This window comes from Hyperolius riggenbachi, chromosome 2, assembly GCF_040937935.1.
Source record: "Hyperolius riggenbachi isolate aHypRig1 chromosome 2, aHypRig1.pri, whole genome shotgun sequence".
Taxonomy (NCBI): domain Eukaryota; kingdom Metazoa; phylum Chordata; class Amphibia; order Anura; family Hyperoliidae; genus Hyperolius; species Hyperolius riggenbachi.
Genome location: NC_090647.1, coordinates 560601060 through 560745238, shown reverse-complemented (window position 1 = coordinate 560745238; position 144179 = coordinate 560601060). Strand labels below are relative to the sequence as shown.

Here is a 144179-nt window from a genome sequence, read left to right as displayed (position 1 = left end):
AGGTAAAAATCATTTGGATGTGAAGTTGGTGTAAAAAAACACCTTCAGATTGCAGTGTAATTGCTATTTGATGGGAAAATCAGTCCTAAGGGCTCGTTCACATTGTGTTCCGTTCGCGTTTGGGGTTTTTTGACAAGTTTTTTTCCTCCTCCTCCTCCTCCTGGTGCTCGGGTGGGCGCTGTGGTTTTTGTAAAGCGCTTTAACCACCCTGGTGGTATTGATGAGCTCAGCTCGTCCAGGAAAAACTTGCTGAAAGCGGTATTGACGAGCTGAGCTCATCAATACCGCCAGGGAGATTTCTTGTTTCTCTGCCCCGCCGGCTGCACTTTTCCCTCATCAGAGGGATTCCCCAGGATGGCTGGATGCCTGACTGTACGCTGTGGGTACCCACAGCGTGCAGAACTAGCATCCAGCCACCCTGGGGAATCCCTGTGCAGCCATCGGAGCAGAGAATGTGCTCAGCAGCATGCGGGATTCCCCTTCTGTGCTGCGGGTGGCTGGTGCGGGGATCCCCTCTGTGGGGGGGGTCCCCTGCTGTGCTGCGGGTGGCTGGTGCGGGGATCCCCTCTGTGCGGGGGGAGGGTGTCCCCTTCTGTGCTGGCTGGTAGTGGCCGGTACCGGCGGGGATCCTCTCTGTGGGGAGGGGGGGGGGCATCCCCGTAATTTGCGTGCGGGTGACCCTGTAGTGTGTGTGTGGGGGGGGCGGGTATCCCCCCTATGGGGCGAGTCTTGGCCGGTCGGGGACACCCCCTTCTGTGCGGGGGGGGGGGGGGGAGGTGGGTGTCCCCTTCTATGAGAGCTGTGGGTGGCCTTTCCCTCCTCCCTCTCTGTCCCCCGTGCCCTCCTCACCCCCGATCCTGTGTCCCCCCCCATCCCGTGTCTCCCCCCTGTCAGTCAAAAGCCCTGCTTTACTCACCTGAGGGCTTTCTCCTGCGCTGGCCGAGATGCACACCCTCCATCTCCATCGCCGAAGTCCCGGTCTCTGTAATTACAGTACGCGGCTTGGTGACGTCACCAAGCCGCGTACAGTAATTACAGAGAACACGAGACTTCGCGATGGAGGAGGAAGTGCGCCGCTTCCGCCGCAGGAGCAAGCCCTCAGGTGAGTAGATCAGGGCTTCTGACGGGGGAGACACGGGATTGGGGGGGGGGGGGCACGGGGGATCGGAAGGGATGGGGGGAAGAGGAGGGAGAGGCCACCCACAGCCCTCATAGATGGGGACACCCACCTCCCCCCACAACAGAAGGGGGTGTCCCCGACAGACCATGACTAGCCCCCATAGAAGGGGATATCCCCCACACACACACAGAAGGGCCACCCAGCCACCTGCACGCACAGTATGGGGATCCCCCCCCCCACAGAGGGGATCCCCACCGGCCACTACCAGCCAGCACAGAAGGGGAGCCCCCCCACAGAAGGGACACCCGGCCAGAGTCAGGGGGCAATGGGGGGGGGGGGGTGGCAGAGGCACCCGCAAACCTGGCTCCCTATACATATGACTCCCTACACCTGGCTGCACATCTGTCTCCTATACACCTGGCTGCACATCTGTCTCCTATACACCTGGCTGCACATCTGTCTCCTATACACCTGGCTGCACATCTGTCTCCTATACACCTGGCTGCACATCTGTCTCCTATACACCTGGCTGCACATCTGTCTCCTATACACCTGGCTGCACATCTGTCTCCTATACACCTGGCTGCACATCTGTCTCCTATACACCTGGCAAACATCTGTCTCCTATACACCTGGCAAACATCTTGCTCCCTATATACCTGGCAAAACATCTGGCTAAACTATTCCTGGCTAATACATCTGGCTAACTACACCTGGCTGCACATCTGGCTAACTATACATCTGGCTAACTATACCTGGCTATACATCTGGCTAACTATACCTGGCTATACATCTGGCTAACTATACCTGGCTATACATCTGGGTCTTATACTCACCATTGGCATGCTGATCCCTCGTCGCGTACCTCTGATAGCTTCCCCGGTGCCTTCTTCCATGTCCCTTGGCGGATTTTGCTTCTCCCTTGGAGATCACATGTCCCCCGTCGATCGGCGTTGATGGAACCAGTGTCACACAGCATCATCAAAATCTCGCAGCAAACACTTTTTTTTTTAAATTTAATTCAATACAATAACCTGTATTGAATTCAATACAAAAAAAAAAGATTGCAAAAAAAAAAATTGGTTGAAAATTATGGGAAATTAATTGAACCACTTTTTGCACGGAAATCCTGGGGAAATAGAACGCCAGGGTGGCTACTAAGCACTTTTTCAGAGCGATCGCGTTTTTTCACTCCCTGATACAAGTCAGGAAGTGAACTCTTTGACCCGGAAAAGAATACAATGTATTTATTCTTAAAAATACGAACGCAATCGCTGCACAAAGCGATTTTGTGAGCGTTTTCCTATACCTACCATTGAGGCGGAATCACGTCAAAAATGGTCCACGCACCGCTTTGCGTTCTGCACAGCGCACGACTTGCACTCATATGAACCTTCTCAGACATTCAATGCACAAGCGTTTGGGGAAAAGAAGCTGAAACCGCCTCTAGTCTTATACTTATGTTGGATGACTGGTCAAAGAGAGAAGAGGAATATATGGAAGAAAAAACAAAAGCAGAACTTTAACCACTTCACCTCCAAGGGTTTTTCCCCTTTAACACCAGAGCAATTCTCACCTTTCAGTACTGCGTCCATTTATCTGCCAATAACTTTATCAATACTTATCACATTGAAATGATCTATATTGTTTTTTTTCACCACCAATTAGGCTTTCTTTGAATGGTACTTTTTGATAAGAATCATTTTATTCTAACTGCATTTTAATGGGAATAAGAAAATTGGGGGCGGGGACAACTCAGTTTTTGGCCATTATAGTTTTAAAATAAAAAGGTCTACTGTGGATAAAACATTATGCGTTCCCATTCCTTGATCTCCCCTATAACTAGTGCGCGGCGGCAAGGGACGAGTATCTATGTCCCTGCGAGGTGTAGAGGGATTTTGCAGGGATGTAGAGACTTGTTCTAGGGGAGGGGAAGTAGTTAAAGCATAGCAGAAGTGAGAGGAATACGGAGACTGACATTTATATTTTAAACAATGCAAACTGCCTGGCTGTCCTGCTGATCATCTGCCTCTAATACTATTAGCCACAGACCCGGAACAAGCACACAGATCAGATGTTTGACAGACGTGTGGCTGGATTAGCTGTATGCTTCTTTCAGGTGTGTGATTGAAGCTACGTACACACGCTGATCTGTACTGGGCTGTGGTAAAGGCTGCAATAAAGCCATGGCCAAGAATGACGAGTGAAACCAGCATGTATATAATGGGCGGACAACATCTTCCAAAGCACAGTAGGATCACATTGTTCTCCCCCACTACCAACCCACAGGAGTCCACTCCATTGCATGCTACTCGTCCTCCCTCTGTCACCCACCCCCACATAGCAACAGACGCTTCGCTAGCCTAGGGGCTGATGATTCATCTATACAACCAGGGCTGTGGAGTCGGAGTTGGGGCAATTTTGGGCCCCCGGAGTCGGAGTCGTGGTTTCAGAAACTGAGAAGTCGGAGTCGGGAGTCGCATGATTTTTGTACAAAATCCACAGCCCTGTTAAGTATTAGACTATGGAGTCGGAGTCGAGGAGTCAGAGTCTGAGCAATTTTGGGTACCCGGAGTCGTGGTTTCAGAAACTGAGGAGTCGGAGTTGGAAGATTTTTGTACCGACTCCACAGCCCTGTATACAACATCAGCAGTAGTTTCTCTCCCAACGGATTGTGTACCGATCCCTGCTGGCCGACAGATCATCCACTGTGTACTGGGCTTTAGACCAGGCATGGGCAAACTTGGCTCTCCAGCTGCTAAGGAACTATAAGTGCCACAATGCATTGCAGGAGTCTGACAGCCACAGTCATGATTCATAAAGGCAAATGCATTGTGGGACTTGTAGTTCCGTAACAGCTGTAGGGTTGAGTTTGCCCATGCCTGCTTTATGATGCTTGAAGGATCAGCAGGACAACCACGCAACTGGTATGGTTTAATCCTTTAGCAGCCAATTTATTTTGAGGCTTGAAAGTGCTCCACAGGCCAATTATTTTAGCACTTTTTTTTATTTCTTCTTTGTTACAATTTCTTGCTAATAATTAGTGCTGCTGTAATGTGTATTTAGGGCCACTTGTCACTAGGGGGCAGTGTGAAACAACAGAGGACTTCTGCTTTCAGTTTCTATATTTTCTGCTAGTAGAGAGATCAAAGCAAGCCAAGAATTTACAGCACAACCAGTTCTGCTGACTGAGGTCAAAAGCAGCACACTTATCTCAAACAGGATAACTCTACTGAAGCGGATAATGGGTTTAAAGGAATAACATATGTCTTGCCTCCATATCCCTCACACTTCAGGTGTCTTAAAGGAGTTATCAGGGATTTTTATAGAAAATAAACGCTACTTACCGGGGGCTTCCTCCAGCCCCAAGCTCCCAGGACCTCCCTCGCCGCAGCTCTGCAGTCAGTCGTTCGCCGGAGCTCCGACCCGGTCCCCGGCGATAACGTCAGAGCGACCTCCAGGTCGCTCTGTACTGCACCTGTGCGAGCGGCGCTGTCAATCACCGCCACATGGGCCGGAGCGGACTGCGCAGGCGCAGAACTACTACCACCTGCGCAGTCCGCTCCGGCCCACGTGGCGGCGATTGACAGCTCCGCTCGCGCAGGTGCAGTACAGAGCGACCTCCAGGTCACTCTGACGTCATCGCTGGGGACCGGGACGGAGCTCCGGCGAACGGCTGACTGCAGAGCTGCGGCGAGGGAGGTCCTGGGAGCTTAGGGCTGGAGGAAGCCCCCGGTAAGTAGCGTTTATTTTCTATAAAAATCCCTGATAACTCCTTTAATGAGAAATCTCTTCCGGTGCTGATTGTAAGAGGGTGTGTCCTGGGCCATGGCTGACAATCTGGGACAGAGAAGGATCTGCACTGTGGTCGTTTAGCTGTGTTATTCTTCAAAACGATATTTACAAACATTTTCTATCTTTTTTTTTGTTTTAATGGGGGTTGGGGCTGACTTTTTATACTGATTGAACATCATAAACCTCCTGTGTGGCAACATAACCCAGTGACAGCACAAAAAACAAACTCCATTTGCCAAGTTTATTTTTTGTGAAAACAAAATCTTTTATCTACATAAAATAAATAACAAAAATAAAAACACAAATACCAGTGAGCATTTTCAACAAGAAAACTGCGTTATATGCACGTTAGTGTTACTAACCTAGAAATTGTTGAATTGAGTAGAAAATAATTGAATGAACAGGTTATGCACATGTTCGCAGCTTTAAGATGACCGATACCATTGCAAGCAGGATAAATATGCTATTGTGAACCTATAGGATTCACCATCCCTATTGTCCGTATCAGAGTTGGAGAAGATTTGTAGAAGCCAGTGCCCAGGAGCACAGACAGAAAACAGTCCGATCCTCAGAACTTCTGTTCACTTTGTTTCCCCTCATCTAAAGCTCACAGCAGAGGCTGTGGTGACAGCAGAAGATAGGCAGGGGTGGAAATCTATTAAAAAGTCAGCGCAGATTGTAAGTAAATACACTCTTTCACAATCAATCGTCTTTCACCAAAGTGGTCATTAAGTTCTCATATCCTAGTGGTAGACCGTCACCCAAAGGATTAGAAGGAGCTTACCAACTGCTGACAACCCACGTTATAAGGTTGTATGTCTCGCATTCAGTGGTAAAAAAGGGGACCAGGAACCACCCAGGATCCAAGACTTCCAAAAATCTTATGTTAGTTCAGGTACATCATCCGGAAGATATACGGGGCCCAAGCAATGGGAACCCCGAAACAATATTGCGCTTGTATGCTGGTCCACAACCAGTAAGAAAATATAAAAGGTGCCGCCTGTCTCTTTCCCAGGCGACACCTTTTATACTTTACTGGTTGTGGACCAGCATACAAGCGCAATATTGTTTTGGGGTTCCCATTGCTTGGGCCCCGTATACCTTCCGGATGGTGTACCCGAACTAACATGGATTTTTGGAAGTCTTGGTTCCTGGTCCCCTTTTTTACCACTGAATGTGAGACATACAACCTTATAACGTGGGTTGTCAGCAGTTGGTAAGCTCCCTCTCATCCTTTGGGTGACGGTCTACCACTAGGATATGAGAACTTAATGACCACTTTGGTGAAAGATTGATTGTGAAACAGTGAATTTACATACGATCTGCGCTGACTTTTTAATAGCTTTTATATGCGTGGACATTTGTACTCTGTCCTTTCTTGGCAGCGATCTAACTATTGATTTCCTTGGCGCTGATTTTTTGTTTTGTAGGGGTGGAAATCTGTTCATTGGGCACAGAAAGGAGAAGACTTTTTGACCCATTTCCCACAAGAACAGAACATTTAACCAAAGTCCTTTTAAATCTGATGTTCGTCTGACTGTCCTGCTCATCCTCCAACACTAACAGCCATGGTCTAAGAGTATGCAGATCAGGTGGTCTGCCTCCATTGGCTGCATGCTTGTTCCAGATATGTCAGATACCACTGACGTCCCAACAAGGCAACTGGCATTTTTTTAAATGGAAGACAAATGGCAGGCTCCATATTGCTCATTTCAGGTAACTTAAAAAAAATTCAATTTTGGCTACAATTAGTGCAGCTTCTTCAGGTAAAAGTGCACCACTATTTTATAAGAAGAGGAATAGCACATCCATCCTTTCCCTGAAAAAAATAGAAATGTTTACATTCGGTTATCCATTTATGAGTAAATATGTGTGCTTTACCTAAAGGTTAGCATAGAACAGCGTTTCATTTTTTTTTTATTATTATTTTCAGCCTAAAGGCTGCATTTTAAAGTGTACCAGAGCAGGATTAAACAAAACGTTTTATACATACCTGGGGCTTCCTCCAGCCCCATCCACACGGATCGCTCCCACGCCACTGTCCTCAAGTCTTCTCGCAGCTCCGATACCGGGTCCCCGCACTTCCGTCAGTTGGAGCCAGTCTGACATAAGTGAAGTGCGCTGTTTGCCTATCTCTCCAGCAGCCGCTGGATAGATACGTGGAGGGCGCACTCTTCCTGCGTAGACAGACAGAAGTGCGGGGACCTCAGTATCAGAGCTGCGGGAAGACTGAGGATGGTGGCGTGGGAGCGATGAGTGCGCATGGGGCTGGAGGAAGCCCCAGGTATGTATGAAACGTTTTGTTTAATCCAGCTCTTTAGTCCCTAAACATTACCTATAGCAAGATTTAAAAAAAAAAAAAAAAAAAAAAAATCTTCCTACTCCCTTCTGCTCCTGCATTGGGGCCCTTTTTAAAATATCTGACATTAAGGTTGGTAATACTCGTGGCCGAGCTCCCTCCAGTGTAGGCGCCTGACCACACTGTGCAGGCGCAAAGTACGTCCCCAGCACCTGCACAACAGAATGGAGCCAGTTGTACACTTTTTTTCCCCATACATGAGCTACAGAGCATGTGCGAACCTTACTGGTACCTGTACACTACAATCACGCTAGTCCAGTGATGGCTAACCTTGGCACTCCAGCTGTGACAAAACTACAAATCCCATCATGCCTCTGCCTCCCCAAATTATACTTAGAGCGGTCAGAGTATTGCAATGCCTCATGGGACTTGTAGTTGAAGGAGGAAGCGTTGTGGTGACGTGACAACTTAGAACGTGACATGAGACGCAGTTAAAGCTCATTAAAGCTGATGGCAGCATGGGTAAGTTAATTCTCCCTCAGTTGCGTGTGGTCCGGTATTAGTCATGGAGAGAATCCGAAGACATAACAACAATAGTTGTTTAAGTGATACCATTAATGACTAACTGTACAAGATTCCTTTGCAAGCTTTCAAAACTTTAAGTTTCTTCTTCAGGCATGTCTCAGAGCTGAGTATGGTTCTGATCCAGCTCTAAAACATACCTGAAGAAGAAACTTCAAGCTTTGAAAGCTTGCAAAGGAATCTTGTACAGTTAAAGGTACCACCTAAACAACTTTTGTGGTTATGTCTTTGGAAACCCTCCCTCACCCTCTCAGGTACTCTAGCGTTTCAAATCCTAGTGATTTAGAGTTGGTAGCTACTCAAAATCAATTTGAAGCTCATCCCTACTTATCAGAAGCCCTTTGTTTTAGTCAGATAAAACACTTCTTTTTAACCCCAAGAGGTAGCGCTCAGTTACACAAAAGTCTGAGAGACACCTGTTCGCCTCCTCTTAATTTTCAATAGTTCTATACCCAAGAGGTGACGCTCACGGTGCAGATACAATTAATCACATATATTTGAAAATAAGCACCACATTAATAAAATCCAGTGTTCTCCCCAGGCTCTTTTAGCCGGGTGCTCCACCCGGCTAGATTTTGTAACCACCCGGCTGTCATCGGCTCACCTCCTCACCTATTCCTATGCTGTAAGCACAGTTGCCCTGCATTTTCAACTCGCCCCACCCGGCTACTTTTTCATGCCACCCGGCTACTATTTCATGCCACCCGGCTGGAAAAAAATTCTGGGGAGAACACTGAAATCCTTCAAGTCCCTTAAAAGTCCACAATTAATTCCAAGCCTCTTCAATCTTAATGGCTACCAGCAGATACGTTGTCTCATAGCACAGGCAATAACCACCACCAGCACCCTTTATGTGCCACTCACCGCATCCACTGACCACACAGGCCAGTATGAGCCTTGGGACAGTTCCCGGGTCGTCCCCCACCTCTCCGATCAAATCAACAGTAGGCTTTTATCCCAGAGGAATTCTTCTATATTAGCCACCTCAAAGAAAACTCCACATAGTGTATTACCGCTTAAAAAATATTTATTAAAAAAATCCAATTGCACTCACATGCTCCAGCAAAACTACACTATGTGGAGTTTTCTTTGAGGTGGCTAATATAGAAGAAATACTCTGGGATTAAAGCCTACTGTTGATTTGATCGGAGAGGTGGGGGACGACCCGGGAACTGTCCCAAGGCTCATACTGGCCTGTGTGGTCAGTGGATGCGGTGAGTGGCACATAAAGGGTGCTGGTGGTGGTCATTGCCTGTGCTATGAGACAACATATCTGCTGGTAGCCATTAAGATCGAAGAGGCTTGGAATTAATTGTGGACTTTTAAGGGACTTGAAGGATTTTATTAATGTGGTTCTTATTTTCAAATATATGTGATTAATTGTCTCTGCACTGTGAGCTTGTGTATATAAAACACTTCTGACCTTAAAGAGAATCTGTAACGTTAAAACGTCCCCTGGGGGGTACTCACCTCGGATGGGGGAAGCCTCAGGATCCTAATGAGGCTTCCCACGCCGTCTGCCGTCCCTCGGGGGTCTCGCTGTAGCCCTCCGTACAGCGGTGACGTAATATTTACCTTTGCAGGCTCCTGCGCAGGCGCTCTGGCTGCTTTCGCTCCGAAGGAGGCGGAAATACCCGATCTCAGTCGGGTCCGCTCTACTGCGCAGGCGCAAGTCTCCGGCGCCTGCGCAGTAGAGCGGACCCGACTGAGATCGGGTATTTCCGCCTCCTTCGGAGCGAAAGCAGCCACAGCGCCCCCGCTGGAGCCTGCAAAGGTAAATATTGAATTGAACAGTCGGCACAGTCGCCGGCTGTTCGGAGGGCTGCAGCGAGACCTCCGTGGGACAGAGGACGGCGTGGGAAGCCTCATTAGGATCCTGAGGCTTCCCCCACCCGAGGTGAGTACCCCCCAGGGGATCTTTTTGTCGTTACAGAGTCTCTTTAACAGTATGTCTGTGAGTGACTCAAAATAGCAACTTTTTCTATAGGCGGCCAGCAATGATTATCTCAATCCTGGAATAACGGATACAGATTCCAGGAGCTAGCTACAACAGTTAAGCAGGCCATACAATGGTCAATTTTTTGCATGGATATCTGGCTGATTTGATCAAATCTGCTAGAAATCAATGCAACTGATCCATATACGGGCATTGTTTGGGTTGTCACACCAGATGGAAGATAACGTTTGATCAACAGCGGGTTGGGAGCAGCAGCAGTTTACTCTCCGCCGCATGCTCTGTTTCCTGTCTCTTGCTTTCCAATGCCTGTGTCATGTGATAAACACTAGAGGTCACGTAAGGTACATGCCACGGAGACTCTAGTGTTTATCACAGGCCCCAGGAGAGAAGAGACAGGAAGCCAAGCTCAGTGGTGGAGAGAAGATGTTTGGCGAACAGTTGAGAGCGGACATGACCGGGAGGGATGACAGGGACCCGGCAGGCAGTACATAAATAGGTTTTCAACAGTTTTGTTGCTGAAATCTATTGAAAATCTGTGTATAGTGTGTGGAGGGGTTCAACCAAATAGACTCTTCTCTGATCTGATAATGATCTGAGAGGGATCTATCTGTTACACCACATCAACCAGTGTATGGCCACGTTTAGGCTGGATTTACACTGAATCAGTTGCTGTCAGCTGTAATGCTTGGTACACACATGCAATTTCCTGGCAGGTAGGTCCAATCAGGTTTCCGATCAATTTTCCCATCACTTCAGTACAAAATCAATTGGAAAAAAAAAAGGCCAGAGACCTGAGAGGAGCTGTCAGAAATTATCGATTCAACCCACCTATCGGACAAGGAAATTGCATGGTGTGTATCAGGGCTGTGGAGTCGGGGCAATTTTTGGTACCTGAAGACGGTGGTTTAAACTGAAGAGTCTGATGATTTTTGTACCGACTCCGTAGCCCTGATGTGTACCAGGCATAGCACAGCAGACAACTGATTAAATAATTTTCCATGTTCCCCTATAGGTCAGTTTATACCTATGTGTTATAAAATATATGTAAACTAAGCCATAAGGAAACATGGAAAATTCCTTCTCATCAGTTGTCATTTGTGCTCTAGCTACTGTAACAGCAACTGATCCAGTGTAAACCCAGCCTAAGGCTGTTTACAGTGTGGTGTTGTGGTGCGATGTGTCCAGGGCAGTGGAATCAGTACAAAACTCACCTGACTCCTCAGTTTATGAAACCACCGACTTCCACTCCAGGTACCCAAAACTGCTCCAACTCCACAGCCCTGGATGCAACGGAGCCACTTTAACGCGCAGAATTGCTATGCAATTGCAAGTCTGTGTGACTTTCAGAGTGCATCTGGTGCAATACAACAACATTTCGCCTCTGTTGCTCTGTGCTCCTGTTTTATACAGGAAATGTAACACAGCTCTCAATGTGAACTTAAGGTGGGTGCACACGTCAGATAAAAGTCTTTGGAAAATGAAAGATCACAGACCAATTTTACCCCCTTCCATGTAGTATGAGAGCCATACTCTATACAGTCTATTCTATGGAGCTAAACTCCCCATCAGACAGAAATCTTACCCCCTTCCATGTAGTATGAGAGCCACACCTACACAGTCTATTCTATGGAGCTGCACTCCCCATCAGACAGAAATCTTACCCCCTTCCATGTAGTATGAGAGCCATACCTACACAGTCTATTCTATGGGGCTGATCTCCCCATCAGACAGAGATCTTACCCCCTTCCATGTAGTATGAGAGCCACACCTACACAGCCTATTCTATGGAGCTGCACTCCCCATCAGACAGAAATCTTACCCCCTTCCATGTAGTATGAGAGCCACACCTACACAGTCTATTCTATGGAGCTGCACTCCCCATCAGACAGAGATCCTACCCCCTTCCATGTAGTATGAGAGCCACACCTACACAGTCTATTCTATGGGGCTGCACTCCCCATCAGACAGAGATCTTACCCCCTTCCATGTAGTATGAGAGCCACACCTACACAGTCTATTCTATGGAGCTGCACTCCCCATCAGACAGAAATCTTACCCCCTTCCATGTAGTATGAGAGCCACACCTACACAGTCTATTCTATGGAGCTGCACTCCCCATCAGATAGAAATCTTACCCCCTTCCATGTAGTATGAGAGCCACACCTACACAGTCTATTCTATGGAGCTGAACTCCCCATCAGACAGAGATCTTATCCCCTTCCATGTAGTATGAGAGCCACACCTACACAGTCTATTCTATGGAGCTGCACTCCCCATCAGACAGAAATCTTACCCCCTTCCATGTAGTACGAGAGCCACACCTACACAGTCTATTCTATGGAGCTGCACTCCCCATCAGACAGAAATCTTACCCCCTTCCATGTAGTATGAGAGCCACACCTACACAGTCTATTCTATGGGGCTGAACTCCCCATCAGACAGAAATCTTACCCCCTTCCATGTAGTATGAGAGCCACACCTACACAGTCTATTCTATGGAGCTGCACTCCCCATCAGACAGAAATCTTACCCCCTTCCATGTAGTATGAGAGCCACACCTACACAGTCTATTCTATGGAGCTGCACTCCCCATCAGACAGAAATCTTACCCCCTTCCATGTAGTATGAGAGCCACACCTACACAGTCTATTCTATGGAGCTGCACTCCCCATCAGACAGAGATCTTATCCCCTTCCATGTAGTATGAGAGCCACACCTACACAGTCTATTCTATGGAGCTGCACTCCCCATCAGACAGAGATCTTACCCCCTTCCATGTAGTATGAGAGCCATACCTACACAGTCTATTCTATGGAGCTGCACTCCCCATCAGACAGAAATCTTACCCCCTTCCATGTAGTATGAGAGCCACACCTACACAGTCTATTCTATGGAGCTGCACTCCCCATCAGACAGAAATCTTACCACCTTCCATGTAGTATGAGAGCCACACCTACACAGTCTATTCTATGGAGCTGCACTCCCCATCAGATAGAGATCTTACCCCCTTCCATGTAGTATGAGAGCCATACCTACACAGTCTATTCTATGGAGCTGCACTCCCCATCAGACAGAAATCTTACCCCCTTCCATGTAGTATGAGAGCCACACCTACACAGTCTATTCTATGGAGCTGCACTCCCCATCAGACAGAAATCTTACCCCCTTCCATGTAGTATGAGAGCCATACCTACACAGTCTATTCTATGGAGCTGCACTCCCCATCAGACAGAGATCTTATCCCCTTCCATGTAGTATGAGAGCCACACCTACACAGTCTATTCTATGGAGCTGCACTCCCCATCAGACAGAAATCTTACCCCCTTCCATGTAGTATGAGAGCCACACCTACACAGTCTATTCTATGGAGCTGCACTCCCCATCAGACAGAAATCTTACCCCCTTCCATGTAGTATGAGAGCCACACCTACACAGTCTATTCTATGGAGCTGCACTCCCCATCAGACAGAGATCTTATCCCCTTCCATGTAGTATGAGAGCCACACCTACACAGTCTATTCTATGGAGCTGCACTCCCCATCAGACAGAAATCTTACCCCCTTCCATGTAGTATGAGAGCCACACCTACACAGTCTATTCTATGGAGCTGCACTCCCCATCAGACAGAAATCTTACCCCCTTCCATGTAGTATGAGAGCCATACTCTACACAGTCTATTCTATGGAGCTAAACTCCCCATCAGACAGAAATCTTACCCCCTTCCATGTAGTATGAGAGCCATACCTACACAGTCTATTCTATGGAGCTGCACTCCCCATCAGACAGAAATCTTACCCCCTTCCATGTAGTATGAGAGCCACACCTACACAGTCTATTCTATGGAGTTGAACTCCCCATCAGATAAAAATCTTTGAAAGATGCTGCACACAAAGATGCTGTACACATGCAACAGATCAGTATCTGCAAAAGATCTGTTCCTGCAAACCGCATTCATAGTCTATGATATCTGCAGATCTAATACACACATTGTTTAACGGACAATTATCTGTAGATCAGATCCACCAGGTTGGATCTTCAGATCGGCAGATAATTGTCTGATCTGCAGATGAATGTCCATTAAACAAGGTGTGTATGGGATCTGCAGATGTCGTATACTATGAATGCATTTTGCAGGAACTGATCTGTTGCATGTGTACAGCATTTGTGTGTGCAGCATCTTGCAAAGATTTCTATCTGATAGGGAGTTCAGCTCCATGGAATAAACTGTGTAGGTATGGCTCTCATACTACATGGAAGGGGGTAAAATTGGTCTGTGATCTTTCATTTTCCAAAGACTTTTATCTGACGTGTGTACCCACCTTTAGCCTTCTAGAAACCTCTAAAATGAAGTCGTCTAACCCTGGCACACACCTTCAATTGTCATTGCCAATTTCATCACCACCATGTAGTATAAGCCAACTGGTCAGATGTACGGTAGCTTAAAACTCATACTACATGGAGGTGGTAAAATTGGTCAGTAATTGGCCAATTAAAATTGGATGAGTGTACTTGGATTTAGGAGTAGACAGTTGGCAACAGTGATACAAGGACACAGATGCATGTCATTGTGCAGAGAGCATGTCTCTGTGTCCTATTACCTTTAGTAAAAATCACCTTGGGTGCTCTTTAAGACTCAATATTTATACTGAATGTTACAACAAATCAATTAAAACACTGTACCGTATTTGCCTACTTTAGGGCTGGTTCACAAAGGCTTCTGCCGGCGGCTGTGGAAGTCGTTTACCCCAGGATTGTCTGCTTCCCACACCGAGGTGAATAGGATCGTTCTTCTTAATACATTTACTCTGATTTGTGCAAATGTTGCGATAAACCGAAATCCCACAGGGGCTAAAAAAAAAAAAAAAGCGGAATGGAACCTCAGTGTTTCTATAGGGGTTCAAAACACAACGATGCAATGAAGGGAACTGATGTCAAACGCTTTTGTACTTGGTTGCAGAAAAGGGTTCAGCAACGTGTAAATGCGCCGCCTGCAGAAGCCAGTCTAAACCAGCCATTTGAGCTGTTAAAAGGACAACTAAAGAATATGGAGGCTGCCATATTTATCTCCTTTTAAAAACTATACCAGTTGCCTGGCAGCCCTGCTGGTCTATCATGCTAGGTACATGATGCAATTTTCGGACAGATTTACTGCCACATCGATTATTTCCAAAATGTCCTGATTTCCGATTGATGTTCTGTTCACTTCTATGGAAAAATCGATCGGATATCAGATTGGACATGTTGGAAATAATCGATCTGACAAATCTGTCAGAAAATTGCATCGTGGGTACTTAGCATTAGGCTGCAGTTTCAGGATAACACCAGAAACAAGCATGCGGCAAATCTGATCAGATCTGAGAATATTGTCAGAAACGCCTGATCTGCTGCATGCTGGTTCAGGGGCTATGGCTAAAAGTATTAGAGGCAGAGGATCAGCAAGATAGCCAGGCAACTGGCACTGCTTAAAGAGAACCCGAGGTGGGTTTAAAGAATGTTATCTGCATACAGAGGCTGGATCTGCCTATACAGCCCAGCCTCTGTGGCTATCCCAAACCCCCCTAAGGTCCCCCTGCACTCTGCAATCCCTCATAAATCACAGCCATGCTGTGAGGCTGTGTTTACATCTGTAGTGTCAGTCTCAGCTGCTCCCCCGCCTCCTGCATAGCTCCGGTCCCTGCCCCCGTCCCTTCCCTCCAATCAGCAGGGAAGGAAGGGATGCAGGCGGGGACTGGAGTTCTACAGGAGGCGGGGAGAGCAGCAGACTGACACTATAGAGATAAACACAGCCAGCTCTGACAAGCTGTTTGTCAACAGCACGGCTGTGATTCATGAGGGATTGCAGAGTGCAGGGGGACCTTAGGGGGGGTTGGGATAGCAACAGAGGCTGGGCTGTATAGGCAGATCCAGCCTCTGTATGCAGATAATATTCTTCAAACCCACCTCGGGTTCTCTTTAACAGGAAACAAATATGGCAACCTCCATAGCCTTCTCACTTCATTTGCCCTTTAAGTAATCCTGTACAAAATTGCTTACTGCTAGGTACACACCATACAATTTTGTTAGATTTATCTGCCAGATCGATTTTTTCAACATGTCCAATCTGAATTCCGATCGATTTTTCAAAATAGTTTAATAGATTTTCATTGACCTGAACGAAAATCAATTGAAAAAAACGATAAAAAAAATAAAAATAGGAGAAATTGATCAAAATTCAGATCGGACATGTTGGGGAAAAAAAAAAAAAAAAAAAAAGGATCTGTCAGGTAAATCTAACAGAAAATTGTATAGTGTGTACCTAGCATTAGGGTCCAGACCATATTTGATAGATTACATGTTCTCTAGGCTTATAAATCATCCCCAACAATGCTATCAGTTACCTCTGATGCTGAAGAAACTAGTTGTTGCCTGTGCAGTTTCATCCATACGCTGAAGCTATCCTACATCTGTTGGTTTACATTTGTGCTGTAGTTTGGTTAATAGGCTCTGAAGGCTGCCCAGTCTGTCCGCTAACCATTCTGGCACAGAGCTTTCCTTTAATAAGGACTGCAGAGAAAGGAGTGACTTTTCTGCTGACTGGACATGCGTTTTGTAGTCCTCCTCTCTGCACATGCTGTCTGGTCGTGCTTTCTTTTTAGGAGGTTCCGAACAATGGTTGACTTTGCATTCCTCAGAACTTTTGGTAAAGAAATCTTCCAAAACCGTTCCTTCTTTTTCCAGTCTTTCCTTTCGTCTGCTATCTGTTTCAGTTGCAAGAACGGCTTTGTTTAAGAAGCCAATGACTTTATCCTTGACCTCTTCTGATTTCAGACACTGCGGTACAACGTCTTCATAGCTAGTTTCCTCAGCAAACTGAGTGAATGTCTCCAGCGCATACTGATTAACCACCCATGTTGGATCGGACAGCAGCATGGAGAACAGACCTGCCACCCTTGGTAAAGTAGTCATCTGGGCTGCTTGCGGAATGAGAATTCTACCGAGAAGGCATAAAAAATTCAAAACTGACAATTTAATATTTGCCGGTGAATCCAACTGACAAGCTGAGGAAATTAAGGACATGACCTCTGTAAGCATGGCAGGATCCACTGTCCTAAGAGTATATGAAAAGAGTTTCACAAACAGACAAAACGACTCTTGCAGCAAAGGCTGAGTGGCCAATAGCTGTTTTTGGCGGAAAAGGGGAAGTAACTGAGCAAAAATGGTATTCAGTTCAGACAGATGTTCTCCATCCATAATCTTTCCAGGAGAATGACATGCCGCCAACAGCGCAGATAGTGATGTATTCAACTGATGCAAATCCCCAAGTATCTGCTTGCCATTCAGCCAACGTTTACACTGTAAAAGTGCAGTTTTAAAAAGACTGTTCTTCACCTGTGAAACCAAAGCGCTAGGCAGAGATGAAAGGGAAACATGTTGCCAGAAAGATAAGTTTTCTGGTAGCTCTGGAGGAAACATTTTAATAAACGATTCCTGGTGATCCACGTCCATCAGGAAGAGGAGACGTCGCAGAAGGATGACCAGGTTTGAAAGCTGGGAAGAGCTGCCAGGACAAGATTTCACCAAACTAGCTATAACTCTCACGTGTTCAGCGCACAATTCCGTTGTACCATACCGGGCCAAAAAGCACCATACGTCTGTGGCCAAGAGAGACTCCATCACTCGACTGCTGATAACTGCGTTCAACAGAGAGCGTTCCAACTCAGAGAAACAAGCATGAGGCAGGGACATGATATATGCACAGAGGTGAATGCAAGTATATTGATAAAATGTCATGTTTACCGCCTCTTGGCCTTTCACAACGGTCTCCCGTAGAGTAAGCGGAAGGGAGGTCTCCGGAGAACACACAGCAAAGCTCTGGAACACAGCTTTGAAGACGGAGCTTCTCAGTTTTTCCTCTGAAGAACTGCAGCTGGAACACCAGAGAACTTGCACATCTTCAGGTAAAGTAGAAAGTTTATCCACAACGTTTATAAGGAGCAGACAGTGAGGGAACTGTTGTTCTCGAGGGATCTCTTGGTATTCATTCAGCACAGAGTCCACAAATGGCTTGAAGACTATCAACTGGACCAGCACAGGATCAAGGGCTGCCAGAAATACTTGTGACATCTCCTGCTTGTGAACATCTGTGATGGACACAGCATAGAGGCTTGGTGGCAACTGGCTGTAAATCTGAAGATATAAGTGATGCAGAAGAACACACATTCCAGACAAGAAGGCCATGAATTCCTTGATGTAATGCAAAAGCGAAGTTGCAAAAAACCGACACAGCTTCAAAGTCTTTTGAAATTGCCGCTGGTCAGCGTTCTCCTTTATTTCCGCACCCGACATCTGTTTGGCTATTTCTAGGCACGACTGGAAGGACAGCAGAATGTCATCGCACAAGGCGCGAACAATATCGTGATGCCGCAACTGGTTTTCCACCGACACTTTGTGCTTGACGGCCTGTTTGATGATGAATTTCCAGGTGTTCGCATGCAGCGCATGGTCCATTTTGGACACCACTGCGCAAATGTCTAAGAAGGCGTGCAGCAAGGACGCCATGCCCATGTCTTCACTTTGCTCATAAGCACCGCTGACAACGGTTCTGTCCAATAGCTCCATCAGCTGTTTCTGGAGACCTACAGCGTCCTTGAAAATGGCTTGAAGGAGGTCGGAAACCAGGTGAAGCCTGTGGCTGTAAACAGAGTCGCTTTCCTTGCAGTGGGTGAACGCCGCCAGCAAACATCTGTCTCCTATACACCTGGCAAACATCTGTCTCCTATACACCTGGCAAACATCTGTCTCCTATACACCTGGCAAACATCTTGCTCCCTATATACCTGGCAAAACATCTGGCTAAACTATTCCTGGCTAATACATCTGGCTAACTACACCTGGCTGCACATCTGGCTAACTATACATCTGGCTAACTATACCTGGCTATACATCTGGCTAACTATACCTGGCTATACATCTGGCTAACTATACCTGGCTATACATCTGGGTCTTATACTCACCATTGGCATGCTGATCCCTCGTCGCGTACCTCTGATAGCTTCCCCGGTGCCTTCTTCCATGTCCCTTGGCGGATTTTGCTTCTCCCTTGGAGATCACATGTCCCCCGTCGATCGGCGTTGATGGAACCAGTGTCACACAGCATCATCAAAATCTCGCAGCAAACACTTTTTTTTTTAAATTTAATTCAATACAATAACCTGTATTGAATTCAATACAAAAAAAAAAGATTGCAAAAAAAAAAATTGGTTGAAAATTATGGGAAATTAATTGAACCACTTTTTGCACGGAAATCCTGGGGAAATAGAACGCCAGGGTGGCTACTAAGCACTTTTTCAGAGCGATCGCGTTTTTTCACTCCCTGATACAAGTCAGGAAGTGAACTCTTTGACCCGGAAAAGAATACAATGTATTTATTCTTAAAAATACGAACGCAATCGCTGCACAAAGCGATTTTGTGAGCGTTTTCCTATACCTACCATTGAGGCGGAATCACGTCAAAAATGGTCCACGCACCGCTTTGCGTTCTGCACAGCGCACGACTTGCACTCATATGAACCTTCTCAGACATTCAATGCACAAGCGTTTGGGGAAAAGAAGCTGAAACCGCCTCTAGTCTTATACTTATGTTGGATGACTGGTCAAAGAGAGAAGAGGAATATATGGAAGAAAAAACAAAAGCAGAACTTTAACCACTTCACCTCCAAGGGTTTTTCCCCTTTAACACCAGAGCAATTCTCACCTTTCAGTACTGCGTCCATTTATCTGCCAATAACTTTATCAATACTTATCACATTGAAATGATCTATATTGTTTTTTTTCACCACCAATTAGGCTTTCTTTGAATGGTACTTTTTGATAAGAATCATTTTATTCTAACTGCATTTTAACGGGAATAAGAAAATTGGGGGCGGGGACAACTCAGTTTTTGGCCATTATAGTTTTAAAATAAAAAGGTCTACTGTGGATAAAACATTATGCGTTCCCATTCCTTGATCTCCCCTATAACTAGTGCGCGGCGGCAAGGGACGAGTATCTATGTCCCTGCGAGGTGTAGAGGGATTTTGCAGGGATGTAGAGACTTGTTCTAGGGGAGGGGAAGTAGTTAAAGCATAGCAGAAGTGAGAGGAATACGGAGACTGACATTTATATTTTAAACAATGCAAACTGCCTGGCTGTCCTGCTGATCATCTGCCTCTAATACTATTAGCCACAGACCCGGAACAAGCACACAGATCAGATGTTTGACAGACGTGTGGCTGGATTAGCTGTATGCTTCTTTCAGGTGTGTGATTGAAGCTACGTACACACGCTGATCTGTACTGGGCTGTGGTAAAGGCTGCAATAAAGCCATGGCCAAGAATGACGAGTGAAACCAGCATGTATATAATGGGCGGACAACATCTTCCAAAGCACAGTAGGATCACATTGTTCTCCCCCACTACCAACCCACAGGAGTCCACTCCATTGCATGCTACTCGTCCTCCCTCTGTCACCCACCCCCACATAGCAACAGACGCTTCGCTAGCCTAGGGGCTGATGATTCATCTATACAACCAGGGCTGTGGAGTCGGAGTTGGGGCAATTTTGGGCCCCCGGAGTCGGAGTCGTGGTTTCAGAAACTGAGAAGTCGGAGTCGGGAGTCGCATGATTTTTGTACAAAATCCACAGCCCTGTTAAGTATTAGACTATGGAGTCGGAGTCGAGGAGTCAGAGTCTGAGCAATTTTGGGTACCCGGAGTCGTGGTTTCAGAAACTGAGGAGTCGGAGTTGGAAGATTTTTGTACCGACTCCACAGCCCTGTATACAACATCAGCAGTAGTTTCTCTCCCAACGGATTGTGTACCGATCCCTGCTGGCCGACAGATCATCCACTGTGTACTGGGCTTTAGACCAGGCATGGGCAAACTTGGCTCTCCAGCTGCTAAGGAACTATAAGTGCCACAATGCATTGCAGGAGTCTGACAGCCACAGTCATGATTCATAAAGGCAAATGCATTGTGGGACTTGTAGTTCCGTAACAGCTGTAGGGTTGAGTTTGCCCATGCCTGCTTTATGATGCTTGAAGGATCAGCAGGACAACCACGCAACTGGTATGGTTTAATCCTTTAGCAGCCAATTTATTTTGAGGCTTGAAAGTGCTCCACAGGCCAATTATTTTAGCACTTTTTTTTATTTCTTCTTTGTTACAATTTCTTGCTAATAATTAGTGCTGCTGTAATGTGTATTTAGGGCCACTTGTCACTAGGGGGCAGTGTGAAACAACAGAGGACTTCTGCTTTCAGTTTCTATATTTTCTGCTAGTAGAGAGATCAAAGCAAGCCAAGAATTTACAGCACAACCAGTTCTGCTGACTGAGGTCAAAAGCAGCACACTTATCTCAAACAGGATAACTCTACTGAAGCGGATAATGGGTTTAAAGGAATAACATATGTCTTGCCTCCATATCCCTCACACTTCAGGTGTCTTAAAGGAGTTATCAGGGATTTTTATAGAAAATAAACGCTACTTACCGGGGGCTTCCTCCAGCCCCAAGCTCCCAGGACCTCCCTCGCCGCAGCTCTGCAGTCAGTCGTTCGCCGGAGCTCCGACCCGGTCCCCGGCGATAACGTCAGAGCGACCTCCAGGTCGCTCTGTACTGCACCTGTGCGAGCGGCGCTGTCAATCACCGCCACATGGGCCGGAGCGGACTGCGCAGGCGCAGAACTACTACCACCTGCGCAGTCCGCTCCGGCCCACGTGGCGGCGATTGACAGCTCCGCTCGCGCAGGTGCAGTACAGAGCGACCTCCAGGTCACTCTGACGTCATCGCTGGGGACCGGGACGGAGCTCCGGCGAACGGCTGACTGCAGAGCTGCGGCGAGGGAGGTCCTGGGAGCTTAGGGCTGGAGGAAGCCCCCGGTAAGTAGCGTTTATTTTCTATAAAAATCCCTGATAACTCCTTTAATGAGAAATCTCTTCCGGTGCTGATTGTAAGAGGGTGTGTCCTGGGCCATGGCTGACAATCTGGGACAGAGAAGGATCTGCACTGTGGTCGTTTAGCTGTGTTATTCTTCAAAACGATATTTACAAACATTTTCTATCTTTTTTTTTGTTTTAATGGGGGTTGGGGCTGACTTTTTATACTGATTGAACATCATAAACCTCCTGTGTGGCAACATAACCCAGTGACAGCACAAAAAACAAACTCCATTTGCCAAGTTTATTTTTTGTGAAAACAAAATCTTTTATCTACATAAAATAAATAACAAAAATAAAAACACAAATACCAGTGAGCATTTTCAACAAGAAAACTGCGTTATATGCACGTTAGTGTTACTAACCTAGAAATTGTTGAATTGAGTAGAAAATAATTGAATGAACAGGTTATGCACATGTTCGCAGCTTTAAGATGACCGATACCATTGCAAGCAGGATAAATATGCTATTGTGAACCTATAGGATTCACCATCCCTATTGTCCGTATCAGAGTTGGAGAAGATTTGTAGAAGCCAGTGCCCAGGAGCACAGACAGAAAACAGTCCGATCCTCAGAACTTCTGTTCACTTTGTTTCCCCTCATCTAAAGCTCACAGCAGAGGCTGTGGTGACAGCAGAAGATAGGCAGGGGTGGAAATCTATTAAAAAGTCAGCGCAGATTGTAAGTAAATACACTCTTTCACAATCAATCGTCTTTCACCAAAGTGGTCATTAAGTTCTCATATCCTAGTGGTAGACCGTCACCCAAAGGATTAGAAGGAGCTTACCAACTGCTGACAACCCACGTTATAAGGTTGTATGTCTCGCATTCAGTGGTAAAAAAGGGGACCAGGAACCACCCAGGATCCAAGACTTCCAAAAATCTTATGTTAGTTCAGGTACATCATCCGGAAGATATACGGGGCCCAAGCAATGGGAACCCCGAAACAATATTGCGCTTGTATGCTGGTCCACAACCAGTAAGAAAATATAAAAGGTGCCGCCTGTCTCTTTCCCAGGCGACACCTTTTATACTTTACTGGTTGTGGACCAGCATACAAGCGCAATATTGTTTTGGGGTTCCCATTGCTTGGGCCCCGTATACCTTCCGGATGGTGTACCCGAACTAACATGGATTTTTGGAAGTCTTGGTTCCTGGTCCCCTTTTTTACCACTGAATGTGAGACATACAACCTTATAACGTGGGTTGTCAGCAGTTGGTAAGCTCCCTCTCATCCTTTGGGTGACGGTCTACCACTAGGATATGAGAACTTAATGACCACTTTGGTGAAAGATTGATTGTGAAACAGTGAATTTACATACGATCTGCGCTGACTTTTTAATAGCTTTTATATGCGTGGACATTTGTACTCTGTCCTTTCTTGGCAGCGATCTAACTATTGATTTCCTTGGCGCTGATTTTTTGTTTTGTAGGGGTGGAAATCTGTTCAATGGGCTCAGAAAGGAGAAGACTTTTTGACCCATTTCCCACAAGAACAGAACATTTAACCAAAGTCCTTTTAAATCTGATGTTCGTCTGACTGTCCTGCTCATCCTCCAACACTAACAGCCATGGTCTAAGAGTATGCAGATCAGGTGGTCTGCCTCCATTGGCTGCATGCTTGTTCCAGATATGTCAGATACCACTGACGTCCCAACAAGGCAACTGGCATTATTTTAAATGGAAGACAAATGGCAGGCTCCATATTGCTCATTTCAGGTAACTTAAAAAAAATTCAATTTTGGCTACAATTAGTGCAGCTTCTTCAGGTAAAAGTGCACCACTATTTTATAAGAAGAGGAATAGCACATCCATCCTTTCCCTGAAAAAAATAGAAATGTTTACATTCGGTTATCCATTTATGAGTAAATATGTGTGCTTTACCTAAAGGTTAGCATAGAACAGCGTTTCATTTTTTTTTTATTATTATTTTCAGCCTAAAGGCTGCATTTTAAAGTGTACCAGAGCAGGATTAAACAAAACGTTTTATACATACCTGGGGCTTCCTCCAGCCCCATCCACACGGATCGCTCCCACGCCACTGTCCTCAAGTCTTCTCGCAGCTCCGATACCGGGTCCCCGCACTTCCGTCAGTTGGAGCCAGTCTGACATAAGTGAAGTGCGCTGTTTGCCTATCTCTCCAGCAGCCGCTGGATAGATACGTGGAGGGCGCACTCTTCCTGCGTAGACAGACAGAAGTGCGGGGACCTCAGTATCAGAGCTGCGGGAAGACTGAGGATGGTGGCGTGGGAGCGATGAGTGCGCATGGGGCTGGAGGAAGCCCCAGGTATGTATGAAACGTTTTGTTTAATCCAGCTCTTTAGTCCCTAAACATTACCTATAGCAAGATTTAAAAAAAAAAAAAAAAAAAAAAAATCTTCCTACTCCCTTCTGCTCCTGCATTGGGGCCCTTTTTAAAATATCTGACATTAAGGTTGGTAATACTCGTGGCCGAGCTCCCTCCAGTGTAGGCGCCTGACCACACTGTGCAGGCGCAAAGTACGTCCCCAGCACCTGCACAACAGAATGGAGCCAGTTGTACACTTTTTTTCCCCATACATGAGCTACAGAGCATGTGCGAACCTTACTGGTACCTGTACACTACAATCACGCTAGTCCAGTGATGGCTAACCTTGGCACTCCAGCTGTGACAAAACTACAAATCCCATCATGCCTCTGCCTCCCCAAATTATACTTAGAGCGGTCAGAGTATTGCAATGCCTCATGGGACTTGTAGTTGAAGGAGGAAGCGTTGTGGTGACGTGACAACTTAGAACGTGACATGAGACGCAGTTAAAGCTCATTAAAGCTGATGGCAGCATGGGTAAGTTAATTCTCCCTCAGTTGCGTGTGGTCCGGTATTAGTCATGGAGAGAATCCGAAGACATAACAACAATAGTTGTTTAAGTGATACCATTAATGACTAACTGTACAAGATTCCTTTGCAAGCTTTCAAAACTTTAAGTTTCTTCTTCAGGCATGTCTCAGAGCTGAGTATGGTTCTGATCCAGCTCTAAAACATACCTGAAGAAGAAACTTCAAGCTTTGAAAGCTTGCAAAGGAATCTTGTACAGTTAAAGGTACCACCTAAACAACTTTTGTGGTTATGTCTTTGGAAACCCTCCCTCACCCTCTCAGGTACTCTAGCGTTTCAAATCCTAGTGATTTAGAGTTGGTAGCTACTCAAAATCAATTTGAAGCTCATCCCTACTTATCAGAAGCCCTTTGTTTTAGTCAGATAAAACACTTTTTAACCCCAAGAGGTAGCGCTCAGTTACACAAAAGTCTGAGAGACACCTGTTCGCCTCCTCTTAATTTTCAATAGTTCTATACCCAAGAGGTGACGCTCACGGTGCAGATACAATTAATCACATATATTTGAAAATAAGCACCACATTAATAAAATCCAGTGTTCTCCCCAGGCTCTTTTAGCCGGGTGCTCCACCCGGCTAGATTTTGTAACCACCCGGCTGTCATCGGCTCACCTCCTCACCTATTCCTATGCTGTAAGCACAGTTGCCCTGCATTTTCAACTCGCCCCACCCGGCTACTTTTTCATGCCACCCGGCTACTATTTCATGCCACCCGGCTGGAAAAAAATTCTGGGGAGAACACTGAAATCCTTCAAGTCCCTTAAAAGTCCACAATTAATTCCAAGCCTCTTCAATCTTAATGGCTACCAGCAGATACGTTGTCTCATAGCACAGGCAATGACCACCACCAGCACCCTTTATGTGCCACTCACCGCATCCACTGACCACACAGGCCAGTATGAGCCTTGGGACAGTTCCCGGGTCGTCCCCCACCTCTCCGATCAAATCAACAGTAGGCTTTTATCCCAGAGGAATTCTTCTATATTAGCCACCTCAAAGAAAACTCCACATAGTGTATTACCGCTTAAAAAATATTTATTAAAAAAATCCAATTGCACTCACATGCTCCAGCAAAACTACACTATGTGGAGTTTTCTTTGAGGTGGCTAATATAGAAGAAATACTCTGGGATTAAAGCCTACTGTTGATTTGATCGGAGAGGTGGGGGACGACCCGGGAACTGTCCCAAGGCTCATACTGGCCTGTGTGGTCAGTGGATGCGGTGAGTGGCACATAAAGGGTGCTGGTGGTGGTCATTGCCTGTGCTATGAGACAACATATCTGCTGGTAGCCATTAAGATCGAAGAGGCTTGGAATTAATTGTGGACTTTTAAGGGACTTGAAGGATTTTATTAATGTGGTTCTTATTTTCAAATATATGTGATTAATTGTCTCTGCACTGTGAGCTTGTGTATATAAAACACTTCTGACCTTAAAGAGAATCTGTAACGTTAAAACGTCCCCTGGGGGGTACTCACCTCGGATGGGGGAAGCCTCAGGATCCTAATGAGGCTTCCCACGCCGTCTGCCGTCCCTCGGGGGTCTCGCTGTAGCCCTCCGTACAGCGGTGACGTAATATTTACCTTTGCAGGCTCCTGCGCAGGCGCTCTGGCTGCTTTCGCTCCGAAGGAGGCGGAAATACCCGATCTCAGTCGGGTCCGCTCTACTGCGCAGGCGCAAGTCTCCGGCGCCTGCGCAGTAGAGCGGACCCGACTGAGATCGGGTATTTCCGCCTCCTTCGGAGCGAAAGCAGCCACAGCGCCCCCGCTGGAGCCTGCAAAGGTAAATATTGAATTGAACAGTCGGCACAGTCGCCGGCTGTTCGGAGGGCTGCAGCGAGACCTCCGTGGGACAGAGGACGGCGTGGGAAGCCTCATTAGGATCCTGAGGCTTCCCCCACCCGAGGTGAGTACCCCCCAGGGGATCTTTTTGTCGTTACAGAGTCTCTTTAACAGTATGTCTGTGAGGGACTCAAAATAGCAACTTTTTCTATAGGCGGCCAGCAATGATTATCTCAATCCTGGAATAACGGATACAGATTCCAGGAGCTAGCTACAACAGTTAAGCAGGCCATACAATGGTCAATTTTTTGCATGGATATCTGGCTGATTTGATCAAATCTGCTAGAAATCAATGCAACTGATCCATATACGGGCATTGTTTGGGTTGTCACACCAGATGGAAGATAACGTTTGATCAACAGCGGGTTGGGAGCAGCAGCAGAGTTTACTCTCCGCCACATGCTCTCTCTCCACCGCCAGGCTCTGTTTCCTGTCTCTTGCTTTCCAATGCCTGTGTCATGTGATAAACACTAGAGGTCACGTAAGGTACATGCCACGGAGACTCTAGCGCTTATCACAGGCCCCAGGAAAGAAGAGACAGGAAGTCAAGCTCAGTGGTGGAGAGAAGATGTTTGGCGAACAGTTGAGAGCGGACATGACCGGGAGGGATGACAGGGACCCGGCAGGCAGTACATAAATAGGTTTTCAACAGTTTTGCTGAAATCTATTGAAAATCTGTGTATAGTGTGTGGAGGGGTTCAATCAAATAGACTCTTCTCTGATCCGATAATGATCTGAGAGGGATCTCTGTGTTACACCACATCAACCAGTGTATGGCCATGTTTAGGCTGGATTTACACTGAATCAGTTGCTGTCAGCTGTAATGCTTGGTACACAACATGCAATTTCCTGGCAGGTAGGTCCAATCAGGTTTCCGATCAATTTTCCCATCACTTCAGTACAAAATCAATTGGAAAAAAAGGCCAGAGACCTGAGAGGACCTGTCAGAAATTATCGATTCAACCCACCTATCGGACAAGGAAATTGCATGGTGTGTATCAGGGCCGTGGAGTCGGGGCAATTTTTGGTACCTGAAGTCGGTGGTTTAAACTGAGGAGTCTGATGATTTGTGTACTGACTCCGTAGCCCTGATGTGTACAGCACAGCAGACAACTGATTAAATAATTTTCCATGTTCCCCTATAGGTCAGTTTATACCTACGGTATGTGTTATAAAATATATGTAAACTAACCCATAAGGAAACATGGAAAATTCCTTCTCAGTTGTCATTTGTGCTCTAGCTACTGTAACAGCAACTGATCCAGTGTAAACCCAGCCTAAGGCTGTTTACAGTGTGGTGTTGTGGAGCGATGTGGCTGTGGAATCAGTACAAAACTCACATGACTCCTCAGTTTATGAAACCACCGACTCCCACTCCAGGTACCCAAAACTGCTCCAACTCCACAGCCCTGGATGTAACGGATACTTTAACGCGCAGAATTGCAATGCAATTGCAAGTCTGTGTGACTTTCAGAGTGCATCTGGTGCAATACAACAACGTTTCGCCTCTGTTGCTCTGTGCTCCTGTTTTATACAGGGAACGTAACACAGCTCTCAATGTGAACTTAGCCTTCAAGAAGCTTCTAAAATTAAGTCAGCTATCACTAAACCATGGTACACACATTCAATTGTGATTGCCAATTTCATCATCACCATGTAGTATAAGCCAACTGGTCAGTTGTAGCTAAAAACTCATACCACATGGAGGTGGTAAAATTTGTCAGTAATTGGCCAATTAAAATTGGATGAGTGTACTTGGATTTAGGAGTAGACAGTTGGCAACAGCGATACAAGGACACAGAGGCATGTCATTGTGCAGAGAGCATGTCTCTGTGTCCGATTATCTTTAGTAAAAAAAATTGCCCTGGGTTCTCTTTAAAGTGGAACTGTAGATTCAAATTAAACACATTGTTTCACTTACCTGGGGCTTCTGCAAGCACCCAGCAGCTGTCCTGCCCCGCGCCGAGCCTCCATTCCCCCGCTCCGTTCTGTACCCCGACTTGTAAGTCGATGCCAGCGCAGCCCTGCCAAGTGTATCTTTTCTTTGCGTTCCCCTCTGCAATAGCGGGGAACGCGAAGAAAGGATATGCGTGGCCAGAGCCGCGCAGACGCAGTGGCCAGACGGCAAAACCGAAAGTAGCTGGCGGCGGGAGAACGGAGGCTCGTCAAGGAGCGGGACAGGACGGCTACTGGGGGCTTGGGGAAGCCCCAGGTAAGTGAAACAATGTGTTTAATTTGAATCTACAGTTCCGCTTTAAGACTCAATATTTATACTGATTGTTACAACAAATCAATTAAAACACTACACCGTATTTGCCTACTTTTGGGCTGGTTCACAAAGGCTTCTGCCGGCGGCTGTGGAAGTCGTTTACCCCAGGATTGTCTGCTTCCCACACCGAGGTGAATAGGATCGTTCATCTTAATACATTGGTGTGCGCAAATGTTGCGATAGACCGAAATCCCACAGGGGCTAAAAAAAAAGCGACAATGGAACCTCAGTGTTTCTATAGGGGTTCAAAACACAACGATGCAATGAAGGGGACTGATGTCAAACGCTTTTCTACTTGGTTGCAGAAAAGGGTTCAGCAACGTGTAAATGCGCCGCCTGCAGAGGCCAGTCTAAACCAGCCATTTGAGCTGTAAAAGGACAACTAAAGAATATGGAGGCTGCCATATTTATCTCCTTTTAAACAATACCAGTTGCCTGGCAGCCCTGCTGATCTATCATGCTAGGTACATGATGCAATTTTCTGACAGATTTACTGCCACACAGATTATTTGCAAAATGTCCTATCTTATTTCCGATTGATGTTCTGTTCACTGCTAAGGAAAAATCGATCGGATCAGATCGGACATATTGGAAATAATCGATCTGACAAATCTGTCAGAAAATTGCATCGTGGTTGCTTAGCATGAAGGGGCCCATACACCTAACGATTTTCCCGCCGATATACAGCAGATTCGATCACTGATCGAATCTGCTGTGAAATCGTTGCCCAAACGCTGACAGAACGATCGCGTTCCCGTCGATCCGTCCATGCGGAAGATTTCGCTTGATAGCCGGCGGGTTGGGAGTGCGTCGATAGCGGCGTTCGCATATCCAACGACCGACGTTAGCGGCAATACATTACCTGTTCCGCCGGCGCATGTCCTCGCTCTCACCGCTGGGCTCCGGCAGGCTTCACTTCTTCCTGTCCGAACAGGAAGTTTAAACAGTAGAGCGCCCCCGGACAGGAAGTACAGTGGAGCTGGAGCCGAGCGCAGAGAAGAAGTCAGCGGGGGAGGGGGGGTTATACAGAGAGGGATCTATGTGTTGGTCGATCTGATGACAAATCGACCAATGTATGGCCACCTGTAGGCTGCAGTTGTGTCAGGATAACACCAGAAACAAGCATGCAGCTAATCTGATCTGAGAATATTGTCAAAAACACCTGATCTGCTGCATGCTTGATCATGGTCTGTGGCTAAAAGTATTAGAGGCAGAGGATCAGCAGGATAGCCAGGCAACTGGTAGTGCTTAACAGGAAATAAATATGGCAGCCTCCATAGCCTTCTCATTTGTAATCCTATACAAAATTGCCTAATGCTAGGTACACACCATACTAATTTTCTGTTAGATTTACCTGCCAGATTGATTTTTCCAACATGTCCAATCTGAATTCCGATCGATTTTTCAAAATAGTTTTTAATAGATTTTCATTGAACTGAACAAAAATCGATATAAAAAAACGATTTAAAAAGAAAAATCTGAGAAATTGATTGAAATTCAGATCGGACATGTTGGTAAAAAAAAAAAAATATCGATCTGTCAGGTAAATCTAACAGAAAATTGTATAGTGTGTACCTAGCATTAGGGTCCAGACCATATTTGATAGATTACATATTCTCTAGGCTTATAAATCATCCCCAATATAACAATGCTATCAGTTACCTCTGATGCTGAAGAAACTAGTTGTTGCCTATGCAGTTTCATCCATACGCTGAAGCTATCCTACATCTGTTGGTTTACAATTGTGCTGTAGTTTAGTTAATAGGCTCTGAAGGCTGCCCAGTCTGTCCGCTAACCATTCTGGCACAGAGCTTTCCTTTAATAAGGACTGCAGAGAAAGGAGTGACTTTTCTGCTGACTGGACATGCGTTTTGTAGTCCTCCTCTCTGCACATGCTGTCTGGTCGTGCTTTCTTTTTAGGAGGTTCCGAACAATGATTGACTTTGCATTCCTCAGAACTTTTGGTAAAGAAATCTTCCAAAACCGTTCCCTCTTTTTCCAGTCTTTCCTTTCGTCTGCTATCTGTTTCAGTTGCAAGAACGGCTTTGTTTAAGAAGCCAATGACTTTATCCTTGATCTCTTCTGATTTCAGACACTGCGGTACAACTTCTTCATAGCTAGTTTCCTCAGCAAACTGAGTGAATGTCTCTAGCGCATACTGATTAACCACCCATGTTGTATCGGACAGCAGCATGGAGAACAGACCTGCCACCTTTGGTAAAGTAGTCATCTGGGCTGCTTGCGGGATGAGAATTCTACCGAGAAGGCATAAAAAATCCAAAACTGTCAATTTAATATTTGCCGGTGAATCCAACTGACAAGCTGAGGAAATTAAGGACATGACCTCTGTAAGCATGGCAGGATCCACTGTCCTAAGAGTATATGAAAAGAGATTCAGAAAAAGACAAAACGTTTCTTGCAGGAAAGGCTGAGTGGCCAATAGCTGTTTTTGACGAAAAAGGGGAAGTAACTGAGCAAAAATGGTATTCAGTTCAGACAGATGTTCTCCATCCATAATCTTCCCAGGAGAATGACATGCCACCAACAGCGCGGATAGTGATGTATTCAACTGATGCAAATCCCCAAGTATCTGCTTGCCATTCAGCCAGCGTTTACAATGTAAAAGTGCAGTTTTAAAAAGACTGTTCTTCACCTGTGAAACCAAAGCGCTAGGCAGAGATGAAAGGGAAACATGTTGCCAGAGAGATAAGTTTTCTGGTATCTCTGGAGGAAACATTTTAATGAACGATTCCTGGTGATCCACGTCCATCAGGAAGAGGAGACGTCGCAGAAGGATGACCAAGTTTGAAAGCTGGAAAGAGCTGCCAGGACAAGATTTCACCAAACTAGCTATAACTCTCACGTGTTCAGCGCACAATTCCGTTGTTCCATACCGGGCCAAAAAGCACCATACGTCTGTGGCCAAGAGAGACTCCATCACTCGACTGCTGATAACTGCGTTCAACAGAGAGCGTTCCAACTCAGAGAAACAAGCAAGAGGCAGTGACATGATATATGCACAGAGGTGAATGCAAGTATATTGATAAAATGTCATGTTTACCGCCTCTTGGCCTTTCACAACGGTCTCCCGTAGAGTAAGCGGAAGGGAGGTCTCCGGAGAACACACAGCAAAGCTCTGGAACACAGCTTTGAAGACGGAGCTTCTCGGTTTTTCCTCTGAAGAACTGCAGCTGGAACACCAGAGAACTTGCACATCTTCAGGTAAAGTAGAAAGTTTATCCACAACGTTTATAAGGAGCAGACAATGAGGGAACTGTTGTTCTCGAGGGATCTCTTGGTATTCATTCAGCACAGAGTCCACAAATGGCTTGAAGACTATCAACTGGACCAGCACAGGATCAAGGGCTGCCAGAAATACTTGGGACATCTCCTGCTTGTGAACATCTGTGATGGACACAGCATAGAGGCTTGGTGGCAACAGGCTGTAAATCTGAAGATATAAGTGATGCAGAAGAACACACATTCCAGACAAGAAGGCCATGAACTCCTTGATGTAATGCAAAAGAGAAGTTGCAAAAAACCGACACAGCTTCAAAGTCTTTTGAAATTGTCGCTGGTCAGCGTTCTCCTTTCCTTCCGCACCCGACATCTGTTTGGCTATTTCTAGGCATGACTGGAAGGACAGCAGAATGTCATCGCACAAGGCGCGAACAATATCGTGATGTCGCAACTGGTTTTCCACCGACACTTTGTGCTTGACGGCCTGTTTGATGATGAATTTCCAGGTGTTCGCATGCAGAGCATGGTCCATTTTGGACACCACAGCGCAAATGTCTAAGAAGGCGTGCAGCAAGGACGCCATGCCCATCATGTCATCGCTTTGCCCAGAAGCACCGCTGACAACGGTTCTGTCCAATAGCTCCATCAGCTGTTTCTGGAGACCTACAGCGTCCTTGAAAATGGCTTGAAGGAGGTCGGAAACCAGGTGAAGCCTGTGGCCGTAAACCGAGTCGCTTTCCTTGCAGTGGGTGAACGCCGCCAGTAGAATCCGCAGGACCGCGGAGGGGAGCGACCGTACGGTTTCCAAGGCTACGGGTTCCTCCGTATGACAGACGGATCGCATGCAGGCCATCAGAGCCTCCAGCCAGTCCACCATGTTCTGTAGGGTGCTCCTCAGGGAGGTTCTCAGCTCCAGGTTCTGGCTGGACAGTTCTGTGGCCAGGGAGGTCGCTTCACCCACCAGAGCCCCGAATCCCTGCACAGCTGTGGGCAAGGCCTGTGAGAGGAGCTTCTCCTCCGCCTCTGACAGGCTCAGGTGGGGCAGGAGGGCCTCGGCCAGCTGGTGGAACAGCCTCGCCGCCTCCCGGCCGCTGCCTGAGCTCTGCAGCCTGGAGAGGAGTCCGGGCAGCTCCCTCCGGGCCGTGTCCCCGCTCCAGCCGCCCATCTCCTCCGGGGAGCCCGCCTGCTGCGACATCTCTCTCCTGTCTCCTCCTCACAGCGGCCACCACCGCTGCATCGCTCCGAAAGTGGCGCCAACAGTCACATGAGCGTCCCGCGGCCGCGCGCGTTCACGTCTCGGCCACCAGCAGCGCGCGCACACATCTTCTCTCAGCCAATAGCGCGCGTCGAGAGCAGAAGTCCCGCCCATCCTCTATCACGTGACTTTTCTCAGATTAAAAAGTATTCCTGTCACAGAAGAGGAGCGCTTCGCTTGGCGAGTACAATGGGCTCTATTCTCAATGAGTTTCCGCATGCGGTAAAGTACATGCGGGAAGTTTGCACCCAAAATACCGGCAAGTTGGGATTCTCAAAATGTTCCGCATGTTTTTTCCGCATGCGGAAAAAGTGTGATAAAAGTGCGGGATTCATGCGGTAAAATTTCCGCAAAAGTCGGTATTTTCCGCAATAAAAGATCAATTCTCAAAGATGTTCAGGCGCATCATTTCTTCGTTAATTACCGAATTTTTATCACCTACAAGAAGTAGGTGATATATTCCGCATCCCATTGACTTTAATGAAGTGTGGAGGCTTAAGGGCTGTGCTTGGTGGACTTTAACTTTTTTTTTTTAAACACTTTTTCATGCGACCTTTTTACCGCATGATTCCCGCATGAATAATGGCTGTTTCCGCATCTTTTTTCCCGCATGCGGCAAACATGCGGAAAATGTTAGTGAATGCTAAAAAAATGCGGAGTTTACCGCTGGCGGGAATTTACCGGTAAAATTTTGCGGTACTTTTGGCTCTTTGAGAATAGAGCCCATAGGGGGAGAGAGTAGTGATGGGAATTCCGGCTCTTCTCGGAGAATCGGCTCCCATGAAAGAGCCGGCTCTTACGGCTCTGAATCGGCTCTTCATTAAATATCATGAGACACCACTCAGAATCGGAGTAAAAGCCCCGCCCTCGTCTCCATGACAACTCCAGACTGCTTCTCTGACTGGGGCAATATCTCCTGTTACTGCTCTGCTCCGCCCCATACACTCCTACAAGCTGCAAGAGGAGGACTACATCTCCCAGCATGCCTCAGCGCCCTTTATTACACAGCAAATCAGAGCTGTGTGAGGAGGCTGAGGCATCAGCTCTTTCAAAACTGAGAACCGGCTCTTGTCGTTCGCAGCAAAGAGCCGGCTCTAACACGAACGACCCATCACTAGACTGGGGCAATCCCTCCTGCTACTGCTCTGCTCCGCCCCATACACTCCTACAAGCTGCAAGAGGAGGACTACATCTCCCAGCATGCCTCAGCACCCTTTATCACACAGCAGAGCTGTGTGGGGCGGCTGAGGCATCGGCTCTTTTAAAACTGAGAACCGGCTCTTGTCGTTCGCAGCAAAGAGCCGGCTCGTTCGCAAACGACCCATCACTAGTGACAGGAGGACGGGGCCAAGGAGCCGGGCAGACAAGTGCACTCTGCGCAGCGAATGGGGTGCGCGCCTGATGAGAGACACTGAGACAGACCTAGAGGCCATTTTTAAACGGGCTTAGGTCTACTAGTTTCATGAAAAAAAAGGCACTTTCACTTACCTGGGGCTTTTACCGCCCCCTGCAACCGCCCTGTCTCGATCCGTTACTCAAGGATCCTCTGGTCCTTTGCCGGAGCTCAGTTTCGATTTCTGTAACAGCCTGTCCCCGGCCATTGCATCTGCGTGGCTTTAGTAGCGCGCATCTTCGTTCGCGCTCCTGTCACCGGGAACGTCCAGTGCAAGTGCAGTAGAGATTTTCTTATACTGCACAGGACGCTCCCAGGGACAGGAGCGCGAGGTCAGGGCTGCACAGTGGCTGGTGATAGGCTCAGTCGCCAAACGTGAAACTGAGCCACGGTGGGGGATGCGAAGGATCGTTGAGTACCGGCGCAGGGTGACTGTAGGGGGCTGGTAGAAGCCCCAGGTAAGATGCATCTTTTATATGAATGAAGTATCCCTTTAATAAACGATTCTGGTGATCCATGTACATCAGGAAGGGGAGACATTTAGAAAGGATGACCAAAAGCTAGGAAGAGTTGCCAGGACAACGTTTCACCGACCAATTTGGCTTCCTTTAAAGGGGAGGTCCGAGGAAAAAAAAAATCTACTTACCCAGGGCCTCCTCCAGCCCCTGGCAGCCGTCCTGTGCCCTCGCCACAGCTCGGTTCCCAGCCTGTGCCACCTCCATTGCAGATGCCAACCCTGCCAGGACGGCATCTACTGCGCCTGCGCAGAACATAGCGTGATCGTGAGCGGCGCTCGTGGAGGAGCAGTAGAGGTTGGCATCTAACGGAGGGGACACCAGCTGGTAGAGGAGCTGCAGCGAAGGACATAACGGCTGCCAGGGGCTGGAGAAAGCCCAGAGTAAGTATATATATATATTTTTTTATTTTTTTTTAACTCCTCGCATCTGTCTTTTAAGGTTTAGTTTCCATGTGCACGTTGCATGCCAACACACAGCCCTTGCATTGCTATGTGATTTTCCTCAATGTGTTTAATTAAGTTCGTAGTCATTATAATGAATGGAAATGTAGCACAAATGTGTAGAAATGCATGCCTGCCTTCAGCAACGCGCCACAAGGACGTCAGAAATGCATATACTGCACTGTCTTATGTCCCTATTGTGTTGCAATTCACCACAGAAAGGTGGAAACTAGGCCTAAGCCTTTTTTTTTTTTTTTTTTAGTCATCATAACATCTGGTTAAAGCAGATCTCCAGCCTAAAGAAAAAATCTAGCAGGGTTCCTGTAAGAGAAAGTTATAGTTACCTGCGCTGCCTTGTCCTGCGAAGCTATCTTGAAGACCCCACATCACTCGACTTAAAGGATACCACAACTGACATGTGGCATAATGAGATAGACATGGGTATGTACATACCCATGTCTATCTCATTATCAGTGAGGGTCACACTGTAGTCACTTCCTGTCTGAGTCAGGACTGAGTCAGACAGGAAGTGACTACAGTGTGACCCTCACTGATAAGAATTTCCCCCTTTTTTATCTCTTTCTTGCTCTCAGAAGCCATTTTCTTCTAGGAAAGTGTTTTATAGTTGGAATTTCTTATCAGTGAAGGTCACACTGTAGTCACTTCCTGTCTGAGTCAGGACTGAGTCAGCCACTTACATACCTGATATTTACCTCTTTCAGGCAGAGAAAGAAAAAAAGGAACACAGCATAGTTATTTGTGTGCTAGGCACTGTACATACCCAGGTCTATCTCATCATGCCACATGTCAGTTGTGGTATCCTTTAAGGTGCGTGGCCCCGCCTCCCAGGAGAAAAATGCCAAGATATTTACTGCAGTCAACATCTTGGCTTTGTTTTCACTTAAAGAGAGTCTGAAGCGAGAATAGATCTCGCTTCAGACCTCATATATAGCAGGGGCACGTGTGCTATCCCGCGGCTTAACGAGGGTCCCTGTCCCCCCAAATCCCCTCCGTAATGCGGGGGAGCGCTTCCGCATTGGGGCAGGGCTAACCGCCGCAGCCCTGCCCCACGCGCGTCTGTCAGCGCGTATCTCCGCCTCTCCCCCGCCCCTCTCAGTCTTCCTTCACTGAGAGGGGCGGGGGAGAGGCGGTGATGCGCGTCTGATAGACGCACTGTGAGGCAGGGCTGCAGCCGTTAGCCCTGCCTCCAGCAGCAGTAAAATCTACGACCAAGTTGGTCGTAGATTTTGCGGGGGGTGGGTTGGGGGGTCTGGGACCCCCGTTTAGCCATGGGATAGCTGCGTTTTAGCAGGGGCACACGTGCCCCTGCTAATTATGAAACAAGAAGCGAGATTTAGGCCTGGTGCACACCAAAAACCGCTAGCAGATCCGCAAAACGCTAGCGGATTTTGGAACGCTTTTTCTTCTTTTTCTGCAGCGTTTCAGCTAGCGTTTTGCGGTTTTGTGTAGCGGTTTTGGTGTAGTAGATTTCATGTATTGTTACAGTAAAGCTGTTACTGAACAGCTACTGTAACAAAAACCGCCTGGCAAACCGCTCTGAAGTGCCGTTTTTCAGAGCGGTTTGCGGTTTTCCTATACTTAACATTGAGGCAGAAACGCCTCCGCAATCCAAAATCTGCAGCAGCCCGGGAGTATGCGTTTCTGCAAAACGCCTCCCGCTCTGGTGTGCACCAGCCCATTGAAATACATTACCCAAGCGGATCCGCACCCGCAAGCGGATCGCAAACCGCAGCGGAAACGCTCCGGTGTGCACTAGGCCTTAGTCTCGCTTTAGTGTCTCTTTAAAGGGTCACTATGACGAAAAAATTGTAAAATTTAAAATCTGTGCAATAAGAAGTACGGCTTTTCCAGAGTAAAATGAGCCATAAATTACTTTTCTCCTATGCTGCTGTCACTTACAGTAGGTAGTAGAAATCTGACAGAAGCGACGGGTTTTGGACTAGTCCATCTCTTCATGGGAGATTTTCAGGGATTTATTTATTTTCAAAAGCACTTAGTGAATGGCAGTTGCTCTGTCCAACTGCCAAAAAAACTGTGTAGGGAGCAGGGAAGCTGGCCAGCATCATTGTTTAAATCCTTTTTAGGAAATATCTTTATAAAGAATAAAAGCCTTGCTGAGAATCCCCTATGAAGAGATGGACTAGTCCAAAACCTGTTACTTCTGTCAGATTTCTACTACCTACTGTAAGTGACAGCAACATAGGAGAAAAGTAATTTATGGCTCATTTTACTCTGGAAAAAATGTACCTCTTATTTGCCTATGTTTACATATATTTAAAATTTTACAATTTTTCGCCATAGTGCCCCTTTAAGGTAACCTTTTAAAGGGACTCCGAGCAGTGCAGAAACTATGGAAAGATGCATATCATTTTAAAGCTCTCTTTCTCCTCTTTCCAATGATATATAAACCGCCGCCCTATGCCTTTTAGTTTTCGCTATTTTCGCGATCGAAATTGCCGCGGCCGCAATTCTATCGAAATAGAGAAAACTAAAAGGCGTAGGGTGACGATTTAAGTGTCGTCAGAAAGAGGAGAAAGAGAGCTTTAAAATGATATCCATCTTTCCATAGTTACATTGTATTACACAGGGCGACTTTTTCTGCTGAATGGAGCTGCTGACTTTGAGAAAAAGTCGCCCTGTGTAATACAGTGTAACTATGGAAAGATGGATATCATTTTAAAGCTCTCTTTCTCCTCTTTCTGACGACACTTAAATTGTCACCCTTTTAGTTTTCTCTATTTTCGCGATCGAAATCGTGGCCACGGCAATTTTGATCGCGAAAATAGCGAAAACTAAAAGGCATAGGGCAGTGGTTTATATATCATTGGAAAGAGGAGAAAGAGAGCTTTAAAATGATATGCATCTTTCCATAGTTTCTGCACTGCTCGGAGTCCCTTTAAAGCAGGGCGATGCATAAATATAATTAAAATAATTATTTGGCATTCTCATAATAAATGTAATGAACCGATAACACATTTTCCTGCATCAGAAGCCTGGTTAATATTTATATATTTTTCTATATTCGTCCTGGGTGGTTGTTCATCTTTAGCGAGACCACAGTGTGACCTCACTGCTACGGCTGCCCTTTTTTTATGCTCCTCCAAGCAAAGCAGTGGGAAGTATTCTGTACATTCCAGGGAAAAATTACATAAAAGGAACTGCAAGTTGAAACAATTCAATCTTATAAATCTATTTTGTACTCTAGTTTCCAATATGTAATGTACAGAAAAGCCACTAGATGGCGATAATGTCATTATACAATATACAGTAGTTGGTGTGCAAACCTAACACTTAAAGTGAATGTTTACTGGTAAAAAAAAGAAAAAGTCAGATACTCACCTAAGGAGAGGGAAGGCTCGGTCCTAATGAGCCTCCCCTCTCCTCTCCCGGTGCCCGGTCCCGCGCAGGATCCCCCGTGGCAGTATTCGACCAGTTCGGTCAAATACTGCCACTTCCGCATGCCGAAGGGAGCTTTCGGAAGCCTTCGGGAGCACTCGGGCTCCCGATGACGCGGCCGCTCCATACTACGCATGCGCGAGCGCCCTCTATGACGCACTCGCGCGTACGTAGTATGGAGCGGCCCGTCTTCGGAAGCCCGAATACTCCCGAAGACCTCCGAAGTCCCTGCGGCGGCGGACGCGAACGGGGGAGCCAGCGCAGCACCGAGGGCACCGGGAGAGGAGAGGGAAGGCTCATTAGGACCGAGCCTTCCCTCTCCTTAGGTGAGTATCTGACTTTTTCTTTTTTTTACCGGTAGCCATTGGCTTTAACCACTAGATGCCACTGTTGCACAATTATTCTTCATGAACACAAGTGAATATTACCAGCATAAATACTGTCTTTATTTTAGGCCCCTTTCACAGTGTGGCAATTGGTCGCTTTCCCTTGCCACAGTGGCTATTAATCTCTCTAATGAGGCCACAGTACCTGCGGTGCGACGCAGCACCAAGGAAGTGCTTAGAGTGATGCAGAGACTGCAGTGTGTTTCAGAGCGGTACCACTCTGCGCATGATTGATTGCCTGGCCGTCAATGGCACCGTAACAATCTAGCTTATAACACCAAAATCATGTGACATACTTTGTCTGGAAAGTGTACGTGTGACTGAGGGGACAGACACAACTGACGTCACTAGCGTCCACATTCGGGGGCGGAGACACACATATTTCCCTGTTGGCGCTATTTGCCACTGGGACCAATGTGCACGCAATGATGCGGTACGCGGCAGTAGGCTCTTCTGCCCACCATACCATGTGTGCAACCAGTCTCAAATCAAACTTGTGATGTTGTAAAATGAAAAAGAGAGGCATTTTTCCGGTTTCCTTTAAGAAGGCAGCATTATACTCAGCGTTGCTTTTTAGCAATAACAAAAGTTTGCTTTCTTAAAACAAAGAATTTGCGATAATTCAGGTTGGAGTGAGCTTGAGATGTCTCCCAGTGCAACACTGCTGAATATATGCAAATTAACCATTGTTACCTTTAGAAGCTAAACACACTTCCAGAACCGCTGGAATGCAATGATGTGTCAGCTTGTTAAAGGGACTCCGAGCAGTGCAGAAACTATGGAAAGATGCACATAATTTTAAAGCTCTCTTTCTCCTCTTTCCAATGATCGCGAAAATAGAGAAAACTAAAAGGCGTAGGGCAACGATGTAGGTGTTGTCAGAAAGAGGAGAAAGAGAGCTTTAAAATGAGATCCATCTTTCCATAGTTATATTGTATTACACAGGGCGACACTTTCCCCAGTGTCAGCAGCTCCATTCAGCAGAATGGAGCTGCTGACTTTAGGAAAAAGTCGCCCTGTGTAATACAATGTAACTATGGAAAGATGGATATCATTTTAAAGCTCTCTTTCTCCTCTTTCTGACGACACCTACATCGTTGCCCTACGCCTTTTAGTTTTCTCTATTTTCGCGATCGAAATCGCGGCCGCGGCAATTTCAATCGCGAAAATAGCGAAAACTAAAAGGCGTAGGGTGGCGGTTTATATATCATTGGAAAGAGGAGAAAGAGAGCTTTAAAATGATGTGCATCTTTCCATAGTTTCTGCACTGCTCGGAGTCCCTTTAATTTGTACAGAGCCAGAATAATCCAACATGCATACAGACTGTTTCGGATTGTTTGATCCTCATCAGTGCATGGCATGGATTAATTTGGCTCTATGGAGTAAGGCTTGTAACACCGAGAGGTACAGACTAACCAGCAAGCTCATGGTGACCCAGAACTCATTGGAGTGTGTAAGGGACTACAATGGTCCTAAAAGTACCCTTACTAAAATGCTAAGAATAACAAAAGTTTGCTTTCTTAGGGCTGGTGCACACCAAAACCCGCTAGCAGATACGCAAAACGCTAGCAGATTTTTAAACGCTTTTTTTTATTTTTATGAGGCGTTTTGCGGATTGCTGCTGCGGTTTTCAGTATAGTAGATTTCATATATTGTTACAGTAAAGCTGTTACTGAACAGCTTCTGTAACAAAAACGCCTGCAAAACCGCTCTGAAGTGCCGTTTTTCAGAGCGGTTTGCGTTTTTCCTATACTTAACATTGAGGCAGAAACGCATCCGCAATCCAAAAAATGCCTCACCCAGGCATTTTTCGTTTCTGCAAAACGCCTGCCGCTCTGGTGTGCACCACCCCATTGAGATACATTGACCAAGCAGATCCGCAGCCGCAAGCGGATCTGAAAACGCCCAAAAAGCCGCTCGGTGTGCACCAGCCCTTAAAGAGAGTCTGAAGCGAGAATAAATCTCGCTTCAGACCTCATATATAGCAGGGGCATGTGTGCCCCTGCTAAAACGCCGCTATCCAGCGGCTTAACGGGGGTCCCTGACCCCCCAAATCCGCTCCGTACAGCGGGGGAGCACTTCCTGGTTGGGGCAGGGCTAACCGCCGCAGCCCTGCCCCACACGCGTCTGTCAGCGCGTATCTCCGCCTCTCCCCCGCCCCTCTCAGTCTTCCTTCACTGAAAGGGGCGGGGGAGAGGCGGCGATGCGCCGCTGACAGACGCGACTGGAGGCAGGGCTGCAGCCGTTAGCCCTGCCTCCAGGAAGCCATAAATCACGACCAAATCTGCGACCAAGTGTTGCAGTGGTCGCTTTGGGGGTGAAGGGACCCCCATTAAGCTGCGCTATAGCGGCGGTTTAGCAGGGGCACACATGCCCCTGCTAACTATGAGCTCTGAAGCGAGATTTATTCTCGCTTCAGAGTCTCTTTAAAACAGAAAGAATTTGTGATAATTCAGGTTGGAGTGAGCTTGAGATGTCTCCCAGGGCATCACTGCTGAATATATGTTTTTTTAGCAGGAGGGCTTTTCGTGTCTCTTTTAGCCTCTTATCCTCTCAGAGCGGTTCTGTGTCCCCCTGAGCTCTCTGGCTATTCTGCTTGAATTCCAACATTGGATTAGAATTTCTACTAAACTGGAACTAAGCCAGTCAAGGCCAACTGTTGCCGGTTAATCAGTCGCTTGCCATTCAGTTGAACGTTGACTACGGAGCTTAAAGGGAAGGTTCAAGCAAAATAAAAAAATGAGTTTCACTTACCTGGGGCTTCTACCAGCCCCCTGCAGCCATCCTGTGCCCTCGTAGTCACTCACTGCTGCTCCAATCCCCCGCTGGCAGCTTGCAGACCTCGGAGGTCGGCGGGACGCATTGCGTACATTTTTACACATTCCCGCTAGTAAATTTTTACGCATTGAACCAGTAATGCGTAAAAATGTATGTGTTAATGTTCCTGCACTAGCGGGAATGCGTAAAAATGTACGCAATGCGTCCCGCCGACCTCAGAGTGTTTTTCTGTGCAGGACAACTCTGCACAGCAGAGCCATCAGAAGTCACACACTGCAAGGCTAGTGTGCGATTCGCATACAATGTAATTAATGGGAAATTCGCATGCATTTTCGCTATGTGAATTGTTCATGAGAATTTGCGTACGTTTTCGCATAAATCAATGTAAAAGCACACAGGCACTGACATGATTAAATTTGCATACTTACTAACATATGTGGAAACGTACACGAACGCACGTTAAAATTTGCGTACAAATTTGCATCCGCATGCGAATTAGTTTTCACATTTTCCACAACGAATTCCCACTGCACAAGTGGAAACAGGCCCTAAGAGCTTTTGCACACTACATGCGATTCCGATTTGATGCAATTTTACATGCGTACTGCGTTTTTTTTTTTTTTTAATTTTGATAGCATCCAAAAATCGGAATCGCAAATTGGATTTGCAGTGTGCCGTAAAGGGAGGGTTCAAGGTGTAATATATAAAAAACAAAAAAAAAAAACTAATCCACTTACCTGGGGCTTCCTCCAGCCCGTGGCAGGCAGGACGTGCCCTCGACACCGCTCCGGAGGCTCCCGGTCTTCTCCGGTGGCTCACCCGACCTGGCCAGGCCGGCTTCCAGGTCGGGCTTCTTGTGCGCTTCAACGTGCGTCTCACATTGTCGTGCTGACATCATCGGACGTTCTCCAGGCTGTACTGCGCAGGCGCAGTAGTTCTGCGCCTGCGCAGTACAGCCTGGAGGAAGCGGGATGACATCAGTGTGAGACGCACGTTGGAGCGCACAAGAAGCCCGACCTGGAAGCCGTCCTGGCCAGGTGCGCCACCGGAGAAGACCGGGAGCCTCCGGAGCGGTGTCGAGGGCACGTCCTGCCTGCCACGGGCTGGAGGAAGCCCCAGGTAAGTGGATTAGTATTTTTTTTTTATTACACCGTGAACCCTCCCTTTAAAGCTGGGACAAAAAAGAAAACATGATTGAATTAAGCCCAGGTGCGTTTGAAACTCACCCATGCGCAGTCCAGAATTGCACATCACCGCTGTGGGGAACTTGTGGGAGGATATTCGACACTGGGATCCATTCAAAGCTCTGTACACACATCCAATTTTAATCTGCAGAAGACTGACCAAGTTAAAGCCTCTTCTTCACGGACAGTTGAACTGTGTGCTCGGCGAGTGAGCAGTTACCAGGCAGCAGCAAGCAGTTACCAGGCAGCAGCGAGCAGTTACCAGGCAGCAGCAAGCAGTTACCAGGCAGCAGCAAGCAGTTACCAGGCAGCAGCAAGCAGTTACCAGGCAGCAGCAAGCAGTTACCAGGCAGCAGCAAGCAGTTACCAGGCAGCAGCAAGCAGTTACCAGGCAGCAGCAAGCAGTTACCAGGCAGCAGCAAGCAGTTACCAGGCAGCAGCAAGCAGTTACCAGGCAGCAGCAAGCAGTTACCAGGCAGCAGCAAGCAGTTACCAGGCAGCAGCAAGCAGTTACCAGGCAGCAGCAAGCAGTTACCAGGCAGCAGCAAGCAGTTACCAGGCAGCAGCAAGCAGTTACCAGGCAGCAGCAAGCAGTTACCAGGCAGCAGCAAGCAGTTACCAGGCAGCAGCAAGCAGTTACCAGGCAGCAGCAAGCAGTTACCAGGCAGCAGCAAGCAGTTACCAGGCAGCAGCAAGCAGTTACCAGGCAGCAGCAAGCAGTTACCAGGCAGCAGCAAGCAGTTACCAGGCAGCAGCAAGCAGTTACCAGGCAGCAGCAAGCAGTTACCAGGCAGCAGCAAGCAGTTACCAGGCAGCAGCAAGCAGTTGCGAGAGTGTGAGAGGCATTTCACAGCTTATCAACAGTCCGTGGAAAGAGGCCTAAGTGGTAATTTAAGTGACTCACTTTAAAGTCAGTGAAAAATTGTATGGAAGGTTGGAATTTAAGCTCATCTCTAGTAATGAGGCTCTGATTAGCCTGGTGCTAATCTAAAGGTAACACTTTAAAGTGGAGCTGAACTCTTGCACAGGACAGAAGGAAAACATATGGAAATGCACCCTGTGTGTATTTAGAGAGTTTAGCCTGTCTGATTCCCCCTCATCTGTGACTAATCACCAGTGTAATCAGCTGTGTGTCCTTTAAAGGACGCATCACCCGTTTATGCTACCTTCAGACCTACTTACCCGGGGCTTCCTCCAGCCCCTTGCAGCCGATATGTCCCTCGCCGCATCTCCGCTCTCAGCCGCCGGACTGCTCCTGCGCAGAACATTCCAGCCCACGTCTGAGTGATTGACAGCGGTGCTCACGCAGGCGCAGTAGAGGACGTCCTCGAAGTTGGCCTCTGCACCAGCAGGGACCCCGGGCCGGCAGCTGAGAGCGGAGATGTGGCGAGGGACATATCGGCTGCAAGAGGCTGGGGGAATCCCCAAGTAGATCTGAAGGCAACATAAAACGGATGATGCCTTTTTTAAGCAATTTATTTGTAACCCACACAAACATAATTATCTATAAAGAAGAGTTTATTTCAATATAAATATATTGAATAGTTTTGTTAATTATTTTGATCATCATAAAAAGACAACATTTTACAGCATAAAAAATGTAATACATAATATTTTACCATAAAAAGCATTTTAAAAATCATAATTCAAAAAATTATTTACATATTTAACCATGAACAGTATTTCAATTTGATTTCTGCTTTAAATATATTATTACATTTTATTTACATAGAAATCAACGTACAGTATTGCAAAACACAATAAAGGACTGTATAAATGTTTTAGGCACTGGTTTGGAAAAGAGAAACATTGCGAAAAAAAATATATCGTCTTAAAGGGGTTCTGTGTAGGTCAAAAAGTAAAACAAGCTGACACTTACCTGGGGCTCTATTAGCCCCCTGCAGCGGTGATGTCCCACGCCGTCCTCCTCCGATCTGCCGTTTCCCGCCGCCGACACCGGGCATTATTCGTCTGACGACAGACGAATAATGCGTGCTCCTGTTCGCGTCATCGGGAGCTTACTGCGCAGGCGCAGTACAAAGTTTTCTTGTACTGCACCTGCGCAGTAAGCTCTGATGATGCGTGCGGAAGCGAGAGCTCGGCCGCGCAGCCGCAGTGTAATCACTCGCGTGATTACACAGGAACCGGCGGCGGGGAACGGCGCATCAGGAGAGGACGGCGCAGGACATTACTGCTGCAGGGGGCTAATAGAAGCCCCAGGTAAGTGTCAGCTTGTTTTACTTTTTGACCTACACAGAACTCCTTTAAGACACAGAACATTTATATTGTGCTTTTCTCCTGGCAGTCAGAGCTGTAGCCACTAGGGCGCGCTCTATAGGCAGTAGCAGTGTTAGGGAGTCTTGCCCAAGGTCTCCTACTGAATGAGTGCTGGCTTACTGAAAAGGAAGAGCTGAGATTCGAACTCTGGTCTCCTGTGTCAGAGGTCTGCGCATGCGCAGAAAGCACTGACTGACGCGACTGAACCAGTTACCGGGGGTGATCGCGGCAGACCGCAGGACGACGAGGGGCTCAGGCGTGCTTGTGGGGCTGGAGGAAGCCCTGGGTAAGTATCAAATCTTTACATATAGCAGTCTCTGGTACACTTTAATGTAACCATGGTTTATTGCTGTATAAGGAAGTGTAAAAGTGGATTTATGCATCCTGCATGGCCAGGATTTTGTTTCTGGTTGCTTGAGATTTCTGGTTAACGGAGTTCTGGCTAATGGGTGTTTTACTCCAATAAACTTTTGATATAGTAAACTACATGACCTGGTCCCTTGAAGTTTCCTATAAGGGGATTTTTACTGCATTTAGCTTATGCCGAACAGTTCAGTGTCCCGTCTGCCACCTACAAGTGCAATTTAAATGCAGCCGAATGGCAACGGTTGTAACACCACACATGTCAAGCACTGACATTCGGTGGCGTTACCCGGCAGCAGAGGATCGCAACATGTTGCGTCTGACCAGTGCTGCGCTCAGATGCGACTCCATGGGGGAGGGGCCCCAGTCCAGCGCCGGCATTGAGCGCTACCAATCACCCAGCTGGTGCAGGAGACCAGCTGACAAACAGTAAATAATTCACTGCCCGTCAGAATCAACTTTATTCTCCAAGTATGGCACCTGGAATAGCTTGTAGTACATGTGGCATCAATCATAGGATATAGTGCAGATATCAGACAATGAAAGCCAACTTTGAAAAAAATAAATAAATAAATAAATCGGAATGAAGGTATAGGTTCAGTAATGCAAGGATCTCAGATGTGTCTGGAAGACGCTGGGTCATGGTGGTGGAAAAGGGGCTGGAGTTTGAGAGCAGGACTGCTTGGGGAAAGAAGGGGTTCCTGTGCAAGGAGTTTTTGGCGGGGTAACAGCAGAGATTGAAGAAACAATTGCATGGGTGGGAGTGGTCAAGCATTCTTGTTGGCCGTGGACCTCAGTCTAGAGGTGTGGAGGTGATCTAGTGGTGGCAGGGGTGATCTGATAATCCTCTTTGAAGTTTGAGTCTGCCTCTACCGGGTGTGCCTGTGCACCAGATGATTATGAAGGAGCAGAGGATAGATTCAATGGTGGCAGTGTAGAAACTGGTCAGCATCTCCCGCAGCATTCTAAACTTTCAGATGCTTTCTGCTGAGCCTTCTTTTGGGTTTTGGAGGAGTTCTCTGCCCATCTCAGGTTGTGAAGGTAGTGCCTAGGAACCAAACGGTACCCTGGAGACCTCAGTGGCTTCGATTAAAGTGTACCTGAGTCAAAACAAGTCTCAGGTTTTATACTTACCTGGTGCAGAACGCTTCCAGCCATGGGAGTGCTACAGGGCCACGGATGCGCGACTCAGCCAATGTACCAAACCATCCGGCAGGGCACCAGAGCAGCCTGGGGAGACGGCAAGGGACCGAGCGGCCTCAAGGGAGCTGGAGGAAGCTCCATGTAAGTAAAAAAAGTAAAAAAAACAGACTAAACAAGTATTAAGACTGGGTTGAGTTTGGGTGGGCGCTTCCTGAAGTCCACAGTCAATTCAACCGTTTTTTTTTTCCACATTTGGGTCAAGCATGTTGTCTTTCCACCAATTACAGATATGCTTGATCTCACTGCGATATGCATGCTCATCATTACCCCCATGAGGTCAAGCATGCTGGTGTCATCTGAAAACTTGATGACCTTGACAGAGTCCGCAGATGAGGTACAACGGTTTGTCTACAGGAACGCAAACAGCTGCCTGTCTGAGGACTTAGAAAAAGCATAACTCTGCTCAGTGAAAGCTACTGCAGGTATATAATCCAGTGTATGACAAAGGCACTAAGATGGTGTAAATGTTGGAACATGGTCACTACAAGGGAAAAATTACAGTAAATTCAGATTACGGTTCCTTGCATCCATGGTAACAATGATCCGAGTACTGTCTGGAGGACTAGTACTAAGGTATTGTCCTGCAACAGCAACAATGCTGCACAATTAATTAGCTGCACAGAGCAGGAACCCTCGTTACTCATTCTCAGTACCTGCACTGAGCTAATTATTTCCCATCTACCAGTTCCTGTGAGAAACACTGGAGTGATTGTGCTATATAAGAACATACAAACAAAGTAACAAAAATAATCCATGAAGAGACAAAACAGTCATTCCATTCCCTTTTGTTTGCAAAGCAGTGGCCAGGAATCAGCCTGCAGATTGTCCTCACGTATTGCCAGACTCCAGCTCAGGAGACCCTCAGTATGTTCTGTGATGGGTGGTCCACTGAAGATCCTACAGCATAAAATCCCATCACATAAAACGTCAGCACAAGATGCCCGAAACACAGGCTAGTCCAGCTCAGGGGTCCGCAGAGTGGAGGGAGTGCAGCCATTTATGGATATCCCAAAGGCACATTCATATTTCTTTCAAGATTTGGAGCAGCAAAACGAATTTTATTTACACTTCGAGAGATAGACGAGCATCTAGAAAAGTCAATATGAGAATGATTAATCAAACAAGAAACACACCTTGGGCTTGATTCACTAAGACAAATAGCATGCCTTATCCGAGTTAACCTGCCTTATCAGAGTGGCATAGCGAGTGCTACAAACCTGCTAATTGGCAATGACAAGAGCTCCACTCGCCCTGCACTGAGCCGCTTCTGGTTTGTAGCGTCGCTATGCTACTCTGATAAGGCATGTTAACTCTGATAAGGCATGCTATTTGTCTTTGTGAATCATCCCTTTGTTTTACACAGATATAGTTTTAACTGTTAATTATTACATAGATTATATAGTGCTGAAGACAGTCCATGTTACACAGCCTATTTGTCTTCAGCCATCTGTTATTAAAGGACCACTATTGTGAAAAAAGTTTAAGATTCAAAATACACACACACACACACACACACACACACACACACACACACACACACACACACACACACACACACACACACACACACACACACTTCTCCCAGAATAAATCCCACTATAGGTAGTCCTCGTCTTACGAACGCTCAACATACGAACAACCCGCCGATCCAGTCACGTGACGTTGGGGACTCCCTTTGCACCTCCACCCAACCCCGTCCTGCGCGCCGTGAGTCTGAAAAGAATGCAGATGTAATATTCTCTCCTCCGAGCTATAGTCCATCACCGGGCGACATTCCTCTCGGCTTACAGCTCACTCTAGTGTTCAGCATCACCTACTGCATGACGCGTGTAATGACACATCATGCAGGAGGAAATGCCGGGCGCTAGAGGGAGCAGTAAGCAGGGAGGAATGTCGCCCAGCGATGGACTCCGGCATGGAGGTGAGGAGGGGGCATGCAGGAGGCACAGGGGGACACGAAGCAGGCATGAGGGGCATGCAGAAGGCACAGGGGGACACGGAGGACAACGCCCCTTTCAAAGGGAAGGGACAAAAAACACAAAGTCCTTTAGCGGGTGATCCATCACACCCTAATTCAATACTTTTTGAACACGGAGGACACACAGAGAGACATGAAGCAGGCACAGGGGGACACAAAACAGGCACAGGAGTAACGGAAGGAGGCACGGGGGGCATGAAAGAGGCATGGGGGGGGGGGCATAATGAATAGGGGACACAGCAAGGCAAAGGGGGACACAAGGTGATACAAATAGGGATAGAAATAGGCAAATAAAGGGACACAGTGGAAGCAAAGAACACTGGATGCCATTTTTAACGAATCAGACGGCCCTTGTATTTTTCCCGATATTCTAACTAGATGTTCACTGATTACTAGAATTTGCGTTCATCTTCCTGACCTGATGGGTGATCTGGACTCTCCTGTTTTGTGAAATGAATGGCAGGTCAAAGCTGGCAGGTGAGAATAAATGGTGTCACTATCCGTATAAACACAGTGCATAAGATGGGAAATTACTCACCAGATACGGACAGTGTAAACCAGTGCAGCCAATATCAGTGCTACTACTACTCCAGCGATGTACAGTACCATTCTACCACGTGGATCAGAATCTACATGCAAGTAATAAAGATGCAAAATGTATATGTAAATAATAATAATAATCTCCCATAGGACTCAAAGCACTTAGACTCTCACACATTCAGTAGTTGGTAGTAGGATGAAGTATTAACACAACAAAAGTTATATTTCTGCAAATGCCAAACTGAACAGGTGGGGTTTCAGTCTGGATTTAAACACGTCCAGGAATGGAGCTGTCCTGACTTGCTGAGGTAAGGAGTTCCAAAATGTAGGAGCAGCATGACAGAAGGCTCTGGCACCAAAAGTTTCCAAGTGGACTCTGGGTATGACTAGATTATTTAGTGATTTAAATGTCAGTAGGCCAATCTTGAATAGGATCCTCCATTTTATAGGTACATAATACTGCACTTGTGTCCATTCTAAAATACTACAGTTGTATTTATTATAAAATACAGTTAAAATCCCCATTATCCAGAACTCCGTTAACCAGAACTTTAATTGCTCTATGGCACTCTCTACAGTGGAAGAATAAACACATCTTTATTGACCAGAGCTGCTCTTCTAATAAACAGCCATTTCCTATTGAAAGGGGCCTGGAATCTCTGAAAGTAACATTAACTTTTCTCAAAAAAACAAACAAAAAAACAAACCACCTAAACTTAAGGGGACCTCCGGAGCAAGCCTTAGTGCATGTACTTTCATGGCCCAGCTGGCACAGGCAAATCTGTCACACTAACACAGTAGCTCATGATTTTTATTGGTTGAGTAACAAACTGAATAAGATTAGCATACAATTTAAAAAGAAACCGTAACCAAGAATTGAACTTCATCCCAATCAGTAGCTGATACCTCCTTTCCCATGAGAAGTTTTTTCCTTTTCTCAAACTGATCATCAGGAGGCTCTGTATGGCTGATATTGTGGAGAAACCCCTCCCACAGTGTGATGTCAGGACCATGGTCCTGACAGATTCTGGTCTGTGAACCTCACTGCATTGTGGGAAATAACAGCTGTTTACAACTGCCAAAAAAAGCAAGCAGCATCTCCTTCCAGTGACATCACCTGCCAGCAGTAAATATGTCGCCATGTAATAAATGTCAGGATGTAAATCAGGGAGAGGAAAGATTTTACAATGGGCAAATGCTGACTAAATTATTTATATATAATTATTGTAAAAATGAAGCGCTTATTACATTATTTTCATTACAGTTCCTCTTTAAGTGATTTAAAACGTATTGCCATCTCACTGACCATCTATACCAGAATATGTCTACATTCTTGCAATGATATAGCCCCTACCTGCATTAAGATGAGCTATTTCACTGTCAGACACTTTTAATTCCTTCCTAATACCTAATCTTGTCCTTCAGAGGGAAAACATTTTTCTTACAGAATCATAGTGTAGTGTGTATCCTGATCTCCTCACTGACACCTCCCCCTCTATACAGGTCACATGATCACCCCAGTACCCACCCCCCTTACCTGTGATCTCCAGCCGGCAATCCTGGACCTCCTCGCTGACCGGGTTGGTGACCCTGACCCGGAATGTCCTCTCGGCATCGTCTCTCTGCACACTCGGGATAATCAGCGTCCTGTTGTCATCTATCAGCCGGTATCTCTCAGGGAGACGCCCCCCGTCCAGCTCCCAGGTCACATGGCTCTCTTCTCCAGAGAACTGGACAGTCACAGCAATGTCCTCCCCCAGCCGGCTGCAGTTACTGCTTATGTTGTAGATGAGAACCGGATCTGCAATGATCAGGAGAAGGACACGCCCCCATCAGTCATGTGACACCAGCACAGAGACATGGCATAGATTGCTAGCTCTTGTACCCACACTGATCATGTGATCTGCAGCCCCTCCCCCACATACACGCCCCATCAGTCATGTGTCACCAGCACAGAGACATGGCATAGATTGCTAGCTCTTGTACCCACACTGATCATGTGATCTGCAGCCCCTCCCCCACATACACGCCCCATCAGTCATGTGTCACCAGCACAGAGACATGGCATAGATTGCTAGCTCTTGTACCCACACTGATCATGTGATCTGCAGCCCCTCCCCCACATACACTCCCCATCAGTCATGTGACACCACCACAGAGACATGGCATAGATTGCTAGCTCTTGTGCCCACACTGACCATGTGATCTGCAGCCCCTCCCCCACACACACTCCCCATCAGTCATGTGACACCAGCACAGAGACATGGCATAGATTGCTAGCTCTTGTACCCACACTGATCATGTGATCTGCAGCCCCTCCCCCACATACACGCCCCATCAGTCATGTGTCACCAGCACAGAGACATGGCATAGATTGCTAGCTCTTGTACCCACACTGATCATGTGATCTGCAGCCCCTCCCCCACATACACTCCCCATCAGTCATGTGACACCAGCACAGAGACATGGCATAGATTGCTAGCTCTTGTACCCACACTGATCATGTGATCTGCAGCCCCTCCCCATCAGTCATGTGACACCAGCACAGAGACATGGGATAGATTGCTAGCTCTTGTACCCACACTGGCCATGTGATCTGCAGCCCCTCCCCTACATACACTCCCCATCTGTCATGTGACACCAGCACAGAGACATGGGATAGATTGCTAGCTCTTGTACCCACACTGATCATGTGTTCTACAGCCCCTCCCCCACATACACTCCCCATCAGTCATGTGTCACCAGCACAGAGACATGGGAGAGATTGCTAGCTCTTGTACCCACACTGATCATGTGATCTGCAGCCCCTCCCCCACATACACTCCCCATCAGTCATGTGTCACCAGCACAGAGACATGGGAGAGATTGCTAGCTCTTGTACCCACACTGGCCATGTGATCTGCAGCCCCTCCCCCACATACACTCCCCATCTGTCATGTGACACCAGCACAGAGACATGGAATAGATTGCTAGCTCTTGTACCCACACTGACAATGTGATCTGCAGCCCCTCCCCCACACACACTCCCCATCAGTCATGTGACACCAGCACAGAGACATGGAATAGATTGCTAGCTCTTGTACCCACACTGACAATGTGATCTGCAGCCCCTCCCCCACATACAGTCAGCAGTGTTACTGGCCTCTATGACATGCGGTATAACGTCAGCTCTCCCCATAGAGTACAATGGAGATCAGAGGCAAGTGTGATGCAGGATATGGACTCTTACCCAGCACACGGATGCATGTAGATGACAGGACTTTATCTCCAGCACCCCGATCCCGGACCTCATACACACAGGAGTCTCCCCTCCCAGCCTGGGGGAGGGTCCAGCAGCCGCTGTCTGTGTCCAGGTGGAGTCTGGAGTGATAGCGTTCTGTGTAATTGGTGTGACAGATGAGCTGCAGCAGTCTCTCCCTCTCCTCCCTTCCTTCACATCTCCTGGAGAGCAGCAGGGTGGGGAAGTTTTTAGCGCAGGCCATACCACAGTCGGTGATGTCTGATCCATTCTTCACATATTCCGGCGCAGAAGATGCGGCCAAGATGCTCGCCAGATTCAAGATGCCTAAAAATTATTCAAAAAGTTTGAGAATTTTAATACAGGACAGCTCATTTTGTACACAGCACAATATTGCACAATGGCCAATCTCCCTCTCCCCCTTGCTTCTAAACTCCTTGATAGTCTGGTCCACAGACGTATCACCCAAAAACAAACAGACAAAAAAAAAAAAACTCTTAAATTTTGCAGCCCCGCAACACCCCTCCTGGATATTTACATCAAGATCAACAACACAACCATCTACCTTACCTTTCAGGCTCGCTGCCTGGATGTCGCCCTGGACTCTGCCCTTTCCTTCACCCCCACATCCAAAACGTCACCAGAGCCTGCAATTTCTCCCATCTATAAATCCCTGCACTGGATCCCTATCTGATCAGGATAAGTTTCAGTATTCTGTGCCTGGCCTACAAATCTGTGCACAAAACCTGCCCAACCTACATCTCAGTGCTTCTTCAGATATTTACCTGCCCGCCCCCTCCGGCCCTCCAATGACCATTTCCTGAGTGCCCCATGCATGTCTCACCCCCTTGCACGCCTGCAGGACTTTTCTAGAGCTGACCCACCCTATGGGACCAAAAGGTGCTAGTACCAATCCTAGCCAGGCAACAGTCCGTGTATGCGTGTATGAGGCTTAAAGAGGAACTCCAGTGAAAATCTAATAAAAAAGTGCTTCATTTTTACAATTATGTATAAATGATTTAGTCAATGTTTGCCCATTGTAATATCTTTTAAATTCCTGATTTACATTCTGACATTTATCACATAGTGACATTTTTACTGCTGGCAGGTGATGTAGCTGCTGCTTGCTTTTTTGGCAGTTGGAAACAGCTGTAAACAGCTATTTCCCACAATGCAGCAAGGCTCACAGACAGGAAACTGCCAGGTCCATGGTCTTGACAGTTTCTGTGGGAGGGGTTTCACCACAATATCAGCCATACAGCGCCCCCTGATGATCCGTTTGAGAAAAGGAATAGATTTCTCATGGGAAAGGGGGTATCAACTACTGATTGGGATGAAGTTCAATTCTTGGTCAAGGTTTCTCTATAAGCGGCTGGCCAATGTGACTATCTGAATGAGGCTAGTGACATCTATCTGCATTACAGCCTCAAGAAGACAAAAAAAAAAGTTATTTTGATATACAAAAGAATGCCTGAATGAAGAAGCTTATCATTTAGACAGGACACAGGACATTTATATCATGCTTTTCTCCTAGCTAACAAAGCGGCACAGCTACAGCCACTTGGGCTTGGTACTTAGGTAGTGTTGGAGAGTCTTGCCCAAGGTCTCCTACTGAATAGGTACCCTCTTACGGAGCAGGAAGAGCCAAGATTCAAACCCTGGTCTCCTGTGTCAGAGCTCTTAACCATTACACTATCCAGCCACTGCTAACAGATCAGAAGGTGGGATAAAAGCCCATATTTCTTACTACTCCAGGCTAAGCACTGATTTCAGCAGCACAAATACTGCTTTTAGTAATATTTTAAAGCATATTTCAAGCAAATGAAAAGCAGCATTCAAAATGATTTAGGCCCGGTTTACATCTGAAACCGCAAAGCGCTAGCATTTTGGGCGAGTGATTTTAATTTTTTAGAGCGAAAAAAAAAAAAAAATAATAATTGCTGGACACTTATCACAGCCAGTGCTTAACTAAGCACTGTACCCCCATCACTCCAAAATCATGGCAAAAATGCTACAGGTGACGCGTTTGCGATTGGCGCCAATTGAAAAAGGCCCGCAATCTACGCTAATCGTGGCAGTGAGAACCGCAGAGTGGGAAGACAGCAGCAAGATCGTCAGGAGCGGCGAGAACTCGTGGCGTCGGTGGATTGAAATCTACGCCCTGGCAGCCATAAAAACAGGGCGTAGATTTCAATCACTAAGGTCCTTAAGTAGTTAAAAGATCTGGCCATTCCTAGCCTACTCTACCTCCACAGCGACCAATCTATTTACAGACTAGCAAAAAGGTGCCAAGTGCAGCTCCCTGTCCCACAGGCAAGACCGCCGCACACTCACCACAATCACCAATCAAGTTTAAAAGGGCGGAAAAATATAAAAAAAACAGGCAGAGATGAAACACGGCTGGATCTAATATGCAACTATAAGCAGAGCTGCTTGAGTATTCTGCTCCGGTCCTATCCCATAGAGCCATATCCATACCTGCCATGCACTGATGAGGACCAAAAGTCAGAAACAGGCTGCCTGAATGTTTTGTTGATGTGGCCCTGTAAATGGTATTAGCTATAGGCTTGCTATACACCAGCGGCTGCCAATCGTGGGCGTTTCGCAATTAGCGGCAAGCGCGTTAACTGCACCATTTTGGTGGCGATTCAGGAGCGATCGGGATTAGCATATGTAAAAGCACAAACGCGTATTTGTCCAGTGATTTGAAAAATCACCCACGCAACACGGCAGCACTACCGTTTTGCAATTTTAAGTATTAATGGGCCCTGATAGAACATTTGTGCTTTCTGGTTACAGAGGATACTCAACAAACTACCTCTGCCTCGCTTGCTGCCTGTAATACACAGCGACCACCGCCAGGGGAGCAGCAAAACAGCCAGAAAAGGTCTCTGTGGCGTAACCTACCACTAGGGGCAGCAAAACAAACACCAGTGACGTCAGAGCAGAGCTCATGAATGAAGTTTTCTATACTTGGCTGGTTAGCATTAGGTACTGAGGGATGGGGGATGAGAGGCGGCAGAGTGGGGGGATCCGAGCATGATCGGGCCGCCTGCACACTACGCGGCTCTGCGGCTTGGAGGACGTATCAGCAGCATCAACTGATATATACTGCGCATGCGCGACAACACTACACCGACATTTGTGTCTAAGCAGCCTGTGACGTCACGGCCAGGAATCCGTGCACGAAACTGCTGTAGTAACAAGCCTGTGACGTCACGGCCGGGATGGGGGGCGCCAGGCTGCTGCATGACCCGGCCGGTCAGGCACCCCCTATGGTGGATACGGCCTGCAGCATGACCCGGTGTAGTGAAAATTTTTGCTACCTATCATATTTTGCAACTTGCCATAGAGGACAGTGTATGACTGTGTAGGCGTGGCTCCTCTCTGTTAACACGCCTGTAATTTTTTGCAACCACAGATCCCATTGAGCTAGAAGGAGGATTGTTCCCTCCAGGGGGGGTTATTAGTTGAGCAAGAGGGGGGATTGTTTCCTCGGGGGGTGGGGGGTTATTAGTTGAGGAAGAGGGGGGATTGTTCCCTCCAGGGGGGGTTATTAGTTGAGCAACAGGGGGGATTGATCCCTGGGGGGGGTTATTAGTTGAGCAAGAGGGGGGATTGTTCCCTCCAGGGGGGGTTATTAGTTGAGCAAGAGGGGAGGGTTCTGTGTGAGAATAGGGTTTGGTTGGGTTGCATTTTCTGATACAGATAGGTTAAAGTCAATGGCTAGGTTGCACTTTCTGATAGCTATACGTATAAATAAGTGCAACCGGTTGCAAAATCTGATAAAGTTGCAAAAAATTTCACCACACCGGCCAGGACATGAATGAGGCTCCCCCGCTACAGCCAGAGGGGGGCGCCGTGTATACATTACCTGCCGCCAGCACAGCTGCATATAGCCGCATCCTTCCTCTGCGTCCACCGAAGTTCAGCTGCGGCTTCCAGTCAGCAGTCACCCGGCACCACTGTACACCTTTCCTGTTTAACATGACAGAACCCCGCCCCAATACAACTCAGTGCTGCAGCCACAAGTGACACGCCCCAGCCACGCCCCTTCTGCAGCCTGCACGTGGAGATACAAACACGCCCACATACATAGGGCTCCAATCACAAAACCTCTCATCCATGACGTATCACCTTATTGCTAGAGATAACCTTTCAGCACATTTATGAGCAAAATAATCACTCAAAGCAAGTTGTTCCTGATTAGCTTCATTTCAAGATTACTTTTCTAACCTTAATTATATTATAGGTTTGCTCTTTGGGAGCTTAAAAATGTAACATAGATAACAGGTGAACGGGGGACGCAGAGCTTTGTGAATTATGCCTGAGGACCCAGCAGAGCTGCAATATACAGAAGTAGCTCTAGGCGCATGCGGCTCCTCTCAGCTCCCCGCACCTCTGCAGATGTCACATTACCACAGATGTTCACGTAAAAGCTGAATGATCACAAATTCCTTCTGTTGTAAGAAGGCAAACCACACTTAGCATCGTTTTTAGTAGTGATGCTTTCACAAGTGATTACCGTGATTTAAATGAGGTTTAATTGGCGCAGGTGCACACAGAGGCGTATGTAGAAGGATGCAGGCATGGCAAGTACTATGGGCGCCAATAACATCATGGGCGCCATGCCTGCACCCGTGTTGTGCTACTGAAGCCGCCTGGTGTGTGTCCCGATACCGGATACACACAGGCAAAGTTAAGCTGCTCGTTCTGTCCAGGGGAGAGAAGAGAGAGGAGGCGCCACTAGGGGGAGCTCCAGGCGAGAGTGAGTGCACTGAGCTCTGAAGACTCGTGCATTGCAGAATCCAGATGGGAACATGCTGAGGATTGAGGGGCCGGGTAGAGAGCCGGAGACTGGGGAGGCAGGTGACTGGTATGGGTCTGGGGTGGATCACTTCTCTCTTTCCCTGCCTGCACTCTTCCCCTCTTCCAGGATCACAGATCTGCCCTCACCTCGGCATCATCGTAGTGGAGAAGATGAGAAGAAGCACGCAGATCTGCAGGAGGGGGAGTGCAGTGAGGCATGGAAATGTATCAGTAGATTAGCCCTGCACAAGGGAGGAGAGAGCATTGTTTACTCTGTATGCAGCCCAGACTCTGCAGGCAGCGTCTGTTCAGCTGCAAAGTGATGCATGTGTAGTGCACTGGCTGGCTGCCCTGCAATCTGATCCCCCTGTCTGTTATTGCTGCGTCAGCTGCACTCTGACTCTCACAAGGGGACAAGAATGTGATGAGCAGTCACTGTGGGTTCAGCAGGCTCAGCCGGAGCAGTGCTTTTCAGCGCTGCTATATTTGGGCGCAGCCGGCGCCTCCATAGACTTCAATAGGAATCATTCCTATTGAAGCGCTCAGTGAGTAACATCGGCTCCGTCAGAAGACAGAGCCTAAGTTGCTTAAAAACATAATAATTCGGCCTCCAGCAATCGCTGGAAGCCGAATTATTTCATTCCCCGAACTATCCATGTCGGCCTGGAGGGGGAATAGTAATTAAATCGGCCCGGACTTGTGCAGAAGCAGGATCAGCTATATACCGCTGTATCCTGCGCCCAAGTCTACCGGCGCCGATTTCAAATGTACGCGGCTCAGCTGTCCTCAGAGGAGCTCACACTCTAATCCTGTCATAGTCTAATGTCCTACCATATTATTATTATTATGTATTTATATAGCACCGACATATCCTGCAGCACTGTACGGAGTACATAGTCATGTCACTGACTGTCCCCTGAGGAGCTCACACTCTAATCCTACCATAGTCATAGTCTAATGTCCTACCATATTATTATTATTATGTGTTTATATAGCACCGACATATCCTGCAGCACTGTACGGAGTACATAGTCATGTCGCTGACTGTCCTCAGAGGAGCTCACAATCTAATCCTACTGTGTACAGTGCTGCAAAAGATGTCAGTGCTATATAAATACATAATAATAATATGGTAGGACAGTAGACTATGAGTAGAGTACAAAGTCATGTCACTGACTGTCCACAGAGGAGCTCACAATTTAATCCTACCAAAGTCATAGTCTAATGTCCTACCATATTATTATGTATTTATATAGTCCTGGCATCTTCTGCAGCACTGTACAGAGTACATCGTCATGTCACTGACGGTCCTTAGAGGAGCTCACACTCTAATCCTACCATAGTCATAGTCTAATGTCCTACCATATTATTATTATTACTATTATTATTATGTATTTATATACCCCTGACATCTCCTGCAGCACTATATAGAGTACATAGTCATGTCACTGGCTGTCCTCAGAGGAGCTCCCAATCTAACCCTACCATAGTCATAGTCTAATGTCCTACCATATTATTATTATGTATATGTATAGCACTGATATCTCCTGCAGCACTGTACAGAGTACATAGTCATGTCACTGACTGTTCTCAGAAGGGCTCACAATCTAACCCTACCATAGTCATAGTGTAATGCACTTTACAGAGTACATAGCCATGCCACTGACTGTCCCCAGAGGAGCTCACAATCTAATCCTCCCATAGTCATAGTCTAATGTCCTACCATATTATTATGTATTTATATATCTTCTGCACACATTACGGAGTACATAGTCATGTCACTGACTGTCCTTTGAGGAGCTCACAATCTAATCCTAGTGTAATATCCTACTATATTATTGTTATATATTTATGTAGCGCTGCCGCTGACATGTTCTGCAGCACTTTACAGAGTACATACTCATGTCACATTAGTGTTAGGTGTTTAAAGGCGGGAAGGTTATTGTTAGAGTGCAGAGAACTTTGGCAATATGAAGCTTCCCAAAACATATGTAAATGAGAAAGGATGCCGTTTTTATAAAGGGACACTGTGACGGGGGGGGGGGGGGGGGGGGGCGCAATTTTAGTGTTTGCCATAGGCGCTATACTACCCAGATACGCCACTGCGTGCACGGCAGGAATACAAGGGGTTATTTACCCATAATTCAAGCCGTCCGCCCCCAAATCCCAAAGAGCTTGCACGCGTCCTAGTGGTCACGTTGAAAGTGTCACAATGGCGCACTTCCCCCTTCAAGCCGTGCAAGCTGTTTGGAACGCAGGACGGACAGCGAAATTATGGGTAATTAACCCCTTGTATCCCCACTGAGCACCTGCGCCAATTAAGCCTCATTTTAATCACGGCTAATCACTCGTCAAAGCATCACTACTTTTTAGTAGGAGGCCTTTTCAGTCCCCTATACTCTCCTTGCGGTTTGAGTCACCCCGAGCTGCTTGGTTACTGTGTTGTGAAGCAGAAATGGTGCAGACACCAGCCTTGGGGTCCCAATAGAGCAAATTATTCCCTATCCTGGGATCCTGCCCCTCCTCCTCCCCCACTAATCTGTGCAGAATGGGTGGAGCTAGTGTGCCTGAGAAGACCCACTACTCAGCCTGCCCTGCAGACCAGTAGGCGCACCCCGGTGTCATTGCACACTAGTGCAGTTGAGGTGGCCCATTGGTTGCAGAGTAATTGATATCTGAGCGGCGTCCGACAAGGTAAGTATAGTTCTGGGACTTAGGAGGATCTCGGCTGCACATGGGGAGATTGGAGGATGCAAGCGAGTTCTGGCTACCCAATACCTGGGGGCATCTATCTGGCTACCTATACTGGGAGAGGGGAAAATCTGCATCTGGTTACCAGATACCGGGGGAACCTCTGACCGCCTATAGAGGGGGTCCAGTGGCTACCTATATTGAGACGCATCTGGATGCCTAATACTGGGGGTCTACATATACAAGCGGCCCCCTACGAAACACATTGCCTAGTGCCTAATAAATATATGAATGTGTTATCATTGAGGTAAGCTTCCTCACTTTTTTTCTATTTTAGCTGTTTTTAACACAGTTTTAGCAATATTTAGGCACCTCTTTCTCTCTTGTGTTCACAAGTAGACCAGAGATCTTAAAAACTAAAGATTTGATCCTTACCCGGGGCTTCCTCCGCCCCATAAACACATCTGAGTCCCGCGCCGTCCTCCTGTGGTCTGCCGTTCAGCTGCGGTGAGCCCCGGTAACTGGTTCAGCTGCGTCAGTCCTGGTCTTCTGTGCATGTGCGCAGTATCAAATCTTTCATTTTTAGGATCACCTTATCCAGCTAAAATTATAGATACCACAGATCCTCCTGTAAGGGAAAGTTATAATTACCCACGGCGTCTTCTCCTTCGAAGTCCTGTATCAGCAAATGTTTTTGCGTTTCACCCAGGGTAGGCATGGATTTGTGTAAACATGAAGGGGGGGGGGGGAGGGTGCATGATTTGTAGTTACGTCCTTGCTTACACTGTACATACTGGAGGCAGCAGAGATCAGCACACACTGCAGCTAGTTTACCATCAGTACAGGCACAAAGTAATAGCTTATACTGTACATACTGGAGGTAGCAGAGATCAGCACACACTGCAGCTAGGTTACTATCAGTACAGGCACAGAGTAACAGCTTATACTGTACATACTGGAGGTAGCAGAGATCAGCACACACTGCAGCTAGTTTACTATCAGTATAGACACAGAGTAACAGCGTATACAGCACATACTGGAGGTAGCAGAGATCAGCACACACTGCAGCTAGTTTACTATCAGTACAGGCACCGAGTAAAAGCTTGTACAATAGAACCTCGATATAGTAAACCTCTGGATATAGTAAACTCAGTCCTCAGGTCCCAGCAAATGCTTTTGTATAAATATACAATGTTTGCCATATTCTTATATAGTAAACTTCTGATATAGTAAACTACTTTTCCTGGTGCCTTGGAGTTTACTATGAAGGGATTATATTGTACTGTACATACTAGAGGTAACAGAAATCAGCACAAGCTGTAGCTAGTTTACTATCAGTACAGGCATAGAGTAACAGCTTATACTGTACATACTGGAGGTGGCAGAGATCTGTGCACACTGCAGCTAGTTTACTGTCAGTACAGGCACAGTGTAACAGCTTATACTGTACATACTGGCAGTAGCAGAGATCAGCACATGCTGCAGCTAGTTTACTCTCAGTACAGGGAAAGCGTAGCAGCTTATACTGTACATACTAGAGGTAGCAGAGATCAGCACACACTGCAGCTAGTTTACTGTCAGTACAGGCACAGAGTAACAGTGTATACTGCATATACTGGAGGTAGCAGAGATCAGCACACACTGCAGCTAGTTTACTATCAGTACAGTCACAGAGTAACAGCTTGTACAATAGAACCTCGATATAGTAAACCTATGAATATAGTAAACTCAATCCTCAGGTCCCAGCAAATGCTTCTGTATAAATATACAATGTTTGCCAAATACCTATATAGTAAACTTCTGATATAGTAAACTACTTTTCCTGGTGCCTTGGAGTTTACTATGAAGGGATTATATTGTACTGTACATACTAGAGGTAGCAGAAATCAGCACAAGCTGTAGCTAGTTTACTATAAGGACAGGCACAGAGTAACAGCTTACACTGTACATACTGGAGGTAACAGAGATCAGCACACGCTGCAGCTAGTTTACTGTCAGTACAGGCACAGAGTAACAGCTTATACTGCACATACTGGAGGTAGCAGAGATCAGCACACAATGCAGCTAGTTTACGGTCAGTACAGGCACAGAGTAACAGCTTATACTGTACATACTGGAGGTAGCAGAGATCAGCACACGCTGCAGCTAGTTTACTAATCAGTCCAGGCACAGAATGGTACATATTGGAGGTAGGTAGCAGAGATCAGCACACGCTACAGCTAGATTTCTATCAGAACAAGAACAGAGTAACAGCTTGTATTATACATACTGTAGGTAGCAGAGATCAGCACACACTACAGCTAGACTACTATCACTACAGACACAGAGTGGTGGTTTATACTGTACATACTGGGGGCAGCAGAGATCAGCACACACTGCAGCTAGTTTACTATCAGTACTGGCACAGACTAACAGCTTATACTGGAGGCAGTGGAGATCAGCACACACTGAATCTACTTTACTATACTGTTAATACATGCAGTGTTTACTGTATGTAATGGAGTTAACTTTCCAAAGCTGTAAAGAACTTATTTTAAGACACTACAAGCATAGGCATTTTACATAAGACCGAATGCTACCAAATAGTATATATTTTACTTTGTGGATTGTGTGGTGGGTTATAATTAAATAATCTTAGATAATTGTATTGCTGTGTGATAAGTCGGTTTCTCATCTCTCTAGCAGAACGCAGAGCTGGCTGCGGAGCTGCATGTTCCATATCCTGACACCCGGCAGCTGTAGGAAGGGGATGAATACTCTGTTATCATCAACTAGTTATGCTGAGTGCTGCTCTGTGTAAGTTGTGTAAAAAACAATGACTAGTTATTATCTGTTAGATAAAAATGATGCATCTCCCACCTGTAAGCAGCAGCAGTAGCGGAGTCCGGGCAGTCATGACGTCACCTCTGTGTCTTCTCTAGTTATTATGAGAGTCTGACCATGAGCTCCCTGAGGCTGGAACATAATATATGCTCTGCTCTGACACGCCCACACAGGAGCTTTCACAGTATGGTAATAAGCTCCTGTGTGGGCGTGTCAGAGCAACAGGCTGAGATGTCCCTCCAATCACAGCTCAGTATATCACAGCTCAGTATATCAGTTTCCTGTAGCCAATGGCGGAGCTGTGTGATGATTCCTGCCTGTGCTGATTGTGTTGCTCGAGAACTGCCTTTCACATTGAATAATAAACACGCATACTGCAGTGCACAGTGGAATTACCCTCAGCCAGCACAGACGCATAGGGATTACCCACAGCCAGGACAGGAGCACGGGTGTTACCCTCAGGCAGCACAGACACATGGGTGTTACCCTCAGGCAGCACAGACACATGGGTGTTACCCTCAGGCAGCACAGACACATGGGTGTTACCCTCAGGCAGCACAGACACATGGGCGTTACCCTCAGGCAGCACAGACACAGGGGCGTTACCCTCAGGCAGCACAGACACAGGGGTGTTACCCTCAGGCAGCACAGACACATGGGTGTTACCCTCAGGCAGCACAGACACATGGGTGTTACCCTCAGGCAGCACAGACACATGGGCGTTACCCTCAGGCAGCACAGACACAGGGGCGTTACCCTCAGGCAGCACAGACACATGGGTGTTACCCTCAGGCAGCACAGACACATGGGCGTTACCCTCAGGCAGCACAGACACAGGGGCGTTACCCTCAGGCAGCACAGACACATGGGTGTTACCCTCAGGCAGCACAGACACATGGGTGTTACCCTCAGGCAGCACAGACACATGGGTGTTACCCTCAGGCAGCACAGACACATGGGTGTTACTCTCAGGCAGCACAGACACAGGGGCGTTACCCTCAGGCAGCACAGACACATGGGTGTTACCCTCAGGCAGCACAGACACATGGGCGTTACCCTCAGGCAGCACAGACACACGGGTGTTACCCTCAGGCAGCACAGACACAGGGGTGTTACCCTCAGGCAGCACAGACACATGGGTGTTACCCTCAGGCAGCACAGACACATGGGCGTTACCCTCAGGCAGCACAGGAGCACGGGTGTTACCCTCAGGCAGCACAGACACAGGGGTGTTACCCTCAGGCAGCACAGACACATGGGTGTTACCCTCAGGCAGCACAGACACATGGGCGTTACCCTCAGGCAGCACAGACACAGGGGTGTTACCCTCAGGCAGCACAGACACATGGGTGTTACCCTCAGGCAGCACAGGAGCACGGGTGTTACCCTCAGGCAGCACAGACACAGGGGTGTTACCCTCAGGCAGCACAGACACATGGGCGTTACCCTCAGGCAGCACAGACACATGGGCGTTACCCTCAGGCAGCACAGACACAGGGGTGTTACCCTCAGGCAGCACAGACACAGGGGCGTTACCCTCAGGCAGCACAGACACATGGGCGTTACCCTCAGGCAGCACAGACACAGGGGCGTTACCCTCAGGCAGCACAGACACATGGGCGTTACCCTCAGGCAGCACAGACACATGGGTGTTACCCTCAGGCAGCACAGACACAGGGGTGTTACCCTCAGCAGCACAGACACATGGGTGTTACCCTCAGCAGCACAGACACATGGGTGTTACCCTCAGCAGCACAGACACATGGGTGTGACCCTCAGGCAGCACAGACACATGGGCGTTACCCTCAGGCAGCACAGGAGCACGGGTGTTACCCTCAGGCAGCACAGACACAGGGGTGTTACCCTCAGGCAGCACAGACACATGGGTGTTACCCTCAGGCAGCACAGACACATGGGCGTTACCCTCAGGCAGCACAGACACAGGGGTGTTACCCTCAGGCAGCACAGACACATGGGTGTTACCCTCAGGCAGCACAGGAGCACGGGTGTTACCCTCAGGCAGCACAGACACAGGGGTGTTACCCTCAGGCAGCACAGACACATGGGTGTTACCCTCAGCAGCACAGACACATGGGTGTTACCCTCAGGCAGCACAGACACATGGGCGTTACCCTCAGGCAGCACAGGAGCACGGGTGTTACCCTCAGGCAGCACAGACACAGGGGTGTTACCCTCAGGCAGCACAGACACATGGGTGTTACCCTCAGGCAGCACAGACACATGGGCGTTACCCTCAGGCAGCACAGACACAGGGGTGTTACCCTCAGGCAGCACAGACACATGGGTGTTACCCTCAGGCAGCACAGGAGCACGGGTGTTACCCTCAGGCAGCACAGACACAGGGGTGTTACCCTCAGGCAGCACAGACACATGGGCGTTACCCTCAGGCAGCACAGACACATGGGCGTTACCCTCAGGCAGCACAGACACAGGGGTGTTACCCTCAGGCAGCACAGACACAGGGGCGTTACCCTCAGGCAGCACAGACACATGGGCGTTACCCTCAGGCAGCACAGACACAGGGGCGTTACCCTCAGGCAGCACAGACACATGGGCGTTACCCTCAGGCAGCACAGACACATGGGTGTTACCCTCAGGCAGCACAGACACAGGGGTGTTACCCTCAGCAGCACAGACACATGGGTGTTACCCTCAGCAGCACAGACACATGGGTGTTACCCTCAGCAGCACAGACACATGGGTGTGACCCTCAGGCAGCACAGACACATGGGTGTTACCCTCAGGCAGCACAGACACATGGGTGTTACCCTCAGGCAGCACAGACACATGGGTGTTACCCTCAGGCAGCACAGACACAGGGGTGTTACCCTCAGCAGCACAGACACATGGGTGTTACCCTCAGCAGCACAGACACATGGGTGTTACCCTCAGGCAGCACAGGGGCACGGGTGTTACCCTCAGCCAGGACAGGAGCACGGGTGTTACCCTCAGGCAGCACAGACACATGGGTGTTACCCTCAGCAGCACAGACACATGGGTGTTACCCTCAGCAGCACAGACACAGGGGTGTTACCCTCAGGCAGCACAGACACAGGGGTGTTACCCTCAGCAGCACAGACACAGGGGCGTTACCCTCAGGCAGCACAGACACAGGGGCGTTACCCTCAGGCAGCACAGACACAGGGGTGTTACCCTCAGGCAGCACAGGAGCACGGGTGTTACCCTCAGGCAGCACAGACACATGGGTGTTACCCTCAGGCAGCACAGGAGCACGGGTGTTACCCTCAGGCAGCACAGACACATGGGTGTTACCCTCAGCAGCACAGACACAGGGGTGTTACCCTCAGGCAGCACAGACACATGGGCGTTACCCTCAGGCAGCACAGACACATGGGCGTTACCCTCAGGCAGCACAGACACATGGGTGTTACCCTCAGGCAGCACAGACACATGGGCGTTACCCTCAGCAGCACAGACACAGGGGTGTTACCCTCAGCAGCACAGACACATGGGTGTTACCCTCAGCAGCACAGACACATGGGTGTTACCCTCAGGCAGCACAGGGGCACGGGTGTTACCCTCAGCCAGGACAGGAGCACGGGTGTTACCCTCAGGCAGCACAGACACATGGGTGTTACCCTCAGGCAGCACAGGGGCACGGGTGTTACCCTCAGGCAGCACAGACACAGGGGTGTTACCCTCAGGCAGCACAGACACAGGGGTGTTACCCTCAGGCAGCACAGACACAGGGGTGTTACCCTCAGGCAGCACAGACACATGGGTGTTACCCTCAGGCAGCACAGACACATGGGTGTTACCCTCAGGCAGCACAGACACATGGGTGTGACCCTCAGGCAGCACAGACACATGGGTGTTACCCTCAGGCAGCACAGACACATGGGTGTGACCCTCAGGCAGCACAGACACAGGGGTGTTACCCTCAGGCAGCACAGACACATGGGTGTTACCCTCAGGCAGCACAGGAGCACGGGTGTTACCCTCAGGCAGCACAGACACAGGGGTGTTACCCTCAGGCAGCACAGACACATGGGTGTGACCCTCAGGCAGCACAGACACATGGGTGTTACCCTCAGGCAGCACAGACACATGGGTGTTACCCTCTCAGCCAGTACAGCTGCAGCAATCTTCTGAACTGTAGCAAGCCAAGTGGTGATCGCTATGCAGCATTGTGGGACAGACATCACACGCTGTATTCAGAATGGCTCAGAATGATTGCCTCTTCCGAGGATCATCTAACATAGGGGTCAGGAACCTTTTTGTCTGAGATAGCCATAAACGCCACATATTTTAAAATGTAATTCCCTCAGAGCCATACAGTATGTTTCAAATTAAATACAAGTACAATTGGAGTGGCTGTTAGTTTTGGAGGGAGAGTGAGTACGTGCGCTGCCACACTAATTTGCGCTTCTTGAGCCGTGTAGCTTAGTGAATCAACCCCTACTGATTTGTCTGTGAGCCAGATGCAGCCATCAAAAGAGCCACATCTGGCTCCCGAACCATAGGTTCCCTACCCCTGGTCTAATGTGTGCAGTTGAGACTTTCCTTGCAGCACCGGAGTCCTGGGGTCACACATGGCTCTACCTGCATGCAGATTACAATCAACAGGACCCCGGACAGCGACACAAATTTGGGGTCAGAACCATAAATGCACTATTATTCTTTGCACCTCTGGGACACAGTGTTTCACACTGACTATATTATTAGTTTGTGCTGTATCCGGATGCAGCATTTGATAAAGCTCTTGTTAGGGGTTAGTTCCCTCTGTACATGAAATAAGGGCACCTGGAAAAAAAGGGCGCGGAGATCGCCACTACTAAAGTATTGCTTTGGTTAGCGATATTGTACTGGTGAATTTATATAGTAAAATATCAGTAATATTTACCCCCCGGTGGTGCCTAGCCCTGAATCCCTCTCCTAAAGTTACTCCCCCTTCTGCAAAGCCGTGATATGCAGCTATGAAGGTGCCCAATTAGCAGCAAGACGGACCGTTTGTTGCGGAGAGGCTTTGCGTGGAAAAATGGCTTAACCAGGGGCGTAGCAATAGGGGGTGCAGAGGTAGCGACCGCATCGGGGCCCTTGGGCCAGAGGGGCCCCGAAGGGCCCTCCCTCAACTGCAGTATTAGCTCTCTATTGGTTCTGTGCTCATAATAATCACTTATATAGATGATTTGAATAGTGGTAATCATTAACAAACTGCTTCCCATCCCCTTCTTGCACCTCTGACACTGTGGTTGTCCTTGGCAGGTTTTGGTGCCCCGTATCAATTGTTATGTATAGAGCGCTTGGGGGGCCCCATTGTAAAACTTGCATCGGGGCCCACAGCTCCATAGCTACGCCACTGGGCTTAACTACATGGCTAACTACAGTGCAGCCGCTCGCCTGCCATGCAATGCTGCAATGTAGTTATGCACAAAGCCTCTCTGCAACAAATGGCTCCTCTTGCCTCTAATCGGGCGCATTCGGTGGCTCAATTTTAACTCCATATCTGCATATAGCGGCTTTGCGGAACCTCCAATTTGCGATAAAGAAGGGAAAAGTGGGCGCCCTGAAGCGCCCACTACCATGCTGCTGAAAGCGGCTTTTATCATAGGAGCCTATGGCATTGTTGTTTTTTTCCATAAGGGATGCTGCGTCTCTTTTTTCCTTCTTCGGAGGGAGTTGATAAAAGGAGCAGAAGTTTTCACCATGAAAAGGCACAGAATCCATTAAGAGCAGTAAAAGGACAGTTATGGGAGAAAATGGTGATTTATCAGCAATAAGAGTTGCATTAAGCTAGCCATACACGGGTCAATTGCAGCCTAATATAAAAAGCCAATCAGACATTGATCAGATTTTGATTGGCTTTGATTGACTGTTTGATTGCTGCACCACACAAAGCAGCTGAAATCTATCCAGCACTGATCACACCGTTGGTCTTCTGCTGCTCCATGCAGGGCAACACTATCCGGCTTTCACTCTCTCACCGCTTCCCCCCGCCCACCCACATAAACATTCCCAACCTATCTGATCACACTTCCTATCAAACATCGAAAAAAAAAAAATCGCTCAATCGTGATTCAGTGGGGTATGTTAAAGCGGACCTGAACTCAAAACTTCCTCTCTGCTCTAAAATATACGCAACAGCATAATAACCTTTCTTTGTTACAGCTGATAAAAATCCTGAAATAAATTTGCATTGTGTCTACTTCCTGCTTTCATGGAAGCAGACATAGGGTTAACATCCTGTGCTTTCAAATTAGCTTATCTGCCGTGGCAGTCAGCTGACACAGGGGAGATATCAAATTACATCTTGTGATTTGACACAGATAATGGGGAATTAGACAGGCTAAATTCTCTAAATACACACAGGGTGCATTACTCTCTGTTTTCCTTCTGTCCTATGCAAGAGTTCAGGTCCACTTTAACCCTTTCTGTACTGCTGGTATTGCAAAATGAGGCTAACCGATGAATCGCTGCACAGACTCGATGTTCCCCTATCGCCCCAGGCTCCTCTCTCTGCCGTTACTATGACGGTGGAGCTGTGTGCACTGGTCAGGAGCTGATTTTATTGGCTCCTGACCTTGTCATCAGTGTAAGCCAATGGGATTGGCTTGCAGTGATCACAGGGTCGGGAGCCAATTAAATCGTCTCCTGACCGGCGCACAGAGCTCCACCGTCATACTGACTGTAGGGTGATTGGGCTGCGGTAGGAGTGGCGGGACCGAAAAAAACGCTGTTGATGTCTGCGTCCAGTCAGAGCCCTCTCCAGCATTTGAACCCCAGTCACCCAATGACCAACTGTAACCGGTTTGAGGCATCTGCTATTAACAGTGTAAAAATGGCAGCAATTTAAATATTTCCCTTGCGAATCAATAGGTGAATTTTGATTGGCTATTATAGGCTCCACCCACTCCCCTGAATATTAATCTCAGTCACCCAGTGACCATTTGGGCAAAGTTTGAGAACCCTGCCATAAACAGTGTAAGAATGGCTGCAGTTTATATTTTTTGAGCTATAAGTTTGTGAGCTTTGGGGTCCTTGGCATCAATAATTTGTATTTTCCCAGTGAGATGAAAAAAATCTGATTGGCAGTTTGTGGCTCCGCCCCTTTTCTGAATTTGAACTCCAGTGACCCAATGACCAACTGCACCAGACTTGAGGCTTGTGCCATTAACCACCCTGGCGTTCTGATTAAATCGCCAGGGTGGCTGCGGGAGGTTTTTTTTTAAATAAAAAAAAAACTATTTCATGCAGCCAACTGAAAGTTGGCTGCATGAAAGCCCACTAGAGGGCGCTCCGGAGGCGTTCTTCCGATCGCAATGAGCGGCCTTCCTTGTTTTGCTTACATCGTCGCCATAGCGACGAGCGGAGTGACGTCATCGACGTCAGCCGACGTCCTGACGTCAGCCGCCTCCGATCCAGCCCTTAGCGCTGGCCGGAACTTTTTGTTCCGGCTACGCTGGGCTCAGGCGGCTGGGGGGACCCTCTTTCGCCGCTGCTCGCAGCGGATCGCCGCAGAGCGGCGGCGATCAGGCAGCACACGCGGCTGGCAAAGTGCCGGCTGCGTGTGCTGCTTTTTATTTCATTAAAATTGGCCCAGCAGGGCCTGAGCGGCAGCCTCTGGCGGTGTTGGACGAGCTGAGCTCGTCCAGACCGCTCAGCTGGTTAACAGTGCAACAATCGGAGCAATTTTAATATTCCCCTTCAAAAAATCAACAGGTGAATTTTGATTGGGGCTTTTTTAGGCTCCACCCACTTTCCTGAATATTAATCCCAGTCACCTAGTAACCAACTGTGCAAAGTTTGAGAACCCTGCCATTAACAGTGAAGAAGGGCTGCAGTTTATATTTTCCCAGGGAAATCTGTTTTTGACTCCACTCACTTTTTGTAACCTTGACACACAGTCGCTCAATGACCAAGTTTGTGAGCTTTTGGGTTCCTGGCATCAAAATTGTGTGAATGGAAGCAGTTTATCCAGCAAAGAAATCTGATTGGCTGTTTGTGGTTCTGCCCCTTTAGTGAATTTGAACCCCAGTCACTTAATGACCGACTGTAGTAGGTTTGAGGCCTCTACCATTAACAGTATAAGAATGGCAGCAGTTTCAATATTCCCCTTGAAATAGGTGAATTTTGATTGGCTTTTGTAAGCCCCACCCACTTTTCTGAATATTAATTACAGTCACCCAGTGATCAACTGTGTCAAGTTTTGAGAACCCTGCCATTAACAACATAAGAATGGCTGCAGTTTATATTTTCCCATATAAAAAGTTAGTTGTTTTTGGCTCCGCCCACTATTTCTAACCTTGCCATACAGTCACTCAATGACGAAGTTTATGAGTCTTTGGCATCAATAAGTTGCATTTTCCCATTGAAATTAAACAAATCTGATTAGCTGTTTGTGGCCCATTCCCTTTTCAGAATGTAAACCCCAGTCTCCCAGTGACTGACTGTACCAGATTTGAAGCCTCTGCCATTAAGAGTGTAAGAATGGCAACAATGTAAATATTCCCCTTAAAAATCAAAAGGTGAATTTTGATTGGCTGTTGTAGGCTCCAACCACTTTCCTGAATATTAATCCCAGTCATCCAGTGACCAACTATGTCAAGTTTGAGAACCCTGCCAAAAACAGAATGGCTGAAATCAATCTAACAAATCTGATTAAGGGCTGGTGCACACCGAGCGGGTTTTTTGGCGTTTTCGGATACGCTTGGTCAATGTATCTCAGTGGGGTGGTTCACACCAGAGCGGGAGGCGTTTTGCTGAAACGCATACTCCCGGGGTGAGGCATTTTTTGGATTGCGGAGGCGTTTCTGCCTCCAATGTAAAGTATAGGAAAATCGCAAACCGCTCTGAAAAACGGCAGTTCAGAGCAGTTTTGCAGGCGTTTTTGTTACAGAAGCTGTTCAGTAACAGCTTTACTGTAACAATATATGAAATCTACTACACCAAAAACGCTTCTCAAAACCGCAAAATGCTAGGTGAAACGCTACAGAAAAATAAAAAAAAAAGTTTAAAAATCTGCTAGCAATTTGCGGATCTGCTAGCGGGTTTTGGTGTGCACCGGGCCTAACTGTTTGTGGCTCCATCCCCTTTAGTGAATTTGGACCCCAGTCATCCAGTGACTGACTTTATCAGGTTTAAGGCCCCTGCCATTAACAGTGTAAGAATGGTAGCAGTGTAAATATTCCCCTTAAAAATCAATAGGTGAATTTTGATTGGCTGTTGTAAGCTCCACCCACATCTCTGAATATTAATCCCAGTCAGCCAGTGGCCAATTGTGTCAAGTATGGGAACCCTGCCATTAACAGTGTAAGAATGGTTGCAGTTTATATTTTCTCATGTAAAAAAAAAATGTGGTTTTTGGCTCCACCCACTATTTCTAACCTTGACATACAGTCACTCAATGAGCAAGTTTATGAGCTTTGGGGTCCTTGGCTTCAATAAGTTGCATTTTCCCATTGAAATTAAATCTGATTGGCTGTTTGTAGCTCCGCCCCTTTCTGAATTTGAACCCCAGTCACCCAGTGACCAACTGTACCAGGTTTGAAGCATCTGCTATTAACAGTGTAACAATGGCAGCAATTTAAATATTCCGCTTGAAAATCAACTGGTCAATTTTGACTGGCTGTTGTAGGCTCCACCCATTTTCCTGAATATTCATCCCAGTCACCCAGTGACCAACTGTGCCAAGTTTGAGAACCCTGCCATTAACAGAGTAAGCATGGCTGCAGTTTATATTTTCCCAGTAAAATTTGTTTTTGGCTCCGCCCACTTTTTGTAACCTAGACACACAGTCACTCAATGACCAAGTTTGTGAGCTTTCAGTTTCCTGACATCAAAAATGTCTAAATGGAAGCAGTTTATCCACCAAGGAAATCGGATTGGCTGTTTATGGCTCTGGCCCTTTTGTGAACTGGGACCCCAGTCACCCAATGACCGACTGTAGCAAGTTTGAACCCTCTGCCATTAACAGTGTAAGAATGGCAGCAGTTTATTGTTCCCCTTGAAAATCAATAGGTGGATTTTGATTGACTGTTGTAGGCTCCACCCACTTTCCTGAATCTTAATCGCATTCACCCAGTGACCAAGTGTGCCAAGTTTGAGAACCCTGCGATTAACAGTGTAAGAATGGCTGCAGTTTACAGTTTCCCGTTTAAAATGAATGGCTGAAATTCGATTGGCTGTTTTATGCTCCGCCCACTTTTCCTGGATTTGTAACCTTAGTCACTGTGCCAAGTGTGGGGACTCTGGCTTGATTACTGTGAGAATGGCAGCCTTTTACATTATTTCTACTGACTTTAATGGGTGAAATCTGATTTGTTGTTTGTAGCTCCGCCCAGATGTGCAGGGGGGACGCGAGACCCCCAGAACATATCATCCCAGGTAGTAAGGGATCTGTGTACCAAGTTTCGTTCAAATCGGTCAAGGCGTTTGAGTGATCGCGGCACATACATACATATACACACATACATACATACATACATACTAGGCCTGAACGATTTTGGGAAAAGATTGAATTGCACGATTTCTGTTAAAAATTGCGATTTTGATTCAATTCACGATTTTCTTCAATGTGCCTCATCCAGATCTCCTCTGTGCAAAGGAGGCTGGGGGTGGAGCTGTGATTAATCCTAAGCCTAAAGGCTTCATAACTGGCCAAACTGTTGACTGACAGGGACAGTATAAAAAAACTGAGAAAACCTGGTGCTATGATCATTGAGTAGTTATAGTTTAAACCTCATATAAACACAATTTTTACTGTCATACGCCAGAGGTAATGCGTAATAAGGTATTGAACAGTAGTACCACACCTAATATGTCTGCCGTCCGCCCAGCTGATGGTGTGCTAGACCAGGAATGTCAAACTCAAATAGACAGGGGGCCAAAATTGAAAAAATGCGACCAAGTCAAGGGCCAACGAGGACCGGAGGGGGGATGGGGGGTTATTTCACCTGTCCCATTTTTCTCCATGCGGCACATATTATTGGGGGGGGGGGGGAGGAATATGAGTCAAGTCAAAGCAGTAGTGGGGACAGTTAATGTTAGGTGTGGGGTAGGTAGGGTGAAGTTAAGCCATGGGGTGGGGGTGGGGGTGGGGGTGGGATTTGCGCTGATACACTTACGCACACACTTATTTCTCCATCTCGCAGCACTCACTGACACACAGATCCTGCAGCACACACTAATGTGCACAATCACACTTCGAGCACTTCACCTGCAGCACACACTTATTTGCACACATACACACCAATATGCACATACACACACTTCTCCTGCAGCACACACTAAGGCCCCATACACACATCAGACCATAGTCTTTTGAAAATGAAAGATCACAGACCAATCTTACCACCCTTCATGTAGTATGAGAGCCATACTCTACACAGTCTATTCTATGGAGCTGCACTCCCCATCAGACAGACATCTTACCCCCTTCCATGTAGTATGAGAGCCATACCTACACAGTCTATTCTATGGAGCTGCACTCCCCATCAGACAGAAATCTTACCCCCTTCCATGTAGTATGAGAGCCACACCTACACAGTCTATTCTATTGAGCTGAACTCCCCATCAGATAGAAATCTTTGCAAGATGCTGCACACACAGATGCTGTACAGACACAAAAGATCAGTATCTGCAAAAGATCTGTTCCTGCCAAAGATCCATTCCTGCAAATTGCAATGATAGTCTATGAGATCTGCAGATCATCATACACACATGATTTAACTGACATTCATCTGCACATTAGATCCACCAGGATGGATTTTCAGATCTGCAGATGATTGCTTGATCTGCAGATGAATGTCAGTTAAATCATGTGTGTATGATGATCTGCAGATCTCATAGACTATCATTGCAATTTGCAGGAATGGATTTTTGGCAGGAACAGATCTTTTGCAGATACTGATCTTTTGTGTCTGTGCAGCATCTTGCAAAGATTTTTTTCTGATGGGGAGTTCAGCTCCATAGAAAAGACTGTGTGGAGTATGGCTCTCATACTACATGAAGGGTGGTAAGATTGGTCTGTGATCTTTCATTTTCCAAAGACTATAGTCTGATGTGTGTATGTGGCCTTACATACACACCAATATGCACAAACACACACTTCTCCTGCAGCACACACTTACATACACACCAATATGCACAAACACACACTTCTCCTGCAGCACACACTTACATGCACACATACACACCAATATGCACATACACACACTTCTCCTGCAGCACACACTTACATGCACACATACACACCAATATGCACATACACACACTTCTCCTGCAGCACACACTTACATGCACACATACACACCAATATGCACATACACACACTTCTCCTGCAGCACACACTTACATACACACCAATATGCACAAACACACACTTCTCCTGCAGCACACACTTACATGCACACATACACACCAATATGCACATACACACACTTCTCCTGCAGCACACACTTACATACACACCAATATGCACAAACACACACTTCTCCTGCAGCACACACTTACATACACACCAATATGCACAAACACACACTTCTCCTGCAGCACACACTTACATGCACACATACACACCAATATGCACATACACACACTTCTCGAGCACTCATCCTGCAGCACACACAGGGCCAGATTTAGGCCGAGGCCTCCTAGGCCATGGCCTAGGGCACCACAGGAGTAAGGGCACCAAAGCAGCAGGCTAAACTGGTGCAGCATTTGCAAGCCTGCCAATGCTACCATGCAGGGAGATCAGGCGAGTGACTGACCGCGGTATTCTGCTACCAGCGGCCAGTGCAGCAGCCATCTTCCTCTCTGTGCACATTTGCATTGTGGCCTGTGGCTATGGACTTGGGCAGCATTGGAGATGGAAAGGAAGAGGAATCTTCTGCACTGGAGATGAGCAGAGAAATGAGTGACACTGATGGCTGCTGCGGTGTGAAGGCGAGCTGGCTACCTATACTGACAGGGGGGTGGGAAAAGAAGGGATTATGGGAGTCATCTGGCTACCTATACTGGGGGAGGTCATCAGGCTACCTATACTGAAGGGGGGCGGCTGGTGACAGTGGCCTTGGGCGGTAAAGAGTACAAATCCGGCCCTGAGCACACACTTACATGCACAACACTCAATGACACACACACAGAGTCACGCACTTCAGTCTTGCCTGCTGAATCTCCCCCATGCTGTGCAGATCCACACGCTCTCTCTGCACTTCGAGTGACGACTTCTGGAATGGGGAGGAGGGAATTCCTTCTCTGCTCCCTCTGCTAGCCACCTAACTACTGAAGGACGGGGAGGGAAAATCAGACCAGACAGACACTAGCCTGGTTTAACACAGCTATGAGTCACACCACAGATCACAACAGCCTGTCCTGTACAGCAGAGGCTGCTTGTGAGTGTAACTGGGACAGAAAGTGACAGACCAGGTAATGTAACTATTTCCTCCTGTGCTGCTGCAGACACATAGAGGAGATAACACAGCTATGAGTCACACCACAGATCACAGAGGCTGCTTGTGAGTGTAACTGGGACAGAAAGTGACAGACCAGGCAGGTAATGTAACTCTTTCCTCCTGTGCTGCTGCAGACACAGAGAGAGAGAACTCGGCTGTCTTTTATGTAACCAGTATTATTATTTATTACTAGTATTCCCTTTCTCTTCAGTAGCATTCATCATGGGAGGAAGGGGAGGGGAGAGTCACACTTTCATGATCACCAGTGACTGTCAATAGGACAGAAATAGTCAGAATAATATCACAATTGCACCTTCTAATACTTTTCCATTCCACTTCCTGTTTTCTGTGGTATTACTATTCCTCACTGGGGAGAAGCACTAGCAGCATCCATTATCACAACCTACAGTTATAATATGTTGCATAGCTCCCAACTGTCTCTTTTGGAGGGACAGTGCCTCTTTGGGAGCCCTGTCCCTCTTTCCTTTGTCCCTCTTACAGGACTAATATAGCTTTACACCCACTCTGTAACCTCAAAAACCTCCCCTGGGGGGTACTCACCTCGGGTGGGGGAAGCCTCGGGATCCTAATGAGGCTTCCCACGCCGTCCTCTGTCCCACGGGGGTCTCGCTGCAGCCCTCCGAACAGCCGGCGACAGACCCGACTATAAATTCAATATTTACCTTTGCTGTCTCCAGCGGGGGCGCTGTGGCTGCTTTCCGCTCCGAACTACACGGAAATACCCGATCTCAGTCGGGTCCGCTCTACTGCGCAGGCGCCGGAAACTTGCGCCTGCGCAGTAGAGCAGACCCGACGGCGATCGGGTATTTCCGTGTAGTTCGGAGCGGACAGCCGTCAGAGCGCCTGCGCAGGAGCCAGGAAGGTAAATAATGACGTTACATATGTTACAGATCCTCTTTAAATTAATGTATTTCTTATTTCCGCATGTTACCATGAAGGATAATGAACCAGAATAGAAAGGACCAGGGTGGTTTAAATGATAACTTATAAAATCTTTATGGTATGTGCAACTAGGGGTGTGCCAAGGGCGTGGTTGTGGGTGTGGCAAGGGTGTGACTTAAGTATCCCTCTTTCCTATCTCAAAAAGTTGGGAGGTATGTTTAATTGCTTGTCTCTGATACACTCTAAAGGAAACCTGTAATTACTTTAAAAGAAGAACAGAAAAAAAGTTTCACTTACCTGGGGCTTCTGTCAGCCCCCTGCAGACCTCCTGTGCCCACGTTGTTACCATACGATCCTCCGGTCCCCCGCTGCGGCTCAGTTTAGACTGAGACTGTCACTGGCCACTAAGGGACCCTGGCCATGCGGGTCCTTGTTCGCGCTCCTGTCCCTGGAGTGTTCTATGCAGGTACAGTACTGTACAAGGTTTTCACAGGACGCTCCCATGACAGGAGCACAAATGAGGATGCACACGGCCAGGGCCGTGCAGGTACTGTCGACTTGCAAGTCGGCAAAAGTTAAACTGTGGCGGGGGACTGGAGGCTCGTTCCAGGACAGCCCAGGCACAGGGCGGCTGCAGGGTCCAGGAGCTGGCAGAAGCCCCAGGTAAGTGAAACTTTTTTTAAAGCCATTACAGGTTTCCTTTAAGAGAAAATATATGCACAAAACTTTGAAAGTGCTCCCAAATTCACTGAAGAACAATAAATAAAACTCTCCATAGGTAATAAACTTCTTAGAAGATCAGTTCATTTCCTAAAATAAACTGCTCATTTTTCCAATACTCATAAACAAATACCAGCGGATTACAATTCAGTGTCGGTGACACAATGGGCTTGATTCAGTAAGCAGTGCTAACCTAGTCAGCACGCCTAAAGACTTTGGGCGTGATAAGTAGGGTACTAACTAGATTAGCACCGTTTTGATAATAAGATCGCGCGCAATTTTCAACGCAGAGTGGGGAGCGTGAAAACGTTGCACTGCGATGCAACGATAACGGCGCATCCGATGCCCCTATAAGGTTGCATGGGGTGCGACCTTAACGTCACACTATGCGACATTAAGGTTGCACCCCAGGGAACCCTATAGGGGCATCGGATGCACCGTTATCGCCGCATCGCGGTGCGACATTTCGCGCGCACCACGCGTGCAACTTGATTTTATCACGCCTAAACTGAGGGGCTTTTCACAAGTGTGCTAACAGTTAGCACTGCTTACTGAATCAAGCCCAATATCTCCCTCCAACTACATCTACCTACAGCCAATTCTCATCCTTACTAGCACCCACTCTGCCACTACAGGTAAAGTTTCTCTCATCCCCACAGCCAGATCCCTCTACACACAGACATGTCCACATCTCCCCCTCCCAGGCTACACATAAACTTACTGATGGCCGGGGGGGGGGGGGGGGGGGGGGGGACATCCACGGGGGCAGCAGAGAGCAGCACACAGCAGCTAGTGTCACTACCAGTACAGCCAGAACAGAGCAGAGCCTCCTATTACACTGTACATGCTGGAGGTGGCAGCAGAGAGCAGCACACAGCAGCTAGTGTCACTACCAGTACGGCCAGAACAGAGCAGAGCCTCCTATTACACTGTACATGCTGGAGGTGGCAGCAGAGAGCAGCACACAGCAGCTAGTGTCACTACCAGTACGGCCAGAACAGAGCAGAGCCTCCTATTACACTGTACATGCTGGAGGTGGCAGCAGAGAGCAGCACACAGCAGCTAGTGTCACTACCAGTACGGCCAGCACAGAGCAGAGCCTCCTATTACACTGTACATGCTGGAGGTGGCAGCAGAGAGCAGCACATAGCAGCTAGTGTCACTACCAGTACAGCCAGCACAGAGCACAGCCTCCTATTACACTGTACATGCTGGAGGTGGCAACTATAATCAGAGAAAAAGCATGTGTGCATCAACCAAGTGAACCTGACAAATCTGGCTTTTGCAAATTTGGCCTATTGGCTAATCACGAGACATTGCTCATGCAAATAAGCATTTGCTTTCGCATGCCTAAATATGCAGGGTCAAAACCAAAAACCGCAAAACAATCGCCCTGCGGGAATTAGTTCATGCTATACAGCACTATCCAGGGGCGCCACGAGGAGGCTTCCCATTGCCCCCATACAACCAGGGGGCCGCGGGGGTCCCAGGCACTCTCACCGCCTGGAACCCACACAGCGGCACCCCGGAGGTGGAGGCCAGGGGGTGCAGGCGATCTCCCCAGCGTGGCCAGCGCCGGGAAGAGCCGCCCGCACACACCTCCCAGGATTAAAAACAGGCACTTACCTCAACGTCCATTGCGTTCTGCTATATGCGCATAACCTGGGCGCGACACATAAGGGGCGGACAGGCGCAAATAGCCTGCTCCAGGGCTCTCACCTCCTAAAACAAGCCACTCACTACCTGCCCTCAGAAGAAAGAAATGCAATGCTGATTACAACAGAGAGAGAACATGTGTGCATCAACCAAGTGAACCTGACAAATCTGGCTTTGCAAATTTGGCCTATTGGCTAATCACGAGACATTGCTCATGCAAATAAGCATTTGCTTTCGCATGCCTAAATATGCAGGGTCAAAACCAAAAACCGCAAAACAATCGCCCTGCGGGAATTAGTTCATGCTATACAGCTCTTCCCGGCGCTGGCCACGCTGGGGATATCGCCTGCACCCCCTGGCCTCCACCTCCGGGGTGCCGCTGTGTGGGTTCCAGGCGGTGAGAGTGCCTGGGACCCCCGCGGCCCCCCGGTTGTATGGGGGCAATGGGAAGCCTCCTCGTGGCGCCCCTGGATAGTGCTGTATAGCATGAACTAATTCCCGCAGGGCGATTGTTTTGCGGTTTTTGGTTTTGACCCTGCATATTTAGGCATGCGAAAGCAAATGCTTATTTGCATGAGCAATGTCTCGTGATTAGCCAATAGGCCAAATTTGCAAAGCCAGATTTGTCAGGTTCACTTGGTTGATGCACACATGCTTTTTCTCTGATTACAGTTAGCATGCTGGAGGTGGCAGCAAAGAGCAGCACACAGCAGCTAGTGTCACTACCAGTACAGCCAGCACAGAGCACAGCCTCCTATTACACTGTACATGCTGGAGGTGGCAGCAGAGAGCAGCACACAGCAGCTAGTGTCACTACCAGTACAGCCAGCACAGAGCACAGCCTCCTATTACACTGTACATGCTGGAGGTGGCAGCAGAGAGCAGCACACAGCAGCTAGTGTCACTACCAGTACAGCCAGCACAGAGCAGAGCCTCCTATTACACTTTCCCCAAGCCTCCATGGCAGCACTACGGGTATTGGTCCCACCCCCTATACCCCATTGGACCATATAACTATAAGAGTTTGATCAGCCCCTCGACCAGTGTCTTTTTTCCTGTCCCTCACCTCTTGGACTGGCAGGTTGATTACCTGTGTAACTATTTTTTTCTTTTTACTCCCTTACCGGCCGCATTTTGTGGCTAGCGCGCAGGTTGCCTCCCCTGTTGCAAGGCTGCTTATACGCTCTAATAGAGTAAAATTGCAGCGACCCCGTTCTGCTGTGTCTTGGGGGTCCCTATCATCCTCTTCTGAGACAGACCATTTAACACTAATAGTGTGGTAATGGAGAAGCTGGATGTCCTTATGGCTTACCGGGCTAATAGCACGGATCGGGGCAGGTATCCTTCCTTTCTGCAGCTGCGGGGCGGGCATGGTGCCTTGTCAGCTTCTCTTCTTCTGCCCGGGTGGACTAGCGAGGAATGGCGGCGGTATGCTTTGTGGCGTGCGTTCCACGCTCATCTTCACACGCCGGCGACACTTCCGCATTGGGCGGAAGTTCGGCTTCGGCGGCGCTGATTGGTGGAGAGCTGGAGGCAGTGACATGACGCGTAGGGCGTACCAGCCTACGTGAGGAATGGAACGCATGTTTCCAGGCGTATGCGACGGAAGAGGAGGGCGCAGGATGATGATGCCCTGGCCTCTATTTAAGGCAGCAGCGCAGATAACATGGCGCGGATAGCATTGCCATTCTGTCGTTCTGCGGAACAGGAGAGAGGAGTGTTCCAGCCTGGCAGGTAATGGGACACTGTTGAGATTATGCATCTTGCAATACTGATGTTGTGTGCGGCGGTGCGACTATTCTGTTCTATTCTTTCTATCTTCCAGCTTGCTGCTGCTTTTCGGTAGCTTCATTATGGATACCTATTTGCCTTACACAGACCAGCAATATTATTACAGGTAAGGGAGGTTTAAGGTAAGTTCTGGCAGGAATGGAATTCGGGAGTGCTAACTGTCGCCTTTTTTCACTCACAGCGATACAAGGTCTCGCAACAAGAGAAGATCATCACGGTCCCCGAAGAGACACACTTCAGGACATACGTAGGATAGATCAAGAAGACGAAAATCAAAACGCAGTAAATCTCGCAGGAAGTCCAAGTCAAGGTCAAGATCTCCGGAGCATAGGCAGCAGGGAAAGCGCTGTTGGGCATGTGCACAGCCTGTAGTCCCGGGGAAGTTGGTCTGTGCTACTTGCTTCCAAGAATTGGGGAAAGATTCGACTGCGGAACCAATGGATGTCTCTGACCTAATACAGAAAGCAGTTCAGGAGTCAATGCAGAATTATATGTCGTCACTGCCACTTCAGTCATCTTCAGCTCAGACTAACCAGGATTTGCCTTCTACATCAGCAGCTGGCGCATCGCAGGATGATTATCAAGTGGGCTTTGATTTCACGTTAGTGGAGCCCTTTGTTGCAGCTGTCAGAGAGGCAATTGAATGGGAGGACTCAGATAGTGATTCTGAGGAAGCCAAGAAGAAGACAAAGAAGCAGTATTATAAACACTTGACAAAGGCCAAACTTACGTTTCCGGTGATGGATGAAATTCAATCGGTTATCGAAAGTGAATGGAAAAAGATTGAGAAGAGGCCCCCTCTGGCTAATAAATTTGCCAAGTTGTATCCCATTCCGGAAAAAAATGCTAAACCACTGGAGAATTCGCCATCTGTGGACGCGTCAGTGATTCGCCTCGCGAAACATGTGACGCTTCCATTAGAGGATACCATTTCATTTAAAGATCCCCTTGAAAGGAAATTGGATTTTGATTTGAAAAAGATATATACAACATCGGGAGTAGCCTGTAAACCGGCAATAGCCCTGACATCTGTGGCGAAAGCGATCAAGGTCTGGACAGAGAACCTGGAACGAGGTATCAGAGAGGATGCAAATAAAGAGGATTTGATAGCATGTTTGGAAGATTTGAAAATTTCAGGAGACTTTGTTGGTGAAGCTGCCATAGATGTCCTACGAGCATCTGCCAGATCAATGCTTTTCTCTGTTACTGGGAAAAGGGCCTTATGGCTGAAATCATGGGCAGCTGACCCATCCTCAAGACTAACGTGGTGTAAGATTCCATTCGATGGAAGTTCCTTGTTTGGAGAAAAGATGGATTCGGCAATTAGTAGAGTAACAGGGGGCAAGTCAGGCCTAATTCCGCAAGATAAACGTCCATCAAGACAATTCTCCACTAATCAAGCCCAATCGCAGTCTACAAGATATAGAAATTCTAGATTCTACAGACCCGGGAAGAATGTTAAGAGACCTTGGCAGCAAAATCAAGGATCAACAAATAGAACGTCGAAGCAGAGGGTTAATACTCTGGGGCAACCCAATAAGAAGCCTTTTTGACAGTTACAATGCCCATCAGTGTCCGGTGGGGGCAAGACTAAGGAGGTACTCTCACATTTGGAAGCAGAACATCAAATCCCCTTGGATCGCAAGAACGGTGACAACCGGTCACTTCTGGACATTTGCAAAACCTCCTCCTCACAGCCACTTCACAAGAACAAGGGTTCCGCCTTGTCCAAACAGAAGACATATACTGGAAACCTATGTACAGGAACTCCTGGCAAAGCAGGCAATAATTCCGGTTCCCACTCAAGAACGCAAAAGAGGGTTCTATTCGAATCTCTTCTTCGTACAAAAGAAGTCAGGGGACTGGAGACCTGTCTTAGATTTAAAGTACCTGAATTCCTTCATTCATCTCGACAGGTTCAAAATGGAATCACTCGGCACGATAATCTCAGTAGTAAAACAAGAAGATCACTTACTTTCTATAGATCTAGAGGACGCCTACTTGCACGTCCCTATTCAAGCATCTTTCCAAAAATATCTGCGTTTCTGCATTCGGGATCAACACTTCCAATTCGTCTGCCTGCCATTCGGCATATGTACAGCGCCAAGAACGTTTTCCAAAATTCTACTAGCAGTAATAGCGGTCCTGAGGCTGCAAGGATTGCGAGTCCACCATTATTTGGACGATGTTCTATTGTTGGGAGACACACAGGAGCAGATAACTCTTCACAGAGAGATTCTGTTAAACACTTTGACCGAATTCGGTTGGCTAATAAACTACCGGAAGAGTCAGTTGAACCCAACCAAAGATATAATATATCTGGGAGCAAGATTCCTGACAAGTCAAAATGCAGTTTGTTTACCGGAAGAGAAAGTGCCGGTGATAAAAGAGAGAGTTCTGCGAGTGCTCCTCGCAACAAAGATTCAAGCGAAATGTTGTCTTCAGGTTCTGGGGACAATGTCCGCAGTTATACCTATGATTCCGTGGTCTCAATGGAAGATGAGATACCTCCAACAGGGATTCCTAGCACAGTGGAATGGTCAAGATCTTCAGCAGACTATTCTAGTGAACAACAGCATGAAGAAAGATTTGAAGTGGTGGCTCACGGACTACAATCTCCAGCAACGGATTCAATTGAATTGAGTAATCATCTGTACAGATGCAAGTACAACAGGTTGGGGAGCGACCTGTGGGACTCGGACGGCTCAAGGTCAGTGGCCAGTGTTTATGAAGACTTGGCCGGCGAACAGGCTAGAATTAAGGGCAGCTTTCTGCGCCCTGGAACACTTCTGTCAGCAAATACAGGGCAAAGCGGTCCTACTGCGCATGGACAACGTTACAGCAGTGGTATATGTGAGGAATCAAGGCGGGACTCGCAGCCGGACTCTTCTAGAGGAGGCAGCGCAGATATTCGACTTCGCGATGCAACATCTGATTTCTCTTTCGGCAGTCCACATTCCGGATATCTCGAACATAGTTCCGGACTTCCTAAGTCGTGTTCGAATATCGAACAACGAGTGTACGTTGGCGGAGAATACTTTCAGAATGATTTGCAGTCATTGGGGAACACCGGAGCTGGACTTAATGGCAACTGCCAACAACAGGAAGTGTCGCAGATATTTCAGCCGTTACAAGGAGAAACAAGCGGAGCAAGTCGATGCATTGACGGCTCCTTGGTTGTTCCAAGTAGCATATGTATACCCTCCAGTGCCGCTAATTCTTCGACTCTTGCTCGGGCTCAGAAGAGAGCCAGTGACCTTACTGGCGGTGATACCGTTTTGGCCAAAGAGGCCTTGGTTCCCTATTCTGCAACAGATGATGATGGAACCACCTCTGAACATCCCTTGCACCAAAGATCTGCTGTTTCAAGGGCCCGTAGTGCATCCCAATCCGGCGAAACTACATTTGATGGCCTGGAAGTTGAAAGGCGGAAATTAAGAAACGAAGGGTGTTCAGAGGCAGTGATTGAGACGCTGCTGAAGGCAAGAAAGAACTCAACAAATAGCACTTATCAAAGAATATGGAAAATATTTATTGAACAGGCGGCACAAGCAGGCTTTGATGCGATACGTCCGCCAGTACACCAAATATTAGCCTTCTTACAATCAGGATTGGATAAAGGCCTCAGTTTTCATTCTCTGAAGGTACAAGTGTCGGCAATCTCAGCCGTGTCGAGTTACAGGTGGGCGTTACACCCTCTAATAAAGCAGTTCATTTCGGGGGTAATGAAGATCCGTCCACCGATCAAACCGATCTTTGCAAAATGGGAGCTTCCTATAGTCCTGGAATATCTGACTAGACCTCCTTTTGAGCCGATCGAACAATGTTCTGTAGCTAACTTAACGCTTAAAGCGCTATTCTTAGTGGCGATCTCATCAGCACGCAGGGTATCTGAGCTTCAAGTAGTGTTGGGCGAACAGTGTTCGCCACTGTTCGGGTTCTGCAGAACATCACCCTGTTCGGGTTCGGCCGAACACCTGATGGTGTTCGGCCAAACTGTTCGGCCATATGGCCGAACTAAGAGCGCATGGCCGAACGTTACCCGAACGTTCGGCTAGCGCTGTGATTGGCCGAACGGGTCACGTGTAGTGTTGGGCGAACATCTAGATGTTCGGGTTCGGGCCGAACATGGCCGAACTCCGAACATAATGGAAGTCAATGGGGACCCGAACTTTCGTGCTTTGTAAAGCCTCCTTACATGCTACATACCCCAAATTTACAGGGTATGTGCACCTTGGGAGTGGGTACAAGAGGAAAAAAAAATTTAGCAAAAAGAGCTTATAGTTTTTGAGAAAATCGATTTTAAAGTTTCAAAGGGAAAACTGTCTTTTAAATGCGGGAAATGTCTGTTTTCTTTGCACAGGTAACATGCTTTTTGTCGGCATGCAGTCATAAATGTAATACATATAAGAGGTTCCAGGAAAAGGGACCGGTAACGCTAACCCAGCAGCAGCACACGTGATGGAACAAGAGGAGGGTGGCGCAGGAGGAGAAGGCCACGCTTTGAGACACAACAACCCAGGCCTTGCATGAGGACAAGAAGCGTGCGGATAGCAATTTGCATTTTGTCGCCATGCAGTCATAAATGTAATACAGATGAGAGGTTCAATAAACAGGGACCGGAAACGCTAACCCATCACAGATGTTCATTGTTCATGTTACTTGGTTGGGGTCCGGGAGTGTTGCGTAGTCGTTTCCAATCCAGGATTGATTCATTTTAATTTGAGTCAGACGGTCTGCATTTTCTGTGGAGAGGCGGATACGCCGCCGATCTGTGACGATGCCTCCGGCAGCACTGAAACAGCGTTCCGACATAACGCTGGCTGCCGGGCAAGCCAGCACCTCTATTGCGTACATTGCCAGTTTGTGCCAGGTGTCTAGCTTCGATACCCAATAGTTGAAGGGTGCAGATGGATTGTTCAACACAGCTACGCCATCTGACATGTAGTCCTTGACCATCTTCTCCAGGCGATCGGTGTTGGAGGTGGATCTGCACGCTTGCTGTTCTGTGTGCTGCTGCATGGGTGTCAGAAAATTTTCCCACTCCAAGGACACTGCCGATACCATTCCCTTTTGGGCACTAGCTGCGGCTTGTGTTGTTTGCTGCCCTCCTGGTCGTCCTGGGTTTGCGGAAGTCAGTCTGTCGGCGTACAACTGGCTAGAGGAGGGGGAGGATGTCAATCTCCTCTCTAAAGTCTCCACAAGGGCCTGCTGGTATTCTTCCATTTTGACCTGTCTGGCTCTTTCTTCAAGCAGTTTTGGAACATTGTGTTTGTACCGTGGATCCAGAAGGGTATAAACCCAGTAATTGGTGTTGTCCAGAATGCGCACAATGCGTGGGTCGCGTTCAATGCAGTCCTAGGCCGAAGAGGTCATAGCCTAGGGTCACAAAACCTGTTTATTGGGCAATTTCAATGGTGGCGAGTCTGACGTACATAAATCGCAGCAATGGCCGTTAGCAACGTCTGAATCTCACGAAATGTCTCATGCAGGTAGAAGACATATTGTTAGACTTGGGCTCCAAAGATGGGTTCCCTACATCTCTGCAAACCAGAGTTACAGGGCTCCAAATTTGGTAAAATCCCCCATAGGCTTTCATTGGGCCTCCTATTTACAGTTCCAAAATCTCACATCTTTTCAAAGGGCAATTACTCAGCAGTGGCAAATTTTCTAGCATTGTAGGGACCCTTAGGGGGAACATGACTGGTGAGTTTCGGGCCCCTAGGCTGAAGAGGTCATAGCCTAGGGTCACAAAAACCTGTTTATTGGGGCTATTTCAATGGTAGTGATGGTGACGTACATAAATCGCAGCAATGGCCGTTAGCAAAGTCTGAATCTCACGAAATGTCTCATGCAGGTAGAAGACATATTGTTAGACTTGGATTCCAAAGATGGGGTCCCTACATCTCTGCAAACCAGAGTTACAGGGGTCCAAAATTGGTAAAATCCCCCATAGGATTTCATTGGCTCCCTATTTCACTTTCCAAAATCTCACATCTTTTCAAAGGGCAGTGGCTCAGCAGTACCAAATTTTCTAGCATTGTAGGGACCCTTAGGGGGAACATGACTGGTGAGTTTCGGGCCCCTAGGCCGAAGAGGTCATAGCCTAGGGTCACAAAAACCTGTTTATTGGGGCTATTTCAATGGTAGTGATGGTGACGTACATAAATCGCAGCAATGGCCGTTAGCAAAGTCTGAATCTCACGAAATGTCTCATGCAGGTAGAAGACATAGTGTTAGACTTGGATTCCAAAGATGGGGTCCCTACATCTCTGCAAACCAGAGTTACAGGGGTCCAAAATTGGTAAAATCCCCCATAGGATTTCATTGGCTCCCTATTTCACTTTCCAAAATCTCACATCTTTTCAAAGGGCAATGGCTCAGCAGTACCAAATTTTCTAGCATTGTAGGGACCCTTAGGGGGAACATGACTGGTGAGTTTCGGGCCCCTAGGCCGAAGAGGTCATAGCCTAGGGTCACAAAAACCTGTTTATTGGGGCTATTTCAATGGTAGTGATGGTGACGTACATAAATCGCAGCAATGGCCGTTAGCAAAGTCTGAATATCATGAAATGTCTCATGCAGGTAGAAGACATATTGTTAGACTTGGATTCCAAAGATGGGGTCCCTACATCTCTGCAAACCAGAGTTACAGGGGTCCAAAATTGGTAAAATCCCCCATAGGATTTCATTGGCTCCCTATTTCACTTTCCAAAATCTCACATCTTTTCAAAGGGCAATGGCTCAGCAGTACCAAATTTTCTAGCATTGTAGGGACCCTTAGGGGGAACATGACTGGTGAGTTTCGGGCCCCTAGGCCGAAGAGGTCATAGCCTAGGGTCACAAAAACCTGTTTATTGGGGCTATTTCAATGGTAGTGATGGTGACGTACATAAATCGCAGCAATGGCCGTTAGCAAAGTCTGAATCTCACGAAATGTCTCATGCAGGTAGAAGACATATTGTTAGACTTGGATTCCAAAGATGGGGTCCCTACATCTCTGCAAACCAGAGTTACAGGGGTCCAAAATTGGTAAAATCCCCCATAGGATTTCATTGGCTCCCTATTTCACTTTCCAAAATCTCACATCTTTTCAAAGGGCAATGGCTCAGCAGTGGCAAAACTCACCAGTCATGATCCCCCTAAGGGTCCCTACAATGCTAGAAAATTTGGTACTGCTGAGCCATTGCCCTTTGAAAAGATGTGAGATTTTGGAAAGTGAAATAGGGAGCCAATGAAATCCTATGGGGGATTTTACCAATTTTGGACCCCTGTAACTCTGGTTTGCAGAGATGTAGGGACCCCATCTTTGGAATCCAAGTCTAACAATATGTCTTCTACCTGCATGAGACATTTCGTGAGATTCAGACTTTGCTAACGGCCATTGCTGCGATTTATGTACGTCACCATCACTACCATTGAAATAGCCCCAATAAACAGGTTTTTGTGACCCTAGGCTATGACCTCTTCGGCCTAGGGGCCCGAAACTCACCAGTCATGTTCCCCCTAAGGGTCCCTACAATGCTAGAAAATTTGGTACTGCTGAGCCATTGCCCTTTGAAAAGATGTGAGATTTTGGAAAGTGAAATAGGGAGCCAATGAAATCCTATGGGGGATTTTACCAATTTTGGACCCCTGTAACTCTGGTTTGCAGAGATGTAGGGACCCCATCTTTGGAATCCAAGTCTAACAATATGTCTTCTACCTGCATGAGACATTTCGTGAGATTCAGACTTTGCTAACGGCCATTGCTGCGATTTATGTACGTCACCATCACTACCATTGAAATAGCTCCAATAAACAGGTTTTTGTGACCCTAGGCTATGACCTCTTCGGCCTAGGGGCCCGAAACTCACCAGTCATGTTCCCCCTAAGGGTCCCTACAATGCTAGAAAATTTGCCACTGCTGAGTAATTGCCCTTTGAAAAGATGTGAGATTTTGGAACTGTAAATAGGAGGCCCAAAGAAAGCCTATGGGGGATTTTACCAAATTTGGAGCCCTGTAACTCTGGTTTGCAGAGATGTAGGGAACCCATCTTTGGAGCCCAAGTCTAACAATATGTCTTCTACCTGCATGAGACATTTCGTGAGATTCAGACGTTGCTAACGGCCATTGCTGCGATTTATGTACGTCAGACTCGCCACCATTGAAATTGCCCAATAAACAGGTTTTGTGACCCTAGGCTATGACCTCTTCGGCCTAGGACTGCATTGAACGCGACCCACGCATTGTGCGCATTCTGGACAACACCAATTACTGGGTTTATACCCTTCTGGATCCACGGTACAAACACAATGTTCCAAAACTGCTTGAAGAAAGAGCCAGACAGGTCAAAATGGAAGAATACCAGCAGGCCCTTGTGGAGACTTTAGAGAGGAGATTGACATCCTCCCCCTCCTCTAGCCAGTTGTACGCCAACAGACTGACTTCCGCAAACCCAGGACGACCAGGAGGGCAGCAAACAACACAAGCCGCAGCTAGTGCCCAAAAGGGAATGGTATCGGCAGTGTCCTTGGAGTGGGAAAATTTTCTGACACCCATGCAGCAGCACACAGAACAGCAAGCGTGCAGATCCACCTCCAACACCGATCGCCTGGAGAAGATGGTCAAGGACTACATGTCAGATGGCGTAGCTGTGTTGAACAATCCATCTGCACCCTTCAACTATTGGGTATCGAAGCTAGACACCTGGCACAAACTGGCAATGTACGCAATAGAGGTGCTGGCTTGCCCGGCAGCCAGCGTTATGTCGGAACGCTGTTTCAGTGCTGCCGGAGGCATCGTCACAGATCGGCGGCGTATCCGCCTCTCCACAGAAAATGCAGACCGTCTGACTCAAATTAAAATGAATCAATCCTGGATTGGAAACGACTACGCAACACTCCCGGACCCCAACCAAGTAACATGAACAATGAACATCTGTAATGGGTTAGCGTTTCCGGTCCCTGTTTATTGAACCTCTCATCTGTATTACATTTATGACTGCATGGCGACAAAATGCAAATTGCTATCCGCACGCTTCTTGTCCTCATGCAAGGCCTGGGTTGTTGTGTCTCAAAGCGTGGCCTTCTCCTCCTGCGCCACCCTCCTCTTGTTCCATCACGTGTGCTGCTGCTGGGTTAGCGTTACCGGTCCCTTTTCCTGGAACCTCTTATATGTATTACATTTATGACTGCATGCCGACAAAAAGCATGTTACCTGTGCAAAGAAAACAGACATTTCCCGCATTTAAAAGACAGTTTTCCCTTTGAAACTTTAAAATCGATTTTCTCAAAAACTATAAGCTCTTTTTGCTAAAAAAATTTTTCCTCTTGTACCCACTCCCAAGGTGCACATACCCTGTAAATTTGGGGTATGTAGCATGTAAGGAGGCTTTACAAAGCACAAAAGTTCGGGTCCCCATTGACTTCCATTATGTTCGGAGTTCGGGTCGAACACCCGAACATCGCGGCCATGTTCGGCCTGTTCGGCCCGAACCCGAACATCTAGATGTTCGCCCAACACTAGCTTCAAGCAATGAGTCATGCAGAACCTTACTTAGTTTTCCTTCCAGATAGGGTTCAGATACGGCCAGTGCAAGGATTTCTGCCGAAAGTCTCGACTTCTTATCACTTAAATCAGGAGTGGTCATTGCCTAACCTTTCACAGGAGGAATCTGAAGGTCTCCGATCACTGGATGTAGCCAGGGTACTTAAGGCCTACGTGCAGGCGACTACAGAAATTAGGAAGACGGATAGACTATTTATAAATTTCTCAGGTTATAGAAAGGGTGAAGCAGTCTCTACAAGGACAATTTCAACATGGCTTGTAAAGGTCATTCAAGATGCATATAGAGCGGTGGGACTCACGCCGCCAAAGCAAATTAACGCCCATTCTACGCGGAGTATAGCTGCCTCTTGGGCGGCACATGCAAGAGTGGCGCCAGACAAAATATGCCAAGCGGCTAACTGGACTAATATTAACACATTTATTTCACATTATAGAGTAGACACTAATAGTAATACTACTTTGGAGTTTGGAAAAGCAGTTTTGACTTCTGGTTCTGCTTCTGTTTTTTGTTAAGATTAAAATATCACTTGATTATTGCACCTGCATCAGTCTCCCGCCCGTCTATACTAGTTAGTTCCCGTAGTGCTGCCATGGAGGCTTGGGGAAAGCGGAAAATTGTATACTTACCTGACGGTAATTTTCCTTTCCCCGAGCATACATGGCAGCACAGGGTACCCACCCAGTCGGTGAGGTGCTAGTTACAAGACACTGGTCGAGGGGCTGATCAAACTCTTATAGTTATATGGTCCAATGGGGTATAGGGGGTGGGACCAATACCCGTAGTGCTGCCATGTATGCTCGGGGAAAGGAAAATTACCATCAGGTAAGTATACAATTTTCCGCTATACATGCTGGAGGTGGCAGCAGAGAACAGCACACAGCAGCTAGTGTCACTACCAGTACAGCCAGAACAGAGCAGAGCCTCCTATTACACTGTACATGCTGGAGGTGGCAGCAGAGAACAGCACACAGCAGCTAGTGTCACTACCAGTACAGCCAACACAGAGCAGAGCCTCCTATTACACTGTACACCCTGGAGGTGGCAGCAGAGAGCAGCACACAGCAGCTAGTGTCACTTCCAGTACAGGCAGCACAGAGCAGAGCCTCCTATTACACTGTACATGCTGGGGGTGGCAGCAGAGAGCAGCACACAGCAGCTAGTGTCACTACCAGTACAGCCAGCACAGAGCAGAGCCTCCTATTACACTGTACATGCTGGGGGTGGCAGCAGAGAGCAGCACACAGCGGCTAGTGTCACTAACAGTACAGGCAGCACAGAGCAGAGCCTCCTATTACACTGTACATGCTGGAGGTGGCAGCAGAGAGCAGCACACAGCAGCCAGTGTCACTACCAGTACAGCCAGCACAGAGCAGAGCCTGCTATTACACTGTACATACTGGGGGTGGCAGCAGAGAGCAGCACACAGCAGCTAGTGTCACTACCAGTACAGCCAGCACAGAGCAGAGCCTGCTATTACACTGTACATACTGGGGGTGGCAGCAGAGAGCAGCACACAGCAGCGAGAGTCACTACCAGTACAGCCAGCACAGGGCAGAGCCTCCTATTACACTGTACATGCTGGAGGTGGCAGCAGAGAACAGCACACAGCAGCTAGTGTCACTACCAGTACAGCCTGCACAGAGCAGAGCCTCCTATTACACTGTACATGCTGGGGGTGGCAGCAGAGAGCAGCACACAGCAGCTAGTGTCTCTACCAGTACAGCCAGCACAGAGCAGAGCCTCTTATTACACTGTACATGCTGGAGGGGGCAGCAGAGAGCAGCACACAGCAGCTAGTGTCTCTACCAGTACAGCCAGCACAGAGCAGAGCCTCCTATTACAAATCAAATCAAAGATAGCTTTATTGGCATGACCAAGATTCATACAGGTATTGCCAAAGCAAGGGGAAAAAGGGGGACATGGGAGGGGGTGGGGTAGGGGGACAATGGCTAAGCAGTCTGTGGACATTTTTAGGTTTACAGTTCCGTTATGCTCCTCTCAGTCTGTGGCATGCTGTGACATAGCGTGCAGCGATTGTCACTGTGGATTCCTCTTCTCCCAGTAGGATATATGTTTTTCTCTCATCTTCTAGTGTGAAAAAGTCTGGGAATAGTTCCGACAATTTCTTAAAGTAAGTGTCCCTGGTTGCAGTATATTTGGGGCAGTGCAGCAGGACACTGTTACACTCTACATGCTGGAGGTGGCAGCAGAGAGCAGCACACAGCAGCTAGTGTCACTACCAGTACAGCCAACACAGAGCACAGCCTCCTATTACACTACATGCTGGAGGTGGCGGCAGCAGAGAGCAGCACACAGCAGCTAGTGTCACTGCCACAGAGCAGATCCTCCTATTACACTGTACATGCTGGAGGGGGCAGCAGAGAGCAGCACACAGCAGCTAGTGTCACTGCCAGTACAGCCAGCACAGAGCAGATCCTCCTATTACACTGTACATGCTGGAGGGGGCAGCAGAGAGCAGCACACAGCAGCTAGTGTCACTACCAGTACAGGCAGCACAGAGCCTCCTATTAGGCCCCGTTCACACTTGCGTTTTTGCAAAAAAACGCAACGGATGTCCGGATCCATTCCGTGCGCATCCGTACCGGATGCGTACGGTTGCACTCAGGATCCGGTCCGGATCTGTTCCGTTTGCATCCGGTTTTTCATCAGTAGGTGATCAGGTTGATATCCGGATCCGTTTTTAAAGAGAAACAGACTATATAAATTCTTGGGGTCTGGGAGGTCTGCAGAAGCCCTGGGGTCATTGTTGGAGACAGCCTGACATGTGGAGACCATCCTTGGATATAGAGACTGCAGTTTAGACCATGGATCCAGTGTTTCTGTACTCATTTTACCTGGGAATTGTCTCCTTTTTGATTTTTACCTATACTATGTGGGAAGAAGGCGTGCTCCTCGCAGGAGATGGTGGGTGCACCAGGCAGGTAGTTGCTGCACCTGTAGAATCAGGTCCTCAGGTGTGTAGGGCCTCACCTCTTTGTCCGACATGCTGCCAAATATCTCCAGCCACAAGTCACTGCTGCTCCACTCCTCAAACGCTGGGCCTATGAAAACGCATAGGAAGTGGGTAGAACGTCCAGATTTTTTATAGCCAGTGTGTTGCCTCCTTTACGTTACTCATTGGTTCAGCTGTGCAGATGGTGCAGTCAGGATCCGGTACGGGTGCGGCGGCCGGATCCGACGTACGTGAAAAATAGAGCAAGTTGGAAAAGTGTCCGGAGTCCGAATCCGGTCCGCGCGGAACGCACGAGTATGTACGCATCCATAGACTATCATTGGATTGCCAAACGTCCGTTCCGTTTGCACAGTATACGTTCCGGATCCGGTCTGGAAAATCCTGACTGCTAACGCAAATGTGAACCCAGCCTTACACTGTTCATGCTGGAGGTGGCAGCAGAGAGCAGCACACAGCCGCTAGTGTCACTACCAGTACAGCCAGCACAGAGCAGAGCCTCCTATTACACTGTACATGCTGGAGGTGGCAGCAGAGAGCAGCACACAGCAGCTAGTGTCAGTACCAGTACAGCCAGCACAGAGCAGAGCCTCCTATTACACTGTACATGCTGGAGGTGGCAGCAGAGAGCAGCACATAGCCGCTAGTGTCACTACCAGTACAGCCAGCACAGAGCAGAGCCTCCTATTACACTGTACATGCTGGAGGGGGCGGCAGAGAGCAGCACGCAGCAGCTAGTGTCACTACCAGTACAGCCAGCACAGAGCAGAGCCTCCTATTACACTGTACATGCTGGAGGTGGCAGCAGAGAGCAGCACACAGCCGCTAGTGTCACTACCAGTACAGCCAGCACAGAGCAGAGCCTCCTATTACACTGTACATGCTGGAGGGGGCGGCAGAGAGCAGCACGCAGCAGCTAGTGTCACTACCAGTACAGCCAGCACAGAGCAGAGCCTCCTATTACACTGTACATGCTGGAGGTGGCAGCAGAGAGCAGCACACAGCAGCTAGTGTCACTACCAGTACAGCCAGCACAGAGCAGAGCCTCCTATTACACTGTACATGCTGGAGGGGGCGGCAGAGAGCAGCACGCAGCAGCTAGTGTCACTACCAGTACAGCCAGCACAGAGAAGAGCCGCCTATTACACTGTACACGCTGGAGGTGGCAGCAGAGAGCAGCACACAGCAGCTAGTGTCACTACCAGTACAGCTAGCACAGAGCAGAGCCTCCTATTACACTGTACATGCTGGAGGTGGCAGCAGAGAGCAGCACACGGCAGCTAGTGTCACTTCCAGTACAGCCTGCACAGAGCAGAGCCTCCTATTACACTGTACACGCTGGAGGGGGCAGCAGAGAGCAGCACACAGCAGCTACTGTCACTACCAGGACAGCCAGCACAGAGAAGAGCCTCCTATTACACTACATGCTGGAGGGGGCAGCAGAGAGCAGCACACAGCAGCTAGTGTCACTACCAGGAGGGGGCAGCAGAGAGCAGCACGCAGCAGCTAGTGTCACTACCAGTACAGCCAGCACAGAGAAGAGCCTCCTATTACACTGTACATGCTGGAGGTGGCAGCAGAGAGCAGCACACAGCAGCTAGTGTCACTACCAGTACAGCCAGCACAGAGAAGAGCCTCCTATTACACTGTACATGCTGGAGGGGGCAGCAGAGAGCAGCACACAGCAGCTAGTGTCACTACCAGGAGGGGGCAGCAGAGTGCAGCACACAGCAGCTAGTGTCACTACCAGTACAGCCAGCACAGAGCAGAGCCTCCTATTACACTGTACATGCTGGAGGTGGCAGCAGAGAGCAGCACACAGCAGGTAGTGTCACTACCAGTACAGCCAGCACAGAGCACAGCCTCCTATTACACTACATGCTGGAGGTGGCAGCAGAGAGCAGCACACAGCAGCTAGTGTCACTACCAGTACAGCCAGCACAGGGCAGAGCCTCCTATTACACTGTACATGCTGGAGGGGGCAGCAGAGAGCAGCACACAGCAGCTAGTGTCACTACCAGTACATCCAGCACAGAACAGAGCCTCCTATTACACTGTACATGCTGGAGGGGGCGGCAGAGAGCAGCACAGAGCAGCTAGTGTCACTACTACCAGTACAGCCAGCACAGAGCAGAGCCTCCTATTACACTGTACATGCTGGAGGTGGCAGAAGAGAGCAGCACAGAGCAGCTAGTGTGTGTCACTACCAGTACAGCCAGCACAAGGCAGAGCCTCCTATTACACTGTACATGCTGGAGGGGGTGGCAGACAGCAGCACAGAGCAGCTAGTATCACTACCAGTACAGCCAGCACAGAGCAGAGCCTCCTATTACACTGTACATGCTGGAGGTGGCAGCAGAGAGCAGCACACATCAGCTAGTGTCACTCACTACCAGTACAGCCAGCACAGAGCAGAGGCTCCCATTACACTGTACATGCTGGAGGGGGCAGCAGAGAGCAGCACACAGCAGCTAGTGTCATTACCAGTACAGCCAGCACAGAGCAGAGCTTCCTATTACACTGTACATGCCGGAGGTGGCAGCAGAGAGCGGAAACAGTAAATTCGGGCGCCTGAGGCTAGGGGACAAATCGGGCGCCGCCATTCACTTCTATAATAAATATCGTTTAATGGGCGCCCGGTAGGAAAAAAGGGCGCCGGAGAAAACTAACGTTTTAAAAGCGGCGCCCGGAGACTTAATGTTTTATTACTGTTTCTCATGATTACACATTATTTAATGATTTATACATGTTTAAATATTATTTTTAAACGAAAACCAGTACAATATTTTTTCTAAACATTATTTTTAAACGAAAAACATTACTTTTTTTTTTTTAAACATTATTTTTAAACGAAAAAAATTACAGGGGGGTCTTAGGTTTAGGCACCAACAGGGGGGTCTTAGGTTTAGGCACCAACAGGGGGGTCTTAGGTTTAGGCACCAAAAGGGGGGTCTTAGGTTTAGGCACCAACAGGGGGGTCTTAGGTTTAGGCACCAACAGGGGGTCTTAGGTTTAGGCACCAACAGGGGGGTCTTAGGTTTAGGCACCAACAGGGGGGTCTTAAGTTTAGGCACTAACAGGGGGGTCTTAGGTTTAGGCACCAACAGGGGGGTCTTAGGTTTAGGCACTAACAGGGGGGTCTAGGGGTTAGGGGTAGGTACAGGGAGGGTTACTTAGGCACCAACAGGGGGGGTCTTAGGTTTAGGCATCAACAGGGGGGTCTAGGGGTTAGGGGTAGGTACAGGGAGGGTTACTTAGTAATTTTTTTTTTAAACGTTATTATGCGTTTCATTATTTAAACGAAAGATTAACGTTTTTACAATTGCCGATTTAATACACATTATTTAATGATTTATAACGTTTAAAAACATTACTTTTAAACGAAATACATTTTTAAACGTAATCCATGTTTATCGTTAAAAACCCGGCGCCCTTTTTTCCCATCGCCCCTTTTTAACGTACGCGCAGAGAGCAGCACACAGCAGCTAGTGTCACTACCAGTACAGCCAGCACAGGGCAGAGCCTCCTATTACACTGTACATGCTGGAGGGGGCAGCAGAGAGCAGCACACAGCAGCTAGTGTCACTACCAGTACAGCCAGCACAGGGCAGAGCCTCCTATTACACTGTACATGCTGGAGGTGGCAGCAGAGAGCAGCACACAGCAGCTAGTGTCACTACCAGTACAGCCAGCACAGGGCAGAGCCTCCTATTACACTGTACATGCTGAAGGGGGCAGCAGAGAGCAGCACACAGCAGCTAGTGTCACTACCAGTACAGCCAGCACAGAGCAGAGCCTCCTATTACACTGTACATGCTGGAGGTGGCAGCAGAGAGCAGCACACTGCAGCTAGTGCACTACCAGTACAGCCAGCACAGAGCACAGCCTCCTATTACACTGTACAGCAGAGAGCAGCACACAGCAGCTAGTGTCAGTACCAGTACGGCCAGCACAGAGCCTCCTATTACACTGTACATGCTGGAGGTGGCAGCGGAGAGCAGTACACAGCAGCTAGTGTCAGTACCAGTACGGCCAGCACAGAGCATCCTATTACACTGTACATGCTGGAGGTGGAAGCAGAGAGCAGCACACAGCAGCTAGTGTCACTACCAGTACAGCCAGCACAGAGCACAGCCTCCTATTACACTGTACATGCTGGAGGGGCAGCAGAGAGCAGCACACAGCAGCTAGTGTCACTACCAGTACAAGCAGCCAGCACAGGGCAGGGCCCACTATTACACTGTACATGCTGGAGGGGGCGGCAGAGAGCAGCACACAGCAGCTAGTGTCACTACCAGTACAGCCAGAACAGAGCACAGCCTCCTATTACACTGTACATGCTGGAGGTAGCAGCAGAGAGCAGCACACGGCAGCTATTGTCACTACCAGTACAGCCAGCACAGGGCAGAGCCTCCTATTACACTGTACATGCTGGAGGGGGCAGCAGAGAGCAGCACACAGCAGCTAGTGTCACTACCAGTACAGCCAGCACAGGGTAGAGCCTCCTATTACACTGTACATGCTGGAGGTGGCAGCAGAGAGCAGCACACTGCAGCTAGTGCACTACCAGTACAGCCAGCACAGGGCAGAGCCTCCTATTACACTGTACATGCTGGAGGGGGCAGCAGAGAGCAGCACACAACAGCTATTGTCACTACCAGTACAGCCAGCACAGGGCAGAGCCTCCTATTACACTGTACATGCTGGAGATGGCAGCAGAGAGCAGCACACAGCAGCTAGTGCACTACCAGTACAGCCAGCACAGGGCAGAGCCTCCTATTACACTGTACATGCTGGAGGGGGCAGCAGAGAGCAGCACACAACAGCTAGTGTCACTACAAGTACAGGTACAGGGAGACAGCTAATACTGAACATATGGGTAACATTACAAAAATGAAGCAGAAGCAGAGATGAATAGTGCAAGCATACTGTGTTATTATCAAATGGCCCACTTTAAGACACTATAACCAAAAGTATATCTTAACTACTACTTAAAGTGTACCAGAGCTGTTGTAAAAAGAAGATTTGATACTCACCCGCAACTTCCTCCAGAAGGATAAACCAATGTGAGTCCCATGCCGTCCCGCCACGATTAGCCCCAGTAACCGGCTGAGTCAGGTCCAGTCTGGGTCTTCAGCGCATGGGCGGACGGACCTCCCACGCATGCGCAGTAGACCCGGGCTGACGCGACTGAGCCTGTTATCGAGGCTGATCGCTGCTGAATGGGGGACCACAAGAAGATGGCACGGGACTCCGACATGCTTATGTTACTGGAGGAAGCTACGGGTGAGTATCAAATCTTCCTTTTACAACAGCTCTGTTTTACTTTAAAGACCAACTCTTATCAGATATTTTCATTTTTAGATCGTGTAGGGGAGGAAAAAAAATAAAAGATTTTTTATAAAATTGTATTGCTGTCTGTGTGATAAGTTGGTTTCTCCCCCCTCACTCTAGCACAGTGGTCTGCAAACTCATTTGTCAAAAGAGCCAAAGATCAGCAATACAACGATTAAGATTTCTTTTGAGAGCCAAATTTCTTTTCAAGAACCATGGCAGGTTAGCAAGCATAATGGCAGGTTAGTCCCAGCCACTATCAGAGCCACACTAAGGGCTGGTTCACACTCGGTGCTTGGCCGCCACTTGCCCACGATCACGTTCGGGTCCGCGATCGCAGGGAATCAGAATAGCGCTGAAAAAGCACCAAGTATGGATCAGCCCTCCAAATGGCTCTAGAGCATAAATGTGACTCCGGCCTGCGGGCCAAATCTGGCCCTTAGAGCCATTAAATTTGGCCCCCAAATGGTTTCCCCACTTTGTATTAAGTTTGGCCCTCTCTAGACCACCAGGGAAGCTATAGTGGGGATGAAGCCCTATATTACCAGGGAGCCCATATGAGGGAAGAAGGGGAAAGCACTAAACACTAGAGAACTGTATAGGGGAGGGTGCAGGACTCTAGACACCAGGGAACTGTAGAGGGGAGGGAGGAGGACCACTAGACACCAGGGAACTGCATAGGGGTTAGAAGGGGGCCATTAGACACCAGAGAAATTTATAAGGGAGGAAGGTGGCCAGTAGACGTTGAGGTTGCCCCGCAAGTAGGTCCTAGTGTTCAATTTCAGCCCAATTTGTATTTTAGTTTGACACCCCTGCTCTAGAGCCACAGATTCAGACCCCTGTAGAATGCAGAGCTTGGCTGGGTGCAGCACTTTCCATTATTATGACACCCGGCAGCTGTAGAAAGGGGGTGAATCCTCTGGTAGTATATCTTCATCAATTATTTATCATGTGTGTTCTGTAAGTTATGGGGAAAAAACTATGACTGCGGTAGTTATTATGTGTTAGAAAAGAATGATACATCTCCCACCTGATAGCAGCAGCAGCAGAGTCCTGGCAGTCATACTGTGTCTCCTCCAGGTCTTCTGGAGTTGTGAATAGTGTTGTCCGGATCATGAACGATTCGGATCTTTGATCCGAATCTATTTTATGAGTCGATCATCCGAATCATCAAAATGAGTGATTCGGATCGCAAAAGGGGCGGGGCCAGGAGCGACACGCCCCCTCTCAGCGGGCAGCGGGGTCCTGGAAGCAGAGCAGAGATGGATCGCTCTGTTGCAGGGGAGGCAGCCTTGCAGGGACAGGTAGATGAGAGAGAGGGGACATGGGTGCCACTGCCAGATATGTGTAGAGCACACATACTGGCTGCAATGTGCTGCCCATTACAGGCTGGCTGTTCCGTAGTGCTGCACAGTGAACACATGGGAAGCTTTTGGCTCAGCTCAGCATAGCTCAGTAACTTTGCAGACAGTGTGATTGAAAGGCAATATGATCCTCCTAAACAGCTGCACTTTACTTCTGGGAATGCTTTCTTTCACTGTGCGACCTTTTCTTTCAAAGTGTACAGATGAACATATAGGTGAAATATATGTAAAGCATATGATTGCAGCATGTGGGTATTACGTGCAAACATTTCTGCTCTCTGCTCGTCCCTCCTCCCATCTCTGTCCACTCCCTGCCCTCTGTCCATCTTCTCCCCTTCTCCGTGTGTCCACCCCCTCCCCGTCTCCTGTCCACAGACCTGTCCTGCTGTTCATTTCACCCCCGAATGCTTCCGGTAGTAAAATGATCCGAGATTCGGATCAAAGATCCGGATCTCTTCAATGATCCGATTCGAATCATCCGGATCATTGAAAAGATCCGAACTTCCCATCTCTAGTTGTGAATATTTGTTTCATCCAAGTTAGAATATGTGCTAATAGTGGTGACTGTGACTGTGGGCGTGTTAGAGGAGTGACAAATGAGTCTGTTGTGGAACTCCCATGGGAGTTTCAAAATCGAAACTAGAAGCAAGTCACAGTGTGGAGTGTGTTCTCAGACCGCTTCCGCTGTCAAGTATACGAGTCACCCTGTGATTCCTGTGGCTCAACCAATACAGCTGCAGCAAATCTGAATTGTGGGGAGTGGTGATTAGAGATGGGAAGTTCGGATCTTTTCAATGATTCGAATCGGATCATTGAAAAGATCCGGATCTTTGATCCGAATCTTGGATTATTTTACTAGGAAAGCATTCGCGGCGGGTGAAATGACTAGCAGGACATGACTTTCCCTGCGGTGGACAGAGAAGGGGAGGGGGGTGGACACACAGAGAAGGGGAGAAGATGGACAGAGGGCAGGGAGTGGACAGAGAAGGGAGGAGGGACGAGCAGAGAGAACATGTTTGCTTGCACACAATACCCACATGCTGCAATCATGCTTTACATATATTTCCCCTATATGCTCATCTGTATACTTTGAAGGCAAACGTCGCACAGTGAAAGAAAGCATTCCCAGAAGATAAGTGCAGCTGTATAGAGCGAATGCAGGAGGATCATATTGCAAAGCAATCACAGTGCCTGCAAAGTTACTGAGCTGTGCTGAGCCAAAAGTTTCCATTCCAATGTGATCACTGTGCACAACTACGGAACAGCCAGCCTATAATCAGCAGCACTTTATAGCCAGTATGTGTGCTCTACACATATCTGGCAGTGGCACCCATGTCCCCTCTCTCTCTCATCTACCTGTGTGGCTGCAAGGCTGGCTCCCCTTCTACAGAGCGATCCATCTCTGCTCTGCTTCCAGGACCCCGCTGCCCGCTGAGAGGGGGCGTGTCGCTTCTGGCGCCGCCCCCATTGCGATCCGAATCACTCATTTTGATGATTCGACTGATTCGACTCACAAAAGAGATTCGGATCAAAGATCCGAATCGTTCATGATCCGACAACACTAGTGGTGATCGCGATGCAGCATTGTGGAGCAGAGGTCACACGCTGTACTCTCCTCCAAGGATCATCTCATGTGTGCAGTTGAGTTAGGCTGGGTACACAAGATGCGTTTTCCCGCTCGATCCGCGGGTCAATTAGGATCAAGTCAATTATTTCCGACATGTTCGATCGGGTTTCGATCATTCCTGCCATCGATTTTGCATGCTAACTATGCAAAATCGACGGCTGTAACGATTAAAACCCGAATCGAGCACGTCGGAAATAATCAAATCAATCCCGATCGACCCGCGGATCGAACGGGAAAACGCATCTTGTGTACCCAGCATTAGAGCTTTCCTTGCAGCGTCGGAATCCTGGGGTCACACATGGCACTACCTGCATGCAGATTGCAATAAACAGGACCCCGGACAGCGACACTAATTTGGGGTCCCATCCATCATCAATCCACTATTATTCTTTGAGCCTATGGGACACAGTAAAGTGACTTATGGGTGGTGGGGGTGACTTCACAATGACTATATTATTAGTTTGTCCTATAGCTGGTTGCAGCATTTGATAAAGCTCTCATTATAAGTAAGATCTGTGCATAGTTCTCCTCTATCGATACAGCTTAGTGGTGGTTCAGCATAATATACAATACAGTTAGGAGGACCTGTGCAGTGGCGTACCTAGGGAATTTGTCACCCGTTGCCGATTATTTACAGATGCTCCTCCCCCCCCCCCCCCCCCAAACAACCATTTTTTGTTTATGCAAGGGCAGGGCCGCCATCAGAAATGTTGGGGCCCCTCACACATCATAAGGCCGGGCTCCCCCTGGCCCATCCATTGAGCCACCCAGTGCTCGCCAGTATGTGCCTTCATAGGATAGGATTAAGGATACCTTAGTGGAAAATAAAATGAAAAAAGAAAACCTCCCAAAATTAATTCCGGGTTAGGGTGGTCGCGGCTTACTGCGCAGGCGCTGCCTCGTGAAGTGTATCCTTGTACACATCTACATGGCCAGGAGTGCTGTGCGCAGGCACACTACATAGCGGTGATGTCACAACTACGTAGTGCGCCCGCGCAGAACACCCCCCACAGGTCGTCCTGAATGCGTACAAGGATACGCTTCCCAGGCAGCGCCTGCGCAGTAAGCTGCGACCACCCTAACCCGGAAATAAGTTCAGGGGGTTGCTACTGACTAACGGAGGGGGACGTAGTAGAAAGGGGGGAGCGGTGGGCATGAGGAGAGCCCACTAAACTTGCCTGCTCCGCCCGTTTTTCATTAAAGAGAACCTGTAACAAAATAAAAAGTTCCCCTGGTGAGTACTCATCTCGGGAGGGGGAAGCCTCCAGGTCCCGTCTGGGACGCGTTCTATAGGTCTCCTACAGAATAGGTGCTGGCTTACTGAACAGGAGGAGCGAAGATTTATTTGAACCCAGGTCTCCTATGTTAGAGGCAGAGTCCTTATCCAGCCACTTGATAGAGCTTCTTCCCCCCCCCCCCCCCCCAGATACTAGGATAATGGCTGGCTGAATGTATGATAAAATGCTAAAACCTTTAAGCCTGAAGGGTCAGGGACAGAGTCAGTCAGTCAACGAAAGGGAATGTATGTACAGTATGTGTGCATGACATGGGCAGCATGGTGGCGTAGTGGTTAGTGCTCTCGCCTTGCAGCGCTGGGTCCCTGGTTTGAATCCCAGCCAGGTCATCATCTGCAAGGAGTTTGTATGTTCTCCCCATGTCTGTGTGGGTTTCCTCCAGGCACTCCGGTTTCCTCCCACATCCCAAAAACATACGGATAGGTTAATTGGCTCCTCCCTAAATTGGCCCTAGATTACAATACATCCATAGACATAGGACTATGGTAGGGAATTAGATTGTGAGCTCCTCTGAGGGACAGTTAGTGACAAGATGATATACTCTCTACAGCGCTGCGGAAGATGTTGGTGCTATATAAATAATAATGACATACATACATTCTGCGATCCTGACCCTGCAGGCTTCTTCAAGCATGCAGCATTTTTTCATAAAAAGTACAGGTAGTCCCAGTTTAACAAATGAGATAGGGACATAAAGTTCGTTCTTAACCTGAATCCGTTCTTAAGTAGGAACGGGTATACTTTTCTATTGGTGGACTTACCTCCTCCAAGCAGAACAAACGACTGTGGATTTTCAGTCAAAACAATTTTATTGGATACTCCAAATAAAGTGCAATGCGTTTCGCAGGACACAAACCCGCTTCATCAGGCAATAACAGATAGGAGTAAATAGCATCTGCCAGTATCATCAACGCTGAGCGCCTCTTATAAGTATTCTATTTGAGTATTCACATGATATTAGCAACAGCCATACAATACATCAGTAATAAGAAGTTGATATCAGTATGGAATAAACCTCAAGAAAAACAATTTATTATAAAAAATATGTGTCTGAGAAAAAGGTGCTCAGTGGAATTGAGGTAGATAGTAGCAGGGCCGGCGCTACCATAGAGGCAAAGGAGGCAATTGCCCCAGGGCCCCAGAGCCTGTAGGGGCCCCCAGTGGCTACAAGAGGAAAAACATTTTTTTCAAATCGACCTTATAGTTTTTGAGAAAATCGATTTTAACGTTGCAAAGGAAAAAAAATACACATTTAAAAACCCGCCGACTTTAACGGTTAATAGCAAATCCACCTTAAATGCTAGAAACTCTAAATTTGCAGGATATGTTAAAGCAGTGGTTCCCAACCTTTTCCGGCCCGGGGAACACTTTCTGACCAAATTTTTCTCCGGGGAATGGCGGGGGGGGGGGGGGGTGTGGGGGGTGTGGGGGGGCGGGTGTTTGCGCGACCTAGTGGACAGTGCCGTGCGCAGCAGGCTATGGGGGGGGGGGGGGGGGGCTGGGGTGCGGCTGCATAGCTAGCATAGTTGCCCCAGTGTAGGAGGGAGTTTAGTTGCCTCAGTATAGCTAGTATAGTGCCCCAGTTTAGCCAGTATAGTGCAGTATAGCCAGAATAGTGCCCCAGTATAGCCAGAATAGTGCCCCAGTATAGTGCCCCAGTATAGCCAGTATAGTGCCCCCAGTATAGCCAGTATAGTGCCCCAGTATAGCCAGTATAGTGCCCCAGTATAGCCAGTATAGTGCCCCCAGTATAGCCAGTATAGTGCCCCAGTATAGTGCCCCAGTATAGCCAGTATATTGCCTCAGTATAGCCAGAATAGTGCCCCAGTATAGCCAGAATAGTGCCCCAGTATAGCCAGAATAGTGCCCCAGTATAGCCAGAATAGTGCCCCCAGTATAGCCAGTATAGTGCCCCAGTATAGCCAGAATAGTGCCCCAGTATAGCCAGAATAGTGCCCCAGTATAGCCAGAATAGTTCCCAGTCCAGTATAGTGCCCCAGTATAGCCAGTATAGTGCCCAAGTATAGTGCCACAGTATAGCCAGTATAGTGCCCCAGTATAGCTAGTATAGTGCCCCAGTATAGCCAGTATAGGTAGGTGGTGCCCCCCGCCCGTCCCCGCCGCTGTTAGTATCCTTAACAGCTACCGCTCTCCCCTCTCCAGCGCATGTGTTTATTCAAGGCAAGCAGCGTATCTCCCGGCTGCTCTGTGTGATGCGACAGGAAGCAGGGCAGCGGCTTCCTGTAGCGGCGATATGTATCACCGTTACTATGGTAACCGAGCCCTGATTCCTGCGCATCACAGAGCAGCCGGGAAATACGCTGCTTGCCTTGAATAAACACATGCGCTGGAGAGGGGAGATCGGCCGCTGCTAAGGAAATAGCAGCGGCGGCCGCGGGGACGTGCGGGAGGGGGGGGGGGGAAGAGGACGGCACACCAGGCAACATGCCGCGGCACACTGGTTGAAAAACGCTGTGTTAAAGGACTTCCGAGGCCAAAATCTGCCCCCAAAATGTAAAAAAAGTTAACTACCTCGGAAGTCCTTTAACTACCTCAGAATCAGAATCATTTATTTCGCCAAGCATGAGCAACCATGCCCGGAATTATTTTTGGCACATACATATAGCTCGGGAAGAAAACAGAGAAGAGTGCATAGCAGCAGGGATAGATTACATTACATTTGCATACAATTTGCATCAGAAAAATTACATACATCACATTTGTGGCCTTGAGCTGACCAGCGGTTAGCCTTGTTGGCCTTGTGAGGTTGTTGCTTCAGTTGACCGAACGGGAGTGTCGCAGCCCGCCCCCCACTTGTTGGTCTTGCACAGATGGGAGTATGTGGAGTGAGTTCAAGTGGCTGACAGCCGATGGGAAGAAGGAGTTCCTATGTCTCGCAGTCTTTGTGGGGATGGCCCGAAGTCTTCGGCCCAGGGGGAGCACACTGAAGTAACAGTGGCCTGGGTGCGAGGGATCACTGGCAATCCTCAATGCCCTGGATTTCAGTCTCTTGTTGTGCAGTAGTTCAAGTGAGGGGAGGGGGCACCCGATGATCCTCTCCGCCGACCTGATGACCCTCTGTAGTTTGAGCTTGTCACTGGCGGTGGCGCCAGCATACCAGACCAGGATGGAAGAGCAGAGGATTGACTCGATGGTGGCGGAGTAGAAGCTGGTCAGCTGACTTTGTAAGGCACGGAGGACGCCGTCCGCTCCCTCAGTGCCGTTCCGCCTGGTCCCCTCTGCTCAATAGCCCCCCGAAAGGCTGCGACCCCACGGTCCGGGTCGGGCTCTCCTGCCTGCATAAAGATGGCCGCCGGAGCTGGCCACGGCTGCGCAGTCCACATAGCCGTTACTGCAGCTGCGCAGCTCTAGGGCCAACCCCCCGACCCACGTAACAGGCAGCGTGAATCAGAGGGTTGGCCCTAGAGCTGCGCAGCCGCATTAGCGGACTGCGCAGCCGTGGCCAGCTCCGGCGGCCATCTTTATGCAGGCAGGAGAGCCCGACCCGGACCGTGGGGTCGCAGCCTTTCGGGGGGCTATTGAGCAGAGGGGACCAGGCGGAACGGCACTGAGGGCGCGGACGGCGTCCTCCGTGCCTTACAAAGTCATGCAGGTAGTTAACTTTTTTTACGTTTTGGGGGCAGATTTTGGCCTCGGAAGACCTTTAAGGAGATCATTGGGAATAAGAGGAAAAAAACATTGTTCAAAAAGACCTTATAGTTTTTGAGAAAATCGATTTTAAAGTTTCAAAGGAAAAAAAGTATACTTTTAAATGCGGTAAATGTCACTTTTAGTAGCAAACCTAACGGTAGTGTAATACATTTTACATGTATCAAAAGAAAGAGCAATAAATTTCCTGACGGAGTTTCCAGGAGGTCCATACGCAGCCGCAGCGCTTTGGCCAGGGATCGCTATACAGCCCCAATATGGCTGCATGAAGATCCCTGGCATTTTTTGTTCTTTTCCCAAATTTTTTTTTATGTTTAGAGTGTGGGAATTTTTTATTTTTTTTTAATTATGTGGGGTCCCCCCTCCTGAAACTTTTTCACCCCTTGTCCCCCATGCAGGCTGGGATAGCCAGAATGTGGAGCTCCGACCGATTGGGGCTTCACACCCTCACTATACCAGCTGCAAAAAAGGTTCATTTTGCCCTGGGGCCCCATTGTTGCTAAAACCAGCCCTGGATAGTAGTAGAAAAGTAGAGGCAGGGTTAAGGAAATAGAAGGTGCTTTGTGCTATTGAGATTGAATGATATGAATCCCCAGAGGGATACAAGTACTGATCATGAGTCTACAGGGCATAAATATAGTAGTAGCAGTATGCGCTAGACATTGTGCAATTGCAATAAAACAGTAAAATACACAAAAAAGTGCTAGTGCAAACTACTAAGTAACAAGATGACCAGTAATGAAAGGGTTGGAGCCAAAGAATTAGGGACGTTGAACTAAGCCTGAACAGAAGAAGCTGTCATACCATAGCCGAGAAGAGGAGTGAAGGGGTTAACATCAGGAAGTAGAGAATGCTATAGAAGCAGCAGAGTAGCAGAAAATTGAATACTTACCTGACGGTAATTTTCCTTTCCCCAAGCATCCATGGCAGCACTACGGGAATTAACTAGACTACAAACAAAAGACGGGAGGGAGACTGTTGCAGGTGAATCAAACAAAGTAAACTTTTTATTTCAGAAATCAGTCTAAATTAGAATTGAATGCAGAGGACAGTACTGCCTTCCCAAACTGTACATCAGCAGCTGCATGTGTATCAACTCTATAATGTTCAATAAAAGTATTTATTTTAGTCCAGTTGGCCGCCTGACATACTTTGTCCGGTGCCACTTTAGATTGTGCCGCCCATGATGCTGCTACACTTCTAGTCGAGTGCGCCTTAATTTCTCTTGGGGGCACTTTGTTGCTGGACAGATAAGATTTCTGGATGATACGGACTAACCAGGCCGATATGGTTCTGGACGAGGCCGCTTGGCCTTTTCTATACCCTGAGTGGACGATGAACAGTCTATCTGTTTTCCTAAAAGCTTCTGTTGCTTGAACATATGCTTTTAGAGAGGTTGCCACATCCAGGGGATGTAGGTTTAAGTTATCTTGCTGTTTGAAAACTGGTAAGAACCATTCCTGGTTAAGATGATATGATGATGAAACTTTGGGTAGGAAGCCCTGGACTGGACGTAATACTACCTTGTCGGGAAAGAATTGCAAGTGTGGCTTTCTGCAGCTAAGTGCTTGAATTTCTGAGACCCTACGTGCCGAGGCAATTGCTACCAAGAAGATGGTTCGCAGGGTTAGATTTTCCAAAGACCAGTCTTCTACCGGATAGAATGGGGATTTCGACAGAATGCTGAGCACTAGAGGCAAGTCCCACTGTGCAAAGACTGGCTTTATAGGTGGTCGTATTTTCATGACCGCAGAGACAAACTGTTTCACCAATGGGTCCCACGCCCATCTGTGACCTGTGAATGCCGAAATAGCTGAGATTTGCACTTTAATCGAGTAACTCGAGAGTTTTTTATCCACCCCGGTCTGGAGAAAAGCTAAGAGTTGGTGTACTAAGGGGTGTAAAGGGTTCGAAGTTATGCTCTCTTGCATAGGTAGTATACACCTTCCAGATCCTTTGATAAGAGCGGTTTGTGGACGGCCTTCTTGCCTTCAGAAGGGTGTCTATCACTGAGCTATCACAACCCAATTGCTTCAACTTCCTCCTCTCAATTTGTAAGCCATCAGCTTCAATCGTGCCGGATTCGGGTGACACACCGGGCCCTGTGTAAGGAGATTCTTGTTGATTGGCAACACTATAGGTTGAGAGATCATCATCTGAAGCGCTATAGGGTACCAAGGTCTTTTGGGCCAACACGGAAGTATCGTTATCAGTGTTACCCTCTCCGATCTGAGCCTCAGAAGTAGACAGAGGATCAGCGGCACTGGCGGGAAAACATAGGCCAGGTGAAAGTTCCAGGGCGCTGTCAGCGCATCTACATCTTCCGCCTCTTTCTCCCGATAGCGACTGATGTACCTCCTGCACTTCCTGTTGTTCTTTGTTGCCATGAGGTCTACTTCCGGATTGCCCCAGTGAGAGCAGAGCATTTTGAACACTCCCTGGGCTAGTGACCAGTCGTTGTTCGATACTGGGGAGCGGCTGAGGAAGTCTGGCACTATATTCTGAATCCCCGGAATATGGACTGCCGAGAGGGAATGGAGATTGGCTACTGCCAGCTTGAAGATCTTTTCCGTCTCCATTAATAAGGAATAACTGCGGGTGCCTCCCTGATTGCGTATGTAGGCGACAGCTGTCGTATTGTCCATCTTGACCATCACTGAAGTGTTCTTCACTAGATGAAGAAAATGAGAGAGAGCGCAGAAGGCCGCCCTTAATTCTAGCTTGTTTGCTGGCCAAGACTTCATGTATTGAGGCCATAGACCTTGCGCTATCTGATTGCCACAGGTCGCTCCCCAGCCCGTCGTACTCGCATCTGTGGAGATTATCTTTTGATGCGGTAGCGTTAACGGGCAAGATTTCCTGAGGTTGGTCTCTGACAGCCACCACTTCAGATTCTTCTTCATCAGCTGGGTTATAAGGATCGTCTGATTCAGGGTGACTCCGTCCCATTGCTTTAGGAATCCTATCTGCAGGTTCCTCAGGTGCCAGTGTGCCCAAGGGACCATGGGTATTGTTGCGGACATTGTCCCCAAAACCCTTAAACATTCTCTCGCCTGCACGCGGTGGGAAAGAGCGATACGTAGAACCCTCTGTTTTATTACAGGTATTTTTTCCTCTGGAAGACAGACTCGGTTCAGTTCCGTTTGAAATCTTGCTCCTAAGTATATCAAGTCTTTTGTTGGTTGTAAGTGACTTTTTTGGAAATTTATCCGCCAACCGAAGTCTGTTAACGTCTGAATTAGGATCTGTCTGTGTTGAAGTATCTGAGTTTTTGACTTTGCCAATAACAGTATGTCGTCCAGATAGTGGAACGTGCGAATGCCCTGTAGGCGAAGGATGGCAATTATCTCCACAAGAACTTTGGTAAAGGTCCTTGGAGCTGTACATATGCCGAATGGCAGGCAGACAAACTGGTAATGGTTTTCTCCTATTACAAAACGTAAGTACTTTTGAAATGATGACTGAATGGGGACGTGCAAGTACGCGTCCTCCAAGTCGATGGAGAGTAAATAGTCGTTGACCTCTACTATTGAGATGATCGTATTCAGGGACTCCATTTTGAATTTTTCCAGCCTTATAAATGAATTTAGATATTTCAGGTCTAGTACAGGCCTCCAATCCCCGGACTTTTTCTGCACGAAAAAAAGGTTTGAATAGAACCCCTTCCCTCGTTGTTGAATAGGAACTGGTATTATCGCTTCCTTGTCTAATAAACCTTGAAGATATTCCTGCAATATCTGTTTTTTGTGAGTCGAAGTCGGTATCTTTGTAGTTTTGAAATGATTGGGAGGTGGTGTCCTTTTGAATTTCCAGAAGTGTCCGGATGTTATTGTCCTTAAGACCCACGGGGAGGTTATATTTCCTTCCCAAACCTGTGAGAAAGATTTCAGCCTCGCTCCTACCGGACAGGTCTGGGGGTTGCCACCGTCAAAAAGACTTCTTAACATTTGAGGGAGTAGGAGTAGGTTTCTGCTTCTGGCTCCTGTTGAAGTTTGCCTGACCGCTCTGCCAACTTCTTTTAAAGTTTTTCCCTGGTCTGTAAGACCTCGCATTTCTATACCTAGAGTTTTGGGACTGACCTTGTTGACTAAAGTTCTGCCTACCCGAACGCCTATCCTGGGGAATTAACCCCGATTTTCCTCCTGTAACCCGACTTATGGCAGAGTCCATTTTTTCCCCAAACAGTATCTTGCCATCGAATGGAATTTTGCACCAAAGCAACTTGGAGGCAGGGTCGGCTGACCAAGCCCTCAACCATAGAGCCCTTTTCGCTGTGACTGCAAAGAACATGTTTCTGGAGGAGGAACGAAGAATATCTATGGCCGCTTCTCCAACAAAGTCACCCGAGATCTTAAGATCTTCCATGGCTGCCAGTAACGTTCCCTTATCTGCATCAGCTAAGATTGCCTGCTCCAAGTTTTCCGACCAGCTGCGGATCGCTTTTCCCACAGATGTTAAAGCGATGGCTGGCTTACAAATACCACCTGACATGGTATATATCTTTTTCAAATCTAAGTCTAATTTTCTTTCCAGTGTGTCCTTAAAGGATATGGCATCATCCAGTGGCAAGGTAATGTGCTTCGCTAGGCGCATGACTGAAGCATCAACTAGAGGAGCAGTGTCCAGAGGTGTAGTAGTTGTCTCTGGGAGAGGGTATAATTTAGACATTCGGTTCGTTAAAGGGAGTCTTTTTTCTAACTTTTGCTATTCTTCCCATATAATCTCCTGAATTTCCTCCATAACAGGAAAGGTTGTTTTGTCTCTAGTTAGATGTTTATAGTAGTTTCTTAGATTTTGCCTTAGCTTTCTGCTCATCCTCTTCTGGCTCTTCCCACTGGATTGCCTCCCTAACTGCCTTGACAAAAGGTTCAACAAAAGCGAAGTTGAATCCGACCTCATATTCTTCCTCAGTGTTAACCGACGTTGAGGGTTTTTCTTGGCCGAGTCCAGCATCCTGATCCGGATGTGTCTCCATGCTTGCCACAAAATTCTGTAATGATTCCTGTACGGCCTTCTGAACCAGATCCGAGACATCCACTGGAGGCGTGTTGTCTTCTCTTCCTAATTCCTGAAAGCAGTCAGCACAGACAAGCTTATTAGGCATCACTGGCTGCGCACAGGCCCAACAGGCTTTGCTGTCGTGATGATGTTGTGGTGATCTAGACCTTGATCTGTGTTTCCTGCTAGATTTACTATGCTTGGATTTCTTCCTATGTGATCTCTCCTTAGATCAGTGCTGGGCCGAAATTACGCATGAGCGTAATTACGCATCGTAATTCAATGTAAATTTACGCGTAAGCGTTACGCGTAACTTACGGTCTTACGCGTAATTATTTACGCGTAAGACCGTAAGTAGTATCGTAATTACACTGTCTACCGTAATTGATAGGCATGCGTAATTTTACGAACACTTACGCATAATTTTACGCGTAATTACTAATGTAAAATCTCCCATTTTCTAAGAGTAGCCAATCAGTCAACATCCTAAGCAACCAATAGTATCTTATCCCGCCCTTCAGTATATGCGTACGTTTTGACGCATACGAATGATATGTACGCAATAACTGTCACATTGACGGCTATTGCGTACATATCGTCCGCATGCGTCAAAAAATACGCATTAATGGGTATTACGGCACTACGCGTAACATCGTAGTGTAAGCGCCTTCATTACGGTATCCTTACGCGTAATTGCGTAAGTTTACGCGTAATTACGGTGATGTACCGTAGATAATTTCCTATGCCGTAACCGTAATTGCGTAATGCGTAATAGCGTAAAATTACGCGTAATGATCCGTAAGCGTAGATTTTTCCATTACGAGCAGCACTGCCTTAGATTCTGATCTTTCTTTAGATCGCTTCTTGGCTGAACGGGAGGATCCTCTTTTATCTTTTCCCCGTGTGCTGAAGCAAAGAAATGAGAGACAAAAGTGTCTATCAATTATACAGTGCTAAACACCAGGCTACTAACACTTACCTATCTTCACCCCCTTACCTAGAGTCCTTGTGCTGGTCTTTTGAAGGCTTATGGGCGTCCATGATTAGGCCACCAAGAAATGATAGCGGCACGCTGGAAAGAAAGCATAGAAAAGAACAAAGCAAATAATTGAGAATAGTCCAGCAGGGTCTCACTTTTTTCAGGAACAAAGTATTATTTGGGAGACAAGCTTCCCCTACCTGTGCTGCGGGAACGTAGCTAACGTAAATCCTAGCCGACGCGCAGATGCAGTAAGCGCCATTACTATACTGCCCAGCTCTTTAATAGTTATCGTCGCGTCATAGGGACGCGCCGTCCGCCTCACTTTCCTGTTTGTCCAATGGGAACGCGGAAGATCATACGCGTACTTCCGGTAATGCGTTCCACCAACAAGTCGGAAGAGGAGGGGCTATAGAAAAACTGAGGCGGCGGTTGGAACGCACGCCGAGCCCCGGAACGACGAGCAGAGAGAAAGAAGAAAGGGATGAATGGACGCCCGCCCAGCCAAGCTATTAGCCTGGACACGTAAACATGGTACTGTAACAAACCAAACACACCTTTAGTGCGTTTTACGATTAGTTACATGGCGAGAAAATAAAACCAGGCCCCTAAGACCAGCAGAACGGGGCCAATACTAGCCAAAGCTCTATTAGAGACTGTGAGGCTAGTGCCTGGATATCTCATGAGTTTCAAACCACAATATTTAATTGTGGCTGGTAAGGGGGCAAAACGATAAAAAAACATAAAAAAGTTTATGCAGGATACAAACCTGCCAGTCCTATGAGGTGAGTGGACAAAGCAAAAAGACACATGGAAGGGGGACGGTCAAACATTTATACACATCATGTCCTATGGGGTATAGGGGGCGGGCCAATACCCGTAGTAGTGCTGCCATGGAGGCTTGGGGAAAAGGAGATCCTTCCTTCCACAGCTGAAAGGAACAGTGAGCAAGTGTCAAAAGACAAGACAAATAACATTTACATTACGCTTTTCTCCTGGCGGACTCAAAGCGCCAGAGCTGCAGCCACTAGGATGCGCTCTATAGGCAGTAGCAGTGTTAGGGAGACGAATGTCACCTACTGTGGAGTTTTTGGCTTACTGAACAGGCAGAGCCGAGGTTCAAACCCTGGTCGCCTGTGTCAGAGCCTTCAACCATTACACCATCCAGCCACATAAGCAGCAGGTAGCTTACTCTGGGAGGCGGCTGAAATCAGTACATAGAATATCCCTGTCCCTTTTGATCTACAGTTTGCTGTGCTTGTATCAGCCAATCCTTAGAGATGCAGACTCTCGCCAGACTCGGGCAGAGAGGAGATTAAAACAAAAACAAAAGGCGGCTGGGCGCCCAGGGGCACATGTCCTACCCCGCCCACCCCAAGCTACACCCCTGACCCAACTGTCTTCCAAACTTGTCTGCTGGACGATAGGTTGGGTGTGTGTGCCTGGCAAATGCCTAGACTAGGGACCGATAAGAGGAAGCTTGCCCGATCCAACTGACGGATCAGCACACCAACTATCGTGCAGGTTGGCCATATGTGTACAAGTCGTTTGAACAATGTGTTTTTTTGAATGTGGATATGGTGCGCATGCACTGTTTAAATGAGCTGGCTGTACAAGTGGTCAGCACGTGTAAGGAATAGTTGTGCAGATAACAAGTCGGGCAGCTCATCATGTTAGGGGGTTGGTCGTGCGTTAAATTGCACGTGCGTACACACCTTTACACTGAATGAATGATGACATCTGAGTCTGAATACTTGTCGGTTAGGGCCGGCCCGCCCATGAGGCGGGGTGAAACTTTTGCATTAGGCGGCACTTCTGGGGGGGTGGCGGCACCCGCCCGTCCGTGGGTGTGAGGGGCCGCCGGAGCTGGAGGGGATAGCGGGCAGGAAGGGGGTATTGGGCCTAGCGGCGGGGAGGTGGGGTCGGCTCCCCCCCCTCCCTCGCCTGGGTCCCCCGTCCTCCGCTCCCCTCCAGCTTTAAAAAGTTGCGTGGCTGGCTGGAGCTGTAAGAGGCAACGGGCGGGGATCACTCACCTCTTCCTCGTTCCAGCGTGCGCTCCACTGACGTCACTTCCTGCGACGTAGCAGGAAGTGACGTCAGTGGAGCGCAGGCTAGGCTGGAACGAGGAAGAGGTGAGTGATCCCTGCCCGTTGCCTCTTACAGCTGCAGCCAGCCAGCCACGCAACTTTTTAAAGCTGGAGGGGAGCGGAGGAAGGGGGACCCAGGCGAGGATGGGGGGGTCCGACCCCCCTCCCCGCCGCTAGGCTCAATACCCCCTTCCTGCCCGCTATCCCCTCCAGCTCCGGCGGCCCCTCACACCCACGGCTTGGGGGGGGGGGGGGTTTGCTTAAAGCTTGCCTCAGGCGGCAAAAAGTCTAGGGCCGGGCCTGTTGTCAGTGTTTCCTTATCACACACAAAACATCACATTTTGCTAATGGCGGGTTTAAAGTGCAAATGGTTTGTGTGTTTATCAGAATCAGAATAAGAATCATTTTATTTCGCCAAGCATGACTGGGTCAAGCCCGGAATTGGGTTTGGCACAAAGGAGCGGTACATAGAATAAAGAACATAGGAAGGAGAGACGTTAAAATGACAGTAATACCTCATACTCAAATATTATATACAGCACTTAACAATCAAACCAGTAGGATAGCATAGAAATGCACATAAAAGTCTTTACGACCAGAAATGTCTGGTTTTAGTCCAACTTTACATCAAGTTTCTTTTGGTAATCAACACTGTCACTCGGTTGTAAAGCCTTTTATGTGCATTAAGGCTGCTTTCACATCCGGACGTTGCGTTTTATGCGACGTTAAGGTGGCACGATGTGCCCCTAACGCAACGCATGGTGGTGTTGAAGTTTGACATTATATAGAGCCGCGTTATGCGTCTCTTGGTGCGTCGTTTTCGTTCCATTCTGATAGAACGAAAACGGCGCATGCGTCAAATAAAAAAAAAACAACATTACTGAGCATGTGCAAACATTCTAACGCAGCTAAATACAAGTATAACGCACAGCATGCTGCACTTTCATTTAACGTGCAGCGTTATACTCCAACGCAACGTGGGCACTGTGAACAGCCCATTGATTTTTCATTGCTGTGAGTTGTTCTGCGTTACAGGCTGCTATAACGTGCGACTTTAACGTCCTGTTGTGAAAGCAGCCTTAGATCAGGGGTCAGGAACCTTTTTGGCTGAGTAAGCCATAAACGCCATGTACTTCTAACTCTGTGAGAGCCATACAATATGTTTCAAACTGGGGCAGTAGGGCTCATGTCCCTGTTGCCATGGTGAGGTGTATACAGTTGATCCGCCGGGCAGCGGAAGTGTCAGACACGTCTTCAGCTTCTCTTGGGTTTCAGCAACATCAGCAATTTCCCCAAGAGCCAGACAGGAGAAATACTGACTGAGGGCTGGAACCCACAGGAGCGCTTTTGGCAGCGTTTTGGCAGCACTGCGATACGCTAGCAGTTTGCCAAAACGCTGGGCTAATGCTAATGGATGGGGCAACTTCCACAGGAGCGTTTGCGTTTCTCAGAAACGCAAATGCAGGACGTGCAGCATTTTGGGAGCGTTAGCGCTTCAATGTAAAGTATTGAAACGCTAGCGGAAACGCTCAGCAAAACCTAAACTGAGCGGTTTTGCTAGCGTTTTGCGGTTCAGCACACTGTAACAAAATGAAAAATAATTAACAGGACCAATCAGGATAAAAACGCAAAACGCTACGCACCCGCTGGGCAAAAAAATACAATGTTGCAAAACACGACCAAAAACGCGCATGAATCCGCTTGCAAACCGCTCAGACAAAACGCTAGCGGTTGCGTTTTGCGTTTGCTGATTTCAGTGGGTTCCAGGCCTAACAGCTTGTATAATTAGCTAGCTGACTTGGGGGTTGATTCACTTTGTAGAAGGAGATCCCTGTACTTTGGCCCAATAGTGACAGGCAGCTTATTGGGCCAATCAGGGTGCAGGGATCTCGTCCTAAAAAGTCACTGGACCTGACAGGATCCAGAGTGGGACAATTGGAGCAGCTGTTAGTTTTGGGATAGCACGAGTAAGTTAGTAGTGCCTACTTTGAAAATGTTACTTGTGCTGCCACACTAAGCTGTGCTGCTTCAGCAATGTAGCTTAGTGAATCAACCTCTTCTGATTTGTCTGTGAGCCAGATGTAGCCATCAAAAGAGCCACATCTGCTCCCGAACCATAGGCTCCCTACCCCTGCTGGACTGTCATGAGATGCTATCATACTGGTCAATGATTGCTGAGCGCTGTATAAGCACACAAACCCACCACTGGTTCTGTGGGAGAGAATATTATTGATTTTAATGCATTCGGTGCTGAAATCTATCAAATCAACATGCAGTATGTGGCAGCAATAGATCCTGTGAGAAGTCAATAAGAGAGGGCCCTATCTTTTGGGCACGTTGGGCGGGAATCTGCCAGTGTATGGCAGGATGTAGGGTTAAATGGATATGGAGGGTACCATAGGGTGAGAGGTTTGTGGAAACTGCCATGTTTATTTCCTTTTAAAGCAGATCCGAGATGAAAAACTACCTATAACAAGTAACTCTATATATCTTATCTAAAGTTTAGACACAGCAAATCTAGCTGCAAACAGCTTTAATAGAATGATTATTTCTTCCTGTGATACAATGACAGCAGCCATGTTGTTTGTAAACATTACACACAGGCAGGCTTATCTGCATCTTGAGCAAAAAAACCTAATCCCCCTCCTCCGCCGCCTCTGAAATCTCTGGCTAGTAATACCTCCCCCTCCTCCTGCCCAGACTGAGCTCCCATGAGCCCTTGCTACTGTCTGAAAGTGCCTTGGCTCTCTGAAAACCTGTGGGCGTGGCTTGTTTAGTTTATAGGGAATTTGAGTATTAAAACAAAAACAAAAAAGTATTTGGCTTGAGGAATGCCCTATAAACAATAGGAAAGGAACACAATTATGCAATGTGTAAAAGTTCATCTCGGAACCACTTTAAGCAATACCAGTTGCCTGGCTATCCTGCGCTGATCCTCTGCCTCTAATACTATTAGCCATAGCCCCTGAACAAGCATGCAGCAGATCAGGTGTTTCTGACATTGCCAGATCTGACAAGATTAACCGCATGCTCGTTTCTGGTGTGATACAGACACTACTGCAGACAAAAAGACCAGCAGGGCTGCCAGGGAACTGGTATTGTTTAACAGGGAAAAAATATGGCAGCCTCCATATTCTCCTAACCTCAATTGCCTTTTAAACAATACCACCAGTTGCCTGACATCTGATGTCGCCCATTAGGGATAGGGACCCGATCCCCTTGGGTGACATTGCTAGGCTGGCCTGAATAGATGCCTATCAGGTTTGTAGCTGACAATGCATTATCTTGCTTTACAGGGCCAGGGGGCAAAGGGATGGCTAGCAGCACATGCGTGACGTCCATGCGGCAGGCGGGGGAGCGGCGTCTTCAACGAAGTAGGCCGTTACTTAGCCAAGTTGAACTGCAAGGCGGATCACTGGCCATAGACCCTGAACAAGCATGAACATCAGGTGTTTCTGACTGAAGTGTGACTGGGGAAGCCACATGCTTGTTTCAGGTGTGTGATTCAGACACTATTGCAGCCAAAGAGATCAGCAGGATGCCAGTTAATTGGGAATCCTGCGCCTGGGTCGGGGTAGCCACCAGGAGCTATGCGCAAAGCCTGCAGCTCAGCAGCGGTTATAACTCACCTCCCATGGATCCTGACGGTCGCTGCTCGTCTTCTTCTGGTGCTTGGGGAGGCTCTCGATCCCTCAGGTGAGATCACCGTTAGTCACATGATCATGATAGACCTCACCATAGGGGTAGAGTGCCACCTGGAGGATAGAGGGAGAATTGCAGCGCTGGATCCATTCCCAGGGAGGTGAGTCTGTGCAGGGGCTGCTGCTGGCTCTCTGCAGTTTGATTTTTTGCTGATTTTAGGGTCCAAAAGTTCATGAAAAACATGGTACCACCAGGGAGGTTACAAGGAAATAAATATGGCAGCCTCCTTATCCCTCTCACTTCAGAATCCCAGGAAGAGGATAATAATAATGTTGTAGTTGTTGGGTTAGGTGTTAGTAAGGGATCAATGATAAAGGATGGAGTTAGGGGGATAAGCATCAGGAGTTAGTAATGGGGCAGGTTAGGGATAGGCAGTATATGGGGTTGATATTGGGACAGGTTAGGCATAGATGGGTATCAGAAGGGGTTAATAGGACACTTGCAGAAATAAGAAGAATTTCTTGTACAGAGCCAGACTGAGCTGTGATTGGCCAGGGGGTGTGTCAGAGGCGGGGCTGTGACAGGGGTCTGCCTGCACAGCACAGAGCAGCTCTCAGTAGCACAGAGCTTCAGTGCAGATCACATCATAGACTCCCTATAGGGAGTGTGGGAAAATGATTGGGTGGTGGGGAGATAACGAGGGGTTATGGTTCCAGTACATCTAGCAATGTATGGGCAGATCGACCATGAGACAGATTTCTCTCTGTCTCATAGGATCTGTTGTCTGCCCATACACTGCAGACCGATTACCAAAATCAATTTGACAGCATTATTAAACCAGATGGTCAGTCAGGCCACAAAATCTGCTGTGTGATTAGTCAGGGCGAGAAGATGGTTGAAGCAGTGGTTGGTTGGTGGTTGATGTAGTGAATAGTGAACTTTCATTGGGCAGTGTATAAGTGCGTTAGGATCACCAGGCTCATCTTACCACGGAGATCTGCAGGGACACCAGACTGGTACGATATGTGGGGACCTGTTATCATTCATTCAGTGTAAAGGTGTGTACACACATGCAACTTAATGCACAACCAACCCCCAACACGAGCTGCACCACTTGTTGTTTGCATGACCATTCCGTACACATACACTGACCAACTAAACAACCAACCCACTTAAATACTGCATCCACACGAGTTGTTCAAACGACTTGTATACATCAGGGGAAACCCAGGATTTTCATGGGAGAAGGGGGGGGGGGGGGGGTCCTGAAAGGCAGAGACGTAGCTAGGGTTTTCAGCGCCTGGGGACAAAGACAGTTTTTGCTCCTCCCTCCCCCCTTCTGGACAAAATGGGCGTGGCCGCATATCAGAATGTGGTCATGGTCATGGGTGGAGTCAAAAGTTATTTAGATATATGTGCCCCCTTACCCCGTTCAGATTGCCAGATGTGCCCCCCTATAAATAGCCAAATCTATGTCCCTTTAGTAAGCCAGATGTGACCCCCTTCACACTGTTTAGATAGCCAGATGTGCACCCTTTAGATAGCCTTATTCTGCTGCTGTTAATGCTTCTGCAGGGCCAGGGAGAGAAGCAGGGGCACTTCGGGCAGCTAGCGAGCCGCTTCTCATGCAGGTGGGGGTGCAGCGGCCGTGCTGGGCACCCTCACAGTACTGCGCCCAGGGACATATGTCCCTTCCTTGCCCACCAATAGCTACTCCACCGCTGAAAGGTCTCCCTCAGCCACGCACAATACAGTATAATAATATGGTAGGACACCACGCTGGGTACACATAATGCAATTTCCCATTCGACTGACCGACAAGGAGATCAATTAGGAGCAGTTTGGATACAGATAATAATGAGGCCAGCCGACGTTGGTAATGAAGGTTAAGTGAAACATTCACACAGCAGGGCAAAGGGCTGTGCTCATACCTGACTCTGTTAAGTTCCCCAGAGCTGCTCTGTGCTCTGTACACACACTGCTGCTCCATGCTCTGTACACACGCTGCTGCTCTATGCTCTGTACACACACTGCTGCTCCATGTTCTGTACACACACTGCTGCTCCATGCTCTGCATACACGCTGCTGCTCCATGCTCTGTACACACACTGCTGCTCCATGCTCTGTACACATACTGCTGCTCCATGCTCTGTACACACACTGCTGCTCCATGCTCTGTACACACACTGCTGCTCCATGCTCTGTACACACACTGCTGCTCCATGTTCTGTACACACGCTGCTGCTCCATGCTCTGTGTACACACACTGCTGCTCCATGCTCTGTACACACACTGCTGCTCCATGTTCTGTACACACGCTGCTGCTCCATGCTCTGTGTACACACACTGCTGCTCCATGCTCTGTACACACACTGTTGCTCCATGCTCTGTACACACGCTGCTGCTCCATGCTCTGTACACAGGCTGCTGCTCCATGCTCTGTACACACACTGCTGCTCCATGCTCTGTACACACGCTGCTGCTCCATGCTCTGTACACACGCTTCTGCTCCATGCTCTGTACACATGCTTCTGCTCCATGCTCTGTACACACACACTGCTCCATGCTCTGTACACACGCTGCTGCTCCATGCTCTGTACACACACACTGCTCCATGCTCTGTACACAAGCTTCTGCTCCATGCTCTGTACACACGCTTCTGCTCCATGCTCTGTACACACGCTTCTGCTCCATGCTCTGTACACACGCTTCTGCTCCATGCTCTGTACACACGCTTCTGCTCCATGCTCTGTACACACGCTGCTGCTCCATGCTCTGTACACACGCTGCTGCTCCATGCTCTGTACACACGCTGCTGCTCCATGCTCTGTACACACGCTTCTGCTCCATGCTCTGTACACACGCCGCTGCTCCATGCTCTGTACACACGCCGCTGCTCCATGCTCTGTACGCACGCCGCTGCTCCATGTTCTGTACGCACGCCGCTGCTCCATGTTCTGTACGCACGCCGCTGCTCCATGTTCTGTACGCACGCCGCTGCTCCATGTTCTGTACGCACGCCGCTGCTCCATGCTCTGTACGCACGCCGCTGCTCCATTATCAGTACGCACGCCGCTGCTCCATGCTCTGTACGCACGCTGCTGCTCCATGCTCTGTACCCACTGCTACTCCATGCTCTGTACACACACTGCTGCTCCATGCTCTGTACACACTGCTGCTCCATGCTCTGTACACACTGCTGCTCCATGCTCTGTACACACGCTGCTGCTCCATGGTCTGTACACATGCTGCTACTGTATGCTCTGTACACACGCTGCTCCATGCTCTCTGCACACTCTGCCGCTCCATGCTCTGTACACACCCTGCCGCTCCATGCTCTGTACACACCCTGCCAGCTCCATGCTCTGTACACACGCCGCTGCTCCATGCTCTGTAAACACGCTGCTGCTCCATGCTCTGTACACACGCAGCTGCTCCATGCTCTGTACACACGCCGCTGCTCCATGCTCTGTACTAGTGTTGGGCGAACATCTAGATGTTCGGGTTCGGCCGAACAGGCCGAACATGGCCGCGATGTTCGGGTGTTCGAGCCGAACTCCGAACATAATGGAAGTCAATGGGGACCCGAACTTTTGTGCTTTGTAAAGCCTCCTTACATGCTACATACCACAAATTTACAGGGTATGTGCACCTTGGGAGTGGGTACAAGAGGAAAAAAAATTTGCAAAAAGAGCTTATAGTTTTTGAGAAAATCGATTTTAAAGTTTCAAAGGGAAAACTGTCTTTTAAATGCGGGAAATGTCTGTTTTCTTTGCACAGGTAACATGCTTTTTGTCGGCATGCAGTCATAAATGTAATACATATAAGAGGTTCCAGGAAAAGGGACCGGTAACGCTAACCCAGCAGCAGCACACGTGATGGAACAGGAGGAGGGTGGCGCAGGAGGAGAAGGCCACGCTTTGAGACACAACAACCCAGGCCTTGCATGAGGACAAGAAGCGTGCGGATAGCAATTTGCATTTTGTCGCCATGCAGTCATAAATGTAATACAGATGAGAGGTTCAATAAACAGGGACCGGAAACGCTAACCCATCACAGATGTTCATTGTTCATGTTACTTGGTTGGGGTCCGGGAGTGTTGCGTAGTCGTTTCCAATCCAGGATTGATTCATTTTAATTTGAGTCAGACGGTCTGCATTTTCTGTGGAGAGGCGGATACGCCGCCGATCTGTGACGATGCCTCCGGCAGCACTGAAACAGCGTTCCGACATAACGCTGGCTGCCGGGCAAGCCAGCACCTCTATTGCGTACATTGCCAGTTTGTGCCAGGTGTCTAGCTTCGATACCCAATAGTTGAAGGGTGCAGATGGATTGTTCAACACAGCTATGCCATCTGACATGTAGTCCTTGACCATCTTCTCCAGGCGATCGGTGTTGGAGGTGGATCTGCACGCTTGCTGTTCTGTGGGCTGCTGCATGGGTGTCAGAAAATTTTCCCACTCCAAGGACACTGCCGATACCATTCGCTTTTGGGCACTAGCTGCGGCTTGTGTTGTTTGCTGCCCTCCTGGTCGTCCTGGGTTTGCGGAAGTCAGTCTGTCGGCGTACAACTGGCTAGAGGAGGGGGAGGATGTCAATCTCCTCTCTAAAGTCTCCACAAGGGCCTGCTGGTATTCTTCCATTTTGACCTGTCTGGCTCTTTCTTCAAGCAGTTTTGGAACATTGTGTTTGTACCGTGGATCCAGAAGGGTATAAACCCAGTAATTGGTGTTGTCCAGAATGCGCACAATACGTGGGTCGCGTTCAATGCAGTCCTAGGCCGAAGAGGTCATAGCCTAGGGTCACAAAAACCTGTTTATTTTGGCTATTTCAATGGTAGTGATAGTGACGTACATAAATCTCAGCCATGGCCGTTAGCAACGTCTGAATCTCACGAAATGTCTCATGCAGGTAGAAGACATATTGTTAGACTTGGATTCCAAAGATGGGGTCTCTACATCTCTGCAAACCAGAGTTACAGGGGTCCAAAATTGGTAAAATCCCCCATAGGATTTCATTGCCTCCCTATTTCACTTTCCAAAATCTCACATCTTTTCAAAGGGCAATGGCTCAGCAGTACCAAATTTTCTAGCATTGTACGGACCCTTAGGGGGAACATGACTGGTGAGTTTCGGGCCCCTAGGCCGAAGAGGTCATAGCCTAGGGTCACAAAAACCTGTTTATTTGGGCTATTTCAATGGTAGTGATGGTGACGTACATAAATCTCAGCCATGGCCGTTAGCAACGTCTGAATTTCACGAAATGTCTCATGCAGGTAGAAGACATATTGTTAGACTTGGATTCCAAAGATGGGGTCTCTACATCTCTGCAAACCAGAGTTACAGGGCTCCAAAATTGGTAAAATCCCCCATAGGCTTTCATTGCCTCCCTATTTCACTTTCCAAAATCTCACATCTTTTCAAAGGGCAATGGCTCAGCAGTACCAAATTTTCTAGCATTGTAGGGACCCTTAGGGGGAACATGACTGGTGAGTTTCGGGCCCCTAGGCCGAAGAGGTCATAGCCTAGGGTCACAAAAACCTGTTTATTTTGGCTATTTCAATGGTAGTGATGGTGACGTACATAAATCTCAGCCATGGCCGTTAGCAACGTCTGAATTTCACGAAATGTCTCATGCAGGTAGAAGACATATTGTTAGACTTGGATTCCAAAGATGGGGTCCCTACATCTCTGCAAACTAGAGTTACAGGGGTCCAAAATTGGTAAAATCCCCCATAGGATTTCATTGCCTCCCTATTTCACTTTCCAAAATCTCACATCTTTTCAAAGGGCAATTGCTCAGCAGTGGCAAATTTTCTAGCATTGTAGGGACCCTTAGGGGGAACATGACTGGTGAGTTTCGGGCCCCTAGGCCGAAGAGGTCATAGCCTAGGGTCACAAAAACCTGTTTATTTTGGCTATTTCAATGGTAGTGATGGTGACGTACATAAATCTCAGCCATGGCCGTTAGCAACGTCTGAATCTCACGAAATGTCTCATGCAGGTAGAAGACATATTGTTAGACTTGGATTCCAAAGATGGGGTCTCTACATCTCTGCAAACCAGAGTTACAGGGGTCCAAAATTGGTAAAATCCCCCATAGGATTTCATTGCCTCCCTATTTCACTTTCCAAAATCTCACATCTTTTCAAAGGGCAATGGCTCAGCAGTACCAAATTTTCTAGCATTGTACGGACCCTTAGGGGGAACATGACTGGTGAGTTTCGGGCCCCTAGGCCGAAGAGGTCATAGCCTAGGGTCACAAAAACCTGTTTATTTGGGCTATTTCAATGGTAGTGATGGTGACGTACATAAATCTCAGCCATGGCCGTTAGCAACGTCTGAATTTCACGAAATGTCTCATGCAGGTAGAAGACATATTGTTAGACTTGGATTCCAAAGATGGGGTCTCTACATCTCTGCAAACCAGAGTTACAGGGCTCCAAAATTGGTAAAATCCCCCATAGGCTTTCATTGCCTCCCTATTTCACTTTCCAAAATCTCACATCTTTTCAAAGGGCAATGGCCCAGCAGTACCAAATTTTCTAGCATTGTAGGGACCCTTAGGGGGAACATGACTGGTGAGTTTCGGGCCTCTAGGCCGAAGAGGTCATAGCCTAGGGTCACAAAAACCTGTTTATTTGGGCTATTTCAATGGTAGTGATGGTGACGTACATAAATCTCAGCCATGGCCGTTAGCAACGTCTGAATCTCACGAAATGTCTCATGCAGGTAGAAGACATATTGTTAGACTTGGATTCCAAAGATGGGGTCCCTACATCTCTGCAAACCAGAGTTACAGGGGTCCAAAATTGGTAAAATCCCCCATAGGATTTCATTGCCTCCCTATTTCACTTTCCAAAATCTCACATCTTTTCAAAGGGCAATGGCTCAGCAGTACCAAATTTTCTAGCATTGTAGGGACCCTTAGGGGGATCATGACTGGTGAGTTTTGCCACTGCTGAGCCATTGCCCTTTGAAATGGTGTGAGATTTTGGAACGGTAAATAGGAGGCCCAATGAAAGCCTATGGGGGATTTTACCAATTTTGGAGCCTTGTAACTCTGGTTTGCAGAGATGTAGGGACCCCATCTTTGGAATCCAAGTCTAACAATATGTCTTCTACCTGCATGAGACATTTCGTGAAATTCAGACGTTGCTAACGGCCATGGCTGAGATTTATGTACGTCACCATCACTACCATTGAAATAGCCCAAATAAACAGGTTTTTGTGACCCTAGGCTATGACCTCTTTGGCCTAGGGGCCCGAAACTCACCAGTCATGTTCCCCCTAAGGGTCCCTACAATGCTAGAAAATTTGGTACTGCTGAGCCATTGCCCTTTGAAAAGATGTGAGATTTTGGAAAGTGAAATAGGGAGGCAATGAAATCCTATGGGGGATTTTACCAATTTTGGACCCCTGTAACTCTGGTTTGCAGAGATGTAGGGACCCCATCTTTGGAATCCAAGTCTAACAATATGTCTTCTACCTGCATGAGACATTTCGTGAGATTCAGACGTTGCTAACGGCCATGGCTGAGATTTATGTACGTCACCATCACTACCATTGAAATAGCCCAAATAAACAGGTTTTTGTGACCCTAGGCTATGACCTCTTCGGCCTAGGGGCCCGAAACTCACCAGTCATGTTCCCCCTAAGGGTCCCTACAATGCTAGAAAATTTGCCACTGCTGAGCAATTGCCCTTTGAAAAGATGTGAGATTTTGGAACTGTAAATAGGAGGCCCAATGAAAGCCTATGGGGGATTTTACCAAATTTGGAGCCCTGTAACTCTGGTTTGCAGAGATGTAGGGAACCCATCTTTGGAGCCCAAGTCTAACTATATTTCTTCTACCTGCATGAGACATTTCGTGAGATTCAGACGTTGCTAACGGCCATTGCTGCGATTTATGTACGTCAGACTCGCCACCATTGAAATTGCCCAAATAAACAGGTTTTTGTGACCCTAGGCTATGAGCTCTTCGGCCTAGGACTGCATTGAACGCGACCCACGCATTGTGCGCATTCTGGACAACACCAATTACTGGGTTTATACCCTTCTGGATCCACGGAACAAACACAATGTTCCAAAACTGCTTGAAGAAAGAGCCAGACAGGTCAAAATGGAAGAATACCAGCAGGCCCTTGTGGAGACTTTAGAGAGGAGATTGACATCCTCCCCCTCCTCTAGCCAGTTGTACGCCGACAGACTGACTTCCGCAAACCCAGGACAACCAGGAGGGCAGCAAACAACACAAGCCGCAGCTAGTGCCCAAAAGCGAATGGTATCGGCAGTATCCTTGGAGTGGGAAAATTTTCTGACACCCATGCAGCAGCACACAGAACAGCAAGCGTGCAGATCCACCTCCAACACCGATCGCCTGGAGAAGATGGTCAAGGACTACATGTCAGATGGCATAGCTGTGTTGAACAATCCATCTGCACCCTTCAACTATTGGGTATCGAAGCTAGACACCTGGCACAAACTGGCAATGTACGCAATAGAGGTGCTGGCTTGCCCGGCAGCCAGCGTTATGTCGGAACGCTGTTTCAGTGCTGCCGGAGGCATCGTCACAGATCGGCGGCGTATCCGCCTCTCCACAGAAAATGCAGACCGTCTGACTCAAATTAAAATGAATCAATCCTGGATTGGAAACGACTACGCAACACTCCCGGACCCCAACCAAGTAACATGAACAATGAACATCTGTGATGGGTTAGCGTTTCCGGTCCCTGTTTATTGAACCTCTCATCTGTATTACATTTATAACTGCATGGCGACAAAATGCAAATTGCTATCCGCACGCTTCTTGTCCTCATGCAAGGCCTGGGTTGTTGTGTCTCAAAGCGTGGCCTTCTCCTCCTGCGCCACCCTCCTCCTGTTCCATCACGTGTGCTGCTGCTGGGTTAGCGTTACCGGTCCCTTTTCCTGGAACCTCTTATATGTATTACATTTATGACTGCATGCCGACAAAAAGCATGTTACCTGTGCAAAGAAAACAGACATTTCCCGCATTTAAAAGACAGTTTTCCCTTTGAAACTTTAAAATCGATTTTCTCAAAAACAATAAGCTCTTTTTGCTAATTTTTTTCCCTCTTGTACCCACTCCCAAGGTGCACATACCCTGTAAATTTGGGGTATGTAGCATGTAAGGAGGCTTTACAAAGCACGAAAGTTCGGGTCCCCATTGACTTCCATTATGTTCGGAGTTCGGCTCGAACACCCGAACATCGCGGCCATGTTCGACCCGAACCCGAACATCTAGATGTTCGCCCAACACTACACGTGACCCATTCGGCCAATCACAGCGCTAGCCGAACGTTCGGGTAACGTTCGGCCATGCGCTCTTAGTTCGGCCATATGGCCGAACAGTTTGGCCGAACACCATTGGGTGTTCGGCCAAACTCGAACATCACCCGAACAGGGTGATGTTCTGCAGAACCCGAACAGTGGCGAACACTGTTCGCCCAACACTACTCTGTACACACGCTGCTGCTCCATGCTCTGAACACATGCTGCTGCTACATCCAACTGTAGCAGGGAAAGAAAGGGGGCAGTGCTGTGAGCTGCAGGATGCCTGCAGATATTCTGGTGTCTCAACTTGTGCCTGTCCCCAGACACTGCACCAGCCCTGGTCTGAGGGGGGCTTCTGGGCAGCTGTAATCCACCCTGCATTTGCCTATGCACATGTGGCCAACTTGCACGATAGTTGGTGTGCTGATCCGTCAGTTGGATCGGGCAAATTGCCTCTTACCAATTAGATCATGAAAAGTGCGCCAAAAGATCACATCTGATGAAAAAAGTGTGCTGTTAAAAGGTACCTTAATGCTGGGAACACTCGAAGCATCTTCCGATCTGATACACGGGAATTGGACGATTATTTCTGACATGTCTGATCTGTTTCTGACCGATAAAGGGATTGATTTTGTGAAGTTATAATCGGAAAATTGATCCCTTTATCAGTCAGGAGCAGTTTAAGGTGCTCATACATCAGGCGATTTTGGCAGCCGATCGACGACCCAATTTGATTATTATTGAACTGGTTGAAAATCAGATTGCGATTTTATTTAAGTCCTCGGATATTCCCTTTAAAAGGAACCTGAAGTAAGAGGGCTATCTATGGAGGCTGACCTATTTATTTAGGCCCCTTTTACACTTATGCCCTGCATCGCCCGCCTTACGCTTCCCAACTGCATCCCCACGGCAAGGGCAATGTTAGTCTATGGAGATTTGCACACTAAACATGGCAAAACGTGGTGCGCCGAAAGTATCCAAACCACTGCATTCCCAACACAAAGTCTGCAGTGCGTTGTTGCATGACCCGTGCCTACCGCACAGACTTTGCAGCAAAGCAAGTCAATGGGTGATGGGATAAGTGTAAAGGATGAGACAAGGTGCGCATTCTGACGGGAATCCCACTGACGTACTTTCTGCCCAGCAGGGAGTACGTCACTGAGTGAGGGCGGTGCTATGCCGATGACCTTGTTGCCACACACTGGCGCAGGGTCATATGAAGGCTGGTTTCTGCAGTGCAATGCAGTGCTAGCACTGCAAAACCCAAGAGTAAAACTCGCCTTAAAGAGGATCTGTAAAAAAGAAATCTTCCCCTGGGGGTACTTACCTCGAGAGGAGGAAGCCTCTGGATCCTAATGAGGCACTGGCAGCCCCTGAACAGTGGTGTTGTAAATATTCACCTTCCGCAGTCCAGTGCAGGTGCAGTAGCAGCTTTCCGATGAGCTCCAGTGCAAAGTCCTTTGGTAAGCGCTCAGGGCAGGATTTGTACTTTTTACCGCCCAAGGCCCACTATCACCAGCCACCCCATGCCCACAGCGGGGTTAGGATAGGGTTATTGGACATGGGAAAGCAGGGAGGTTAGCGATACTAATAAATCAGTGTTGGCATTTCTGAACAAGAAGGCATTAAAGTAACATAAAGGTGGTTAGGGGAAATCACAGGCTATGGTAGGATTAGATTGTGAGCTCCTCTGAGGACAGTCAGTGACATGACTATGTACTCTGTAATGTGCTGCAGAAGATGCCAGTGCTATATAAATACATAATAATAATATGGTAGGACATTAGACTATGACTATGGTAGGATTAGAGTGTGAGCTCCTCTGAGGACAGTCAGTGACATGACTATGTACTCTGTAATGTGCTGCAGGAGATGTCAGTGCTATATAAATACATAATAATAATATTAATATGGTAGGACATTAGACTATGACTATGGTAGGATTAGAGTGTGAGCTCCTCTGAGGACAGTCAGTGACATGACTATGTACTCTGTAATGTGCTGCAGAAGATGTCAGTGCTATATAAATACATAATAATAATAATAATATAGTAGGACATTAGACTATGACTATGGTAGGATTAGATTGTGAGCTCCTCTGAGGACAGTCAGTGACATGACTATGTACTCTGTAATGTGCTGCAGAAGGGGTCAGTGCTATATAAATACATAATAATAATATGGGAGGACATTAGTCTATGACTATGGCAGAGATTAGAGTGTGAGCTCCTCTGAGGACAGTCAGTGACATGACTATGTACTCTGTAATGTGCTGCAGAAGATGTCAGTGCTATATAAATACATAATAATAATATGGTAGGACATTAGACTATGACTATGGTAGGATTAGAGTGTGAGCTCCTCTGAGGACAGTCAGTGACATGACTATGTACTCTGTAATGTGCTGCAGAAGATGTCAGTGCTATATAAATACATAATAATAATAATAATATGGTAGGACATTAGACTATGACTATGGTAGGATTAGATTGTGAGCTCCTCTGAGGACAGTCAGTGACATGACTATGTACTCTGTAATGTGCTGCAGAAGGGGTCAGTGCTATATAAATACATAATAATAATATGGGAGGACATTAGTCTATGACTATGGCAGAGATTAGATTGTGAGCTCCTCTGAGGACAGTCAGTGACATGACTATGTACTCTGTAATGTGCTGCAGAAGGGGTCAGTGCTATATAAATACATAATAATAATATGGTAGGACATTAGACTATGACTATGGCAGAGATTAGATTGTGAGCTCCTCTGAGGACAGTCAGTGACATGACTATGTACTCTGTAATGTGCTGCAGAAGATGTCAGTGCTATATAAATACATAATAATAATAATATGGTAGGACATTAGACTATGACTATGGTAGGATTAGATTGTGAGCTCCTCTGAGGACAGTCAGTGACATGACTATGTACTCTGTAATGTGCTGCAGAAAGGGGTCAGTGCTATATAAATACATAATAATAATATGGGAGGACATTAGTCTATGACTATGGCAGAGATTAGATTGTGAGCTCCTCTGAGGACAGTCAGTGACATGACTATGTACTCTGTAATGTGCTGCAGAAGGGGTCAGTGCTATATAAATACATAATAATAATAATATGGTAGGACATTAGACTATGACTATGGCAGAGATTAGATTGTGAGCTCCTCTGAGGACAGTCAGTGACATGACTATGTACTCTGTAATGTGCTGCAGAAGATGTCAGTGCTATATAAATACATAATAATAATAATATGGTAGGACATTAGACTATGACTATGGTAGGATTAGATTGTGAGCTCCTCTGAGGACAGTCAGTGACATGACTATGTACTCTGTAATGTGCTGCAGAAGGGGTCAGTGCTATATAAATACATAATAATAATATGGGAGGACATTAGTCTATGACTATGGCAGAGATTAGATTGTGAGCTCCTCTGAGGACAGTCAGTGACATGACTATGTACTCTGTAATGTGCTGCAGAAGGGGTCAGTGCTATATAAATACATAATAATATGGTAGGACATTAGACTATGACTATGGCAGAGATTAGATTGTGAGTTCCTCTGAGGACAGTCAGTCAGTGACATGACTATGTACTCTGTAACAGGGGCATAACAATAGGGGCTGCAGCCCCAGCACCCACTCAGGGCCATTTTGGGGGGCAGGAGGGGTCACAGCATGAGGAGAGAGCATGGCCGCACATCGGTGGGGAGGGGGGACATTCTCCCCGCTCCCTCACCTCAGGCTCCCCCCTCAGCACGCTCCCCTCCTGCAATTATCAGTGGCAGTGGACGGCGGCAGGAACACATACCTCCATGTGTTCCACGCACTGGAGGTTCCGCTCTCAGTGTCTGATGCTACTTCCTGTTTAAACAGGAAGTAGCGTGAGACACTTAGAGATTGGACTTCTGCGGTGGATGGAGTTATGTGTTCCTGCCACTGCCCGCTGCCACTGATAATTGCAGGAGGGGAGCGCGCTTAGGGGAGAGCCTGAGGTGAAGGAGGGGGGTGTTCCCCCTCCCCGCCGTAGTGCGGCCATGCTTTCTCCAAACGCTGTGACCCCTCCTGCCCCCCAAAACGGCCCTGAGCGGGCCGGGGCGGCATCCAAATGATTGCAGGGGGGGGGGGGGGGGTGATTTCTAGTTAAGCCCCTGCTCTGTAAAGTGCTGCAGAGGAAGTCAGTGCTGCATAAATACATAATAATAGTGTAGAACGACATAGTTACATAGTTATTTTGGTTGAAAAAAGACATACGTCCATCGAGTTCAACCAGTACAAAGTACAACTCCAGCCCGTCCCCCACATACCCCTGTTGATCCAGAGGAAGGCGAAAAAAACCCCACCAGGCATGGTCCAATTAGCCCCAAATGGGAAAAATTCCTTCCTGACTCCAGATGGCAATCAGATAAAATCCCTGGATCAACATCATTAGGCATAACCTAGTAATTGTAGCCATGGATGTCTTTCAACGCAAGGAAAGCATCTAAGCCCCCTTTAAATGCAGGTATAGTTTGCCATAACGACTTCCTGTGGCAATGCATTCCACATCTTAACCACTCTTACTGTAAAGAACCCTTTCCTAAATAAATGGCTAAAACGTTTTTCCTCCATGCGCAGCTCATGTCCTCTAGTCCTTTGAGAAGGCCTAGGGACAAAAAGCTCATCCGCCAAGCTATTATATTGCCCTCTAATGTATTTATACATGTTAATTAGATCTCCTCTAAGGCGTCTTTTCTCTAGACTAAATAAACCCAGTTTATCTAACCTTTCTTGGTAAGCGAGACCTTCTATCCCACGTATCAATTTTGTAGCTCGTCTCTGCACCTGCTCTAAAACTGCAATATCTTTTTTGTAATGTGGTGCCCAGAACTGAATTCCATATTCCAGATGTGGCCTTACTAGAGAGTTAAACAGGGGCAATATTATGCTAGCATCTCGAGTTTTTATTTCCCTTTTAATGCATCCCAAAATTTTGTTAGCTTTAGCTGCAGCGGCTTGGCATTGAGTACGATTATTTAACTTGTTGTCGATGAGTACTCCTAAGTCCTTCTCCAAGTTTGATGTCCCCAACTGTATCCCATTTATTTTGTATGGTGCTAGACCATTAGTACGACCAAAATGCATGACTTTACATTTGTCAACATTGAATTTCATCTGCCATGTATGTGCCCATATAGCCATCCTATCCAGATCCTGTTGCAATATGACACTATCTTCCTGAGAGTTGATGATTCTGCACAATTTTGTATCATCTGCAAAAATAGCAACATTGCTCACTACTGCATCTACTAGGTCATTAATAAATAAATTGAAGAGCACTGGACCCAGTACAGACCCCTGTGGGACCCCACTGCTAACAGTCTCCCATTTTGAGTACGATCCATTGACCACAACTCTTTGTTTTCTGTCCATTAGCCAGTTCCCTATCCATGCACACAAACTCTTCCCCAGTCCTTGCATCCTCAACTTTTGCACCAGACTTCTGTGGGGAACAGTGTCGAAGGCCTTTGCAAAGTCCAAGTATATCACATCTACAGCATTCCCAATATCCATATTAGCATTCACTACCTCATAAAAGCTGAGCATGTTAGTCAAACAGGACCTGTCTTTAGTAAACCCATGTTGATGCTGAGAAATAAGATTATTTTCTACTATGAAGTCATGTATAGTATCTCTTAGTAACCCCTCAAATAGTTTGCATACAACTGATGTTAAACTTACAGGTCTATAATTTCCTGGATCAGATTTTTTGCCCTTCTTAAATAATGGGAAAACGTGGGCTGTACGCCAATCCACTGGGACTCTGCTAGTTGCAAGAGAGTCACAAAATATATCATCAGACTGTGACTACAAAGGAAATGGAGAGGGAGTGCAAAATAGGAGGAAAAAGAGAAAGGAGGAGGAAGGGAGATTTTCCTCACAAGGACACTGCAGTCTGATTTAACCGTGTTGTTTGACATGTCCATAAACACACAGACGAAACTGCTTTGTGGAAAGCTAGGTTCACACTGGGGTGGAAATTGGACCATAATCTGCAAATGAAGACCAACAAATAAAGTGACATGTTGATGGATCTAAATTACCTATAGGATTTGTTCATTTTGAGCAAATTACTCTCTGTTACGGTAAATCCTGTCTTGCACGACTTTTACGGACACCACACAGAAAACGGATATGGATAGACGCAGCAGAGCGTACATCGGATCTGCTGTCAATGGCAATGCGGTATAGTGTGGACCCAGCATAACTGATGACCATGTCTGTCCCTATATTAACCTCTAAGGCCCGGTTTACACTTAATCAGTTGGTGTGCGTTGGTATGCATTTTTTCCATAGGAGTGCATTGGGAAGAAGATTTCAGTTAAAACGCGTTAAGTGTGAAAGGTGCCATAGGAAAACGTGGGACTTACTTTGAAAATCAGTTTTCTTTCTGTTTTAACTGAGAGCAACTGATTAAGTGTAAAAGGGCCCTTACACTAAGCCCCCTCCAGTCCCTCTACAAGGGATGTGCAACTACTGGGTCAGGCTGCATATGAAACAGCACCACAGGTAACAGCTTCACACAAACCTCTAATACTTGGTACACACGTTACGTTTTTTTGTTCGAAAGATGCGTTCGATTGATAATTTCCGTCATGTCCGATATTACTCTTGATCGATTTACCGCTCAATGGGCTCAATTCTGGTAGCTGTGCGAGGCAAAGTAATCAGCAGTCGGGAAAATACCTCACACGTAATTTTTTTTTGCTTTTCTTAATTCTGGTACATTTTCCCACCTGCTGCTTACAGTCGCTAAATTAGCGACATGCAGGGGGAAAACAGTGAGGTATTTTCCCGACTGCTGGAAGCCCCGGCCAGCCCACCTCCTGAGGGTCCCAGAGCTGAGGAGGGGGGCACCGCGCAGGAAGGTGGGAAATTGTGCACAGAACAGCGGGGAGGGGGGGGAAGCCTCCCCCCCCTCCCTCACCTAGGGGCCCCCCCTTCCGCGCTCCCCCCTCCCTCCAAAAGTGCAGCCAGCCAGCGGCAGCAGCGAGAATCACTTACCGGCAATTATCAGAGCAATAGCGCTGCGTGCCGCTGGGCTGGTCTCAGTCTCCTGCACTGATCAATCACGCTCTTGCAGTACTTCCTGCGAGAGCGTGATTGATCAGTGCAGGAGACGGAGACCAGCCCAGCGGCACGCAGCGCTATTTCTCTGATCATTGCCGGTAAGTGATTTCTCGCTGCTGCCGCTGGGTGGCTGCACTTTTGGAGGGAGGGGGGAGCGCGGAAGGGGGGGCCCCTAGGTGAGGGAGGGGGGAGACTTCCCCCCTCCCCGCTGCTCTGTGCACAATTTCCCCCCTTCCTGCGCTGTGCCCCTCTCTTCAGCTCTGGGACCCCCACTAACTGGAGACCTGCCTTTGTAGGGAAATCTGCTGCCAATCTCGTCGCATTTGTGGGGAAAGCTGCTGCCAATAAGATTGTATTTGTGGGGATATCTGCTGCCAATCTCGTTGCATTTGTGGGGAAATCGGCTGCCAATAAGATTGTATTTGTGGGGAAATCTGCTGCCAATAAGATTGTATTTGTGGGGATATCTGCTGCCAATCTCATTGCATTTGTGGAGATATCTGCCGCCAATCTAATTGCCTTTGTGGGGATATCTGCCGCCAATCTGATTGCATTTTCTGGGGATATCTGCCGCCAATCTGATTGTATTTTATTGGGAAATCTGCCGCCAATCTAATTGCTTTTGTGAGGATATCTGCCGCCAATCTGACTGCATTTTGTGGGGGTATCTGCCGCCAATCTAATTGCATTTTGTGGGGATATCTGCCGCCAATTTGATTGCATTTTGTCGGGAAAATTTGCTGCCATTTGACTACTTGATGAATTATCATGAGGCATGTAACTACTTGATTATTTTATCTAAAATGTATCTGGTCGGACCTAATCTCTGTGAATAACACCGCTACTTTGTGGGGGGTTTTCGGAGCACTTTTAGAGGCTGGGGGTCGGAACAAAGAACAAGCTGAAAAGGCTCCATGTTATGTGACAGATATCACAATTCTATCACAACACTACATTTATCATGTGGTAGAGGTAGGTCTAATTATGTGAGGTAAAAGACATGCAAACACGCCCCTTATTTCACTGCAGAATTCAAGTGTGAGGTATTTCACTACTAAATACCACACATTTATAGTAGAAAATGACCACATGAATTACCTCATGAAATTACATGAGGTAAAACTTTACTTAAAGAGAGACTGACGCGAGACTAAATCTCGCTTCAGCTCTTATAACGCCGCTATCCCACGGCTTAAATCCCCTCCGTACAGCGGGGGAGCGCTTCCGCGTTGGGGCAGGGCTAATGGCCGCAACCCTGCCCCATGCGCGTCTGTCAGACGCGTACCTCCGCCTCTCCCCCGCCCCTCTCAGTCTTCCTTCGCTGAGAGGGGCGGGGGAGAGGCGGCGATGCGCGTCTAAAAGACGCGACTGGAGGCAGGGCTGCAGCCGTTAGCTCTGCCTCCAGGAGGAGCAAATTCTACGACCAAGTTGGTCGTAGAATTTGCAGGGGTGGGTTTGGGGGTGAAGGGACCCCCGTTTAGCCGCGGGATAGCGGCGTTTTAGCAGGGGCACACGTGCCCCTGCTATATATAAGCTCTGAAGCGAGATTTATTCTCGCTTCAGAGTCTCTTTAAACTACCAGAATTCAAAAGTTGATTTCCCTCATGAGGTAAACCCAATTCCATGAGGTAATTATTTACTAAACGCTACCAGAATTGAGCCCAATGTATCATAGTAGTGAACGGAAATTGGCAAGAAAAGAGAATTGAGCTGGAAATTGAACTGAAAAATGAATCGAAAATCGATCGAACGGGAGAATCGACCGAAAAAGCATAACATGTGTACTCAGCATAAGTTCTTCTATAACAGCACACAAAGATTAAAATTTTTCTCCCCTGAAGCTATAGGAACAGTTAATCTTCACACAGGATTTTTCTGAAATCTTAAGGCTGATTCAGACAGGCGGTAAACGTGGCATTTTCTGTGGTCGACAAAAGCATTGTTCACATAAATGCCGCAGTAGATCCCGTCATCTTGGATGCTACATGTAGCATCCAGGTTTGGCTGCGTTCCTGTGCTTCCATGTCCACCGAGGGGCTCAAAATAGGACGCAACAACAAATCACCATGAACCGATGGTGAATGCTTTTCTGCTCAGTAGTAGTAGAGTGTTTAGCATCTGCTACGAGCCACTGTCAACCATTCCACAGAAACCCGTGTGAACCAGGCCTTATACTCCTTTTCCTGTCTCACTGCCTCTGCTAGAAATCCACACTGCCCAATTCCAAACTAGAGATGTTGCGAACTGTTCGCTCGGCGAACATCTCTGGGGCTTTTACTACTTCCGGGTCGCTCTGACCCGGAGTAGTACGCCTGCGCTGCCCGGCGAAGCGCGTCCTAGATCGCGCTCCTGTTGCCGGGCACTCTCTGCGCATGTGCGTGACGTCGTTCATGACGTCACGCACATGCGCAGAGAGTGCCCGGCAACAGGAGCGCGATCTAGGACGCGCTTCGCCGGGCAGCGCAGGCGTACTACTCCGGGTCAGAGCGACCCGGAAGTAGTAAAAGCCCCATGTATTCAGAGATGTTCGCCGGCGAACGGTTCGGGAACCGTTCGCCACATCTCTGTCAAACTACTGGCAACCTCAAAAGCTTCAGGATGTCTGCACTGAGTTTAGGTTTATATGAGATACAGACACTTTTTTTTTTTTTTTTTTTTACACTTTGCCAATTATGTCATAATAAATTTGTAGAGAGCTGAAATAAGTGTAATAAGATAATGACCAGCAGTGCAGAGGATTGCAACACATATCACTTATCAGTGTTCTCTGTTCTCGATATAGACCTTGTGTGGTAACCAGTGCAGTTTCTAGGCTAAAATGCACCCAGGGCGAGGGTGTAAAAATTGCGCCCCCCCCCCAAGGAAGGTATGGGTGCCCGCAGTATAGGTTAGCCAGGTCTAGTTGCACTTAGTATAGGTCCCCCCAGTATAGGTAGCCAATAATAGGTACCCCAGTATAGGTAGCCAGGCATAGGTGAGCCAGTATAGTTGCCCCCACTATAGGTTAGCCAGGTTGGTGCCTCCAGTATAGGTAGCCAGTATAGTTTCCCCCAGTATAGGTTAGATAGGCAGGCGCCCCCGGTATAAGTTAGATAGGTAGGTGCCCCAGTACAGGTTAGCTAGGTGGGTGCCTCTAATATAGGTAGCCAGAAAAGTTGCCCCCAGCATAGGTTAGATAGCTAGGTGCCCCCAGTATAGGTTATTTAGGTAGGTGCCTGCAATATAGGTAGCCAGTATAGTTGCCACCTGTACAGGCTAGCTAGGTAGGTGCCCCCAATACAGGTTAGATAAGTGCCCCCAGCGTAGGTTAGATCGGTAGCTGCCCCTCAGTGTAGGTTAGATTAGGTAGCTGCCCCCCAGTGTAGGTTAGATTAGGTAGCTGCCCCCCAGTGTAGGTTAGATAGGTAGCTGCCCCCCAGTGTAGGTTAGATTAGGTAGGTGCCCCCCAGCGTAGGTTAGATTAGGTAGGTGCTCCCCAGTGTAGGTTAGATAGGTAGGTGCCCCCCAGTGTAGGTTAGATAGGTAGCTGCCCCCCAGTGTAGGTTAGATAGGTAGCTGCCCCCAAGTGTAGGTTAGATTAGATAGGTGCCCCCCAGCGTAGGTTAGATAGGTAGCTGCCCCCCAGTGTAGGTTAGATAGGTAGCTGCCCCCCAGTGTAGGTTAGATTAGGTAGGTGCCCCCCAGCATAGGTTAGATTAGGTAGGTGCCCCCCAGCATAGGTTAGATTAGGTAGCTGCCCCCCAGCGTAGGTTAGATTAGGTAGCTGTCCCCCAGTATAGGTTAGATAGGTAGCTGCCCCCCAGTGTAGGTTAGATTAGGTAGCTGTCCCCCAGTATAGGTTAGATAGGTAGCTGCCCCCCAGTGTAGGTTAGATAGGTAGCTGCCCCCCAGTGTAGGTTAGATTAGGTAGGTGCCCCCCAGTGTAGGTTAGATAGGTAGGTGCCCCCCAGCGTAGGTTAGATTAGGTAGGTGCCCCCCAGTGTAGGTTAGATAGGTAGCTGCCCCCCCAGTGTAGGCTAGATTAGGTAGGTGCCCCCCAGTGTAGGTTAGATTAGGTAGGTGCCCCCCAGTATAGGTTAGATAGGTAGCTGCCCCCCAGCGTAGGTTAGATTAGGTAGCTGCCCCCCAGTATAGGTTAGATAGGTAGCTGCCCCCCAGTGTAGGTTAGATAGGTAGCTGCCCCCCAGTGTAGGTTAGATTAAGTAGGTGCCCCCCAGTGTAGGTTAGATAGGTAGGTGCCCCCCAGCGTAGGTTAGATTAGGTAGGTGCCCCCCAGTATAGGTTAGATAGGTAGCTGCCCCCCAGCGTAGGCTAGATTAGGTAGGTGCCCCCCAGCGTAGGTTAGATTAGGTAGCTGCCCCCCAGCGTAGGTTAGATTAGGTAGGTGCCCCCCAGTGTAGGTTAGATTAGGTAGGTGCCCCCCAGCGTAGGTTAGATTAGGTAGGTGCCCCCCAGCGTAGGTTAGATTAGGTAGCTGCCCCCCAGCGTAGGTTAGATTAGGTAGCTGCCCCCCAGTATAGGTTAGATAGGTAGCTGCCCCCCAGTGTAGGTTAGATTAGGTAGCTGCCCCCCAGCGTAGGTTAGATTAGGTAGGTGCCCCCCAGCGTAGGTTAGATTAGGTAGCTGCCCCCCAGCGTAGGTTAGATTAGGTAGGTGCCCCCCAGGGTAGGTTAGATAGGTAGCTGTCCCCCATAATGGAGGGGGGAGCCAGAGCCGCGGGGAGGGCAGCCCGACCTCTCCCTCCCTCTCCCGGGCCGCCCTCCGTGCTCCCCCCTCAGATGTATAGTGAGCAGCAGCAGCCAGGGAGGGAGCGCTGTATACAACATACCTCCCTGGCTCCAAGCGCTGCTCTCTCGCCGCCGGTCTCTTCCTCTCTGCCTATATGATGATATACACGCTGCTTCCGGCTAACAGGAAGCAGCGTGTGTATCATCGTATAGGCAGAGAGGATGAAGAGACCTGCGGCGAGTTCCTTCTTAAAGTTAAAGGAAATCTGTAGTGAAAATAAACTTATGATATAATGATTTGTATGTATAGTACAGCTAAGAAATAAAACATTAGGAGCAGAGAAATTAGTCTAATATTGTTTCCAGTACAGGAAGAGTTAAGAAACTCCAGGTATCTATGCAAAAGAAAGGCTGCGTTTTAAGTCATGTGTTTTTTTTTTTGTGTGTGCGTTTTTTTCTGCATTTTTACTGCATTTTGGATGCGTTTGCATTAGCTTTTTTTTAACGCAGATGCGTTTCTCAAGCGTTTTGCATGCGTTTTACAATTGTGTTTTATGCAGGTAACTAGGAAAACTCTCATTAGACAAGGTCTACAATATCCTAGAGGACTTCTGTAAGGTCTCGAACTTCAAAATAAATAATGAGAAGTCAATTTTGTTAAATCTGGGTTGCGACCAAGGTTTACTAGAAGAGATTAAAAATAAGTATAATTTTAATTACACAGATCAGAAAATTAAATACCTAGGAATTAACATCTGCAAAAATAGCGATGATCTTTTCAAAGAAAATTATGTATCTATTCAGAATGAAGGTATACATCTCTTAAATGCAATGGAAGGATCACCCTTGAATGTCATCGGCAGAATCAATTTTATAAAAATGAAAATTCTTCCCAAAATTAATTTCGTTATGCAGAATCTCCCGATAGCAGTACCCAAATTCTGGTTTGCAAGGTGGGATAGAGCTTTCGGGGACTTTATCTGGCGGAGAAGCAAACACAGAATAGCATTCCGAACGATATGTCGCTCCAAGGATATGGGTGGTATGGGGGTTCCAAATGTTCAATATTACTATAAGAGTATACAACTCGATAGGCTTCTGGACATTAGGATAGCTTCTCACCAAAAATTTTGGTCCAGAAGTGAGAGGGAAATCATAGACTTTACTCAGATAGGTTCCTGGCACCCCAAAACAGTCAGGAAGGTTATACAAGGAACGTCACACCCTCTTCTTGCTCCTACTCTTTAGTCCTTTATGGAATTACTGGAATGCGACTATAAAAAAGAAATTCCCCCTCTGAGGACTCTGGGAAATAATCCAGATTTCGGACCTGGATTGGATGAACACTCCTTGTTCATGCCGACATGAAGACAGACCTCTTTTGTAATAAGCAACTTAGAAACCGTTTTCACTTGCAATGAACTACATGGAAGCATATGAAAGGCTAATGGAACATTCTGTTGGGCAAACAGATACTGGTTGGACAAGCTACACGAGACACAATGAGGTATCTGTGTTCGTCTTATAGCAACAAGCCATCAGGCTACATCTGTTTACCAAGACCATAAGTTCTTCCTATAATCCCTCCTGGCAGCCCGATCTACTTTACAGCTAAATGGACCTCAAGCAACACCCATCCTGGGCCCACTGATGAATTTCACACTTACCATGGTAAACAGAGGAGCAGTGTCTACAGACTGAAGAGCACTAGGCACATCAAATGAGGAGAGTCATGCAGATAGCTGGCAAATATCATCACTTTAGATCTGAGAGCTGGAATTTGATTTTCCTCCTCCAAGGCTTTTTCCAGCTCTAAAATGAGCCTTGTAGCTCCTTTGTAAGCCCCGGCACTGACAAATAAATTCTCTTCCCTTCTTCACAAAGCCACTTTAGCACGCAAAGGAGTCGGATGACACAATGGATAGTTTTCAAACACTCAGTGATCGTGTACCTGTGAGTCTGAGTGACAAGGGTTAACTAGGTGTGTTCAGGGTGGGTGTGCCAACAAACTTCCTGACAAAGCTTCTTGGACAAGTACTGAGTCGTCATTTGGCAGAAGATACAGAATGTGTCTAACCTAATTACCAGGTTCTGAGCGGCAAAAAAGCTAAATCATATGACTTCATTTAGCGGAAAAGGGGAACTCCGCTTGATGTCAGACCTAAAGATGTCTGCTTGTAAACAATCACTGCTTCTAGATACAGAAGATGCATGTGGTGGTACTGAATTCTGACATTATAAAACAAATATTTATATTTGTTTATAAACAAATATAGTTTATAAACTATAAAACTATAACTGAAAAGACAGAAGATTTCCTAAAGATGTAGTTGGGGGGAGGTGGATCAGTTCCCAGATGTGCAACCATATAAAAAGAAAAAGAAAAAAAAAAAAAAGTAACTAGGAAAACAACAGGAAGCAGAAATACATCACAACTTTTTTTTTTTTTACAAAAACACATATAAAAATGCATGGAAAACGCATGAAAAATGCATACCATTGCGTTTACATTGACTTTTATTATGTGCGTTTTTGATGCATTTTGCATATTATGCAACAAAACCAGCTTTTTTGAAACCGTATGTATAGAAAACGCATATGCATTTTTTCATGCGGCCCATAGACTTCCATTAGCGCAGTTTTTTTTCCGCAACACTAGCGTTTCTGCTATATGTGCACCTAGCCTCAAAGTTGCAGAGAGCTCTGTCTTCTGAAGCTTATTATCTCAAGTTTGAAAGAAAGGGGGAGAACCGAGAGCCCGATATGGTGTAGTATGTTAATGAGGTGATGTCTGATGCAAACACACAATGGTTATACTCACAAGGACGGGTCGCCTCCAAGGCAACCACTGGATAAGCAGGCGGGGAAAATTGTAACCTGACCCCGCTCAGGGTTAAGAAGTCGCTCTCTGTATATAGAAGGGTGGACTGAACAATTATGTGGTATAACAGAGGCGCCAAGTAGAGTATGCATGCATCATTTGCACAAAGCTTGGAGGGAGCAAAGTCGGGTCAAGAGCCAGATATAGCGTCTGTGAGGCGCTATATCTGGCTCTTGACCCGACTTTGCTCCCTCCAAAAATTGTTTGCCTGAAGAAGCGGGACTGTTACCCGTGACACTTTTGGAGCTCATAATAAATGTTACTTTAAACTTGAAGTAACCTGCCTGTTGTCTGGCCATTTTTTCAGAAGGGAGGTGAGTCCACCCACTTCCCCCTTTTTAACAATTTTAACTAATTTTACTCTACTTGGCGCCTCTGTTATACCACATAATTATTATCTCAAGTGTCTGTCACTGTATTTTGTTTTTTCTGCAGAGGACAGTTTAAAAGTTCACTAGCCTGCTCTGTGAAATCATTTAGGGCTTGATTCACAAAGCGGTGCTAACTGTTAGCACGCCTGTGAAAACCCCCTTAGCATGTCTAAACAAGCTTTTCGCGCATAAAACTTTACGCGCGCAAAACTTTATGCGCGTAAAACTTTACGCGCGTACTGCACAGAGTGCAGGGCGCTCCGCGCGAAGTGCCCATTAAAGCCTATGGGACTTTGCGCGCATAAAACTTTGCGCGCGTAAAACTTTGCGCGCGATCTGATTGAGAAATCCGGTGCTAACCTACTTAGCACCCTGGTTAGCGTGTCTAAAGACTTTAGACGTGCTAAGTAGTTTAGCACCGTTTTGTGAATCAAGCCCTTAGAATGCTGAGTAGTGTGTAAACTGCAAATATTAGAGTATGATGCACAAAAATGCACAAAAAAAACGATACAACTGAAAATAAAAATGAGATGTTTTCTTTGCTACTAATAT

General features: G+C 47.7%; 2 protein-coding genes and 1 pseudogene across 8 annotated transcripts; all 3 read right to left on the bottom strand.

Moving 5' to 3' along the window:
- LOC137547378 (FIGNL1-interacting regulator of recombination and mitosis pseudogene) overlaps window positions 1–19561 on the bottom strand; it is a 63511-nt pseudogene extending 43950 nt beyond the window's left edge.
- Window positions 6220–33259, bottom strand: LOC137547376 (FIGNL1-interacting regulator of recombination and mitosis-like). 6 transcript variants are annotated; one of them, XM_068270919.1, is made up of 4 exons: window positions 30348–33259; window positions 28738–28886; window positions 14434–14601; window positions 6220–6734 (listed from the first exon to the last, which is right to left on the bottom strand). In XM_068270919.1, the coding sequence occupies exon 1, from the start codon at window positions 33118–33120 to the stop codon at window positions 30403–30405; it is 2718 nt and encodes a 905-aa protein (XP_068127020.1). In that variant the 5' UTR covers window positions 33121–33259; the 3' UTR covers window positions 6220–6734; window positions 14434–14601; window positions 28738–28886; window positions 30348–30402. The 6 variants fall into 6 exon arrangements, 5 of the variants coding, with proteins under 5 accessions (XP_068127020.1, XP_068127023.1, XP_068127022.1 ...); XM_068270922.1 differs by having other exon boundaries at window positions 14447–14601; XR_011026578.1 differs by lacking the exons at window positions 28738–28886; window positions 30348–33259 and adding an exon at window positions 22068–22428.
- A 12288-nt stretch (window positions 33260–45547) lies between these two features.
- LOC137547375 (uncharacterized) lies at window positions 45548–142315 on the bottom strand. Of its 2 annotated transcripts, none has more exons than XM_068270918.1 (5): window positions 142043–142315; window positions 52887–53222; window positions 51195–51458; window positions 49656–49746; window positions 45548–48227 (listed from the first exon to the last, which is right to left on the bottom strand). In XM_068270918.1, coding segments are annotated over exons 2-5 (609 nt in total). In that variant the 5' UTR covers window positions 53140–53222; window positions 142043–142315; the 3' UTR covers window positions 45548–48226. The 2 variants fall into 2 exon arrangements, with proteins under 2 accessions (XP_068127019.1, XP_068127018.1); XM_068270917.1 differs by lacking the exon at window positions 142043–142315 and adding an exon at window positions 63255–63325.
- Between the last annotated feature and the right edge of the window lie 1864 nt (window positions 142316–144179).

What these genes read in the sequence shown, in the direction of transcription:
- LOC137547376 (XM_068270919.1), bottom strand. Translation starts at nt 33,120, where the DNA reads ATGTCGCAGCAGGCGGGCTCCCCGGAGGAGATGGGCGGCTGGAGCGGG.
- LOC137547375 (XM_068270917.1), bottom strand. Translation starts at nt 63,291, where the DNA reads ATGACTGCCCGGACTCCGCTACTGCTGCTGCTTACAG. An exon ending in TACATGCATCCGTGTGCTGG is followed by an intron (nt 51,459 to 52,886) that starts GTAAGAGTCCAT and finishes TGATCATTGCAG; the next exon opens with ATCCGGTTCTCATCTACAAC. An exon ending in TTGCCGGCTGGAGATCACAG is followed by an intron (nt 49,747 to 51,194) that starts GTAAGGGGGGTG and finishes ACTTGCATGTAG; the next exon opens with ATTCTGATCCACGTGGTAGA.